We start from the raw sequence: 144,179 nt of genomic DNA on the forward strand, positions 1-144,179 counted from the left end.
TGGTTTCCCATCTCAGTGCCTGCTGAGTTTTCTGGCTGGATTCTGTCTTTCCATCAGAATACAGTTACTTCAGTCTTTTAAAATGTCTTTGGGGATAGTGCATGGCCTATTTTGGTCACCATTTTGTGTGACCATTGAGTGTCCTGCACTAGTTGGTTCTCCACCCAGCTCTTCTCTGTCCTCTGCTCCATTTTGCCTCCTTACCAGACCCCGAGACGCTTAGAGAATTGGGGACAGTGGCCTCCATTCTCAGCCCTGGTGCCCACTTGAACAAACCTGGACAAAGACTCTCCCGGGTTAAGAAAAGTATCTTCCTTCCATTTTGTGGGTTGGGAAAGAACCCAACGTTCAAACCAAAGGCAGGGAATCCACAGACATGGCTGCCCTGGCAGAGGGCTCCAGATTGTCAGGTCCTCTTCTCAGGCTACCCTTGGGCGGAGCATGAAGGCAGGGATGGAGTTCCCCAGGGTCCACATCATGAGTCCATTGATGGGAGCTCTGCATCAGGCATGGCCCCGTGGGGACGGGCCACAGGGTTCGTGTAGGGACTATTCTGGTCCTCACCTTGTGACCTTTCACCTTTGCCCTGGATGCTTGTTTCCCCAGTGGAAGGAGGCAAGAGCTTCAGGATTAAAGCTGAGAGCAGGGTGTTAGATGTTGGGAAGGGGATCTGAGATGGAGTACTATGACAGTGAACACAGTCCTGTGTCCTTGTGGCTAGCAAAGGGCGAGCCACTCAAGTTCTGAACACCTGCGTCCTTGTCCATCCAATGAACCGAGGGAGAGAGAAGGGCGGTGTGAAGCCTGACTTTCTGCCTCACAGCCTGGTTGGGTTTCTTTCAACAGTGGTCTTATCACATCAAAGTTCTGAGACATTTGAGCTGCTAGGAGGGGGTTAACGGCATGCAGCAGACAGATACAAACGAGGGTGGTGGGGGAGACATCCCACCTGATACCCAGGGCCACCAGCCCAGGTCTAGTCTGTCCCAGGACCACCATGGACACTCTTGTTTGAAACCCTGAAACATGAAGCAGAAAGAGCTCCAGTGAGAGGTGTGGTGGGAGGTGCCCAGGTGAGTGTGGCTCAGAAACAGATCTGACCGTGCGTTTCAGGCTACAGTAGTTTGACTTCAAAGTGACTTGGCTTGGAGCCAACCTCATCCATTTCTGCTGAGACCTGTGAGACTCGTTGGCAGTTGGGTCTTACACTTGAGAGAAACAAGTTTGAATTGCATGTGGTGGGGCAAACTAGTCCTTAGTGAGGCAAAGTGAGGCCCTGGCTTCACAGCCTCTGGGTCAGTGCCTGTATCTAGAATCCAGAGCCTGGGTCCCCGGTTACAGCCCTGGCATCTGCTGGAACCTACTTGGACACTGAGGTAGCTGTCCCTAGGCACATATCTCCTGGCTGCATCCAGACTCGGCTGCTTTATGTCACATCTGGCTGGGACAGGCTTGTGTGTGAGATTCAACTGACATTTCCCTCCCTTATGCCTGGGGCTCTTGAAGCCCATGACTGGCCCACACGGTGTACCTCTCAGTAACTTCTGTGGAAGCATCTGTATGGCTAGAACACCAGGTGTGGAGTTCCCCGTCATTTCCCAGGGTGCATCTGCCCTTTTCCTCCTTGGGCCCCCTGCTCTGTGCAATGGGCTGAACTTTTGGCTTCACAGGCCTGCCCCTACCTGACCACAGTTCCACTGTCTTGGGTATTAACCCCTGGTACTCTTTCTCCCAGCCAGGTGGGGACTGACATGTTGACTGGGCCTGTTAATGGAGCTGGGGACCAACTCTTGGCAACTGGGGTGGGCAAGAAACCAAGAGCAGAGGGTTGGGGAGAACGGCAAATGGGACAGATCCTCTTGGGTGTCAGTCATCGTGAGGGCTGAGGTGGCAGTTGGAGACCTTAGTAGGGGCCTCAGGCTCACAGGGTAATGTCTTGGCTGGTATTTAAGGGCTGAGGTGAGACCAGTGATGAGGAAGCTGTCAGCGACCGGGACATTATAAGGAATAAGGTGAAGTGGGTGAACAGGTGAAGGAATGGGCCTGGTGGGGCAACCGGGACATTATAAGGAATAAGGTGAAGTGGGTGAACAGGTGAAGGAATGGGCCTGGTGGGGCAGGTACAGGGCACAGGGTGGGATAGCGCCTCCTCAGATGCCTGCCTTGGTACAGTGACAAGGTGCTGACACCTGCTCTGTCACCCACACCACACCTCGAATGGCTGCTGTGTACTGCGCTCTACCTGCTCTGAGTCCTGGGAACGCAAACACGGGGCACAGTTCCAGCCCTCTCAGAAGAATCCAACCAACACGGGGTGCGTTCCGTCCCCATAGCCATCTTCTCCTGTGGGCACAGGCCCAGGGAGGGCCCTGTTCTCTCTGGTGTCGGAAGTGGGGCATGTGGAAACAGCAGTCATGAGTTCAGGGAAGCCCGCTGAGTCTGCACAGGGCGGGGTCCATCCACTTAGAAAGACAGCAGCTGGGACCACTCGTGGGCAGATGGGCCGATGATTCAGTCTGGGTACCCAGGGGTCTCTGATCACACCCTGCTATGTTCCTGTGACTGCCCCCTAGGCCAGGCTCTGTGGAGCCCAAGAGGCGGGCCAAGGGTCCCATTTGAATTCCTGGGTTAAGGAGACTGTGGGGTCTAAGGGCTTCTTTGGTGGCTGTCCCTTTACTGGCTCTTTAAAACACAAGTCCCATCAGGAAACCAACAAACATTGCACAATCATGCCTTGAAGTGTGTCCTACCAAGTAAGGGTGAGGACAAAGTTCAAGTCGGAGCGCCTAAAAACAAATGGTACTGAGCCAGCTGCTGCCTCTTCTCTGGGTCAAATGGGGCAACAGGAGCAGAGCACTGAGCTGTGTGGAGTGAGTGGGCTCCCCAGCCTCCTGCTGGGGAGTGAACATGGAGCCTGCCATCTAAATAGTGTTGGGATAGCTTACAGGGTCCAGCAAGGGCGTCAGCTCCCATCGTTATAGAGCTGGCTTCCTAGGCGAGCTGTCACACCTGCAAATCAGCTGGGGAGGCAGACAGCACCTCTGGCCGCCGTACCCCACTCTGCTGCAGGTTCTGGCCCATACTGGGCTCCCTGAGGTGGCACCAAGAACCTGGGCCTGACTGTGAGCTTTGGGGTTCACTTCACTCCTGATCCCCATCTCATTGCTGCGCATGTCACCACCTCATGGGGGTTGGGGTGGGGCTGCAGCATTTGCCAAGTCAGGGAGAAGCAGGAGTCAGAGCGGATGCTGCCTTTAATAGCTCAGTTACAAAGTGACAACACACCGCCATACAGAACCAAGAAGGAGATTCAGGTGTCTCCCCACTCCGCCCCCAACCGCTGCTACTGCTGCCTCAGCATGGCTCCCGTCACGGGTATAATGGGCACAGACAAAGCCACCACCCCATGGGGCCCCTGGGGTTGGAAGTGACTGGCACCTACTGTGAATGCCATGTGGAAAGCTGGTGACTCTGAAGGGACAAAGTTCAAGGGCGGCACAGGCTCTGAGCAGTGATGCTGGGGCAGGGGTGTGGGGCCCTGGGGGTCCAGGTGAGAGGGCACCAGGGAGAGAGATACCGAGAGCCCAGCCTCTTCTCCCACAGAGCTGGACCTTGGTGCGCCTGCTGCTTCTCAGCCACTTCACACAGCCCAGCGTCCGTCCGGGCTCAGCTCAGGCTGGCGTCCCCTCCCTGTACAGGTGTGATGAGGTTGTTCCTCAGCTCAGGCTGGGGCAGGGCGGTCGGCATGCGGCATGCGGCGGCTTCCTTCTCTTCTTCCTGGGACTCTTCCTTCAGGCTTTCTGCCACCAGCTTCATTTGCTGTTGAGGAACACAGAAAGCCAGGTGAACCCCGAGAACCTGCACTGGTACTGGCTCAGCAGAGGAACTGTTCTGCAGACACCAGGCAGAGGACGGGACCCCAGGGAGGAGATTCCCTAGGCCACTGCCCCAAGCTTCCTTCCTGGGTTCCTTACCTGCTTGGAGAGAGTGATTATTACAGGTACAGGTGCTGCTGTGAACCCAGAGCACTGGGGCCTGACGAGCCTCTGGCTTTTCCCTGGATGGAGTAGGAAGGCAGGACCCCAGCAAAGTCAGGGCACCAAGTAAGACCAAGTCTTTACGATGCCCCAGGAGACGAGTGACTGGAAAGTTTGGCCTTGTGAACCTAGGCACCCCATCTGTGCAGAGATGTGTCTGCCGCCTTCCTCAATTGCTGCCCCAGAGGCATTGTGCCACCCTCCATAGAGCCCGTATCCTCCCAGGGGAACGCCGTGGGACCTGGCTGAGAAGAGTTGGAGAAGATTCAAGTGTTCCTCCCTCCCCCAGTACTGCAGATCGCAGCCATGTCCTCCAGTGGCACCAGAGAGCATGGCTCCCTCTGAATACATAGTCTGGAATGAGACTTAGAGCAGAGGTTTGCAACAATGGCTGTTCACCTATGACAAGCAAACAGGACCAGGCTGCACGTACCAGGCTATGCCCTCAGGGCCCACGGGTCACACAGGCAGAAAGGCCCCTCCCAAGGCCGTGAACGGAGCCCATCTCTGCTTTGACAGATCTGAGGTGTAATGCATCTCAGCCTACTGTTCCTCATAGCCAGCTCCATTTCCTTCGCGTGACTCAGGGATGGCTGTGGAGTCCAGCCCTATTCTACATTCTACATGGAGCCAGGGTAGCTTTTAATGGAGGAGGAGAAGGTAGAATGGGGTGACCAGTTGGCCAGAGCAGGGCATATTTTTGTGCAAGGGCCTGGGGCACTGGGTAGATGGCCCCAGGGCCCCACAGTTATGTGTCCCCAGCAGAATGGCGCAGTTGGTTTGACTTAGTCAAGTAGACTGCAGAAACAAGCCCAACGTCTGGCGCACCGTCCCCAAGGGGAGACCCTCGTCTGTCACAGACAGCCCTTCAGGCCTGTGGCTACTGGGGTGGAACTGCCCCAGTCAAGGAAACTCAAGGAAACTGCAGCCCAGATTCACCACGACCTTGGCAGCTGATGTCCCTGAACAACTATGAAACTTTCAGGTATAAACATTCATCTCCTGACTGACAAGTAACACAGGAAATAGAAGGCTTGATTTGCAGAAGTGTTGGATCTAAGCAGACCCTGCATTTCAGGCAGGGAGAGAACCGGGTAGCTTCCGAGGGTCCTGTGAGGTGCAAGCTGCTCCTTGTGTATATGCAGCTGTCATGGTGCAGATGACAGGACAAACAGTCACAGGACACGCAGGAGTCCATGGCTCTCCTGGAAGGAGACTCTTCTGGAATGGAGCTCAAGGCAAATGGAATTTCTTCTCAGAATGACCACACCCTAAGTGACCATTGTCCCTATTTAACCTTGTAATTGCTATAGCCATGGAGGTATTCCCCAATGCCACTCTTTTAGGCCCAAGGTCAGCTCAGAATCTGCCAGGCTGGCTCTCCTGAAGCCTGCCTGGCTCAGGATAGTCCTAAGGTTCTGGTGGTGTCTGGGGTCTCAGGGCCATGTTGCTCTGCTGTGGCAGGGTAGGGGGATGGTCAAGGAACACAGGTTGTCTGACCTGAGCTTGCCCTAGAGGAGGGCTATGAGCAGTGGAGCCTAGTGGCCCAGTTAGCTGAGTCAAGGTTACCCCTTTGTGACTTTTGCCTCCCTCTGTGGCTGGTCCCTTGCTGGAGATTCCTAATTGAGTTGGGTGGTCCTAGCTGAAGGGCATCCCAAGGTTACCAGCTCTCCAGTTTCTCTTTAGCAACTCTGACCTAGAGTGTCTGGGGAAAGGAGGAGCAAAATCAGTCCTTTAAGCATCAGCTGGACTCGGGAGATGGTGCAGGTTTTAATCAGAGCTACCTGGGCTGTTCTTAAATGTGCACCCTGGTCAGCCATCCCTTACAAGGACCACAGTGCAATTCATTTGTCTCTTAAAATCATGTTGCAAAATGTGCTAGGTTCACTGTGGTTGGAGATCCAGAGCCCCTGGGACATTGTCAGTCCCATGAGAACTTGATGGCATTTGGGGTGGCCTATGAGTTTCAGATCTGTTGATATGCTGAAGGGCCTTGCCTTTGACAGACAAATGCTTTGCCATTAAGCTACAGCCCTGACCCTGCCCCAGCTGCAGCCCCAGCCCCAGCCCCAACCTAGGCTTCTAAAGTCAGATGCAAAAGTTCGGGCAAGTTCGTTAGCAGTTGCTCGGCCACCTGAATCCTCGGAAGGAAGGTGCTAGAAGCTATTGGACAGAGGGGCTCTGATGCCAGAGCAAGGACTCAGGGAAGCAGGTTCTCACAACAGATACAGCTTCCAGAGCATGTCAGAGAGCAGAGGTAGAATGAATTATCCAGATGTGAAAGACAAGGAGAGCATACTTAAGTGGCTGATGAATCCAGTCTCCACATTTTGGAAGCATCCAGGCATGGTGGGCCCAATCAAGGCTTGGGGTACACTGGGGCAGCTACCACTGGGTGGCTTTGTCTTCTAGCTTCTAAACACAACCCTGCCTTGGAGGCTCCCCTGTCTTAGAGGAGTGGGGCGCAACGAAATGGGCTTGTGTGTGAAGGCAGAGGACAGCTTCATCCTTGAGGAATGAAGCTCTTTACAGCCTCTGCACCCCAAACCAGACATGAGGGCGGGTGAAGGGTGCACTGTGCCTGGCTCCTGACTTGCAGGCTGGCCAGACAGCAGCAAGTTCCTCCCAAGAGGCCACTTGGAATCAAAACCACAGCTTCCTTGCAGTGAGTCACAGACTCGCCATGCCAGCCACCAGGTGTGTTACCTGGATGCCTACGGGCTTACAGGTGGCTGTGAGAGGTGGCAGGGCAGCTGTCTGGGCTTATCCCTCCTTCTAACATATCCTGAAGACTCCCATGATTCCTTCTGGAATGGGTAACCCCAGGGGCTAATTTAGTACTCGACATGAGATATCACAGCCCATCCACTTCGCCCACCGAAGGGAAACAGGAGTGTTTCCTATGCCACAAACACAGTGAGATTAGGTGACGCCAGGATAATAAACAAAAGTACTATGCGTAGGAACAGCAGGGATGAGCTGTCGTCACCAGGTCTCTGCAGTCACCACAGTGAGAGCTAGTCATCCTTTCTCATTTCCGTCATCTAATTAAATAATGGTTTCATTTTAGCTTTTCACACACGGTGCTCTAACCACATTCGTCCCCGTCATTTCGCCTCCTTGGACGGCTGCAACAGCAGAGCCTCTCCCCTTCCCTAGCAACCTTCAGTGAGTGTCCTTTGTGGCCAATTTCCATGCAGATGTGCTCAGAGGATCCTACCTGGACATAAGAGAGGCGAGTGTGTATGAGTGGGTGTGTGAGTGTGGGGGGGGCTGGATTGATTTGGGGTGTCTGCAGTTAGACAAACTGTCCTCTGAGTACACTTTTTGGGAAAGTGCTCCCCATTTAGCATTTTATGCCTGTGCATAAGATTGATGCTCATATGATAAAACCAGATGCATCATGGGGAAGGACATGCTTACTGAGCAAAAGCTTGCATAATACAAGCCTGTCAATCAAAAAGAGAACCACCCATATATACCAACTGCTCCTCCTCCTTCTGGACCCCATAAAAAGAAGCCCATTCTTCTAAGGACAACATTGACTTGGGGCTGGCTTACAGGTTCAGAGGGTCAGTCCATTATCATTGTTGTGGGAGGCATGGCAGTGTCCAGGCAGACTTGGTACTGGAGGAAAAGATAAGAGTTCTACATCTTGATCCATAGGCAGCGAGGAGGAGACTGTCACACTGGGCGGAGCTTGAGCATAGGAGACCTCAAAGTCCACCCCACAGTGACACACTTCCTACATCAGGGCCACACCTACTACAATGAGGCCACACCTTCCTATGGGCAAGCATTCGAGCACATGAGTCTGTGGGGGCCAAACCTATTCAACCCCCCACAGGCCCAAACACTAACCCCTGACCACATGGAACCCATGCTCTCTTGCAGCCAAACTGCACTGCTTCTGTTCCTCTGAATGTAGTAATCTGTCTTCAGTTCTTGAAGATGCTACCCAGACTCTAAACTATCCTGTTCAGACAGAAGCCCTCAAAATAGAAGTATCTGTTTTATTTTCCTGATTGTTTGAAAAACTGGATTCCACTTTCAAGAAAAATGTGCATCTCTCTTTCTACTTCTGGTTGTTCTCGCTTAATACTACTTTTAATTCTAAACTATCCTGTAAATGGTGTGTGTGTGTGTGTGTGTGTGTGTATGTGTGATATTTTCTTTATCTCTTCCTATCAGATCCCATTACCTGACTGGTATGTGTGTGGCTGTGTAGGTGTGTCCACTGTATGCTGACTGATTTCTTGAGGTTCAGGAGTGGTATCTATATTCAGTCTTTTAAGGTACCTTAATACTAATTTCGTAGTAGCTATACTACTGAACATTCCCTCAAGTATACTATGGGAGCCACACTCCCCAATTCTGGCCAGCTTTTGTTGTTTTCTTGATGACAGCCATCCTGAGTGGGGTGGGAGGGAATCTGTCTGACCATCCCCGAAACAGTCCTAATGCCAACCTCTCTGGCCTCTTCTCACTGACTATAAGAATAGAGATGCCCCTGACTGAAGTCTGATAGCAGTGGCTTCCTTCTCTGTTCCAGTGCCGTGCTTTGTAAAGCTGGGACGTTCCAGGATGGTACCCCACAGGTGAAGAGCGCTATCTCTGATCTGCTCTTTGACAAAGAGATTACTTTGGGTTAAGCCAATGTTGTCATCAAGGCCAGTGTTGTCAAGATCCACTGGACCGCAGGGGAAAGGTTTCCAAGCAGAAGCCACAGTGTCCAGGTTGCTTTTCAGATAGATGGACTGATCCATTTCATAGGTGTTGGACTAAACACACCTTCAAATAATCTGTCCTTCCTTCTCCTAACGCTATATCTATGTTCTGCTGTGGAGCCCAAACCAGCAGACAGAGGAGGAGGCAGGCTGGTTGTTACCCAGTGTGGGACTCTCCTGGGAAAAATGCAGGTGTCGCCTGCAATGACCTGAAAGCCATCTGACATGAAGACACAGATGAGATGCTTCAGGAACATATGGTCAGGATTTTGTGGAATGATTCTGTCACTGAGCAAAGCCCATGGAAGACTCAATTTACATGTCCTTAGGAAATGAAATGAAACTGTTCCTCAGAGTCCTTTGGGGTCAGACAATCACAGGGCACACAAATAACCAAATCCTGGGTGTCCTTTTTTCTTTCCCTTTGAACTAAGTGTCCCAAATTAACATGTGGCAGAGCACATGGACATGTGTACCTCCTTGCATAGTCTCAATTCAAAGGCATGACAGAGGGAAGAGAGCTACACGGTGAGGGGACTCAAATCCTCCTCTCCTAAAGGAATGGATACCAGACCTGTGTCCTTGGCACACACAACCCAGTGGCCCAGGCAGGCAGCAAGTGATGGCTGATCATACAGCAAAACATGACCCAGTCAGAAAGGGGACAAAACCCCACCAGTGTGACGCAGACCCCAAGCCTCATGAGGTACAAAAGACATATGCACAACACACGGGAGTAGGGACTTCTGCCAACATCCCTGGAGCTCCAGCTTCCAGGGATGGTCTCATCCTCAGAGAAGCAGGATCCCACAGACCCATCTTGGTATTTTAATAGGAGCTGTGAGAAAGTTACAGTCACTGAGAAGTGTTGAAGGCCCCTCAGAGTCCAACCACCAGAGACACTGCTGGAATGTACCCCAGGTCCCTCCTGCATCCTCTCCAGTACTCTGTGCCTTTCTCTGCCCTCCAGCTGGGGCAGCTCAGGGCAGGGCCATGTGCAGACCACTCTTGGCCTCCTGATCATCTCTGGGACCCTCAGCTGCATCCTAGCTCCAGGGCACCCCTGACCCCAGCTGCTCTCTGAGACCAGTGCCTGAGCCGGGCCAGGCACACAGTGCTCTCACGGGCCATGCCTATGTCCTTCTCCTGGTGTATAAGGTGACAGGGTGTCTGCCACCTAGTTGCTGGCCTTCTCAGTCTTGAACCGTAGTCCAGATTGGAAGAGACTTCTTATTCGTGTGCTGTGAGACCAGGTGCCTTCACTCTTCACATCCCTCTCTTCCACAGGCAGCTGAGTAAGCTTGCTTCTCTGAGTTGTCCACTTCCCACTTCCCACTGCAGCAGCTTCCGTGGAAGAGCGCCAGGGCGGCTGGGGACTGCATGTGCTCTCAGGGACAACCTTCTACACTAAGAAGCAAAAGTACAACGGCGGCCATCTGAGGATTCCACAGACAACAGGGGTCCCTCACAGACTGTCTGCAAATCAGGTGTCCCATTTACAATTCTCTTTTAAGTAGACCTTCCAGAGGGTTTAATAATGTGTTTTTATAACTTAACTGTTGGCATTGTATCACGTTTAAAAGCTGCCGACAAAATTCGAGGAGTCCCAAATCACATGGCTGTGCCAGCTGCCCATGCCTCACCCCGCATTCTCCTGAACCAGCTAAGTGACTCACAACCTCTCAGCCCTACACGAGTAGTGAAGAATAAACAAGCCTTTCCTTACATACCCAAAGACATCGTTAACACAGTGATTCTCAACGGTGAAATAAACCAACAGTGAAAGAATGATCGGTTTCCTGCAGCCTCCCACTTTCTAAAGTGTATCAAAGCTGACAAAATCCAGAAAGTACAAAACAACAAACAAGACAAAAGTGAAGTCAGGGGTGGTGCATACTCCCATGCACCGAGCACCAGGGAAACCAAGGCACAAGGGTAGGGAGTTCGAGGCCAGCCTGGATTATATAGTGTGACCCTGTCTCAAAAACAAAGCAAACAAAACCAAAACTCAAACAAGCAAAAACAAATCAAACTAAATTCCAAACCTTAAAGCCCCTCTGAAGGAAGACACAGGAAAACTGTGTGCCCTAAACAAAGGTCTCTCAGGGAACCAGCCAGAGCATTCTGACCTGAAAGCTGTTCTCCATAGCTGGGTTTTAGAATGTGGGTCAGGCATTTCTCATGATCCTCATGACTGTCATGCCCCTGTCCCCGCCCCTGGGATTCCAGCTTCTGTGGAGCCTCCTATCCTCCAGGATAGACCTAGCCACTTGCTTTCAGCTAACAGACAGTGAGACATGGTGTATGGTGGAGACACTGGGCTGTGTGCAAGGTGCCTCGCCAGTCTCCAGCCTATCCTTTTCTTCTGAGAAAAACGAAGAGGTGTGCCTGTCCACGGGGCTGCTTCCTTATCTCTAGTTCCCAAAGCCTCTGCAGACTAATCTCTGCCTTATTAATCAACAAAGCGGCTGTGTGAGTAACTCACCCTATCATGGCCACACTATACACACCCGGTCTCTTGACATTCACCTACGTTACAGCAGCACTGACGCTCTTACACCCTCCCGCTTTGAGACGTATTTTGCAGTCCAGGCTGGCCTCAAACTGGAGATCCTCCTGCCTCCACCTCCTGAATGCTGGCGCTATGGGTATGTGCCATCAGGCCTAGTTATCTCCTAGAGACTTTCTGCCCTGGGATCTGAGGTGTCTTGCAGGCTCGCACTCCTCCAGCAGACCCTCAGAAGATGGCCGTCTCTCAAAAGTCCCTTCTAGGTTTCTCTTGTCTCCACAGAACTCTGATGACAGAATGTGCTGGCAAACACCTACAGTGCACAGGCAACTGAGGGCTCCACTGAACGAGCTTCCATGTCAACAGCTGCAGACAGCCAGGCTCCTGAAAGGACAGCTCCAGATGCCTAGGCCACCTGTGTCCATGGCTTGCCCCCTGGTGGTAGAGCCCAGGATTTACACCACCAGTCAGACCACCAGGAGCCTTCTCAATTGCCTCATAGTTAGGGCAAGAATGAACCACTCGCTAGACCCTGGATACTGGTGCTTAAGGTTTCCTTTCCTCTCTGTCTCTGGAAATAGATAAGTGGTGCCTGGAACAGCGAGAGGCAGCTACCTTGAGACCATGATGAATGGCCACGCCAAGGATGGCTGGATGTGAAAACAGAAAAGGCCTGCGTAGGTCATTAGTGATGTTGCTCAGTTGTTCCCCAATCCTGGGAGGTCAGTGTGGACTTGTTTCCAGTCAAGCTCACTTCATGATTTTGACTCTTTATATGGAAACCAGCTATTCCAGGCTGTCAAAGCCCTAAAACCTCTCATTCTTCTGGAAATTACTAGGTACTCTCTGCACTGAGCCTGATGCACTATTCCACTGAGCGGGAAGGCCTGTCTGGGCATTGTGCTGCCCCTGCCCACATCAGGGCTTGAAAGCCGCCAGTCACACTGCTGGTTTCTAACAAGTCCATTCTGGGTTCTCCGAGATCCTGTCTACTCACTGGCTTTAAGCTTGGTTTAGGATCCTAAACTGTGCTCTTTGTTGTCCATCCCTTGTGACTGTTTTTCTTAGCCAAAGTCTTTACCTTTGATACAAGAGGTCTCCAACCCCCCACCCCATTCCTGCAGTGCTAAGTGTTTCGTTCTGGCTGCATGGGCCCCAGGGGTCTTGTATGCCTCCCCTGGTCCCTCACCAGGGTCACAGGCTGGAGCTCGGTGCCCGTCTTTATTTCTAAGGCAAGGAGGCAACTCACTTCCCACTGGGCCTTTCTTGGAATCCTTCTCTGGTCTCTGCCCCAGACAGGCAGCCTCTGGTGGCTATCCCCAGGCTTCCTTCAGTAGGGTGTGGTCCCCCCCTCCCCCGGTTGTATTCAGTCTCCCCTTACAAAGCCAGCTGTTCCCTGGTGGCCTCTCTCACAGTCACTCTAGAGCTTTCTCTCCCCTGTATAGAATTCTTCTCCCTTGGCCTTTTGATCTTTAGCCTTTTCTGTATGTTTCTGTTCCTGGCTTCCTCTGTGAACTTTTCCCATTTTACAGAGGAATACATGATCCACTCAAAACAGATGCTATGCACCCCTTGTGTCAAGATTGGCTAAAACTTATGGGAAATAATTAACCAACCACGCCCCTGTGTTTTCCATCGTGTTAGTTTCCTGCTAAAAGACAATTCCCAGCTTTCCTTGTGGACTACAGAAGTTGTTTCTACTCCTATTACAGGGCCACATCCCATCTTTCTCTATAGGTGCATGCGTGCGCGCGCGCGCACACACACACACACACACACACACACACACACACACACACACACACACAGTATACAATGTTCCCTTGCTGAGAATAAACACAAGCCCAGCTAAGGGCAGACCTAGCCTCCCTTTGTCTCAAGAGACTTCAATGTGCTTCCCATGCCACAAATGCTGGAGGGTGGGTCACAGGACATATGTGTGGGGAGAGCAATCCAGCTCCCATATTTGCAGTCTTTCCTCTGGATTTCAGGGAGCTGAGGTCTGTGGGGATAGTCTATGCGGGGCTTCCATTCCCAGCAGTGCATATAGGTCAGAGGCAGGACAGTAGGCTGAGATGAGGTCCTGGGCAGTGGGGTTGGGGGCATAAGCTCCAGGGAAGCCTCTCTTGACCCAGGCAAATTCCTGTAGATTCTTCTGTTTCCCTCCACTCTTCCCTTCCTTTGCCCTCTCTCCTTCCTTCCAATAGGATCTTCCTATGCGGCCCAGGCTGGCTCCAAACCCTTCTCCTCCTGCCCCCACACCCCTACTGTCAGTCATTGATTGTGGCCTCTCAGCACACTGATAAGATATGAAGCCCCTCATGATCAAGGGTGGTCCTTGCTGATTTCCTGCCTGCTGACATCCAGACCTTCCAGAGATGTCAGCTGCAGCCATCACGGCTCACTCACCTGCAGCCTTTCTCTGTGGTCACAGGCCGGTCCTCCGCCCATGTTGTCCTCACCGTGACTTCACCGCACACTCTGAAAACATCACCACTGTTTCCGGTTTGCTCTTCCTTTTTGAAGTTTGGCTATTTTTAGGTCCTTTATTTTCCATGTCAATTTTAGAAACAGGCTTATTAGCTTCTACAGAAACACAGATCAGAGGCTGCCAAATTCCCCGTGATAAAGCTGTTCCAAATTTCTGTTACCAGAAGAGTCTGCTGTCCTATGAAGGGGCAGCAGCATGGCCAGCAGGATGTGCAGGCCACATTCCAGACTCCTGGGCCCCCCGGTGGGTTTACTTTCCACGTACGTGGTTAGCTGTCTAGGAGCAAAGCCCTGTGCTTCCCGGTGTAGATGCCTTGCATGCCTTCCCTCGTCCTTTCCTAGCCTGACTCTGCCAGAGTCTTCAGCACTGTGGACTCTCCTGTTGGTCCTCACAGCAAAGGGCCACAGTCACCCACTGCTAATGAGAGCACCTACAGCTCCACCATCGATGTCCTGCATCCGGGTGAGAAAGTTCCAGTTGCTGGGCATCTGTGACAAGGGCACACAGGTACAAGGCTCGAAACATTGGTGCTTTGGGGTTGTGGCTTGTCAGGTGGATCAGAGGAGGGCTCAGCTGGTAGTTACTTCCTCCTAACTGGCTGGGCAGGCTTTCCCAAGTGTCCTTCCAGCTCCCCGTAAATTCTGAGTTTTCTATCTGCTACAGAAACAACACTGGCCAGCCCTGCATGCTGGGCGGGGCCCCTCTGCTCCTCACAGTTCTTCCCCGGTCAGTTTCCTCACATGCACACACCCTGGTGGGCATGAACAGGGCCTTGGTGGACCTCTGGTGCTCTCTCTGCACCCTGTCATTCCATGGTTCTGCCTATCCTGGGATCCTCAGCAGTCCTGGACTCCCTGAACCCTCTTTTGAAGGTGCCAATCTGGGTTCAGAGAGATTAAGGGGTCCCTGTCCCTGGAGCACTGGGCAGGTGGTAGGCATTATTTTAAAGTTAATGACAAGATCTTAACATTACTTTAGTACTTTTGATATTCATCCACCTGTAACTAAGTATCAGAGGCTGGGAGATGTTGATTCTCCAATGAGTAACTATTGGCCTCTTCCTTGCTGCCCTAGCTGCCTTGAATAAAAAACTGTCAGTCAAAAGCTGGGCTTGCCTTGTTTTGACACCAGACATCTTGAACATTACACAGTTCCTCGTGAAAACCACATGATGACTACAACTGAACGCAGCAGCTCCATCTCAGTCAGGGCTGTCTCAGTTTGTACCAGACATTGGGGGTCACAATCTTAAGTGAGATCTAAGAAACTGATATCATCTTTTCCTGGGGCCAATGTGGAGTACTTCCCCGGGTGGCCTAGAGAGGCACTGCTGTGAGGGGTGCTAAAGGTTTCAAAGACTGTGGCCTGTGTAGACACAAACCCTTATTTGCATCTGAGGTATGCTGTAATTGGTATAAACACCAACCCTTATTTGCATATTACATGAGCCCCTGGTGTTTACCTGCTCCTGGGGGTGCTCTGAAGAAGGCACTGCCCCTCCCAGCAGCTCAGGCCACTGCTCCTCAGCTCTGATTCTTACCAGCTCTGTGCACATCCTAGATGACTTACGTGGTTAACTGACAGTACTTTCATTTTTGACATTCTTAATGGCTTTACATTTTCATTCATTTCCCATTTTAAAACAGGGTGGCTTTTAGAAGAGGCCCCTTCCCTTGCCCAGGAGTAGCTAGAACAGAGTTTCTGGAAACAGCCAGCAGCTGCGAGATCCCCAAGTTGTTTTCACCTAAAGGTTTCTTCTGACTGGGGAACACTGGTGCTGTGGACAGGGGCAGTAGTAGGCCAGAGTCAAAGTGCAGACGATGCTTATAGAGTTGGGCCACAGTCTGCCTTGCCCAGAGGCTCTACTCTTCCTCGCCATCTTCAGGATGCCTCAGCCTGCCTGCGGTCTCTGGGAACCTGGGCATGGATTTCTAGTACCCAGCTAATTGCTAGTGGAACAGGAGTTTAAAAGCCAGGCTGAGGGACTGTTGTGCCTTTGGAAGCGTTAGGATCACCTCCATGGCTTACTCCCCACCCTCTCCCTTTCATCTTCCTTCTTGGTTTTGGTTTTCCAGGCAATTTCTTAGTATATAGCCCAGGCTGGCCTCATACTTGTGGCTCCCCTGCCTCAGCTTCCAAGTGCTGAGATTGCAGGCTTACACTTCTGTGAACCAAGGAGTAGCTCCAAAATCTTTTAGGGCATTAAATAAGTGAAGACTTAAAAATGGTTAAGACCTGTGCCATAGTCTTTAGCTGCAAAGTGACCTGAGATGTCGCTCTAACCCAAACAAACCCCAAATCCCATGGGTTTCCTGAGTCTCCTGGCAGCTGTTTCCAGGTCTGCAGAGCTGCAGTGCTCATCGCAAGGAGCACTGCCCTTGGTGAACTCTGAACTCTGAGGCACAAGCTCTCATGGGTGTGGAGGGATCCTAGGGAAACAGACTGACATCTTGGGAGAATTGGTGAGTCCACAGTAGGCAGAGAGGTAATGTGACGGTGGCCACTTCCAGCAGGAAGTCTTTGAAGGGTAAACATGGGTGTCCCCGCTCAAGTTAGAACCCCCACACCACTGTGGTACATGGAAAGGTGGGGCTTTGGGGAAATGGCTGAGCGATCACAAGTTGGACCTTCCCGAGCAAGATCAGTATTCTCATAAGACAGACTTGATGGCTGAGATGCTAAGAGCCAGTGGCACAGTGCTTCCCACGCATCCGTGGGCCTAAGACCCTTAATTCACAGCAGTGCACACACGAGAAAGAGGGGTTCTCCCCTTGTCTCTGTCTGTCTGTCTCCATGAGTGTCTCCCTTTGTCTCTCTCCCACCCACACTCTCTCTGCTCTCTCTCACAAACACACATACACACACACACACACACACAGAGAGAGAGAGAGAGAGAGAGAGAGAGAGAGAGAGACAGAGACAGAGACAGAGACAGAGACAGAGACAGAGAGAGACCTAAGCAAGACCCTCTGCCCTTACAATGTGAGCTTGCAGTGTCAGGGCTCTGTGTTTGAACGAAGCCCTCACCAGATGCAGAGTCCAATAGTGCCTTAACCTTGAGTTTCCTGGTCTGTAGAACTATAAATACCTACTGCTTATGAATCATTCAGAATAAGGCTTCTGCCGTCCACTGACTGAGCAGAGGCTGTGCCCACTGACTTTCTAGGAACTGCCTGTGTGGTGATTTTGTGGACTCACTGCTTTCCTCCAGTTTATAAGAAACAGGCAAATTGGGGTTGGGGATTTGGCTCAGTGGTAGAGTGCTTGCCTAGCAAGCACAAGGCCCTGGGTTGGTCCCCAGCTCGAAAAAAAAACAAAAAAAAAAAAAAAAAAAAAGAAACAGGCAAATTATTCCTCAGCACAGTTTAATCTCTAAGCTTTTGTTCAAAGCTAGAATTTTAGCCTAAAATATATGGCTCTCACCGCCTAATTACCAACAAATTCATAGGACCCTGGTCATTCTCAGCAGCCACTGTGACAGAGGTTATTGCCTCCTCCTTCGGTTCTGGAGAGAAGAATGTTTTCCTTTATTTCTTTCAGGCAGCATAGAGTTACGGTGAAATATCTAATTGAGGCATTCTCCAACTTGCGATGTGAAAAAAGGAGGAAAAGTCCAATCAACTCATAAACCAGCGTCTCTGCTGTCAGCCACTGAGAGCTCAGCCCAGCTCTGCCTCAGCCTCAGCGGCCTGAGCACACAGCCTTGGGGGACCATGAAACAAGAGCCTTAACTGTGGCTACAGAGTCAGGGGAGCCAAAGTGTGACAAAGGATGGTGGGACAGAGGGAAGAAGGAGGTGGGAGTAGAGGGAGGGAGGGAGGGAGGATGAGAGGGGGTGGGGTGCATGCACTGAGATGTCTACATGGTGACTGCGACTCCTAGGTCACCTTGCTCATGAAAGGTTTCAAGACGAAGAAAAATTTAAAGTTAAGTAAAAATCATAACATTCAAGTGGGCGGACTCATTTTTGTTTCATCTTAAAGACTTCCTCTGACATGCACTGTTTGAGTTCAGGGATGAAAAAGGGTTGTGACACAAACCCACGGCTGTGGCTATTCTGGGCCTGAGTGAGCAGTTGTGGTTGTCACATCATTAAGAAGAAACATCCCACAGTCAATTTTCATTTCATTGTCTGTGTTAAAGGTCCAGGGTCCCACCTGAATTCTGGACCTTTAATTCCCTGCCCCTTCCTTCCTGCTCCTCCCCCTTATCTTCTTGTACAGGTGCTCACTCCTTAGTCTACACTGGTATGGGGCGCTGCAGCCGTCTTCTGCCTCTGCCTCTGGAGTACCTACCTGCCTGTCTCTGGGTTCTGTCTCACCATCATTAGAAAAAGAGAAAACAGCCCGCTCAGCACACAGGCTTCTTTGAAGAACATGAACACATTCAGGATCACGGAATGTGGCTCTTGGGCACAGGAAGAATCCCATTTTCATGGAAACTGCTCCGTGGTCCCTTTCCATGGCTCCTGGGTGGCCCTGGGTGGCCCTTGGTGGAATGGGGCTTTGTTCTCAGGCTGTTCTGGAAAATGGTGTGGCTTGTGCTGCTCAGGGCTCAGGGCACAGCTACTGCATACACAACGTAAGTGCATGCAGGTACCTTCATTGCCCATATCCACACATCGGTAAAACACTTGAAAGTCAGAACTAACTGTGGCCATGTGTTTGGAGGCAGCGTTTAAAACGTTGGGGACCTCAACTCCACTGATGTGAGTCTGAAACAATGTCATGCTGCTATACTGCTACAGCCTGTGCACGGCCCCGGCTGGCAAGGATGAGCGATGCGTGACACTGATGCGCTTACACAACCTGAAACCTTTTCTTCATCCTTCCTTACGACAAAGTCAAGATGCTAATTCCTCAACATTTCAAATCCTTTCCCCTCCTTTGGGAACATGGTATCTGTAGAATGGTGCTGGCTGATCCTCCTGCGACCACCTCTGGGTCACCCCAACCCACAATGCATACAGCCATGAGAGTTCTGCAGGGGTTGCCTGGGCATTCCAAGGCCATGTGACTTGTTGGTTTACACGTCTCTTCCACCCCGAGTGCAGACTTGACCCAGTCCTCGGAGTCACAAGCTTAGGAATCCTACCAGAATCTCTTGACCATCTGATCTCATGCTGCCAAACCAAATGCAGATGCTCTTCCTCAGCTGCTCAGACGCTGACCCTCTGCACAGACCTGGAATCTCCCTAGAGAGCAAGACTGGATTATCTCATCTTTTTGGGGAGGCTCACTTCAGCAGGTCAAGGGGAATGAGGGCACCCCAGATATGCCCTCGTGCCTCACTTCTCATTCATAGCTGATTGTTTGAAGGAAGAAACCACAGCGTTCCTGCTGCTTCTCTCAACCCCCTAGGGTGCGTTTCCATTTGTGATCCTACAGCACAGCAGCACTTACCAGTGGATTAGGCCAGAGCGCTGTGCACACACCCAGCTGCTTTCTAGCTACTTGTGGGCTGCAGCTGAGGGATCTCTAGTAAAAGCCAGCAGAGGCAACTTAGCAAGATCCTATCTGCAGATAAAGTGATAAGGCCCTGTGAATCTCTTGTCGTAGCAGTTCCACCCCTGGTACCACAGGCCACTCATACTCATGTATGCACATGTACACATACACACATGCACACACACATGCACACACATATGGCATCATTCATAGAAGAAGAGTGCTTTCTTTTGAGAATAGTCATTCAAATCCACAGTGGGCTGAACCCACAAGGAGGATCAGGGTTGGCTGTGTCTTCATTTTGCCTATTGTTAACAGAAAAGAGGCCTACATAATACATTATTGTACACATAAATAAATCAGTGCAAAACAAGTTTTGTACAGGACATACTTGAAAAAAGTCAACACATTAGTTCTGCACCCCCATCCCCTCCAAAAGTAATCTAGTTTGACTCTGTCTCTAATCAAAACAATCTCTATCCCGTGTGAAAGCAGACAGGGTAGGAGCTGCCTCTCAGACATGTGGCAGTTTGCTTCCTCTCATCATCAGGAAACCCAGACTTGCAAATTAGCAATACGCCTGCAGTTGCTGCCAAGGCAATGCAAACAGAAAAGTGAAAATTTGCTGCAGGAGGGTGGCTCTTGGCACCTGAGGAGGGGTGGACAGCCTCTAGACAGCCACTTACTTTTCAAATAACACACACTAGGCCATGTCTTTCCCCTCCAGTGGCTTGGGGTCAGGACCTGCATTACCGAGTTAAATATCCTGCCAGAACTTCCCTGAGGGCTCTAAGTGGAGAGCCAGCAAGAAAGCAGGGCCAAACCACCTCACAGTGACCAAGAGGCAACGGTTTTTTCTCAGGCACCTTTGAAAACAGGGAAACAACATTGAGGAGAGTTTTCAAGGTGGGAGGATGGGCTGCTGCAGCCTAAGAACAGGAAATGGTCTGGGATTCTGATGTTTGTTCTCCCCATGGCTTCCCCAGGAGGTCTCATTCACAGTCTTGTTCTCTGTGAATGGTATTACCCAGGGCACTTGGTCAACTGTCCAGGAAACTTGTCAGTAAAACAGCCTGAATCTTATCTCTTGGCCATTCCAGAAACCACAGGATCAGAGTGACCCAGCTCCAAGATCCTTACCCAACCAGAGCCACTCTTGGACCAGTCTGGGGAGGTGAATATGTGGGTTCATAAAACAGATCCAAAGACAGGTTACTTCAAACATCCATTCTGTGTGTTAGCATTCTGTCTAAGCTCCACCCCCACAGTTACCTGGCAACAGCCAGGTTGGCCTGACACTATGAAAGGGGCTGCTCACCCCCTCCTCTTGCTCTCTTGCTCTCACCCTCTTCCCCCTTTGTCCCCTCTCTCCCCATTCCCTTCCTCCCTTCTCTCCACGTGCTCGTGGTTGGCCTCTACTCTTCTATTTCTCTATCCCCCACATCTCTGACCTACTACCCTCTGCACTCCCCTCCCCATGCCCTAAACAACCTCTATTCTATACTATGGCTGGTCCCTCAGGGGTTAGGGATGTCTCAGCATGAACACCGCTGAACATTACCCCCTCCCACTCCCTATCTTTTATAAACACAACACTGTATACCTTATAGGCAGAACTTTATTTGCCTATAAAGTTAGTTATTGATCCTGTAATCCCAGTGCTCAGGGGCTCAAACAGTAGGCATAAAGACAGGGCCAGCCTGGGCTACAGAGTTGAGACCCTGTCTTTAAACAAACAAATAAAATGTTGCAAATGAACTAAAGGTTGGCATGAGACTTGGTGGTCCATACATCCAGGCCCTGTGAGCACTGGCTGCCACAGCACAGCCTGTAGGAACATTGACTGGACTGTAAATTCCGAGTGCTACTGCATTTTTGCAGTGAACAAGTCTTGGTTTTACCTAGTGTACAGCACAAAGAGGTGGAGATGGCTCCAGGGTGGTTCGGCAGCAGCAGTGTCATCTAAGTTCCAAGAACTGTGCTGGACGGAAGCCAGGACTCAGGCAGCACAGAACGGTGGGAAAACATCAGTGATCCCGTCACCTCTTGACTCCATGGAGAAGGGTCCGTCTCTGGCTGTGCTTGTCCTCTGTCCCTGTGATCAGGGACTCTTGGTATTTATGCTTCTGTGGGGTCTCTGTGGTTCTGTGTACCCTGCACAGAACTGCAGCAATGATGGTGTGTCTTTACGTAATCTTAAGGAAATTATGAAGGGAACTAAGAACACAGGGCCTCAGAAGGCCTGGGGTGGGTGTTTGAATTTAGACCTGCTGTTCTGCTTTCATTAAAAAGAAAGAACCCCAGTCTGCCACTGTCCAGCTTCATCAACAGCTAACTTAGGGCAAACTTGGGCCATGGATCACCCAGCTAGCCTCTTTTTCTGGGTTGCTGGTGTTTAGGAAGTCCTCCAGAGGCTTACCAGATCACTGTCTCACACATACGGTGGGACAGGGATTTGCAAGTGGCTGGGCAGGTATGGTCAGAACAGAGCTCCTGAGAAACCTCTGAGAGTGGAGTCAGACTGCAGTCTCCAAGCTGGCCCAAGGCTTGGAGGCGACTGCTGAGTACTTCACCTGCAATCTGCGTTTGTAAGTGAAGCTTGTGGCCTAGAGTCATTCTTCTCTGTTGGCAGACTGGAGAACTCAATACTGTGACAGGGGACATGGTCCTCATATTTGGGACTGTTTACTATCTGTTCTTCACAGAGAACGATCTGCCAACTCCTGGTGCAGAGAATCTGAGCTGCTCAGGGGTGTTGGCAGCCATGTTCCTTGTCATGTGGCTGCCTGAGTGTCCTTAGGACCCAGCAGCCTTCTCTTCCCGAGAGCCAGTGATTCAGGAGCCAGAAAGCCAGAGGCCTTTGTTTTCATAACCTCGCCAGGAGTAGACCTGCCATCGTGGCTGCAGTATTGTTCTGGACACTCAGAACCACAAGGACACAGGAACTCACAAAGGTATAAATACTGGGAGGCATAGAACACTGGGTCCATCTTGTAAGCCGACAAGCACAGACAGATGTGTTCTTACACTGTAACCTTAGGGGTTGAGTCAGGATCAGTAGGGCTTTCTTCTCCTAACACTCGCCAATCGAACAATGCAGATAATGTCTGATCTACTTCATGTTTAAGCTTCAACCGTCGTATATGGTTGGGGTGACTCAGGGTCAGTGAGGGATTGGCTCCATGGACACCAGCGTCCTTGCAGAAATGACCCAGCATCTGACCCACACAGCCTCCCTTAGTCATCTGCCAGTACCTACTACTGTGTGAACAGTACAGATGCAGCTGCGTGTGCAGTACAGCTTAGGGAGCAATGCCCAGGGCACAGTGGACCCATGGACCCAGGGGGCTAACTGAAGGGAATATCTTTAGGATAAATTTTAATCGCTTGCATTTTTATTTTGCATTACAATATTGCTATTTATATTTTCAGAACCATCGTCAGTATGATTATTTCCTATTGATTGGGTGGTATTTTAAATAATTACTGGATTCAAACATTCCCTGAGTTCTGCTTTCTACTCCTCGGAAAAAGAGAGGAGCAAACGTGCAGTTCCTGGAGATTCCTCTAGAACGCCATGTTCCCCAGTCTAGCAACCACCACATTAGTGGCAGTCCCTTGTCTGTGGAAACACAGTCATAAGACACCCCAGGCAATGTAAATCAGTAGGAAAAACAGCAGAGCTGCTTCTGTTTCAAAGGATCTCTAATCTTAGCAGTGAAAAGTTGAAGAATGTGTTTCACAGGGTGCGTCTCAACAGGGCCCATCTATAACCCGGCACTTAGCAGGCTGAGGCAGCCAAATGGTGAGTTGGGGGACAGCGCACTGAGACTCTTGCCCGGAACAACAATGACCTGTGTGTCCTATGCATGTAGAGTGTTCCAATATGCAGATACAATGAGTGGAGGCTCATTCAAAAGTCAACGACTAGCATTTGGTAGCTTAAAAACATATGCAGGCATGGCTTCGACCCCACAGGTGTTCATGGAATGCCCCTCCTCTGGCCATAACACAGCCTTCCCCAGGAAGCTCCAAGCTCAATAACTACAGGAAACCATATTTGTATTATCTTTTTCCTGAATAATTTCTTTTTTTACCATAGTAGAGTACATGTAGCAAAGCTTTTCACCTCAGTCACGCATCTCATATCTGATGGAGATACTAAGATGTACGGATTAAATTTTGTTTAGAGAACAAACGAGATCAGCGGCGACTGACAGGCTGCTCCCTGGGAAAAGCAAACACAGTCACGAGGCCTTTAGGAGCTGCAGCTCCATCTGAAGGAGTCGTGTACATTGAGGACTTCTCTGGAGAATGGAGAATACAGAGGGAACTGCAGTCCAGCAGGGCACAGGGCTGTTCCATAGCCTGCGTTTGCCAGGTTCTAGCACGAGGGCTAATGTAGCACCCGGCCTACTTTGTGGTCATTCTACAGACTTTGTAAGCTTTCCTCACTACCGATGGGACAGAATCTGAGTTTTACCAGGCAAGTTTTCCTGGGGTCCGTCTGAAGGACTCACGTGGAATGGCTCAGCACATTCCTTCCCCTCAGCGATCCCAGGAAGGCACATGACTTGTCTCCATTCTTGCCTGTGTCTATTTTAAGACTCTCACTTTGTCCAAGGGCATCATTTGTCATTTATTTAATGCACTGGTGTCTGAACTATGTACGAGCCAACAAATCTGAGGTTTTTATCGGAGACTACTGGATGCCAGGCCTTGTACTGTGTGGGACACTGCCTGGACCTGGGGACTTCACGGCTCACAGAACAGACAAAAGCCTGACCAAGGACAGTGGCCCCATCACACAGTGGCAGGAGATGGAGACCCTGAGACCCCAAAGCGAGAGAAGAATGGCAGAGGAAGTGAATGAGCCACCCAGGAGCCAACATCTCCTCCTAGGAGCAGACACAGCCCCTCCCCCCACCCCCCTGCTCTTTACACACAGAGGTTAGAGGGTGTGCGGGGTGGGGACACCAAGTGTCCTGCTCCTTCACTTTTCTACCTCCCCCTCCAGGCACTGCCTCCCACTGAACCTGGAGCGAGGGTGGCATCCAGAGAGCCCCGCACAGCGCTCTGTCCACACAGCGCTGGGAGTACAAGCCTGACATGGCCACATCTGGCCTCTGGTTTCTGTGTACTTGGGTACTAACTCAGGTCACATTAGCATAGCAAGCGCTCACCCACTGAGCCGCCTCTCCAGCACCTGTGAGGATGTTTATCATGGTGGTTGTGCAGGCACAGGAAGGATATACTGAAGAAGCTAAGGCAGAAAAATCTAGAAGGTTAATTCATTAGCTGAGGCAAAGCTACTGTGGGAGAAATCACCAAGGAATGGCTAACAGACCCCACGCGGAGGCTTCTGGGAGTCACCCAGGTGTGAGGGATTTTACTCATGTGTAGCTCATTTATCAGCAGGATACACCAGCTGCCACAGCCAACACCTAGAATTTCCAACTGTGGAGGACCATGGAGACAGTTGGGGTTGCTTCCAAGGTACAATCCTACTTGCTTCTCTGCTGGCTAGTTTTATGTCAGTCTGATACAAGCTGCACTGATCTGGAAAGAGGGAACCTCAAATGAGAAAATGACCCCACCAGATTGGCCTGTGGGCAAAGCTGTGGGCGGGTCCAGCTCAAGGTGAGTGGTGCCACCTCTGGGCTATTGGTCCTGAATGCTACAGAAAGCAGGCTGGGTCAGCCAATTAGGAACAAGCCAGTAGGCAACAATCCATGGTCTCTGCCCTGACTTTTGTCAGCAATGGAGTATGACCTGAGAGTTGTAAACTGAAATAAACACTTTCTTCCCCAAGTTGTTTATGGTCAGGGTGTTTGATCACAGCAATCAGAACTCTAAGACACCACCCAGATGTGGCTGCAGGTGTCACACAAGGTGCTCAGGAATGAGGAGGTCCTTGTTCCCACTTAGCATCCCTGTCTCCCCTCAGCACACTGTCCCAGTATATCCTCATCATGAACTTATGGCCTGTGTGGTAGGCACCATCTCTCCTGAGCCCTGTGGAATAGCAAAGAAGAGCAGAGCACAGGTAGCACAGGTATAGCCACTTGCCCAGCAACTTCACAGGCCTCTGAGGGGAGCTGTGTGGCCCAGGAAGAGGGATGGGCTGACTCGGAGGGCACCAGGCTCCTCAATCTCTGCAAAGCAGAGCTCACCTACTGGACGTGGCCCTGCTTTTAGGACTTGGGCACTGGGCCTTCCCTACTCAAGGCCCAGGGACCTGGCACAGTGAGTTCCCAGTTCTCACAGCTGTCGCTTCTTTATTGGACCAAAACAAAAGTCTCTGAATTGAGAAACTTTAGGTTTACAAGTCTTAGATTTCTAGATCAATACAATAGGCAGCGTAGTCTCCACACACCCTCTAACATTTCATTCTGTGCTGGGTGCCTTTGCACCCTCATTCTCTGTGTGAAATCTTACAGGTTCTGTTAAAGATGTTGTGTTTCCCATACCTCAAGGACACAGAGGTAGAGAAAGGGAGATACCAGAGAAATGGTTAAAATGTATTAGATACATTAAATAAAGAAAACTAAGACAATAGTCATTCTTCCTGTGCTGGGGAGGGAGGGAAGCTAGGGCACCACACATGCTTAGCAGACTCTACCCTCCTGAGCGCTATCCCAGCTAGACAGGCAGTGTTGATGAGGGCTGAGCACCAACCCTCTGGGCAGCAGTCCTGTGCTGACTTGGGCCCTTGTCTTGTTCTTTGAGCTGATTTCAGTGGCTGCCATCTTCCTGGGAGGCTCTAGGCTTCCATCCTCACTGCCTGGAGTAGCTAGTTAAGTGCTACTGACTGCTCTGGGATGTGTACTGGACTCCAGTTACCAAATGGATCTTGGATAAACTTTCTGTTTTTAGTTGGATCTTTAAAAAGGACTGGATACCAAGTAAGCCAATTTATAAAGAAAAACAAGCATCGGGTGGTGGTCTCTGTCAGCCCATCTGCCCAAGTTCTCCCTGAAGGTCTCAACTGAGCTGAGCTATTTCCAATGCCCTTTGCAAAGCAAATGAGTTCACCTGTTTGCTCTTTTAATCCATGTCTAGTTCGCCTGTGTGCTTAGGAATGCTTCTAGCACTTTCCTTCCAAGTTCACTGCAAAACAGTTTGTCCCTGGGATTCAACAGAGGGTGCTGAGCGCCTCCAACTCCAGACCCGGGTCTCCTAGTCAGGATTGTTGGTATACTGGCCCAAAGGCCAACCCCATTCCGAGCGCAAACCCATCTCCTGACAGGGTTGGTGGCAGAGGCTGCCTAAGCTAACTGTGCCTGGCTCTGCAGTGGGAACCGAGGAGGCAGGGCAACAGGAGGTAACCAGAAGCCTCTCTGTGTGGCAGAGGGCAGAGCAGGGAGTTGAAACCACAGCTAGTTACAAGATAGAGGGTGGAACGTGAGGCTAAGAAGGCAGAAACCACAAGCTCTATGAAAGGCACTTGGCAACTGGTGTTGAGAGGCACAAGCAGGGTCATCTGAACATTCTGGGACGTCCCCTTCTCCAGCAGTGAGGCTAACTGGGAGGGATGAAGAAAAGCTGAGCTCTCCCCATGTTGTTCCTGCATATCTGACTGACAGGGAGTTTCCCCAAGACTAAATACCTTTTCTTTTTTTATTTACAAGTGTGTGTGGGGGTCACGTGTGTATATGTGCATGTGTGGGTTTGGCTGTGTGGTGTGTTTGTGCACATGATTGTGGGTACATGCAGAGGCACAAAGTCAATGTCGGGAGTCACCCTCTATGTAATTCATTGAGGCAGAATTTCCCAGTCATCCCACAGTTCCTTGCTACAGCTCATCTTGCTGGCCAGCTTGCTCTGCAGATGGGTCTCTATCTCTGCTTTCTGAGGCTGGAATTGCAGGCCAGTCGCCATGTGGGTTCTGGAGTCTGATCTCTGGTCTTCATGTTTTAACTACTGAGCCATCTCCCCAACCCAAGATAGCATTTTCTAATTCCAGGACACTTTAAAAATATCCTTCATACAGATTATCCATGCTATTTTAATAAGTTACCATCTAAAGACTTTATGTTCTCATTTTTCTGTAAATGGAAAATTTCCAGTAATATTTAAAACATTATTTTATATAAAACTTATATGCTGTCTCCTTACCTTTTGGGGGACAGCATTTCATTATGCTGTAGTCCTGGCTGCCTTAGAACTTGCTACGTTGTGCAGCATGGCCCAAAGCTCAGATGCCATCCAGCGTCCTGCTGCTCTCATAACACCTTACAGACTTTAACTGTGTACCCCTCCACGTCTGCAGTCTGCCACGTGACCAGTGTAGTTCTCTAGAACTCAGCTCTCCACCACAGGGCTGTTTCACTGTGGAGCACTAGGAGCCTGAACGAGGCTGAGTTTCAGGCAAGAACACACCGGACCCATTTCTCTAGCAAACCCCAAACTGAGTCTTGTCATCCACCATGGCACAGCCAGCCCAGTGTCGGGGACCAGGTTCTCTTGTCTCCTCTTCTGGGCCGAACCCCCACATCCAGCCATGGTACTCTCCTAACATGGGGGAGGCCCACATCTGTAACACTGCCCTGAGAGCCCTTCTTCTCAGAGGGTCAGCTACGGTGAACTCTTCTCATGTTTCCCCTCCAGTTAAGTATGGTGTGGTGCTCAAGGTGTTGGAGCTGAAGTGGGGTCCCAAGAAGACACTGCCCACCCCGCTGCCTCCATTGCCGTGTTGTTTAAGCTGAGACATGGCACAGGAGACAACCACTCTGAGCATCTAGAAACTCACTGTCTTCCGGTTCTTCTCCTCACAGGTAGAGAATCGCCGTGGTGAATCCCACTGTGGGTAAGCTCTCCCCTTACTCTCCCCCTGACTTCTCTCTCTCTCTCCCCGTTCCCTTCTTCCTCTTCCTCTCCCCTCCCCCTACCTTCTCTTTCATTTGGTAGGACCAGGAAACAATCTTCAAGGCACTCTTTAAGGCCCTGCCCACAGGTCTCCAGTGTCTCCGTAAGATACCATTCAGAATCCTACTCACTGGCTTCCCGTCCCCATGCTTCTATATAAGGCATGGTTAGATGGTGGGGGCAGCTGTGCAGTGATTCCTAGAAACCTGTATTTACCGTTTCCCATTGCTTGGCTATTTCTACTTGCTTAACCGCGCCCTTGCTGACATTATAGGTCTGGGCTGTGCTAGCCCATCCTCCACCAGAGTCCTCTGTGTTTACTCACTGAGTCAATGCTAAGGGAAACACAGTGACTTGGCTCCTGGCTAGAGGAATACAGTCCGACAGTGTCTCCAGGCGCACGGCTCTTACCTGCTGCTTGAGTGCCTCCAAAGACTCGAATTCCAGCCTGGCCAGTTTCATCTGGATGTGGCGTGGTTTATCAGGGATGGCAAAGGCAAGTATGAACTTCAAAGCCAAGAGTGCGTGCTGTGAAAAGAAAGACCTCATGTTGAGACTTCCACCCACCTATCGCCATCAGAGAGGTGAGATCATAAAGGACGTGAACTCTTCCTGTTAACTTTGGGGACTCTTGAGTTAGTGGCCTCTGACATATCACTGACTAATCAGGACAGGAGTTCACTGACTCTGGTATAGTCCATCCAACCATTATTGGCTTATTTTGTTTTACTCTTTGAAAGTAAGTTCTTGTCATAAACTGATACCATGTGCACTCTTGGTGCTTCGTAGAAAAGTAAAGCTTGTTCCAAAGCCGTCCAGACAGTTCTTGACCTGCACATTGGTGAGCAATAAGCCTGGTGCCCGGCACTCATCATCAGCTCCATCCTCTGTCCACACTGCTCAACTGAACCACAGCCGGGGTCATAGCCAGTGTAAGTGCTCAGATTCTCTGCACCCCCAGATGTCTGCTGTGGCTTTTTTTATGACATGACCATTATTAAACATTCATAGAATAACTGAACCTTAAACTGGTCTCTCCACACACAGCAGTTAAGGACACAGACTCCGTGTGCCCTTTCAGACCTTAGCAATTGAGGACCACTCCCTTCCTCTCTAGCATCCTCAATGCCTCATAATATGACATGCAATTTACATCAGGCAGAGAACATTGCCTCTGCTGAATCCCACAGATGCATGGCCCCACCCAAAAGACTTTCTCCAAACCCATGATTGTCTAGAATCTCATGAAGAGGTTCAACACCCTCAGATATCTGAATCACCAAAGAACAAAGCATGGGGTAAGGGAGAGTGTGAATGACTGAGAACATCAAAAGGTGGGAATCTTTAAAGGTAAAAAAAAAAAAAATTAGAAGGTGGTAAGCCAAAGAGAGACAGACAAGTTAAGTTACATTACTGTTGACAGGAATAAAGATAGGTGGAGGAAAATAAAATAAATTCTTTAGAGGAGAAATAAACAGTGACTCCTGGGGAAAGGGCAGGAGGGCACAGGAGTGGGAGGGGGCACAGGAGTGGGAGATGGCACAGGAGTGGGAGAAGGGGGTACAGGAGTGGGAGTGGGAGGAGGGCACAGGAGTGGGAGAGAGAGGAGGGCACAGGAGTGGGAGGGGGCACAGAAGTGGGGGAAGGGGTACAGGATTGGGAGAGGGTGGGAGAGCACAGGAGTGGGAGGGGGCACAGGAGTGGGAGAAGGGGCACAGGAGTGGGAGAGGGTGGGAGGGCATAGGAGTCAGCTTCATGCTAGATTTGAGCATGTCGTAACCAAAAGACCTAGAAATTAGTAGGCTCCTCAGCCTCACCAAGTAGACAGTGACCACTAACCACAGGACAGCACAGGCTGGGGTACAACAGCACCTATGGTCAGGTCCTCCTACAAGACACTGCAAATCCATGAATCCTCTTTTCCTCATGTGTCTGTCATTTCTGCATGGTGTATGGTAATACACAGATGTGGCCATCTATAAAATCACTGTGTTAACTGTCTTGTCGAATCCAACCCCCCTGGCTACTTTCAGCCTATTTTGGGCCTCAGGTCAGTTTGCCTGTCCTCTATCTTTCAGAAGAAAAATAACGTTGGGATGAATGCCTGTGTCCTTCAATCACACCTAAAAATCAGGTCATGCCTGATTACAAATAAAAAAAGATGATGGGTCAGGGACACAGTTCGTGTGCTTCTCAACATGCTCAAAATCCTGGATTTGACCCAAAGTGCCCCAAGAAAATGAGATAAAAAAACCTCCTTTTGAATTTTTGTGTGAGGAAGTACATGCGAGAGCTTGATTGTGTGTGTATATGTGTGCGCACATGTGTGTGCTCATGTGTGTGCATGTGTGTGCTTCTGTGTGTGCACATGTGACAGATAACCTCAATGTCTTCCTCAGACTCTGTCCACCTTTCTTTTTTGAAGCTGTATAGCTCACTGGCCTGGAGCTTGCCAAGTAGGTGAGGCTGGCTGACAAGGGAGCCCTGAGGCTCTACCCATCTCCACCTCCCCACTGCTGGCATTAAATGTGTACGCCTGGCTTTTCTTTTCTTTTCTTTTCTTTTTTTTTTCTTTTTTTTCGGAGCTGGGGACCGAACCCAGGGCCTTGAGCTTGCTACGCAAGTGCTGTACCACTGAGCTAAATCCCCAACTCCACGCCTGGCTTTTCTACATGTGCCTCAGGGTTTGAGCTTGGGTCCTTATGCTTACGAGGCAAGCACTTACCGATTGAGTCACCTCCTCAGCCCACCCTGTGAACGTCTCAGTCTAACAGTGGGCATCTGCCTGCACAGATGTTTATCTCTTCTTTTTTCTTTTCTCTGTTTTTAATTTTTTGGTATTCCCAAACTGATCTTAGGTCCTGTCATGAAAGTGAAAAGGACAAGGGAACTACAAAATCTGGTAGCACATGGGGACAGTGAGCTTCCTTCCCTCTGTCTTCTGGGCACTGCCGTTCTCAAAAGCTCAAAGCACAGGGGTGCTAACTCATGGCGCTGGAATAAGGGGAAGCTGAGGGCTGTGTTTAACATTTTAAAACCACTTAAATACCTGCTATATGCTGAAGTAATTAATTTCTTTAAATAGAAATGGATGTACATTACTTTGCCTGCTCTTCAGATACCTTAGCTGGCTCTCTCCCTGGCAACCTGGTACTCAGCAGGTGCAGAAAAGCCACCAACACCTGCAGAGTCATTAGTAGAAAAGGAAAAGGACACTATAAAAATAGACTCACAGACGCTGGGGTTTATAATTAATGGCAATCTCTACCACACTTCTGAATGCCATCTTTAGATAAAGCATGGATATTTTAAGGTCCCCAAAGTTTTGTAGCACACAGAGGTTTACCTTGAAGATGCTAGACGTCGGCTCACTGTACGCATCTCTGCTCACAGCCACCAGGAAGTGCGCAAGGCTGTGCCCAGATGCAGAACAGTGGAAACTGGACACACCAAGATGGACATGTACAACCCAGAGAAGCAACAACCGGATTTATAGATGCCACTGTACACGTGGTAAACCTGGTGCTGAGTGAAGAAGACTGAGCTGTTCAAACCCCAAGCCTTGACTATGTATCCAAGCTTCCCTAGAAAGAGAGGACACACATACATGCACCACTGTGGGAGCCCACACAGGAAGAGAGGATGAATGGAAACTGGGCAAAGGTGTGTGTGTCATGGACAGAGGAGCAGGGCCGGCTCGGTCAGCATACCCTGAGGTGGCAGTGGTCTACACGGGGCATTTTTGGGAATGGAGTAGAAGAGCCAAGGCTTTCTAGTATTTCTTACTTGTAAGTCTTGCTCAGAGCTGTACATAACATATTGTGATGGAGCACAAAACAGAATATCACCATTCTGTAAGCTTGACATGTGTTGGCACCACCATTAACTCAATTTGTGGATGGCATTTCATGGGAACTCGGGTAAGCTACCAAAAGAGAAACAGCTAATGTAGAATCTGATGAGGGAGGCGGCGTTGGTAGAATCTGATGAGGGAGGCGGCGTTGGTCACACTGGGATAATTCAGAGAGGAGAGGAGACAAAGGTGGCTTGAGGACTTGGAAGTCAACACAAAGATTAACTCGTGTCTGAGTTAATTCAGATGAGCGCTCTTACTGCAGCACGTGTACATGTATAACTGTGGGTCACATGTCACATGTGCGTTTCTCCGTGTTTGTCACATGTCCAGGACTATGTGTGCTTCACCATAAGACAGATGTGTATTTCCTATGAGCCACAAGATCATCACACACTTCAAGGAGCTCCCTGCCAGAAATGAAGCGAACACCCTTATGGGCTCAGTGGGGTAACATCTGAAACACTGGCAGCCACAGTGAAGACTCGTTCTCTAGTGTCTACAAGGTGTCTCTGGAGCTCAAGGCCTGATCAGCCAGCACAGGGGTCCCCAGTTCCTACTCCAGTGGAAATTTGGGGGCTTTGATCATTAATGATTCTCTGTCTTGTCACTGAGTGACATGAAGCTGGTGACAGACAATGAGAAGGAGCACATGGAAGAAGGATGGGATGGCCACTGTTCTGAGCTTGCGACCCATCAAGGGAGATGACATAACCCATGCACCTGTGCTACCCATACAAGGGAGATGACATAACCCATGCACCTGTGCTACAGATAATATAACCCATGCACCTGTACTACCATACAAGGAGATGACATAACCCCATGCACCTGTGCTACCCCTACAAGGGAGATGACATAACCCCATGCACCTGTGCTACCCATACAAGGGAGATAACATAACCCATGCACCTGTGCTACCCATACAAGGGAGATGACATAACCCATGCACCTGTGCTACCCATACAAGGGAGATGACATAACCCATGCACCTGTGCTACCCATACAAGGGAGATGACATAACCCATGCACCTGTGCTACCCATACAAGGGAGATGACATAACCCATGCACCTGTGCTACCCATACAAGGGAGATGACATAACCCATGCACCTGTGCTACCTATACAAGGGAGATAACATAACCCCATGCACCTGTGCTACTTGTTACTTAAGACTGAAATCCCCTAAATTCTGACCATGCCGACCTGCACTCCTCACCCAGAGATCCCTTACAATGAAGACTGTTACTAGTACTCTGCAGATGTGGTTCCTGAGAGCAAATGAAATACACTGTAGGCCAACTGATAAGTATTTCAGGAACACAAAGCTGGTTTTACAGGAGAAAGTTAATGTCACACAACACACTGTTCTCAGGAGACAAATGCAGAAAAGTTTTGACATGGAATACTCACTCATTATGGAAACCCTCAGCAAACTACAAACAGAAGGAAATATCTTCAACTTAAACAGCACATCTAATTCTGGGAATGTAGCCCAGTGTCAGGGGAAAGATGAGCAGATACGGGAGCTGGGGAGATGGCTCAGGAGTGAAGTAATTGCTGTGAGGACATGTTCAGAGCCCTAGTACCCCAGGGCAATGCATATCCATGACTCCAACACCTGAGGTGCAGGACAGAGCCTTGGGCTTGCTGGCTAACCCCCAAGTCTAGCTGCAACAGTGAGTTCTAGGTCCTGTGAGAGACCTTGCCTCAAAGACCAAGATGAAGAATGAAGGAGAAAGAGTTCTTATGATGATTTCTGACCTCCACATGCACACACAGGAGGATAACCCACAGACACACATGCACACACAGGAGGATGAATCCACAGACACACATGCACACACAGGAGGATGTACCTACAGACACACATGCACACACAGGAGGATGTACCTACAGACATACATGCACACACAGGAGGATAACCCACAGACACACATGCACACACACAGGAGGATGTACCTACAGACACACATACACACACACAGGAGGATGTACCCACAGACACACATGCACACACACAGGAGGAGGTACCCACAGACACACATGCACACACAGGAGGATGTACCCACAGACACACATGCACACACACAGGAGGATGTACCCACAGACACACACATGCACACACAGGAGGATGTACCCACAGACACACACACACACACACACACACAGGAGGATGTACCCACAGACACACATGCACACACAGGAGGATGTACCCACAGACACACATGCACACACAGGAGGATGTACCCACAGACACACATGCACACACACAGGAGGATGTACCCACAGACACACATGCACACACAGGAGGATGTACCCACAGACACACATGCACACACAGGAGGATGTACCCACAGACACACGTGCACACACAGGAGGATGTACCCACAGACACACGTGCACACACAGGAGGATGAACTCACAGACACACATGCACACACAAACACAGGAGGATGTACCCACAGACACACATGCACACACAGGAGGATGTACCCACAGACACACATGCACACACACAGGAGGATGTACCCATGAACACACATGCACACACAGGAAGATGAATCCACAGACACACATGCACACACAGGAGGATGTACCCAAAGACACACATGCACACACACACACAGGAGGATGTACCCACAGACACACATGCACACACACAGGAGGATAACCCACAGACACACATGCACACACACACACAGGAGGATGTACCCACAGACACACATGCACACACACAGGAGGATGCACTCACAGACACATGCACAGGAGAGTGTACCCCCAAATACATACAAAAACATATACCACTCCCAACATACACAACCACCACCAACGAAACTTCATAGTTTAGTATCATATATAAATGGCAAAACACCCACTGCTTTTCCCTGAAAACCGGGAACAAAGCACCAACCTTCCACTAGAGGCTCCAGTCAGTACAGCCAGCCAACCAGAGGAAAGCTCTAGAGATCTACAGATGGAAAATTATGTGCATAAGAGGTCTGAGCTTTGCCCCATGGAGGTCACACTACTATTGTTGACAGGCAGAGTCAGGGAATACAGAGTGAAAACAAAAATAAAATAGAAAACCAATATATACTCATCTATGAGAAGGACTGCTGAGTTTATTACAAATGCTATAGAAAAAACTATAAAGCCAGAGACTCAGCTGGGCAGGTAAAGGAGGCGGCCATGCTGCTGTGCTGGCCTGGCCACTTGTGCCAGAGCCCGGGGGTCACTGTGGAAGGAGAGCATCGGCTCCTGAAAGTTGTTCCCTACCTCACATGCATACTCACCCCTTCTTTTCCTCACACACGCACAGATACACAACCATAACAAAATAAAATCTATAAAATACTGCTGTGGAGATAAGAGAGCCCTATGGGAAAAGGCACATGATTTTCTTGGAAAGAAACAAAAACAAACAAACAAACAAACCCCTCCCCCCCAAAAAACAGAACCACACTACGGCTAAAAACTGTAACTTGCAGCCCAGAGCATTTACCACCCTCTTCTGACCTCCACAGACATGTATGCATACAATATCAGACACACTCACAGAAAAAATTTGATAAGGGATCAGGGAGTATACAGATGTTTTCAACAGTGACAGAGAGATAGCCGGATAAAACACGCCAACCCCTATCCCAGCTACAAGCGAAGTTAACAGAAAATGGCTGGAAATAGGATTACCAAAACTATGGGGCTGCGAGAGCAAGTCTTTGGGACTGTGGGGTAACCAGAAGTTTCTAAAAGAAGATATTATAAAACAACAACCATGCACAGAATGACAAGTTAAGGCTTATGACAATTAAAACTCATCTTCAAAACAGCATCAAGTCAGTGAGAAGCCCAGCCACAGCCTGGGGGGACAGACCTGCCGTGTACTTTGACACTGGTCACACTAACTGAACAGACAAGAGCTCTAACACCTCGACTATGGAAAGACTGCATGGTGGCAATAATGTTTTAAGACAGTGTTAACAACACATAAAGTGCCAGTGAGAATATAGGAAAACACATGACACCATTTGTCACCAGACAACGTAAGCTAAAGCTACATGGAGAACCAGCACACACCCGTACAGGCTGAAAGCCAAACGCAGCAAAAGGAAGTGGTGAGCAAATAGATATGGGGAAGGTTTGGAGCTCATGACGCTCTTGACTGCCAGTGGAAGTGTCAAATGCTCAAGGCACCGTGGGAAGCAGTCCAGCAAGTGCTTACAGGGCGGACAGTGTGTTTACAGGAAGTGTGGCAATGGTACTGTGACATACCTACTCAAGTGCTGATGTAAGCACATGGACCGTACAGAGGCGGGTTCTCTGCAGCCGTCTGTGGGACGAGTGAATAGGAAAATCATGGTGTGGTCATACAATGTTATAGACTATTTAGAATAGATACACAGTCACACTGATGGATTTCCAAAGCCTCATGATGAATAAAAGAAATTCAGATACAAAGGCTGTAAGATATCAGATATAAAGGCTGTTACTCCATTGGCAAGAATGTATAACAAATGATTATTCTCCACAGTGACAGTCTGTGTTGAGACTGTTAGGGCCGGGGTGTGTGTGACAGGGGATCCCTGGAGAGACAGAGTGCTCCAAATTCACCTGTGTACACAGCTATACCCATCAAACCAAGCATTTGAAGTGGATTCTTTTCATTCTGTATGAGTTATCCACCTGATAAAACTAGTGAAGATCTCGGGAAAACAGAAGGGTACAGTGAAGTTCAACTCTTCTCATGATAGCTCTCTGAGTCACACACTGACCAATAGCTGGGATTACCAGGGTCAGAGGCAGAGAAAACCTAGGGCTTTCCCATCAACGTGACGTCATAGCACTCAAAAGCAAAACAGAGACACTTCCTGTTTCATCCCAGGGATGGCATTGGTAGCTTGGTTCTTAGCTGTGCTCAAGGAAGCTCACATCTCAGCTCTGGTTACACATCCTCCCAGTCCACAAGCTGCCTTTCCTACAGGAGAGGTAAGCACTCTCCTGTTTGGCCGCAGTATGCACTGTTTGTGTGCACAGAGGAGACTGTGCTGGTGACAGGAGGTCTCAATGGTTCAAACAGTGATCTGTCTATTCCACAAGTTTGCTCCATACTCCCACCACTGCTCTGGTCACCATCACGTCCCATGTTAGCCTACGGCCCATCTTTGACCCAGACACTGGCCTGCCGTGGTGAGTACCGAGGAGGCAGAGGCTGCATGGAGTACCTACACCGATGCTTAGCTTATTTGAACACAGGCAGGCAGGAGAAAGAAGATTCTAGAACAACTAAAAGCAGCTGGCAATATGTATGCCACAGCCCGACCTCTGTGCTGATGTGACATTTCCTCTGCTAAATTGATTAGTCCACCATGTCCCAACTCATCCCCCACAATGGGCATGGGCATGGTGCAGACAAATCCGTGCCACAGCACTTGCTGCAGCCCATCTGCACTGCAGTCCCCACTTCCCCACATTCTGGTTGTCTGAACTCCCCATGGAGTCATCTAATCAGCTGCTCTCAGGACTGTAGGCTTTCTCAAAGCTCTTACAAATTCTCCCAATTCCTCCCGCAAAGCAGGCTTAGAACCACACAGTCTCAGGTCTGTTCATGGAAATGAGCACCTGAAACCAGTTTTCAGTGTTACTTTTCTGTTGCTGTGATATAGACCATTTAAGTGAGGAAGTCTTTATTTTCAACCATGCATTCAGAGGCTTGGCCATCATGGTGGGCAGCTCATGGTGGGCAGCTCATGGTGGGCCACCATGGCGGGCCATCATGGTGTGGCTGCTCAAGCCACATCACAGCAAGCTCAGAAGCAGCATGGAACAAGCATCAGCCAGAGGACACACCCCGGAGCCCCACCAGCTACTCCATCCAGCATGGTAGCACTTGTTAGTTTCTACAACCTTCTCCAAGTCATATCATTTGCTGCGGACCAAGCCTTCTAAACAGGAGCCTGTGGTATCACTTCATAGTTAATACACAGCACGGTGACGTTACTATTACTCGTCACTGACCTCGGTAGCCAAAAGTTCTTGCAGGCATTCACATGTAGGTTGATGCGCTTCTCTCTGTGCGTATACATCTTAACCATAAGCCAGGCTCTTTCCAGATCAGACTAGAAAGCTCCATGAAACCAAGCATGATGGGTAACAGGTGCTGTCTAGAAATGTTCTTCTGCACAGATGAGTCAGTGGGGAGGGGGGGTTTGCAAATGTGGATACTTCTCATTCTAAGGGACGTATCTAACGTAACCACACACTTCAACTACATTGTAGATCATAGCAGCTTTACTTATGAGTTCCAAAGCTAGAAAGCACCCACAGAAAGCCTTTCACATAGGTGAAGGCTTAAAGAAACCACACTACATCTTTACTGCCTCAGAGAGAAGGAGAAAATGAGTTAATAAAGCACAAAAGCCACAAAGTCTTAACAGCTGCTGATAGACAAGGAGCAAAGGCTAACTGACTCCAGCGTTCTAGCTACGCTCACTTAAGGGCAGTAACCAGGCGGTGATGTGAGGTGACGTGAGGTGACGTGAGGGACGGTGACATGGAGGATGGTGATGTGGAGGATGGTGACATGAAGGACTGGGACATGAAGGGTGGTGACGTGAGGGACAGTGACATGGAGGATGGTGACATGAAGGACTGGGACATGAAGGGTGGTGACATGAGGTAACGTGAAGGACAGTGACGTGAAGGCAATGGAGGCGGGAGGAAGGGCAGCGGGAATGGTGAGCCACAGAAGACTGTACAAGCTTTCTGGTGCTATTGTCATGGTAGAATGTGGCACATGCGTGTGCATGCACACGCACACACGCACACACACACACACACGCACACGCGCACACACGCACGTACACACACACACACACACACACACACACACATCTAATGTATAAACTGGACTTTAGCTGACAATGACCTGTCAGTGGGTTCATCGGTGTTGAAACAGACACCACGTATTTAAGATGCGAACAGGGCAACTGTGTGAGTGGAGAACACACGGTGACTCTACCTTTTCTGTACTTATTTTTGCAAAAATAAGTTTGCTCTTAAAAATGAAGGTTAATTAACTTAAATTATTCTGTAAGTCAAGATTGGAAATTTTAAGGTCTCATCTCTAAATAGACATACTCTGGTTATAAAATAATTGTCATTAAGTGTTTTTAGAAGGAAGTACTAATGACTTTGCTTAGACACCGCCACTGGGATGACCTGCAAGCAGTCAAAAAAAAAGCTTTTTCCCAGTTGGAAACCTATTTACAGAAACATCAACATCCAGCAAGACTGCATCCAATTAAAAAGGACATTAGGCATAAATACTTTTCTCCCTTACTTTCCCAAGATATCTTGTATTTTGAGACAAGGATAAAGTTTCAAAAAATTAAAATTCTATGAATAGGAAAGAAAATATTGTTCCAGAATCTCAATTTTTCTACACTTGACCTGAAACTGCATCATTCCCTCACTGCAAGGGACAGGTGCTTTGGGGCTGCTCTGGGGCTGTTTCCTGACTCTCCCATGCCGGTAAAAACACACAAGCCTGCAGCTGGCTACCCTGTTCTGACTGGAAAGGATGTGCGACAGCAGCTGAAGATAAAACTGTGCTGAAACTCGGGCCCTGAGGAGGCTTCTGTGACCTGCCCTGGGCCACACCTCCCTGCTAAGAAGCTGTGCACTCCGCAGGACTCCACAGTCTCCTCGCATCACGCACCTCTACTTCCCCTTTGGCAGCAGCATCCTTGATTTTTTTTTTTGTTTGTTTGTTTTTTACATAGAGGGCAAACGTTTTGGGACGAGAACACGGTGACTCCCTTCCCCCAACCTCTTCCCACCTTCCTGCAGCTGGAACAGTCTCCTCTTCCCTTGCACAACCTGGAGGTTTAATATGCCTCTTGTGCTTCATCCATGGTCCTGCTTAGCATTCTCCTGTTACCCGGTCCTTGAGAAAACCACCACCATGCACGAGTAACAGTTTGTGGGGCTTTACTCCAGTCCACTGCATTCTTCAGTCCCCAGGCCATGCACCTCTCCCCAAATCTTCGTCCCCCAGACACAGAACAGCTTTTAAGAAAACCAACCCAGACTCTTCAAACATGAACACCCAGGTCATTCCACCCAAGACCACCAACCAAATCTGACCAGTCACTGGTCAGTATGCAGATGCAGCAGATGCAATGACACAGAGTAGAAAGCGAAAGTGACTGACAGCACCAAGTACTGACGAGAACTTGGGTTAGCTGAGGGCACACATCGCCAGCATGGGAAGCTCATTTTATGTCAAATATTCCCTTCTATCTGACTTGACAATTCCACTCTCACACATTTACCCAAGTGGAGTGAAAACCTATGTTTATAGGATTGAAAATTACAAAGACTGAAAAGAATTGAGGCATACCTCTTCTACAGAACTGTATAAATACAAGAGGAACTACCTGCTATCCACCACCAAAAGACACAAGCGATTGATAAACGGTAATGTCAGAAATGCAAATGCATCTTGCTAAGCAAATTAACAGTCAAACTCTCCAGCAGGGCTTGGAGAGTTCAGAGACTGGTCTGCTGTACCACACTGTGTTTTCTTCCTCCACCCTAGAGAGGTATCTGCAGCTAACGAGCTCATGTTATCCACACATGCACAGCCAGCCTGAGGAGTCTAAGCAGGTAGGAGAACCTGCCTGCCTGATGCACAGATTATTACTGAAATAGCTGTGGCCAACAGGGGACACTGGTCCATAAACAAGTGGGCCTCAGCCTATATCAAAGGGAAGCCACAGTCCCAAGTTCAATACCAACCCCACCTCCCTTTCACACAGCAGACTTCAGCTTAGAGATTCAGAAACCTTCTGTCTAGTTCTTGTGTACTTCATCATATTGAGCTAAAAACAAAGGTGCTCAAGAGAAAACCCCACAGGAAAACTGCCAGTGGCAAAAGGGCTGTGCCACAGCATCCTCTGCCAGCCTCTGGGTGCAGTTGTGTCCTGGGGACGGCCTCACCTCTCCTAGATCACTTCGGCAGCTCTGCTCTCAGTATCCGTATGGGGCCTCCTAGTTCCAGGGACTTGGCTCTCTCTTAGTACCCACATGCGTCACACACATTCACCCGAGACACACACACACACACACACACACACACACACGTGTGCGCACATGCGCATACACACACACTTGCATGCTAAAAAATAAATACATAAAAATAAACTTAAAATCTAAAGCAAGAATCCAATACAAGAAGCCACAATGGCCTACATCTCTTCTCTGAGCTGAAAGGAAGATGGAGACGTAGCAGCCCAGCTTACACAGCTCCCCAGCGTGTGGACTCAGTATCCCTGTTACCTCAGATCTGTCTACAAGTCCATACTATGTTATCTTGCTTGTATTAAATTTTCTTATTATTTTCTTAAAGTAAGGAGAGTAAGAATTAAAAATAAGTATTTCCCTATGATATCACTTCAGCTATCCACTTAAAATTCATAATTGGCAGAGGTGATCAAACTCACAAGACTCAATGATTGGGAGAAGCCAGAGCAACCACAGCTGTTTGTCACGTGAGGCACATCTGCCTTGCAGAGCCGTTTGTCACGTGAGGCACATCTGCCTTGCAGAGCTGTTTTTCAGGAGGGAAACAAAGCCATGCTGCCCACATTTCTAATACTGAGCATTATATAGACTAAGTAGAAGAGATTTACTGTCAAGTGCTTAAAGGAATCTGGGACATTGGGATATACAGGTAAACTTTTTAAAGCCCACGGAGAGAACAGCTTTCAGTGCTAACCCCTGAAGAGGCCCTAAGGTCACCTCTGAGTTCTTTCTACCAGCTTCTCTCTGCTTCCCGGACGGTGTGCCCAGCAGGCCACAGCCAAGAGTTACATCTCTCCCAGCCAGAACTGTAGCCCACCAAGATGGACACCTCTGGGGCAACTCTAAATCCCCAAAGAAAGATTTGGGACGAAACCCAGGGTGGAGGCCTGGGTGCTGACCACCTGGCAGGGAACACAGTGGATTCAAGACACAGTTCCCACAGGAGCCATGACCATACCCACCGCCATCTGCTGAGGGAGAAAGGGGGGCTGGCTTCTGAAAAAACGTGGGTAATGGTGAGGCAATCCAATCCACAGGACGACAGGGTTGGAGACAGACTGCTTATTAAATTTGTCTCTTGAGAGATCCCATCTTTGGTCATGTGTAAGAGCAACTTAATTACATCTTCTCTGATAAACTAATAACGACATGCATGCTGCTTCCTGTGTGCTAGGCGGACAGTAGTCAGCATGGGACGTGCAGAACGGGAGTCCAGCAGGATGAGTCACTTTCTCTGTGGCCCAGTGTGATCGCCTGGGTGACTCTACCCAAAGTAAAGTCCTGTGCAACCAGCGTCGGCCTTCTCCGTGAGTTGGTGACCGCAGTCATAGTGCTCCAGTGTCTTGGGCAGCTGCTATGGCCCTGTCACTGCTCTTTGTGCAGTGAAGGGAGGGGCCCTGCTGCTAGGAACCAATTCCCTGGTGACCGTTCAGCTCCTGTGGCCCAGGGCAATGCACAACACTTGGCCCGCCACAGGCAAGACAGAATAAAAACAGGTTGGGGAGATCACTCAGTAGGTAAGAATGCTTGCTCTGCAAGCATAGAGATCTGAGTTCAAACCCCCAGCACCTATATAAAACCCAGGCATGGCCATATGCATGTGAGCTGTGACAGGCAAAGACAGGTTTTTCTGGGGCTTGACAGCTTCCCGCTGAGCTCCAGGTTCTGTGAGAAACATGTGGATAAACTACACCACATACGTATAATAAAATAAAACAATTTTTAAAAATTAAAAAAAGACCCAGAACAACTAGTCCAGCATTCCTGCTGCTCACAACATGTTGGAGCCAGAGTCCCCCCCGTAATTGTAGGGGAGCAGATTGCCAATCATCAACTGTGCAGTCCTGTTTTGTGCGTTTACACCCACCACAGCGCTGAGGTGTGCACTTCAGGGTGACCGCCGAGGAAGACAGGATGAGCCAGAGTTCTCACCCATGATGTGGAGACCAGAGTCTGGCAGGGAGGTCTTCCACAACTCTAGACACAGCACAGTTAGCCCGATGGAGGATGCACACCAGAGGAAACTGGCTTCCCTTTCTTTGAGCTAGAGGAATATTCTACTACAAAAGTGTCTTCTCTTGGTGACCAAACAAAGGGCTGGCTCACTGGGGTACGGTGTAACAGCAGCCTTCAAACCGAGATTGCTAACCCTAACTTAGAGTTGGTGCTTTCTCACTGTTAGCAGTCTGAACACAAATCAAGATGGAGAACACGGGGAGAGAAGAGAAATCTCACATAAAGCAACGACCGCCTCACTTGTGAAGGGCAGGTCCTTGGCTGACTGAGAGGAGCAGCCCCTTCACAGTGGCCCAGCTCTTCTTCCAGTGGTTGGCTGGCTGCAGGCGCCAACACTACCAAAGGTTCTTCCTCTCCTGTTTAAAAGTATTTTCCAACCACAAGGATACTGCAGCAAATGAGAAAAGGACAAACCATTCGGAAGGAAAATGGAAGAACAGCCACTCGGCCTGACAGGTGAGAGTTCATTCTCTCTGCAGGTCAGGAAAACCCTAAATGGGCATCTTGCCACGCTGGTCACTGCGGTGCTTCGTAGACCAATGGCTGCTTCCCGGCCTTGGCAGCTTGATCCTTCAGGTTAGGTCTGGCTCAAACCATCTGAGGCATGTGTCATGTGACTAAGTGTGTGGTGCCTTCAGCAGCAGGGATCTGCCTGCGGTGTGGTAAGTAACACCACATAGTGGAGGTAGCCAACAGATATCTAATTATAGCCCACTCAGTAGGTGGGAAATCAGCCTGGTGCTGGAAACCTAGCATCCTCCTGGACCTAGTGAGGTCAAGGCTCTGTGGACCAGGCTGGCCTTGAACTCAGATATCTGCCTCCTCAGTGCTTGAAAGTGTTTATCTCCACTGCCCAGCTGCTAAACCAACATAATTTCTAAGTGCACACTACGTCTTGTCCTTATAGCCACAGATAAATAAGCACAGCTACCACTTCCAATCCAAGAACAGCAAATGGAGAGAATCCCAGAAAACCACAACTGGACACAGCACAGAGATAACAGATATGGGAGCTCAGCACGACCTCTACATCACAGTTCCTGCCTCTATGGCTCAGGGAACTTCCCAGAATCAGGGGAAGAAAGACTGAAAAAACAGGAACACTGTGAACACTGCTGTGAAACAATGTCTCCTAAAAAAGGCTTCATAAACAAACCCAGAACAATGGCAATACTGACCGACATGCTAAGGTGGAAAGGGAACTTTTCACTGGGTCCCATTCTAGACAACAGATGACTCCTGGGAAAAGGAGCATTCGCCTTTCCCAGGGATAAGGCTCCTTACTGGTTATCCAATACAAAGTAGTCGGCCATGAAACCAGTTATATACAAATAAAAGTGGACTTAGCAAGTTATATATTTGTGCACACATCTGTGTGTATAAATTTTATTTACTTACATGCTATTATATTATGCTATTATATATATGCTCTGTCTCTAGCTATATATAGCTCTGTGTGTGTGTATGTGTTTGTATGTGTTTGTGTGTGTGTGTGTATGGCTGTGTTTGTGTGTGTGGCTTGCGTTTGTATGTGGTTGTGTGTATGTGTGGCTGTGTGTGTGTATATATGTGTGTGTGACTGTGTTTGTGTCTCTGTGTATGTGTGTGTGTCTGTGTATGTATGGCTATGAGTGTGTGTGTGTGTGTGTGTCTGTGTGTGTATGGCTATGAGTGTGTGTGGCTGTGTTTATGTTTGTGTCTTGTGTTTGTGTGTGGCTGTGTTTGTGTTTGTGTGTGTGTATATGTGTGTTAGTTTATAAGGTATAGTGAAATAGGGCACTGGCTAGAAGGCTTTGTGTAAAATTATCTTGCTGTAGCCATTACACTAAAGCATGTTCTTATTCTCTGGGCTGCAATGGATTGAGTTAAAGTGAACACGGGCATCTTGATGTTGACTAATTTCCAGTTTTGTTGCACAAGAGCTGGGCTTACACACAATGACTCAGAGACTGTGAGCCTGCAAAGTAGATTTCCATTGTGAATCAAGCATTAACAATCTGGTAATTACTGTACAGGGCTTAAGTAGTGCATAATCCTCCACTCCTGTATTTTCACAAGGCGTGAAGTATGGCAGCCTCATTCTGCCTGTGAGCTGGAGGCCTGGAGGACTGGCCCACCACTGACTGCATGTGTACAACAGGCTTCCTTACAAGGAAGCCACTCGCTGCAAAAGGCCAACCTACCCCTCCACACCCAACTGATGACAGGAAGGCATACAGTGAAGGGTGGCTTCCCCGAGAGGGAGTGCATCTGTGCAAGCCAGCAGGAGAGACCTCTCCTACACATCCCAGGAAGGAGGAGGGGAGGGACAGGGAAGGGAGGGAAGGGAGAGGAAGGAGGAGGGAGAGGGAGGGGGAGGGAAGGGAAAAGGAGGGAGAGGGGAGGGGAGGGGAAGGACAGCTCCTGCGGGTGCGCAGGGAGGTTAGGTGGGGAACAGACACCATGCTTGCAGGGTTCCAAGCCCATGGTGGGGCACAGAGGCAGCCAGCTATTCCCGTTTCTGCACTTTCCAGCCTGGCTGTCTGCACTATATGACATTAGTGTATTAGTGGACTATGGGACAAGTAGTGTCTGCTAATGCCATTCCTGACTTTCAATCCTTGCTCTCACCCATCTCCAGGGAGAGGGAGGGAGGTGGTCAACACACAGATCAGGCTATTTGGAAACACGGTGGTTTCCTATCTTGTACTCATTCCTATGTAGTATTTAATCCTTGCTACATGTATGTAAGACCTGTGCATGTAGCTCATACCCCTGTACATATAGAGCAACACATGTACACATAGTGGGGTGCTCATTCACCATCAAACTATGCAACAGCCTGGGTGTTGGGGAAAAACTCCCAGACATGACCTCTGTCAGGTGGTGGTGAGTGTAGAGTTAGAGGCTGACCTGGCAGCTGACCTGAGCAGGAGCCAGCTGACCTTCTCCACGGACTCAGACTTCCCCTAGACGCCCCTGGCCTGAGAAGAGCTAGCCCAGCTTGACGTTGCTCTTCATGTGCTGTGTCTTCATACTTCCAACTATGCTACGTGGTGTGAGTGACAGAAAGAGCAGAGAGAACTCCGCTAGCATCAGCAAGCACTTACCAGGGGACTACTATGCCACAGCCACAGGCATTATGGGTTCAGGATTCAGAACAACAGTGCTCCCTCTAGTGGTGTAAACCACACCAACATGTACTCCTACCCATCTTCTCTCAGGCGGACTGCCCGGTGTGTTAAAAGGGACTTGCTCTGACTTTGGGTATTGGTCTGGTTGTTTTCTCCTGGGAAATCAAGCACTGCAGATGCCGCTTCTCTGACACCCATCCCCAGGGCCGAGGAGGAGCGATGGGCAGAGACCTCAGAGTCGACACACCTGCTTCCTTTAAGAACCACGGAAATCTCACCCCGCAAGGACGAAATACAGGGTTGGGGACAGACCTAGGCCAGCTGCTGACCCAGGTGTCTGGAGGAGAGGACAACTGAAGGCAAAGAAAAAGTGAGCCTCAAACCCAAGGTAAGAAATCAACTTCCTCCCCTGTGTGAAACTGCATTCGGAGAACAACAGTAATTAGGTTCAAGCAGTTTTAGTCAAGCTCAGCCTGGGATCCTGGGATTCAGCCAGGGCTGCTCTCTCTGCCAGTGAGGAGCCATTACGATCCTATAGCATCACTCACCCATTCTGTCAAAACTGCGTCTGCTCAAAGGATCCTGTGGCTCACTTGTCCGTGCTACAAACCTGAAGGAGGCTGCTGTTCACACTGCAGCTGCAGCCTGCTACAGAAGGCTATGGTCAAGCACTGGGGATTGACGGGTGAACAAAATCAATACAAACACGAGATGGCCAGGGCAGCAAGCAGCACCAAGGAGAAGGGTGGATCAGTGCCACTAAAACTGCAAACAGTGGTGACAGACAGGCAGTGTGACAGGTCCTGAACTGACCTCAGCTGTGGCTGTGGTGAAAGAGTATTTTACCTGTCATTCACAGAGGCTTGTTTTAAACCAGCTTACTTCTCTCCGTTTATAAGGAGACAGAAAATCATTGTCAAATCGATGTCTTTAAAATGTGAACTAAGGTGCACCACTTGCTGTGCAAGCACAGGGACCAGAGTTCAAATCCCCAGAACCCACATGAAATCCATGAGCTGCCCTGAGCATCCACAACCCCAGGACTGAGAAGTGGGGCAGGCAGATCCTGGGGGCTGGTTAGCCAGTGCTCTCTCTCAAGAAGGCAGGAAATGACTGAGGGCCACAGAACCTCTATCCTCCCCACGTGTAGGATCAACCGAGTGGTCACACACACGCACGCATGCACAAACATACAAAAACACAGACTAATCTTAAAGCTCTAACATAGGAATAGTAAAAGTATTTCTTCATATATTTGTGTATGTGTATATATGCATGCTTGCATGTGTAGATACATGTTTATGTGCAGGTGCTTCTGTGTGTGTGTGTGTGTGTGTGTGTGTGTGTGTGTGTGTGTATGTGTGTATGTGTGTGTGTGTGTGCAGAGGCCTAAAGTGGGTATCAGATGTCGTTCTTACTCTGTAGCTTATGCACTGAGGCAGAGTCTCCCACTGAACTGTTCTTTGGGCTTGGTGGCATGCATGGTATCAGTTGGCATTCTCCTTCATGAGGACGATACACCACCTTTCTCCATGTGCTCTTTCCAGTGAGTCCCCCTTCAGATCACAAAGCTGACACACTCACTCTGTAACAGGTATCCCAGGGATGACAACACACGTACAAGACAGGAAACCAGGAAGCCTCGGCCACTGTGTTTTGCTTGAGTCTTGCATGCTTAAACTTGTGCTACAGTTTAAAGTTGTTGACATGCAACTAAATAAAATGGTCCCGAGAGCCGAGGTTGGACTTTAGAGATTACTTATGTTACTATTTTTATTATGTGTACATGTGTGTCTGTGTGGGTGTGCCACACAGGTGCCCTCAGAATCCAGAGCCACCAGATGTGGGTGTTACAAACCCACTTGGAGCCTCTGCAAGAACATTAAACCACTTCTCCATCCCAAGGTTGGACTGTCCTCTTCTTCCTCTAGGGCTATGACATAGTGAGTGCTCAGAACAGACCAGAGTCTTGTGGAACACATGAACATCACATTCAGTATATAGCAGACACTCCTTCCTTCTCAGAATATCGACAAGTGTTAAGAGATTTACTATGTCAGTAATTAAGGAAAAACAGGAAAAAAAAGACTTTTCAATTTTTGGTAATAAATGTATTTGAGGCCCAGTGCTCACTAAAGCTGTCAGTGAGCAGCTTAATGCATGTGATGCCCTATCACCTTCAACTTTCAGAACTGGCCCAGCATGATGCCAGCATTATCCAGACCTTGCCTGACTTAGACAATGGGTCATATCACCTCAGCAATAACCATTCTTCCTTCCTCCACAGTCTTCTGTGCTATCAGAGCAACTCCATTTACAAAATAAGCCAGATAGACACATGTGCGTGCGCGTGCGCACGCGCGCGCACACACACACACACACACACACACACACGCACACACACCACACACACACACACACACACACACACACACACACACCACACACACACACACAGGTACTCCCAGATCAAAGTCATAACCTGAAAACACACAATCTGAGCTCCTACTGTGAATGCCTCTGGAATCTTCTCCCTCACCTCTCCTCTCAAAATGCACAGCTTTCCAGCAGCACATACCAGGCCTGGCCTGCTCAGGGCTGGAGACCTGCCTCTTCCTGGGATACTCAGTGCTCATCTCGGGATGCTTAGCTCTGGGATGCTCATCTCTGGGAAGCCATCTCATCTTGCTATCCCGTGACACTTCCCATCTCAATCGCTCACTTGATTTCTTTCCCTCATGCGTGTAACTGATTTATGCATTTCTGTGCAGTTTACTGTGGTGCGTTCCTCCCAGGAGCACGTGCACCATGGGTGCACAAGTACTTCTCACCATCAGATCACCACTGCTGAGAGGGTCTGGCACCACACAGATGTTGGGACAGCAAATGCTTACCAAGTGAGCTGAGTGAGCTCTAGTCCCCACTTACGGAGGATTCCAAGGGCCACTTCAGTTTCAGGAGAGAACAGTGTGCTTCAGGATACGAGTGGACTTGGTGTGATTTCCTTCTCACCTCTGAGGTGGATGTGAGATGCATGTGTGCAGCAGGAAATCACCAGGATGGCCTTCTCCTCCACACAGAGGACAGGACATGTGGAAATGTTTCTACAATGCTCTTGAAGGAAGGCAGGCTGGGGCTTACTCCACTTGGGGGCAGAGCTCTCAGATGCCTGGTCTCCTCCCTCTCCCGTGGCCTACAGCTGTTGCCCACAACCCAGCTTCTGTTGCTGGGGCCAGGACACTTCGCTGCTAAGGCTGACCGCACTGTCACAGAGGGACAGAGCGGGGAAGGGGCACCATCTCACAGCATGGGAGCTCAGGAGCGACTGAGACAGGACATTGAGCGAAGACAGACTTGAGACACTGACAGATCAGGACAGGCCTGTTAGAACCAGAGAACAGCGTCAAGGAAATCCTGTATGGTCTCTAGGAAACATGTTGCCACTGTGACAAAATAGAATCCCACCCACATGTGGTTCTGGAGATGGAGACTCAAGTTGCTACGCAAACACTGATGGGAGAAAACATTACCAAACCACTCTGGGGTCATGTGGAGACGCGGAGCACAGGCTCTACACGTTTGTAAAAGGAAGGGAAGGCAGAGCACTTACTGAAGATCCTGGAAATTAATTGTAATTTGAATAATCATTAATATTTTTCACAACCGGGGTTGGGGATTTAGATCGGCGGTAAAGCGCTTGCCTAGTGAGCTCAAGGCCCTGGGTTCGGTCCCCAGCTCCGAAAAAAAGAAAAAAGAAAAAAAATATTTTTCACAACCAAGAAACCATCCATATTTCTGAAGAGTGAGTAAGAGGGGGAGAAAGGAAGCAAGTATACAAAACCAAACCACAACAAACTAACAAACAACTACAACTACAATGGAACGACGGCGCTTCAATTTTATTAAAGTTAATTCTCCTGGTGTTTCAAAAACAGTCAAACATGAACAACTTCTGCAGCTTGTATCTACATCTGACAGACTACCCACCCTGCAAAGAACTGCTACACAGAGAGCAGAAGCTCTTCAAACACAGGGCTAAGGGAATGCAGTTAGAAAAGGAGGAAAGATAGACATTCTAATGAACAGCTTTCTAATGGCCAACACCTGAAAAGACGCCAACCTCTCTAACCACCAGCGAGTTAGGACCACAGTGGAGGGGGCTGGCTTGGCATGTAGTCCTGACAACACCCCCATGCGCAGTCCCTGCCTAGCACTGACAATGCCCTGGAAAACTGCTCCATGACAGCTTCACATAGACCAATCACATGGTAGCACTACTCTTGGTCATGCTCACAAGAGAAATGAAAATTTAGATTTACATGCAAACCTGTACAAAAATGCTCACAGCAGCTTTACCTGGAATAGCCGGGGGCTCAAAGCAGCCCCCATCCTGCAGTGGGTGAATGTTTAAATTTAGCAGTGAATTAGTGTAGTAACCTACAAGACTCTCTAGGGGGCAGTGCTGCATGGATGACGCTCACCCTCAGGGTTTCATTTGCACAGCAGTTTTTAAAAGACAAAATATTTGGAGGTGGAGACCAGACAGGCAATCAGAAAGCCTTGATTCTGGGAACCACACCTGGGCCCCATGCTTTGGGTAGGATCTGAGATGTGCCCCTGAGGCTCCTATGTGAAAGGTTTGGTCCCTGTTACTGTCCAAATGTGGGATGTCCCCTACAGGCTCATGTGCTGTTCGGGAAGGCTGGGAAGGCTTTGGAAGGTCCCTTGAGATAGGTCTTGGGGCAGGGTTGCTTCCTGATCCACCAAGACGTGAGGGACCCACCAGCTCCATATGTGTCCACTGCCTAGTATGGTTGGCTCGGTGCTGTCCCAGCTGCCATGATTCACTGTATGCCTTAAACCATGAATCAAAATCAACCCTTCCACTACAGGTCACTTACTGGGATAGGAAATGTAACTGTTAGGCAGCAGAGCTGGGGCCCTGGAGAGGGAACAATCACAAGGGTCAGCTTCACCCTGGATGAGGCTGTGGATGAGTTTGCAACCAAATGGATGATTGGTTGGCAGGATCTCACTACAGGATGTGTATGGGGAGTATGCTCTGAAGAAAGTGTCTTATTGTACCTCAGTCCCATCTCTCTGCTCTACTGGGACCAGGTGGGACACAGTTTCTCCCACCACAGGCATGTGTCCTTGTCATGTTCTGCCTGGTCTCAGGCTGAGAGCAGCAGAGCTAGCTGAAACCTCAGATCATGAGCCAAGCAAGCCTTTCCCACTGGGGCTCTTGTGCTCTTCCCTACATCGATGAAGAAATAACACACACACACACACACACACACACACACACAAACACATACACACACACACACACACACACACACACACTACAAGATCAGTGGGTTCTATGACTATTTGACACTCCACAGTTCTATAAAATTCCCATTAGAGGAAACCGGATAAGCAGTCCATGAAATCTTGCACATATAATTACAATCATGTGAGAGTCTATAATTATTATAATAAAGGAACTCAACTTAAACTCTATGAAGCTGCTGCACTGACTTGGATGGAAGAGATACCCTTCCCCAGTACTTGATGTGCTGCTGGAAACAAGGGGGAGGGAGTAAAGTTAAAAAACCAAACCAAACCAACTGTACGTGGTTCCGTGAACGCTTAATTAAAACCCATCAGATTTATGTTTAAAAAAGTCCTGCCAACAATAGTTCTCTTACTAAGGTAGCGATTGGCCAGTTTGTTTATTCTGCATGGCAGGTAGACAGAGATATAGAACAGTTATCTTTCTCACGGCAGGAGCAATTATATTCAGGATCAGCACAATCATACCAACGTCAAGGTGAAACCAAGGTCCACTCCACGGAGCTCAGTTGGAAGACTCATGAGCAGAGTGCTACTTGATTACTGTGATGTTAGTGAATTTGTATAAGCCACATGCAAAGCTTCATGGACTCTCGACTGAGTTCATTTTTGGGAATTACTGCTTTGAGTCATGTGAGAGAGACAGTTAACACAGTTAGTCCAATACAGTAACGGAGTGCAACACACACAAAGTGGCAGGGGCCACTCTGCCCCCAGCGCAAGCCGCTCGCACATCCTGCTGTGTAGCGTCTCACTGCATCTCCCCAGTACAGAGAAAAATACACAGAGATCATACGTCAGTGTGCATTCGCTGACTCGGCGATGTGAATCTTCACCAAGGGTCTTCAATGGAGTCCTGCTTCTAGGAGACACCTCCTGCTCAGCTACTCAGTGGAGTTTTAGCAGATCGCCCTGCAGAACTAAGGATGACATCCGACACCCACATCTGCCTGAAAATCACCTTTACTTTATAAAGCCAAATACCTATCTCCTCCAGTGTATACCTTGTGCCTGCTCTTGTCTTATTCTCCCATCCAAGTATGAACCAGGTCGGACCCTGCTTAGCTTCCAAGTTCAGACAAGGCTGGGTGTGCTCTGGGTGGTGTGGCCACAGACACATCTGATTCTCTGTTCTCTTTGCAGCTGACTTGGCTGCAGCCTGTGTGTGCATCTTCCACATGACCCTGAACCACAGTGATGCCAACCATGAGCACAGTAGTGTGTGTGTGTGTGTGTGTGTGTGTGTGTGTGTGTGTGTGTGTGTAGGGGCTGCTAACACATGTGCACTTCATCATAATTTGGGGGAAGATAAGTGAAATGGGAAAGGCCATGTTTGGATTAGATCTTGAAGGGTAGGGAAGGGGGTCCTTGACGTCCTCTGATAAGCAAAATTAGGTGGGAGCAAACTTCTAGCCACAGGAAATGTAACCAAAGACGCCTAGACAGGAGATGAAAAGCGGTGGTGCCCATGCAAGGGAGGTCTTCATGCTGCAAGGTCTTCGTGCTGCAAGGTCTGCATGCTGCAAGGAAGCTGGGAAGCAAGGGGCAGACGTAAGGCAAAGGCATCTCAAAGGAAGGGCCCACAAGAAGCTCACCCGGAAGCAGTAGTGGCAGGCTGGAAAGAAACAATCGCCAAAGAGATGGGAAAACTTCAAGCATGTGTGTGGTTTCAAGGTGCATAGCAGTAAAACCTACATCCAGGCAGGCCCAGGAAAGCACTGCCCACCCCTCCTCTGAGGTGGTGGAGTCTGGGAAGGGACAGCAGGCCAGAGCCCACGGTCACACCTGTGCACAGCTACCTGCTGTGTTTATGGCCAGGCCTCCAAAGGAATCAACTACCTAGTGTCCAATCCAGTTTTAAAAACTGTTTTCTTCTAAAGAGCAAACATTTTATACAGAACGATTCTGCTCAGTGTTAAGGTCACATGAGTGTGATCCATACTCAAGTGTGATCAATACTCAAGTGTGAGACTCAGAGCAGCTTCCTGCCTCAACACCAGTTCAGGTTGACTGCAGCGACGTTGCTTAGATGATGCAGTGAAGGACACATTTACAAACGTTCAGTCCCGTGGGCCTGTAGAGCTACAGGCTGAATAGGCCGCCCACCTCTCTGGGTCTTCGTTGAATCCCCAGCTCCCAGGGTAACTGTGTATGAAGACAGGGCCATACAGTAACTAAGGTGACATATACTCACAACAGTGTGTTCCTGACTCAGGATCCACATCCTAGTGAACGGGCATCATGACGACCGGACACTGGATTGGAACTGAGACCTGCTGGGCCAGCACATTCATCCTGGACTTCCAGTCCTGGCATGGCAGGGATGACTTCCTGTCGGGTGAGACCCTGGGCAGCAGTGTACCACGCACTGCAGCAGTGGACTGGCCAATAAGAGGAGCCCACAGGCCAGTGTGTTCATAGCGCAGCAGCATCAGACTTCAAAAGTTTCAAAACGCTCATCTCAAAGCACTGAAAACAAACACTTGCTGTGCTTTTGAACCAGTCTGCAGACTGCACCTGCAGCAAAGATGGCAGGCAGTGCACGGGCGTCTTAGAAAGAAGCACTATTCAGTGTTGAATAGAACTCTAAATCAAGATATAATTTCAAACACAAGAAAGCAGATGTATGCTGTGGGGTCAGGGCAACAGTCATGGTCTACTCTTATCTCATCATTTAAGAATCCTTCGAGATGACAGAGTACAGGTTTTACAGAATTAACAGCCTTGTTTATGGTGTGTGTGGCTCTGTTTCCCTTCAGCCCCTCCACCAGGCTTAGTAATGACAGTCATAGGGCTCATGACAATTGGATTACAAATTCACAACTGGACAATTACTTCTCCATAAAACAGATTCCCTTAGGGCAGTAGGTCTCAACTTGCTAATGCAGCAACCCTTTAATACAGTTCCTCATTTCGTGGTGACCCCAACCATAAAATTATTTTGTTACTACTTTATTACTATAAGTTTGCTACTGTTATGAGTTGTAATATAAACAATATGAATGTGATAGATACACTCACACGCAGGGGTTGCGACCCACAGGTTGAGGACCACTGCCTTAGCTGCGGATGTGGTCAGACAAGCAAAGCCATTTTGGTCATCCTGGTGTGAAAGAGGATCTGTAACTCCAGAACAAACAGCAAGAAACCAGGTGGCTCCTCTGAAACTGGAGTTACAGGTGGTCCTCAGCCTCCATATGGGTGCTAGGAATTGAACTCAGGTCCTCTGGAAAAGTGGCCAAGGCCTTAAAACACTGAGCCATCTCTCCAGCTCTCGAAATGTGTTCTTTGTTTCATCATGGTGTGTTGATAGATGCCGCAGAGAACCATGGTTCCCTTTCTGAAGCCGTTCCCAGAGTCTGTAAGCTCCTGACACGTTGTCTCATTCCAGCTGCCACTTAGGATTGCTTAGGGACGTCTCGTCTACAGAAGAGCACGCAAGCCGTCTGCATTCGAGGGCCACTGCTGTGCGGTGAGTGCTCTACCCTGTGTCCTTGACTGAACACCGCAGCCAGCCTTCTAGAACCCGTTCAAGCTTGAGTTGCCATCCTTTCCCCATCCTGACCTCGGGCAGTGTCCAGCTTTACACACCAAGTGTGACTTTTGCTGTTTTTGATAGAAAAGCCCCTCTGTATAGATTCTAAGTGGCCTTGCTGTGGTGGAGGGACAGGAGCAGTGAAAGCCGAGGCCGTCTCACAGCCACTCCAGTCTGCTGTCAAGATCAACAAAGGAGACTCTCACAGAGCTTGGTCGGTTCAGGCCATAGCTTTTCTAGGAACTATTTCCTCCAGATCGAGGTCTCCTGGCTGTGCAGTGTCAGCATGATCTCCCCACCAGGAGCAATCTATCCTGTTTGTTTAAGACAGAACTGTTGCTCTGGTCTAAGAGAGACAGGCGGTGTACACACTTACACACCCACCCAGAGACTATTAAACTGTCAGGAGAGTCTGTGCAGAGGACTGACGGTAATGAGTGCCAACAGAGTTTCTGCAGTCAGATGACGGGTATCTGGACAGTAAAGTCATCTCTCCCATTTGAGATCCATGTTCACAATTAGTGGCACACTAATGTGTTCAGTCACCAAATCTTTAAGTCTCTCCATATTTTATTAGTCTCCCTCATCAACCATCACTTGACAGCTTCTTCACTAGACTTGAAGGCACAGTATGTGCGATTATTTTGGGAAACAATCCCTCTGCAGAGCACTGCCACCCGCTGCCAACGCTGAAGAACACTCAGCACAGAGCAGAGCAAGATAATGCGCTAACCAGCCAGAAGAGAATCTAGTCGGAGCATCCTGATGAGAAGTGATTCCAATAAGGGCTACCTGGAAAACCACAGGAAGGACACTGTGTCCTACAGTGCCACAAAACTTAAAAGAACCCAAAGAAAGTCAGAGCTTGGGACACAAGTTACTGTTGTGTGGTGGTGACAAAGCAAAGACACACAGAGGCTTTGGGAAAATGTCTGTCAGATAAATGTGGCCTCTTCCTAGAACTTCATCAAGCTAAATATCTACCACATATGTAAGCATGTATATATGCATGTATGTATGCATGTATGTGTGTATGCATGCATGTATGTGTATGTATGTATACATGGATACATGTCACGTATGTAGTATCTATCTACTACCTACCTATCTATACATGCTGCACTTCAGTTTAAAACAATTTGAGTGTTTGTTTAGATTACCCCATAGACATTATGAAATAAGGCAACTGCATTCTTTTCTGAGCCTCCTTTAAGTAGTGATAGAGATCTTTATGTTATTTCAGGGTCTAAAACAAATTCCAATGTTTTACTTCAACAATATGAATAATATATTTCTATGAGAAACATATACAAATGCATGCATCCCATACAGTGAACACAGTCACCAACCCAAGCACAATGCACACAAGTATGCACACATGTGTGTATGCACACACACTCAATGCTGTTCTTCAATGGCTTGGAGCACATGGATACAGGATTTAAATCGCGGACTTATGGACAAGTTTTGTGGGAAGGCTTTAATTTCAGAATCCCTTTCTCCATTCAGATTATTGCACCGTGTCTGGCATGTGCACTGCGTGTGAGATATCAAGAGTTACTATGACATTAACCAGAACAGATTTTGAGGAGACCTAATTATAAAACAGAGTAAGAGTAATTCATGTAATATATAAAATATCATAAACTAAACAGAAAATGAATCACTTTTCTTAGTTCACTAGTGAATATATTATGTTGAAATCAAAATTGTCTAAAACCACCCAAATAAATGCATTTTTCTGGACACGAACTCTGGATTGCAGTGGGATAATGGAGCCAACTACACGACTCCTTGTGCAGCCTCTAAACACAAAATCTCAGAAACCAAAAACCAGACCCACAGTGGAGAGCTGATGAGATGGCCCTGACCTCTGCCCTGCACACAATTAAGAGTCACATGGTGGCCTTGAACCTTGGCACCACGGAGAATGGCATAAATGCCCAAATCCAGCAGTAACAGCCCTGGGCCTACATTTAAATGGGAGCTGAAATCTGACATCAGCAGTTGTAGGAGTAACAGTGCCCAGTGAATCAATCCCAGTGAGGAGCCACTAGGAAGGCCTGGGACACAGCCTCCTGGAGACTAAGTGCTTGGAGCCACGTAGAACGGAGACCTGTATATGCAGTGCGGCTGACTACCAGCTCTGGGAGAAAAGACACACACACACACACACACACACACACACGTATTCTCTCAATCTCTCTGTCTCTGTCTGTCTGTCTCATACACAAACACACACACACACATACACACACACATGTGCACACTGCAATATAGGCATTATAACTTCTGATTATACCTACCATATTCCAATATTTTGAAGGAAAAACCAGATGACAGGTTCCCGAGAACCAGCATCTTCAGCAAACTAAACCCCTACATTGAACACACTGTTTTAACTCACTTTTTTTTTTCTCCTTTGAGGCAGGAACTCACTATGCAGCCCAGGATGACCTGGAGCTATCTAGACCAAACTATCCTTGATCTCACAATCCTCAGCCCCAGCCTCCTGTCTCCTGGGCTCAGCAGCAGTGTGCAAGCTGCCAGGTCTGGTCTTAACCTTCTTTAAGTGCCAAGCCTTGGTTTATTTTATTCTAAGACTATGGCAAGACCCACGTCACCTTAATGTTAGTTTATAGGTTAGCATAGCCTAAAGTGTTGTTTAATGAGAACGAAGGTGAGACCGAGCTCCCATGGTTCAGATACATTTATCTTTTGATGTGCATGCTCAAGGCTTCTTCTTACATTAATATTTTAAAATAAGAAACGAAAGTTACTGTATGATATTTCTGCTTTCTAATTTGTATAAATATATATAGCAGGTCTCAAAAATAAAAATATAACGTGTGATCTCACAATTCTGTCGTTTCCATGGTAATTAAAACATAATGAAGGAGTCGACAGCTGTCCAAGTCTGGTGATGTTCACCCAGTAAACAGAAATGTTCCCAAGAGTTGCCAAAGATGTGGCCCTGTCCGTATCCTGTCAATTCATCTGCCAGCCTGGAGACACTGGGCCTTGGCAACGAGGACAGGAATGGCATCACAATCAGGCAAGGTCAGAGTGTCAGAGCTGTGCCCAGGTTCAGCACAGATCAGCAGAAGCCAGAGGGAAAGTGTCTACATTTGCCCTCGCCCTAATGCCAGCATTGAAGCCTCAAATTCTACCAAGGAACTAGAAAACTCAGGAACCATCGCTGCCCTACCGTCCTCACTGAGTACAGCACTGATCTTCCACTCAGTATGAGAAGACAGGTGATATGCACCAGGAGACAGAGTAGGTGGAAGGAAATACCTATTCCTGAGCAATCTCTGGGCCAGTGGGAAAGCAGGGCATGGGGAGCTCCTGTGAGCTCATCTTGTCTCTTGGTGACACATGCTCCACATGCTCCACACTGGGTCCTGTGTGCCTCCACCCCACTGGATATGCACTCTACACTCTACCAGTATGGCTTGTGGCAAGGTCGGGGCCAGACCCAAGGAGACTCAACACGCCTTTGCTCATTCCCAGGCCAAGTCGTCATCCACATGCCTGAGAAGAACAGAGCAAGATGGAGGGCCATGGAGGGGCTGTCACTTTGCAGCTGGCTGATTCATCTAAGAAATGATTATCTCAGTTATCAAAGGAAATAAAGGGAGCTTGGGCAAGGAGGGAGGAAAGTCCAGCAGTGAAGGGAGTGTGGGTGGGGCTAAAAGCTGGAAAGACAAGACAGGCAGATCAAAGAATCCTCACCAGGAACTACTTCAGAGGAGTCTGTCTGAGAGTCAGAGTGCAGATCCACTGAATATTCACTTAATCTTGAAGCTTATCTTTAAAAAGTTTCAAAAGTTCCTTAATGCAACACCTTTGCTGAGTTGCATTGAGAAAAACAAAACAAAACAAGACAAAACCCAACATGATTCTCTGTCCAAAGCTGCTGGTCTTAGGACAGGTCTAAAGAGTCTGCTCTTAATTTTTAACCTAATGAACCCACAAGTAGACTGATTCCTTGCTTTGGCCTCAGCTCAATTCTGTGCAAAGTAGAATGTCTGCTGTCCATAGGAAAGCAAGGGCAGATGTCTGCTGTCCATAGGAAAGCAAGGTAGATGTTTGCTGTCCATAGGAAAGCAAGGGCAGATGTCTGCTGTCCATAGGAAAGCAAGGTAGATGTCTGCTGTCCATAGGAAAGCAAGGGCAGATGTCTGCTGTCCATAGGAAAGCAAGGTAGATGTCTGCTGTCCATAGGAAAGCAAGGGCAGATGTCTGCTGTCCATAGGAAAGCAAGGTAGATGTCTGCTGTCCATAGGAAAGCAAGGCAGATGTCTGCTGTCCACAGGAAAGCAAGGCAGATGTCTGCTGTCCATAGGAAAGCAAGGGTAGATGTCTGCTGTCCACAAGAAAGCAAGGGCAGATGTCTGCTGTCCATAGGAAAGCAAGGCAGATGTCTGCTGTCCATAGGAAAGCAAGGCAGATGTCTGCTGTCCATAGGAAAGCAAGGCAGATGTCTGCTGTCCATAGGAAAGCAAGGCAGATGTCTGCTGTCCATAGGAAAGCAAGGGCAGATGTCTGCTGTCCATAGGAAAGCAAGGGCAGATGTCTGCTGTCCATAGGAAAGCAAGGGCAGATGTCTGCTGTCCATAGGAAAGTAAGGGCAGATGTCTGCTGTCCACAGGAAAGCAAGGGCAGATGTCTGCTGTCCATAGGAAAGCAAGGTAGATGTCTGCTGTCCATAGGAAAGCAAGGCAGATGTCTGCTGTCCATAGGAAAGCAAGGTAGATGTCTGCTGTCCATAGGAAAGCAAGGTAGATGTCTGCTGTCCATAGGAAAACAAGGCAGAATGTCTGTTGTTATCCATAAGCAGTTTTCAGGTTTTGCTCTTGTCAACCTGCTGGTGCCACTGGTCCAGACTGGAGACAGCACGTATGCTAATCACCTTCCTCAGTCTGTCAATCATTCATGGTACAAGAATGTTTTAGAAAAGGTCAAACCTGCTTTGTGTAACACCATAGGCTGCACATTCTAAAGCTTAATAGTATCAGGTCAGCTGACATATGCATTCCCTTACATAAAGCATCCCTAAATTGCCAGTAAAGTTCTCGCCTGTACCAGACAACTAACTGTAAAGCAGATGCATGGCGGCCTGCTCTCCAATCATTGACTAACTGTGCTTGCTGTATGCATTCCCCACAGAAGCCCTGACAGGAGCCAGGCACACAGGCCGTGCAGCAGGGAGTCCGTGGCTGGCACACTAGAGTGGAAGACCTTGAACCTTCTAAATTCTGAATCATGTGACTATATTACTATTCAAAGATGACACACATGGATTAAAGGAAAGCACACTCCTGTCTGGAAATGCCTCTCTGGTTTCAATATGCTTTTGACTAAAATCAAAATGAAATGGTATCAAAAGACAGATATCCACAAACATGAAATGAAGCTTCCTACTGGTAACCATGAAAATACAGATGCTAGAGCTGGCCCGCAGTGTCCGCAGTGCGAGGGTGTGGATGTGTGTTTATATCCCCACAGCACTCCTCAGGACAGATGTGGGAGCACACACCTACAATCCCTGAATCCTATCAGCAGGGAAAGGTCATCTAGTGAATGAACCCATCAGCAAACCTGGGGTACACAGCAGCAAACACGAGTGTCTCAAATGAGGTGGAAAGTGAGGAGTGTCGCCTGTGACTGTCTGAAAGCCACATATGTGCTATGTCATGCATGTGTCTGCACTTTCACAGACAGATTCTCCTTGAGGAGCACAGTTTATCTAAAAACCTAGACTAAGATGTATATAATACAAGAGAGTTGAGGAAGAATGTCTGGGAACAATTCTTCCTCTCAGTGAATAAAATAATCAACTGACACCTTCTGTTAATTTCACTTGTGAGTTTATATACAGGTATGAATGATTCTGTGTGTGTCTGTGTGTGTGTGGGTGTGTGAAGTGTAGTTGCAACCTAGGCCATACTCCCAGCAATGAATGAGTTCTCTGAAGGAGGGTTGAGAATGAGAGAGGCAGAGCAGACTCTAAGTCTAGGAGCCATACTAAAAACCCAAGGATAAGACGCTCAATGACATCACTATAAGTGGCCTGAGTGGGTCAGACTGTCTATGGTGAGAGGCAGAGAGGCAGAGGGGCAGAGAGAGGCAGAGAGAGGCAGAGACAGAGGGGCAGAGACAGAGAGGGAGGCAGAGAGAGAGAGAGAGGCAAAGAGGCAAAGAGGCAGAGAGGCAGAGGGGCAGAGAGGCAGAGGGGCAGAAGGTCAGAGAGGCAGAGAGGCAGAGAGGCAGAGAGGCAGAGAGGCAGAGAGGCAGAGAGGCAGAGAGGCAGAGAGGTAGAGAGGCAGAGAGGCAGAGAGGCAGAGGGTAGAAGCACTGAAAGAAGAGAAGAGGCACCCAGTTCGGGCAGGATGAATATTAGCAACCTCAGAGCAGTTCTAACACATGGGACAACAGGAATGGGAGCACTCTGCTGAATGAGCACAGCCACACATCTTAGAGCACTCAGCATGGGACGGCACCTGGCTGCTCTTTCTTTCAGTTCTCTTTCTTTGGCTGGTTAGCACTGAGCATCCACAAAACCATTCTCCCTGCTCCCATCTCACCCTGACTGTGAACTCCTTCAGCAAGTTCCTCGCACCAGTAGTCACATCATGGACTTCATTATCAGCACAGATGGTGCCAATTAGCTTCTGCATGAGGCTTTGATATGGAAAGAGCAACAGAAGCCTGTGTGGTCACCCAGGCATGAGTGCCTCTGGCTTAGGGACAGCAGTATCTTTACCTTCCGCAGCTCATCATCCACCTGTGCTCAATCTGTCAGAAGACAGTCTCAGCCTGAGCCCAACTTACAACACGCATGCGCACACACACACACAAAGGCACACACATACACACATATGCATGCACCTTTAGTTGAAACAATTTTTCCCCTTTTACCCAATATATGTAAAACGAGAAATTCAGACCCTTTGTCCCTCTTGGCACTTAACAACATTAGAAAGCTGTAGTCCATTTTTAATAACTCTGAATGCTAGGTCCTGGGAAAGTGTTTTATTAGCCAGGGACAGATACCAGCAGCAGCATCTCATACACCACCACCACTCTACTAACTCCTGGGCTGGTCCTGTCTGCATCATGGCACCTTGGGGTCCACAAAAGAAGCCAAAGCCCCTCTGAAGCTACTAAGCAATCAATCTGCTGAAGGAGCAGAGTGACAGAGGCTCAGCAAAGCAAAGCGACCACATCCAAGTAACAGGGACATCATGAACTGCTGAAGCAGTGCCTGACCAGACCCCAAACAACACTTTTCAACATTTAAAGAGCATTAAACCAAGATGAAACCTCAGAATGAGCCTGAGATGGTCATTCTGAAGTGCCAGCCCTCCTGAAGAGGGAAGACAGTAATTATCTTCTCTCCTCTACAACAGAACCTCAGCCAGGGTTTTGATGAAATCACCTGGTTGTATAAGGGCAGAAGGCTAAACAGGAATTCACTGCTCTGCAGCTGTAGCACTGGCTACTGTGGCAGCTCTGCAGGTCACTGGCTACTGCGGCAGCTCTGCAGGTCACTGGCTACTGCGGCAGCTCTGCAGGTCACTGGTTACTGGCTACTGTGGCAGCTCTGCAGGTCACTGGCTACTAAGGCAGCTCTGCAGGTCACTGGCTACTGTGGCAGCTCTGCAGGTCACTGGCTACTGCGGCAGCTCTGCAGGTCACTGGCTACTGTGGCAGCTCTGCAGGTCACTGGCTACTGTGGCAGCTCTGCAGGTCACTGGTTACTGTGGCAGCTCTGCAGGTCACTGGCTACTGCGGCAGCTCTGCAGGTCACTGGTTACTGCGGCAGCTCTGCAGGTCACTGGCTACTGTGGCAGCTCTGCAGGTCACTGGTTACTGCGGCAGCTCTGCAGGTCACTGGTTACTGTGGCAGCTCTGCAGGTCACTGGTTACTGAGGCAGCTCTGCAGGTCACCGGTTACTGCGGCAGCTCTGCAGGTCACTGGTTACTGTGGCAGCTCTGCAGGTCACTGGTTACTGTGGCAGCTCTGCAGGTCACTGGCTACTGTGGCAGCTCTGCAGGTCACTGGCTACTAAGGCAGCTACATGGATAGCACGTGCCGAGAGCTGGGGCCATAGAAGCAAAGCTGCCAAAGAATGGAGCAAAGGGAAAAAGACAGACCTGGGGGGCATGGAAGGCGAGAGCTGTCAGCATGCACAACTGCACCTCGCATGCCTGTGCACAGGGATGGAGGGCAAGCTCCTAGTGGGAAACATAGCACTGAACTCAGATTGCCATGGGAAATGAAAAGCAAGGCTGTAAGAGACCACCACATCCATTCATCATTCCCCAAATTATGCCCTCATTGACCTCAAGAAAGCCCTTAAGCTCTGATCCACACTCACTCCTGCTCCTTTCAAAGTGTCCCTGGCTACACAGACCCCTCACTGCTCCAGCACTATTTATTATAAAAGGCAGAGATTTCTTAGGAGCCTCAAGACTTTTTAGTTTTCTGGAATAAAATATGTTTCCTAACCTCAGAGGGGGAAAAAATGAAAAAACAAACTGAAACCAAAAATGTTCCCCAGAATAAGACAGCAGCAAGTGTGGCCTAGAACCCTTATGTAAACAGGGAAGCTCAGCAGGGACTGAGCAGGGACTGAGCAGGGACTGCTGCATCTCTCCTGTAACTGAGAGCAAGAGCACAAGGTGGGGGGAGTTGGAGAGTGGGGGTAGAGACAGACAGACAGACAGACAAACAACTGACAACTGTGCCCAGAGCAAGTTGAGAAGAGGCAGTGACCAGGGAGTGTCCTAGGGATAGACAGTCTGCTCTCCTCTCTGCAGAATGTAGATTCCCTGAGGATCATCTGCTCTCCTGCTTTTGACACTCTGGGCTGTGAGTTCCCCAGGTCTTATATTCTTACCCCACCTGAGCATTTCTAAATCCATGCTACCGTGAATGAGAAATATCACTTCCGAAGTGAGGGGCTTTCCTTTGCCTATATTTTAGGGCAAGAAGTATGTTAACCACTGTAATACCTTAAAAATGCAAAATAATCTAAGAGAGAGGGAGAGAGAGGGGGAGAGAGAGAGAGAGAGAGAGAGAGAGAGAGAGAGAGAGAGAGAGAGTGAGACATCAAATCATACTTAAAAAAGAGTGTGTGCTAACCCTAAGTGTTGAGGTCTCTGGGAGGTCAACAAAGCAAACATCTGCCTTTGACTCAGGGACTAAAGGCCAACCCTCAAAACAGCAGTCCCAGGAAGCCCATTCAGATGACACAAGGAAACAAGCAATTCTTCAGAATCAACGCAGTTTACTCAGATGAATCAGAGACCTGTGTACCCCTCTGCATTGCGGGGTACATGCCTGAGGAAGTACCTTGTTGAGTTTGGAGGTGCACAGCTCATCATGGAGGGAAGTCATGGAGGTAGGAGTGACTGGCAGCTGGAGAAATGTGGCTTCTCAGTGGCTGCCTCCATTTCCTCTTTTTATTCAGTATGAGACCCCAGCCCGCAATGGCGCCATCTACACTCAGGACCCCAGCCGGCGATGGTGCTGCCCACACTTGGGGAAGGTCCTCCTTCAATGGAAGCTTTCTGGAAACCAGAGGTGATTCTAAATCTCGGCCAGCTGGCAGTCAGCATTAACCATTACAACCCCTAATATGGTAACTGGGTTTCCCAGGCTTCAGGAGTAAAACCTTGACAGACACTTGGCAGCAGTGTGAAGCCACAGTAGAGTGTGCCCAGATTTTTATGGTTTCTCTCTCGTAACTGTCTTTTCCTTATCCTGTCTGATAGCAATTTGTCTTATGGAGTCCTTCCAAAGGTTTTCAACTGCAGTGACAGCTCTACTTTACCCAAAGGTTTCCACTGCGGCGGCAATGGCTTTACTACGTTAGCACGTGCTTTTCATCAGTTTTCATTTCATTTAATTCAATTACATCAATTAAAGTAACAAGAATGCCATGCAAAAACAAATATTTTTTGGGTGGTGGTGGTGGGAAATCTCTCTTCATAAGCACTTAGCAAGCAGACGCTGTCTCCAGAGCCCACATCTCAACCATTTCTAGAAGCGGAGAGAGCCTATACCAGCACCATCCAGCAGGCATGGAGATCGGGGCCACTGGGAAGGGGGTTAGAGAAGAGGCCTCCTACCACACTGGGATTTCCCTTGGGCAAGTCTATACATGCTCCCAAAGCTAGGACCATATCTTACTAATAGCTGGTATGTTTTAAGCATAAAATAAATATGCATCCAGTGAAAGAAACCACCCTGTCTGCCTTTAATATCCTCAAGCCAACCACAGAACCCAGAGACACATTTTAATTGGATAAAAACTGAAGATGGGGGCAGCTTAGAGTAAGACTAGAAAACATCAAAAACAAAACAAAACAAAAAAAAAAAACAAAAACAAAAAACCAGCAACAAACAGAAATGGGAAGACAGGCAGGGGGTGGTGACTCACACTTCTAGGCTATCTCACCACCCTGTTCAAAATGTTGGGGGGAAATCTAGCTCGTGATTCCATCCAAAAGGACTCAGATTGAAGACCCAGACCCCCCAACACATGCAAAACAAAACAAAAACAAATAACAAAAAGCAAAACAAAAAACAACAACAACAACAACAACAAAAACCTGGAATGTGGAAACCATGAACAGTATAGATGGCAGTTGGCTCTTCCTGGTCAAGCTTGCAATTAAATTATCAGAATTTAATACAGTCCACCACAACGAGTTTGTGCTTCTGAAAAGAACAGCATCAGCTGACAAATACCAAGTAGCTAATCTCTCTGCAGGTACTGCGATTTATCACAACGAGCAGAAGACGCATTTGAACTCACTAAAAGATGAAGAACTACGGTGTTGTGGGTGTTCAGGAGCTGTCCAGTGTGGGTGCTGAGAACTGAACTTGGGTCCTCTGCAAGAGCAGTGATGCGATCTTAGCCTGTGAGCCACTTACTAGCTCCTACCTAACATGTTTTAATTTTATAGTATATCTTACAAATAATAGAATTTTAAGATTTTTGCCTAGAGGTTTTCTTAGCGTGCTTTCAAAAAGTACAGTCAGCAAGCTTATCAATTACAACTCTAAAATTCATTCTCAAATAACTCACAAAGAGCTTGGAGAGGGAAAACCTGTGACTCATTTGCCCTTGTACAAATTCTTAGTAAGAACTGTTTCATCACGAAACCATTCAGGCAGTGACTAGGCACACACCTGTCAGCCCTGGGAAGCTCCATCTTGGAGGGAAACAATGGAAATTAGACAGCTGTGTGAGTCCTGCTAACTGCGTGAAGGGTCCTTCAGTGGAACAGGAACCAGGGCAGGTGGAAGACTAAGGGGAAAGGCTTTGCTATCCACTGAGAGCCTGTCCCACCACAGAGGACAAACATGGAAGAATAGCACCGAGAGCAGACTGTGGATGTGCCATTACTTTCTCATGGCTGCTGACAGAATGCCTGAGGTAAAGGAGTTAAGAGAGGAGGAGTTTGATTTAGCTCATGGTTTAGAGGGTTCAGTTCATGGCTGTCTCACTCCATGTGCTTGGGCAGAACATCCTGGCAGCAGGAACATGAGGTAGAAGCTATTCTCCACTTCTTGGTGAACAAGAAGCAGAGAGAAGGGTCACACACAGGAAGAAACCAGAACATCCCATCACATGACCCCAGGAACCTATTTGCACTAAATTGGTCTCATCTCCAACTTTTCACCACTGCCCAATAAAGCCATTACGTTACAAACCTACTGTTTACAGTAGATCTCCTCATGTCTAGGGACACCCTCATAGACACACCCAGGAGTGTGGTCACTAAACCCAGTTAACAAGGTTTAAGAATTACTCTGGGGCAGACAAGAGACAGCAGAAGCACAACAAGCCTGGTGGGGACCGGTAAGAGTCCAGGTGAGGCTGCTAAACTGCACACTAGAGTCAGAAATCTGGAATTCTGGTTTCTTTAAAAACAACAGAAACATTGTAAGGATATGTTTTGGTTTTAATACCATGTCTGGGGATACAGGGCTGCTTCCCAGCAGCTGACATGACTTGCCTCAGAGTCTAGCCGAGGGGCGATTCTTCCAGCTGCATCCCCTAGTGTGCAATGCTTGGGATTCTGGGAATTTTTCAGAAGGTGTAAATGCCAGGGTCTGGAAAGCTGGGGTGGGTGGTTGATTGATTGTATGGAGGTGGCTGCAGTTTGTTAAGTAGCCATACACAAAGAAGAAGGAAGGAAGAAGGAAGAAGGAAGAAGGGAGAAGGAAGGAGGAAGAAGGAAGAAGGAGGAGAAAGAGGAGGAGGAGGAGGAATAATCAGATATCCTCATTCTGAGGTTCAGACTCGCCCCAAGGAACTCAATGCCCTAATCAGCAGGAAGCAGTCTAATGATGGTGCTGCCCCCTCACACCCCTGAATATCAGGGAGCTCTTCCCTTTCCTCTCTATCCTTTTCCTCTCGTCTCTGGTATTTGGGGTTGAAGGGATGGAAAGAGGGTAGAGAAGGGTGGAAGAAGGAAGAACCCATAAAGTAGCAAAGAACAGCCACAGCACACTTAGTGATGTGACATGTGACGTGTGACATGTGACATGTGACACGTGACATGTGACATGTGGCTGACGCTGAGCACAGCACAGATGAAAAGCGGGGACCCTGGCTCCACCAATGCTGAGAACTCAGAGTCAGAATCAGCAACAAGGAGGGTGGGTAGGGGCAGGGAAGGATGGACTCAGGCATGGAGGCAAACCCAGCAAGAAAGGAGAAGAAAGAGGAGGAGGAAACTACAATGAGAAGCAAACTGTGACACAATCAGCCATGAAGACATGAGGCTGGGAGATGCACCCATGGCCGGCACAGGCACGGGCACTAATGCTGAGAGGTGAGATTCACGGAGGCCAGAGAAGGGAACCTGAGGTGCTCACTCATCTGCACTCTGACTCGGACATCTCTGCCGTGAGGACTGCTGAAGAACTGATGGTGACACGGATGGCATCACCACACCAGTGAGATCACACCTGCCACAAGGACTGTCACAAGGACTCTGTGTTCACTCTCTCACACAAGCATTCCGCCTCGGATCTCACCACTACACGTGGGAGCCCTGCTCACCCCAAACACTTGTCCCCGCAGTGCAGGCTGATGTGCCTCGATCCTGCAGAGGACAGGGTGAGTGCACTAGGAGGTGGCTCAGTGACAGACTCCACAGTAACCACAGTACACAGCAGTCTGTCACCGTGGCCCACCACACTCTAGTGAGGGGGGACGCATTCAACAAAAACGCTAAAGTGAATCCTGAACAGTTGTCTTCAGTGAGCTTACAATTTTATGTCAGAAACTAGGAAAACCCCATCCACTCTCATGGCTACAGTCCTGCACACAGATGACCCGCAGTTCCGTTTCTAACCAGTAGGGGGCGAGTGCATCTTATAACTTACTTCCTCCCACACCCACAAGAAACCATTTTTAAAGGATATTGTAATTAAACATGAACAGAGACAATGAACTTACTAGTCACTAGAAGCTAAAATGCAGGCAAGCTCCCAGCATGAATCGTTGGCTCACTTGTGCCTCAGGGGAACCTCCAGTGTAGAGGGGACATGGCTAGCATTCGGCATGTCGGACTGACACAACCTGACAGAAGCACACGAGATAACGGGACATCATTCCACACATGAACTTGGACTGTGTGACCACTGCTGTCTTCAGGAGCTGCACTTTTACTGTGATCCTGCACTTACAGAGGTGGCCCTCTGCTGGGACCGACATCAGAGACGACAGGATGTCTCAGAAATGAGGTGGCTTCTCAGGGAACTGTGAACATCAATTTCATCTGTGGGCTGACATTCATGGTGTTTCCAATATCGAACTTTAACCCATAAAACTGTCACACCCAGTGTGCTCTCCCCTCATGTCCATTCCCAACAAATCTATTGTACAAAGCCGTGTCGAGCCATGACTCTAAGGGCAGCACTAGATGGCAGTAAACACACAGCTGCCAGCAGCATTCACTTTGGGCCCTTACTTCATTGGAGGGTGCAGCAAATGCAACTCTTAGAAGAAGCCCAAGCATCAGACAGAAGTAAAAGCACCAAGTTATCTGGGGTTGGAGGTGTGAGGCCAGGGGACAAGCACAGTGGAGGACTTTCTAAAAGGTCTTTGTTCTGTGACAAATCTTAATCATATACATACACTTAGATGCTAATGACTTTGAGGAGAAATGTAACATTTTAAATTGCTTTTTTCCATCAATATGTTAAATTTTTATTTAAAACATAATTTATGTATTTTTATAATTTACTGTGGCTTTTTGAATTAGCAAAATTTTACTTAGAGACCATGAATAAATACATTAAAAAAACCCATGCTATTATCTGTGAAAAGGACATTTTCAAAAGCTAATAATAGCCAATGGTGAAGCTCTCTTGTAATCCCAGCTCCTGTACATAGAGGAAAGAGGATCAGGGTTCAAGGCATCCTCAGCTACATGGATACTTTGAGGATAGCCTGGGCTACATGGGACCTTCTCTCAAAGAACCAAACACTCATTCTGTCCCCGCTCAATGGCCACTGTAAGCCCAGGCAGCGTTCAGGTCTTTCCCTTGCCCTCTTTTCTATAGGTAATAAACCTCACAAATGGCTCTTCAAAATCCTGTTTTACACCCCAAATTCAACATTGATATACTGGCTCTCACCAGGGCCATCTTTCTCCCTTCCTACTCAGTGGTGTCAAAAAATTATTCTCCTGAATGCACACTGTATACATGGCATCCACGGTGATCACATGTGCACACAGTGAGCACACACTGAGCTCACACAGCGAGCACACACAGTGAGCACACACACAGTGAGCTCTCTCTCACACACATTGAGCTCACACAGCAAGCACACACAGTGAACACACACACAATGAACGCATACACATTCTCTCTCTCTCTCTCACACACACACACACACACACACACTGAGCTCACACAGCAAGCACACACAGTGAACACACACACAGTGAATGCATACACATTCTCTCTCTCTCTCTCTCTCTCTCACACACACACACACACACACACACACACACACACACTGAGCTCACACAATGAGCACACAACATAGGACAGAAGAGAGGGGACCATCAGGATGGATCTTTAGCCTCCGAGTGGGACAACTGACCCAGAAACCTTGGGTGTGCTGCTCTATAGTCTTTACCAAGTTCTGTTTCTGAACACTTCCACAAGTCTAACTAGTCATGAAATGGCACAATGCTCTTTAGTGTCAAATATCAGCAGCAGCGAGGGTAGCTCTGAGGATTTCTTGCTCATGTTTGGTCCCTGCTTAATTTTCCAGACACAATGGGACCCCATAGTTCAAAAATGATAAACAGACACACACAGACAGAGTACCTGTGTCTTGTGTGTGAGACTAAGTGCCCTTCTACAAGTTACCAGAGTCTGAGGATGTTACAGTGAATGCCGCTGTAGCAGACCAGGTATAAAGCAAGAAGGGACATTTCCCAAGAACAAGCAGGAAACACATGTCAAGTCTGCAGATGTCTATTCCAAACGGAGATTCCAACAGTGTCTGGAAGCCCTCTTCCTGTGAGCTGGGTAGGGAGCAGCAGCACACAGCCTTCATTCTCCAGTCTATTGTCCCAACACGCTTTCTTACTGCTCCAACATGCTTTCTTACCGCTCGGCACGTGTGTTACTACAGACCACAGCAGCAGCTCTGCTGGAGGACAGCAGAGGCCTGTGGTGGGGATGAACACTTTCACTTACCTCCACAGCCACCACGATCAGAACAAGGTCTGTTTTGGATTCTGGAAAGACTGCATTCACTTGTGGTGACATTCCGATCAGAGCACAGTTAGTGACCACAGATATAACACTCATTGTTTCAAAAGCCAACTGAAAGGGAAAAAGGTGAGGCATTAAGAGTAGCAAAAGTCACATCCCATCTCCATGTTATCTGAACCCCGAGGACAAGCCCTTCCCTAGGTTCTACACAATCTACATTTTAAACCTCAGTCCATCTTGGTAGTGTTTTCTTTGCTTAAGAAAGCTGTATGCTAGCGGGCACTTTAGATCCTTTTGGCTTGACGACCCCTAAGCAGTGTGGCCAAGCCTTCGAGTGTGGACGCCTGTAGCAGGCACTATCCGTGACTCGTCTCTGCTTGTTTCTCAAGGGCGTGTAAAGACCATCACAGGAAAGCACTTTGCTCCCAAAGCAGGCAGTGATGTTTGGAAAGAAGTTAATTTACAAAACTGTACCACTTTGATAAGCCCCACGCTCCAGAAGGCTCATTATCAGTGTGGTCCCTTCCTGGGGACAAGAACCAAAGTCCTCGTAGGGCACTGGCAAATCCAGAAGCCAGGCTTCAGTGGGACTTACAGAACACTGACTGGGTCCCACGAGGAGGTCAACGTGTCCCATGGTGGTCACTGGGTAACCGTGGAGAACCCCTGTGCTAGTTTGTTTCTGTTTTCACTTAGAGCTCTTGATGGCTGCTGCCTGATAACTGAAGCCAGTCATTCTAAGGAGCGCAAGGACTGCTCTCCGTCACTTCTTCCAACAGGCACGGACAGAGAAAGAGCTGCCCAGGCCTTGCACTGATTTGCTGCGTTGCTGTACTTTTTGTTACTTTAGCAATTTTCTGGCTGATTCTCTGGGTTCTCCCAAGAACACCAACCTGAAACCAGAGTTCCTCCAAACAGCTGTACCAGACCCTTCTGTTCCGTGTGTACATTCCTTTGCCTTCTCTGATTGGTTAGACGGTAAGCCTGACCCGACTGAAACACACCCCTCTCCATTGGTTTGTTTCAGCTGCTTGGCCTTATGTCACTTGACGGTTGAAGTAAAACTGATCTATAGCCTATACTGTGACTGTATATCTTCATGGTATCTAAGTTCGCACAGGGTCTGTTCATCTTTACATAAGTCCTCACATCTCCATGTCATTCTCACACGAGAAACGTGCCTGGGAAACACAGTACAACGCCGCCGTGTAAGAACACTGGCACGCACACCCATCTCAGCTTTGCTTGTGCCCATCTGTGTACATATACTGTTCCACAGTTTTAGAACACAAATGGCTTCATGTTCCCTGCTATACACAAGGGATACTATTTGTTTCTTAATTCTCTCTGTGTCTGGTCTTACCATTATATTAATTCTGGTTCTTTAAGTACTGAGGGCTAGACTGACCCCAGATTTTCCCTGAGGTCCCAGTGTATGGGGAGGGAATGTAGCTCCTTCTCTCAGCCAGGAATAGTTAGGCTGAGCCAGTAATGGCCTGGGGCAGGGGCCTTAGGAGAGCTGCAGCTTTGGGTCCTGAGAGCCCGACTCCTCCCACCCTCAAAGACTGGACTTATCGGTACCAGGGCTGCCATGGTCTGTGATGCTACTGGGACCCTTGATCCCTAGGGCAGCTTGATTAGCCTGTTGCTGACTTGACCCCACTCTGTGGCAGTATCTGATAGATGCATATTTCCCTGGAAACTGGATGTAAGATGCTGAACTTCCGGATAAGCTTGCTTGGCATAAGGCATTATTGCATATCCCTATGTACATGCATATGCAAGCCCCCCAGGCCCACCTGCTTCATCTCCTTCAGCTCTGATGCCCTGGTCCTTCCTCCTCAGAACCTCTCACTAAAGATTGAGCCCCTGGGTTCCAGTCTCATAAGATGATCTGGGAAATACTCCTCTTCCTCCACGGTCTCGAATTGTATAAAATTGGTATGACTTCTTTTTGAGTAGTGAAATCTGTGGTATAGTTATCTGAGCCAGATTTTTTCTTCTGGATGTGGACTCTAGACTCAACTTCCTTCACAGTCACAGAGATGTCCCCTCCTCCTCTCCCCCATTCATTGGCTGAGCTGCAGCAGGAGGCTCTGCCTTTGAAGGGAAGGTCCCCTCTACTAGTTGTCAAGCTCCTGTGGCCACACCCAGCCAGCACCCAGCATCAGGTCCCCAGCACCCAGCATCAGGTCCCCAGCACCCAGCGGCAGCAGGTCCCCAGCACCCAGCGGCAGCAGGTCCCAGCACCCAGCGCAGCAGGTCCCCAGCACCCAGCATCAGGCCCCCAGCACCCAGCGGCAGCAGGCCCCAGCACCCAGCGGCAGCAGGCCCCCAGCACCCAGCGGCAGCAGGCCCCCAGCACCCAGCGGCAGCAGGCCCCCAGCACCCAGCGGCACCAGGCCCCCACCACCCAGCGGCAGCAGGTCCCAGCACCCAGCGGCAGCAGGCCCCCAGCACCCAGCGGCAGCAGGTCCCAGCACCCCGCGGCAGCAGGCCCCCAGCACCCAGCGGCAGCAGGCCCCCAGCACCCAGCGGCAGCAGGCCCCCAGCACCCAGCGGCAGCAGGCCCCCAGCACCCAGCGGCAGCAGGCCCCAGCACCCAGCGGCAGCAGGCCCCCAGCACCCAGCAGCAGCAGGTTTGCAGACTCTGACCTCACTCCACTCCTGCTGGGCCCTGCCACTGTGTCTGTCTCTTCTCACTGACCATGTGTCTGCCTCACTTTCACTGAACTTGCTCTTTCTTCTTTCCTTTCTTCTACTGGCCTTGGGTTTATCTGTATTTTCTAGGGAGCGAACACTGAGATCCTCCCAGCATAAACGCCCAGTGCTGTGCGTTCCTGACGGCCCCTCCCTCATCAGTTGTGCCTCACACGCTTTTCCTCTGGTTTAGTATTTCTCATCTGAGAGCTTCTTTTCATGGGTGTTTGGTGCCGTCTGGTTTTCCCGTGGAGATCCTCTGTTATCTTCCGTCACTAATTACAGTTGCAACGCTTGGACGTGCCGTGTGTCCTGAGATAGCTGGTGTCCTGTCCAACGCTGCCTGCTGACGGCACCGCCGAGCGCTCTCCTCTTGTGACTTTCCTCTTCCTGCCTGCTGACGGCGCCACCGAGCGCTCCCCACTTGTGACTTTCCTCTTCTGTCTTGGGGAGGGGAGTATTTTCATCTCTAAGTGCAATGAGGGTTCATCCATTTCTTCTTTCTGTTCAAGTTTTTGTCCTTTCCTCCGCTTCAAGACTGTTTCTGATGCATATGCCTTTCAGTTTAATGTTTTCTGAGAATGTGTCCCCCTTCTCATGGCAGAGTGCTCCTCTCTGGTACCTTTTCCCTCACAGTATCATAGCCCGCTCTGTTTCCCTCTTCTCTTCTCAGCAATGCTTCCTTTTACTTCCTTTACTCTCCCTGTTTCTACCAACCCATGTGGATTATTCTGTAAACAGTGCATACCCGGGCCACAGTCTCGGCCACTCTGCCAATCTCAGTCTTTAATATGTATCTTTAGGCCATTTGTAGTTAGTGTAACCATTGGTATGTGGGATTTAAGTCAGGCACTTGTTTTCTAGCTGATCCCTGGTTTTACTGTTTGCATTTCTTTCCTGAGTTATCAATATTACTCTTGAGTCTATTTTCTGGTATTTAGGGGTGTTCTGGGTATTACACATTTTCTGTTTTTAGAGTTTTCCTTTCCCCAACAATGGCCAGCTTTTCACACTGGTCTTCACAGTTACCTGCCACACGCCAATACTGGCCGAAGGCTCTGAGAACGGTCGTTTGATGACCCTGCACATTTTTAAGGCATCTGAGTTGACTTCCGTGAAATTGTTTAACACAGCAAAGGCAGCTGCTAATGGGTAAACGCAAGAGAAAAGGCTCACGTAGCCAAATTGCAGGAACAACTCCAAGTAATCATCAAAGGTCCCCTGAAATGTAGAGAGACAGCAGGCGTTGCTCAGTGTCCCGGGAATAACCACTGCAATGCACACAAAGGGGGTCTTAGCTACTAAGGACTCAGGGTCTACACCAACACTTTCTTCTCAACCACAAATTCATACAAATTTAAATGTGATTTTGCACTAAGTTGCTGAAATAGGGAATAAATTATTTAGTTGCCCATTTCCACACATAAAAGTCATTGAACTGATGATGTCCATTTGTACCAACATAAGACAAACAATGCCAAATCTAAACATGCTGTTCTTAATGATCCAAGAGCTGTATCCTTGCTAGCCATCTTTAATCCCAGCACTCAGGAGGCAGAGGCAGGCAGATCTTTGAGTTCAAGGACAGCCAAAGTTACACAGATACACACTCTAGAGGGAGGAGAGGGTCCATAGCCACAGGCACTCAAGATGCCCAGACCTTAACTAGAAAGTGACAACGAGCTGGGAAGATGCTACCCTGGGTAAAGGAGTCTGATACTAAGCCTGAAATCCTGAATTTGCTTCCAAAATCCATATGGTGGAAAGAGAGGACCGACTCTTGTAAGTTGTCCTCTGGTCCATAAGAGCAGCACGCACACACGCTCTACAGTCCTACATCTGACTTTTGCCCACAGGAAGGCTGAGGGCGAGCTATCAGCTTGCTGATTGAGCACGGAGAGCCCCAACCAAAACAAAGATAGCACACCTCAGAGGATGGGTAACTCAACCACTGCCAGTGTAAGACATGCCCCCTCTCTGTATGTATGAGTGTGTGTGGTGTGAGTGTGAGTGTGTGTGTGTGTGTGTGTGTGTGTGTGTGTGTGCGCGCGCGCGTGCACGCGTGTGCGCATGTTAGGGTCCCCTGCTCAGAAAACCCCTTCCTTATTTCACAGTGTGCTGGGTGGCCCCTGGCATGTGACAGTTCATTTCAAGGAGTCCGTCCTCATACCCCACAAGGCTAGGTAGGGAGCCCCTTGAATGCAGTTCTAGGTGACTCTAGGTACCCACTGCTCACTGATAGCCCATTGCTCATTGTTCAGGTTCCAGGGGCCCATCCCACCTTGCTCCTCTCTCACCTGGACGGGTTCCCTACGGAGTGTCTGTACCCAGTGCCAAACCGAATGTCAAGGACAGCAGGCACAGAATGAAGGCAATAGGGCGGGAACTGCGGGATCACTCGTTATGAGATATTATATGTAGTGCCTGCTGGATGCCAAACTCATGCTCATGATGAATAAAATGGGGTCTCAGTCTCATGACTGAGAAGGGAAGAGGGGTAGAATGGTCTCAACACAAAATAAAGTCTTAGATACTCCTGATGAATATACAGTGCAGTAGCATGCTAAGACAATCAAGAAGATAATAACCACAGCAGAAAGAGAGCTCGATAGAGCTCAGTACTGTTCATGACTCAAAACTCCTACCAAACAAGCATAGCAGCCAACAGTGACAAGGTGGACTCAGGAAGAAGGAAGAAAATGGACATGGCTGTCCATGCAGAAAGTCCAGCAAGACCCACGGGAAAGTGCTGGGAATACTAGGGAAGTTCAGCAGACCTGCCGGTAAAGACAATGTCTGACACTGTCTGCTTGCAGCAAAGGCAGAGCCAGACCAGTGGCAGGGCACAGCTTTGGAGCACAGCTTTGGAGCACGTGCCCACAGAAACCCAGTCACTTGAAACAGAGAAACTCCTTTAAAATCTGCCACCACGTGGGCAAGTGGAGGACCCCACCTGCCACAGGACAACCCAGCTCACTGTGGCCAACACAAGCACATCAGCAAAATCACACTCTGAGGAAAGTCACAGAGGCTGATGCTGTGAGAAGTGAGGTGAGGGAAGATTCTACACCTGCCTTCATCATCAAGCATTCTGGCCCCAACTCTTAAGTGTTATTGCAGATTCTAAGGCCATCCTTACGTGAGTTCTGTTAGAAATTAAGAATGAAAGACGTTTTGTTGTTCACTGAAATGACAACATATTAATATAAATAAAGTACCTTTAAAAACAATTGCATTTCTCAAATGAGAAAATGTTTTCAGTGCAAGAGCGACGTCCAGGCACAGCCCCGGCACGTATGCCTCCTCAGTCTGCTTGATGGGGTGGCTCTCTGGCTAGATGGCAGTGGCTGCTGGCTGGGGCACTGAGGGATTTCCATCCCTCTTCCCACAGCTACAAGGCTGCAAAGCACTGGGTACAAGGGAGGGGCAGCAATGGACAGGGGCTCTCTGACCTGTCAGGTCAGGACACCCAGGGCTGCCAGAGGCTTCATTTTCCTTGCCTTCTCTGTCTGCAATTCCTCCAGTTTTCTGTAGTGATAAACTCCTTCCAGACTCACAGCAATACTTCAGACTCCTATGGCAGCCAGGGAACAGCTGACCTCAGTGAGGAGCACATGGGTAGATGTTGACAGCACAGACTCCGGGCCAAGCAAGCAGAGTCTAGAATCTACTTTCTGGTTTGGTTACTGACCAATAACAGAACTGCACTGTCTATTTATGCTCAGAATAATTCTAGAGCTTGTGTTGTCACACACAGGAGTGGACTATGGTCACACTGCTGCCTGTCATGCTTCATAAAGGAAGAAGTGTGAAAGCACAGGAGAGATCAGAGTGAAGATTCTGGGTGTCTCCATGGCCATTCATTCTCAGATGAGGAAGGACTGATTCAGTGAGTGAATGTGAGTGTGAATGAGTGTGTGTATGTGTGTGAGTGTGTGAGTGTGAGCAAGAGTGTGTGAGTATGAGTGTGTAAGTGAGTATGAGTGTACTGAGTGAGAGTATGAGTGTGTAAGTGTGAGCAAATGAGTGGGTTGTGAGTGTGTGAATGAGTGTGAATGTGTATGAGTGTGTTGAGAGTGAGTACGAGTATGTATGTGTGAGTCTGAGTCAACTAGTGTGAGTGAGTGTGAATGAGAGTATAAGTGTGCGAGTGTGTGTGAGTATAAGTGTATGAGTATGTGTGTGTGGTCTGCACAACACACAATGAGCCTAGAAAAAGCAACAGAGAGGCCTGGGAAGGTGGTAAATTTGGCAGAGTGAGAGAAGAGTTAGGTTTTCATGAACTAGATATTTTTATTACAAGCAACTAAACCTCTAATGATCCATGTTCATTTCCTTGAAATAACAGGTAAGTCCTCTAGAACTGTCCTGGGGCAGAGCAATGACTCAGCAGCAAGGAAAATATTAGGTCCATGATCCACTCAAGCCCCAAATTCACCCCACCAGGAAGCAGGATCCATGACGCACATCTGTGACTCCAGCACCCCAACTGTGAGACAAGAGGCAGGCACAGGAGGCTCGGAAGCTCTCAGGCAGCTAAGCTGGCCTGGGGTTTGCAGGGCAACAGAAACAAGAAACTCTGCCTTGATTGAGTGGGAGGTGGGAGCTGACTTCCAGAAGTTGTTCTCTGACTCCATGTGCACAGGCTCTCTCACACACAATACATAAATTAGTAACCTATGATGGCATTAATCTGATGTCCTCACAGTCATGGGTGAGCAGTTCTGCTGCTTCAGGGGCCATCTCTCCTGTGCACTGCCCGCACCCTCTCTGTGAAGTGGTCAGGTGATCTCCACCCTCTGGTGTCACAGAGTCAGGTCAGAGGCATCATAATGTGTAGTTCTGTCCTTCTAGTGTCAAAGGGGTTCCTGCTGAGGGACCCACTGCCGAGGTCTTAGAGTGAAGCACACGGCACCTTGGAGACAATGAGCACACCGTGCACGCGTGCGCGAGTGCCCACACGCGCGTACACACACACACACACACACACACACACACACACACACTCACTCACTAAAGTGTAACTTAGCAACACTGCACCTTACCAGGTAAGTGCCCATTTCCTTCTCCAGGAGGACTTGCTCATACAAGGTTGTGTCAACATCCGACTTTAATGCCCGCACTTTTCTCTTCACCCGCGCACAGTACTTCCGCTGGAGCCAGTAGGGAAGAAGAGACTCTACAACTTGGTTCAGGATCTGGGAGGTGATCAGGAGTGTGGCCAAGCTCTGAGGAGAAGAATGAGCGTCAACGCAGCAAGAACAGAACAGAACCACAACATGCACCGTCTTCCAACACTCTAAACACCGCATGCTATCACAGACACGAGCATTACAGAGCTGGGTGTGGATGGAATGTTTCTAATTCATGAATAATATCAGAAGAAACCTGCTGGGCTAGGTGTGATGGGACACGACTTTAATTCTGGAAGCAGAGGGAGGCTTGGTCCACACATGGAGTTCTAGGCCACCCAGGATCCTACATAGTGAGACACTATCTGAGATAGATGGATGGATGGATGGATGGATGGATGGATGGATGGAAGGATGGACGGGCAGATGGACTGATGGCCAGCCAATCCAGAATTCTCGGGAAGAGTAAGTTAACTTGACATTGTGACTGTGATCTTTGTCATCTTACCCAACTATAGCATGTTACTACAAAGTGCCAGGTTTCACAGGGTGGGGATCATGGCTGACTAAAATACTTTACAAGTGTGAGCTGTGGAAATGACTCATCAGTAAAATGCCTGCTGTGTAAGCATGAGGACCTGAGTTCAGATTCCCTGAGTAAAGAGATGGGCATGGTGATTAGTGCCTGCATCCAGTTCTGGGGAGGGAGGCAGAGACAGGAAGATCCTTGGAGCTCAGTGGGCAGCTAGTCCTGCTTAACTGACAAGCCCCAGGTTTAGTGAGAGACTGTATCTCAAAAAAATAAAGTGGAAAGTAATCAAGAAAGACACCCAGCTTTAGACGTGCCTTTGCATACACACGCATATACACATACAGGAGAAATCAATACTCTGAAGGACTGTAGAGATGGCTACTGGTAAAAAGCATTAGCTGTTCTTCCAGAGGATGAGGTTTCGATTCCCAGCACCCACATGGCAGACACAGCAGCTCTCAGTCATCTGTAATTCCAGCTCCAGGGGATTTGATGCCCTTTTCTGTCCCCCCGCCCTCGGCCTTGGTATCTGGTACTTGGCATATAGGTATATATGTGGCCCAGAAACTCATACAAACAAAATACAAATTTTTTAAGAAAGAAATTAATACTTTGAATTCAATTTATTAGTCACTAGTTTTATATGATCCAGAAACTATGATACCATTAATGCAGGCAGGACTTTCTTAACATTTCTTACATGAAACAGAGCCACATAAGACCTGCTACTCTCTCAGGTGTAACATGTTATTAATGTAAAAATGAAGTTTGCACGACCTGATAAAGACCTACATCAGTGACCACAGATCACAGGCTCTGGACACCTGTGCATGAGAACGCCCTTGGGAGGGGTCGGTTCCGCTGCCCCCAACAGCTCAGTTGCAAGATCATTAGACTTAACTAACTTCTCTGCTGAGCACAAGACATCGAGCTAATGCTTATTAACAGGGAACAAAAATAGACAAAATAAAAGCACGAAGCACCTCCCCCCTCCCCAGCATCCCATTACCACACTCACCTGGCGCAGAAGCTTCATGTCCTTCAGGACAAAAGCAATGTAGAAGAGCGAGGCGAAGCAATTCAGAAAGTTGAACTGTCAAGGAAGACGACAGTGTAAAGAGCTCTGCAGCACAGCGCAGCAACCGCCCTCCCTCCTAAAACTGCTGCACACAAGGACTTTGGGTGCTTCCCTGTCCCCTCAGGCCCAAACCCAACTATCAGCTCTGGAGGTAAGAGGAGTTCAAAACACAGAGCGGAGGGCAAGAGCAGAGATGGGAGGAACTGCATGGGACCTCACATCCCACAGACCCCAGGGAGGAGATAGAGCAGAGATGGGAGGAACTGCATGGGACCTCACACCCCACAGACCCCAGGGAGGAGATAGAGCAGAGATGGGAGGAACTGCATGGGACCTCACACCCCACAGACCCCAGAGGAGGAGATCAGGGCCCTGCATGTAGACTCCCTGCTCTTGTGTACAAAGCCTGCTCTGACCAAGCACCCTCCACGCCAGCAGCACATGCAGGGGCCGCAGCTCTCCTTCTCCTTCCATGGAGCTTAAGGCTGCCTGCCCCACAGAGATGCTGGCACCCAGGCAGCCAGAACAGAAAGACCCTACTACACTGAGTAGCTCAGATCTGGAAGTCACTTTGTGCCCACGGACACCAGGAGGTAGCAGGATGGCACTGCCTAAGAGACCACGGCTTAGAAGACGCCACTTACCACCAACACTTTCAGAACAAGATGATTCTGGTAGGCAGATTCCAATCTGTGATTCTCTATAATGTGAAGAGGGAGAGAAGACTATCTCAGACAAGAAGCAATGTAGGTGTGTTGTCATGGAGCGAATTAGTGGGCCTGTGCTCAGAGGCACCAGGCATCTCCAACTGTCAGTCACAGCCATCCAAGAACATCGATAGGGCACATTCTCATCCACTGAAATATCATTGTGATTGGGGGTGATTTTTACTAAATATGAGAAAAAGAAATCTGGGAAGAGTTGGCAAATGAGCCTACACCCAGCCACCCAAAAGAGGAGACTGTACTGTAATAGTACAGTGGTTGCAGAGGAAGCCTCACAGCTCTGTATGGGGCCTTGGGCAGGACTAGCCTGAACTGAGATTCTAGCCTTGAAATAGAGACATTACATAGTGGCCCCAAGACAACAGAAGCAAGAACAGAAAACATCTTGGGAGACCCCTGCAGTGAGGCCTGGCCTTCACTAGCACACACTACCTGATCTCAGCCCGTCCATGCTGCCTCTGGCTTCTCAGCCTCCTGCCATACTGTAGGGCTGGCTGCTACCTGAGTGGCTGTGGACATTGGAACATATGACCTAGTGTGGAGAAAGCCCCGAGAGAACTGGCTGCTGTTACTAGAGGACAGACAGAAACAACATTGGGTCCTTTAAGTTAAGGCCCAGACCTCTTCCCACAGGATAATACAACACACTGGCTTGAATGGACTAATACTGAATGACCTACGAACTCCACTTTTAAACTCTATCCGGGTTCTCTTTCCCATGCATGCATGCACACCCACCCTTGAGCCTCCATCAATGACGGAGGGATGCAAATCTCAGTTGCTCTGGAGACATTTTATTTTTCCCTCAGCATGAAACAGGATGTTATGGTATTGGACAGGTTTTACACAGATATGTCTGAGCTACCCTGAGTATACCGTATAGTGTTGGTGCCTGAGTAAACATCAATACCTCCTTACCCATGAAAGCACAGAAGCATAGAGGGGCACCCAGAACCTGGCATGTCACTATGGGGCCACAGTCTGGAGATGAGAGGAGGCCACAGGCGAGCTGTGTCTTAGGTCTTCATAGCAAGCCCAGAGGACTGCTATCTATTCTGCAGTCATGTGAGCCCAAACATCTAAGCAACAACTTACTCATATGTGTGCATGTGTGTACAGGTGTGTGTGTGTGTGTGTGTGTGTGTGTGTGTGTGTGTGTGTGTGTGTGAGGCATGGTTCTCTCCTTCTGCTATGTAGGTCTCAGGGATAAAACTCAGTCCTCAGAATGGAGGACAGTGCCTTTACCAGCTGAGCCATTGCTCCCTGACCCTCTGACCTCGAGAAGCACATCTTAAAGGCAAAGGGACATGGGACGAAGTGTGGAGGCTTACCCCAAGACGTTAGGAACTCGGCAGCATATCGATAGAGACGGTTCATGATCTCAATCACAATGGCATAAACAATACTGGGCACGTACAGCAGGAGGCTGGTCCACTCAGACCCACTGTCCTCATGGAGACTCAAGGCCCAGTCCTCCATGTCAAAGTAGATCATCATGACATAGAGGGAGAAGTAGAGGCAGAGGCACACAAATGGCAGAGAGACCAGGTAGGTGCGCAGTTGTCTCTTGTAGCTGGAGTAGACGGGCTCCTCCCTGCCAGTGACTGAATTGATGCCAAGGACTCCATGAAACCCTGGCCGGGGTTCCTCAAACTGCCTCTTCATGACCAGTGTCCCCCAGCGATAGGTCATGTTGGCACAGCCACGCTTCCACACCTCCAGGATCACTGTGGACCAGATGAGGTTGAACGAGGCAAAGATGACATACTTGTCATAGTCTTCCCACACGAACAGGTAGTAGGGCAGCCCAATGATGGCCATGGGAATTAAGGCAAAGGTAAAGTACTCCAGGAACCCAAAGTACAGGGCGATTGTCTCCCCAAAGTAGCCACGAATGCTATCTGCAGGGAAAGAAGGGGGAAATGAGGCACAGGCCACCAAAGACAGCCACACTACTACAGCATAAGCAGGTGTGCACCTCCACTCCCATTCCGTGTGGGGCACCAACTGTCCTGCACGCAGCACAAACACCCCACCTGTCAGCACGGCAGCCTTGCATTTCCCATTTCACAGCTCAGGCATCAGCTGCCGGAGTGACTCTGTCAGGGGCTTTACCTCAGCTTCTCCCTCACTTCCCCTTCACCTAACAGATACTTTCTTCCCAAATCGAGACAAGGCTGTTTATGCACACTTTCATATGAACATTGGTCAGGAGGCAGCCTGGGCAGCCTGCTGACAAACCAAAGAGGCCATTCATACAGCACCTCTGCTAACCTTGGTCACACGGGGAATCAATCCCTGGGCCTCAGAGCAACTGAGCAGGTACACGAATGGGATAAGGGGGGAGGGATGGGGACAAGTGAGAGGAAACAGTTCTTAATTATACAGTGGGTTTTGTTAGTTTTTAGTTTTTAGTTTAGTTTAGTTTAGTTTATGTATACATGTATGTCTGAGTGTATGCATGTGCACTACATGCATACGGTGTCCACAGAAGTCAGAATGAGGTATCACAGATCCCCTGGGGCTGGAGTTACAGTACAGGTACCCTCAGAGGCAGGAAGAGGACGCCAGATCTCCCTGGGGCTGGAGTTGTAGGTGGTTGTGAGCCTTCCAATATGACTAACTGGAACTAGTCAAGTTCCCTGTAAGAGCAGCAAGGCGTAACCTCTGACCATCTCACTAGCATTCCATCTCGCTTCTTGTTCAACATTGTAAACAGTTGTTTGTGGAAATGAAGATTAGAAGTAAAACAATAAATAAAGAAGGATTCTCTTAAAATAAAAAAGAAATGTCCTTTAAAGAAAAAGAGATGACAGCAACACTTAGTGAAGCTCCAACTTGAATACTGTCTCCATTAAAATCTTAGCAAAGGCCAGATGTGCTCACCGGTAGAGCATTTGTCTAGCATGCTCAAGGTGTAATCTCCAGCACTGACAAAAGGTTTACTCAAACACATAACTAATCCAAAATGTTTGAACATTAATATTGACGAAGCTTTCCATAAAGTAATATTAATATATTCCGCAAAAAATTCATCTTATTCAGAGAAAATAGAGAATTTCTCATTGAGTCTGGCTCAACTCAAGCACAGCTTGGCCACCATTCTGGAGATAGAAAATTTCAAGTACTAAATATTCCCAGTAGGCTGTCCTCACATGAAGATGTGGTTCGCCTTTGCTGGAGAGATCGCTAGGCAGTTCAGAGTGCTTGCTGCTCTTTAGAGTGCCCAGGACCTGTGTTCACTCTGCATCCAGTAACTCCGATTCACCTTAACCTGACCTGATGCCCTCTTCTGGCCTTTGCAGGCACACATGCACATGCACATGCACAGCCTCAACCACACCGCAGTACACACACACACACACACACACACACACACACACACACACACAACTAAACAAACGAGATCTTATTTTAGAGGATATATAGTCACAAAGGCTACTCTGAGCTTCCTATGTTGTAGATCAGATTTAGCCAAAGCCTACATGAAATTTTAAAAGCAACAAAGCCGTCTTTTTGCCCACGCAGCTGCTAAGCACTGGCAGGAAAGTACTGAGCGGACAGTGGCTTCATCCATGGGACACAGGCAGTGCCACATACCTATGGGCTGATACTTCAGAGCAAACCGAGTGTACCAGGTGTCCTCAAGTTTCTTCAGGGCCTCAGTGTCATGCAGCGGAAACACCTGGGTCACGATGCCAGATGTGAGCAATCTCCTCACTGAAAAGGAAAGCGTGAGAACGGTCTAAGACACTAGTGTAGCTTAGGATGCCCTCAGCAACAGTGCAACTTAATGTACAACCAGATGTCAAAACATAGGCTGAAAACTGTGCACAAATATACTGACGCTTAAGTACAGAACACCAATCACCTTATACCCCTCACAGTGCTTTGATCATTTGAGCTGTGGGATATACAACCCTTTTTAAGATTCATTTATTTATACACATGAGTGCTCTATTTGCATGTATGTCTGCAGGACAGATGAGGGCATCCGATCCCTTTACAGATGGAACCTCTGGAAGAGTACACAGTACTCTCAACCACTGAGCCAGCTCTCCCACCCCCTCTAAAGCCTTTCGGGATAACTATGAATGTAAAGGAATTCTCCTTGTACAGTTGTAGCATCTCCCTGCTGTGATTAAGTCTGTGTTGAAGAATTGTTTCAGGGTTTTTTGCCCTTATGAATAATACTGAAATTCTTCTTTTTCAGATTTATCTATTTCATGTGTATGAATGTTCTGCCTGTGCATTGGTATGCACAGAGGTCAAAACAGGGTATTGGAGTCCCTGGGACTGGAGTTACAGATGGTTGTGAGCCACTATGTGGGTGCTTGAAACCCAACACAGGCCTCTGTAACTGCTGAGCCATCTCTCCAGCCCCCCAAAGATCCTGAAATTATTACACATACATTAACCCACTTCTTCGTTTCTGTCTCACTGTATACACTAGGATTTCCAGGACCAATGGAAATTTTTAAGTTAATTTTAAACCTGAATAAATCTTACAAATTTGCTCTCCTGCCCCAGTACTCTGATCTCTGCTGGCTACTTGACCTCTCCTGAGGCACATGAGAAGCTTCTGTGGCAGCGGCGTTCTCACTCATGTCTATCTTTCCAACCTGATGACAATATGTATCCATAAACAGGAACTCCAAACTCACAGCACTCCCTCCTGCTCTGTGCAGTTGGGTGACCAGCATGGCTGGAACATTCACACACAATATGGAAAGGAAACACAGTGGACCAAGTGCCTCCTCACCACACCCGATGGACCCAGAATCTCTTATCTGCTATAGGTGCTGACAGTCACCCGCTAGTGTAGCCGGATCTTCAGTCCTCAGGGCCACACTGGGGCCTGGGGTACTTCTCCCATGAGTCTTTGGGGTAGTCTCTTACTAAAGAGAATGGCTGCTCATACAATGGAGTCTGCATCCAAAAGGCAGGTCTACTACCTTCACACCCTGATGGGATCTCAGCTCTACTAAGTGGAGGGAAAGAGAACTCCTCACCATGGGTCTCCTTGCAATCCATCACTCAGGCTCTATACAGAGGAGGAGGACTTAAAAGGCAAGGTGCTGAGAAGGGCCCCCTATCTTAGTGACTGGAAAAGAAACCAACTGAAAGAAAGTACCAGCTCTGAGGTAGAAACATGTATGGTTTGAGGTCCACAGCGTCAGGTGCTGTCAGCACCTTCTGCCAGTTCTGTATGCTAGGATTTCTAAGGACTTTTCCTTGGCTAACATGACTAACCACCCACAACCCGAGTCCTGGCCCTTGGTGTAGCGGTGCACAGCTGCAGCAGGGTCTTCTCCCTCACAGGGTTGTCCACTGCTGCCCCAGTGGTCTGAGCTGGCTTGTAGCACCGAAGTTTCAGGTTCTCCTACACAAGCTGACTTCACTATGGAAGGCGCTCCAGCAGGCTCAAAGACCTGCTTATATATCTTCAAAAATAGGACAGTGAGTGGAACCTTTACAAAGACTTCAAGTCTAAATTACCAGCTTCTCATCACCACCAATGCCAGAGCGTGGTTCTGGTTTCAGCTCTAAAAATAGTGGCTGGTTTCTTTACAAACCTCCAGCCTCCTTGTGTCAGCTCCAACTGTAATTACAAGGAAGGACTCTTACCTTGAAAGGAAAATAGGATTGTGCTTGGGCCTAACAAAAGAAGGCAGCAACTCCAGGCAGACCCCTCCTTTCAGACAATTCATCAATAGCCACTCCATGCTGGAGTGGCTTATGAGAGCCACTGGATGGTTGGCAAACCAATTAATATCTCACCCAAGGGAATGAAGGGTGGCCTGGTCTGAGGAGCACAGAGCAGCAAGGCAGTGACACTAACGCACAGCTGCCTCTGGCTGCCTGATGCACTCACCTCAAAAGGGAAGCCATCTCAGGACTCGGGGCAGACTCTGTGCAATGGGGAGCAGCTGGCCACTCCTCCTGGATCTGACCAGACAGTAGAAAGCTGAGGAAGGGAGGGTTCCACAGCAAGTGATGATCAGCACAGCCCCGCATTCCCTGTGGCTGCTGATATATGGTAAGCAAGCTACTTCCATCCAAACAGCAAGAGGGCTACACCCAGAATCTATGTCTCCTGTGTTTCTCATTTGTTTTCAGACCTGTTTAACATGAAGGCCATGTGACCAAACACAGTGTTCATGAGCTTGTGTGCTTGTGTGTGCCATGTGTAATCTAATACACACATATTTCAGTGGTTGAATATCCTTGCATGCATTCCTGGTTGTGGTACTTGGGTTCTAGGACAGACTCCCCTCTCCACCTTGTGTATCCGCACACAGAGGACGTCCTAAAGAAGATGCTGCTGCCTTCTAAAGTGCAGCCTTGGCAGCCTTATAATGTTAATGACATCAGATGTGTTAGAGCACGTTACCTGCTCTTTTGTTACTGTAACAGAGGACCTGAGCTGGGTTAACTTTATAAGAAACAAGGTTTCTTCACATCACAATCCTGGAGAATCCCAGGCATAGTACCATCTCTCGGCTCTAGTGAGAACTCATGCTGCGTAAAAGGGAAACACACAAGGGGCTGTGATGACACTGACAAACAGGAAGCTAGGCTGGGCTTGGGGAACAGCATTCTCCCAGTGAGCCCTACCAGAGAAAGCGTGGAAACTCCAGGTAAACCTGGTCAAGTCTACCTGGTTGGCTGATTGGTACAGAGGAACAGAGAGAAGGGGCTTCCAGCAGCTCCAGGACCTTGCTTTTGTGCTACACAGGGGTGTCTGTACTGTACTATACTCTACTGGAACACCACCTAGAAGTATCTGGAACATGCCTCAGCCAAGTGAATGAGGAAGACTATATGTACCCTTTTGGAAATGCATCAATCAACATTCTGTTGATACAGAATGTGGGAAGCTTAGTTACCTAAAATACCAGAGACAACAACACTTACTTGTTCATGAGACCAAATTAGAAACAAAATCAAAACCAATCCAGAAACATTAAAAAAAAAAGGTTTATAAAACAAATATTTACAAATGTAAGACACAAAGCATGAAACAAAGCCTTTAAGGTCAACAGAGGGTAAAACGTCTATGAACTCAGACAGAGCAGGCAGACGGTGGCCTTGCTCCAGAGTTCCTGGGACGCAGTGGGGACATGGATGAGCCTCCAGGATTTGGTGCACATCTGTAGTGCCTTGCTAGCTACTACCAGGAGCAAGGCCATCAGCTTTGGTGCTGAGTCAGTGCCAAGCCCTGCTAGAACAGCACTCCCTAGAAACTCCCTACAGAGCGCCGCTGCCCCCAGGGGATTCACTGCAGGACAAAGCCTAACCCTCTCACTACCACTGCCTCTTCCTCCCATGCCCTATTCCTCCAAAACTGCCAACCTGGGGAAAACAGAGCTTCATCTTAAATTAACTCATACTTGTCATCTCAGCATTGGGGAGGCTGAAGTCAGAGGATTGCTGCAAATCTGAGTCCAGCCTGGGCTATAGACTGAGCTCCTGACTCAAAAACACAACACAAAAAACAATAATAAGTACTGATCACAAAAAAAGATAAAGGTATGTGATGAGGAAACTGAGAGGACTGAGAAATCACAGCAAAAAACTAGCAGAGAATAGCAGGAAGTCAGTGTCAGGAAGTCTCAGTGTCAGGAAGTCTCAGAGTCAGGAAGTCACAGTGTCAGGAAGTCACAGTGTCAGGAAGTCACAGTGTCAGGAAGTCACAGTGTCAGGAAGTCTCAGTGTCAGGAAGTCTCAGTGTCAGGAAGTCTCAGTGTCAGGAAGTCTCAGTGTCAGGAAGTCACAGTGTCAGGAAGTCACAGTGTCAGGAAGTCAGTGTCAGGAAGTCTCAGTGTCAGGAAGTCAGTGTGTCAGGAAGTCAGTGTCAGGAAGTCTCAGTGTCAGGAGTCACTGTCTCAGTGTCAGGAAGTCACAGTGTCAGGAACTCACAGTGTCAGGAACTCACAGTGTCAGGAAGTCACAGTGTCAGGAAGTCACTGTCTCAGTCTCAGGAAGTCACAGTGTCAGGAAGTCTCAGAGTCAGGAAGTCACAGTGTCAGGAAGTCTCCATGTCAGGAAGTCTCCATGTCAGGAAGTCTCAGTGTCAGGAAGTCTCAATGCTATGAGCATTATGCAAGGAAAAGCTGACATAGTGAAGAGATCCCAGCAAACACATCTCCAAAATGAAAATGCTAACAGGAGCTGAGAGAACAGAAAGAACAGCAATGTGAGAAAGCATGAAATAACTACAAATTCCAAATCAACAAAGTTACAAAGAGGGAAAGACAGAAACGCAGGTGGAAAATTTGTATATAAGCCTAGGACTGTTGATGTTGCAGGGGGTACATAAAAGCCCACAAATACACAATCCACTAGGACAGTCAATGATCCAGATGGTGCAGAAGAGACCCCACGACACACACACACACACACACACACACACACACACACACACACACACACACACACACTACACCTATGGAACACAGTCAATACCACCAAGTCTTCAAAGGCAGTTGTGAAAATGCTTCCTCAAATAACAGCAAATCATTCTTATATGGCGACCGGATGATGCCCAAGAAAAGAACTGACAAAAACCAGTCTAGTCTTTCCTGTGGTTGGCAGCGCTTAGGTCGCATGATGTAAAACAGTAGGGTTTGTCAGAGTTGGGCAGCCATCATCCAAAAGTCCAGGGAACTGGAGGTCCCCAAATGGGTGGGCACAGCTAAGTTGGCCAAGCACTAAGAGCTTGCTCCCTACAAGGAGAGCTATTTCCACACAGGACTTGTTCCCACAGCACTGCGCCTGTGCCTCCAAGGTAGTACTGAGGTCGGCTGCATAATCCAGTCTACAGAGGACTGCAGAGAAATGTATCATGTGTAGTAGCCACTTTGGTAGAGCCTCCAAGAGTATGGCCCTCAGACCCTCTAAGCATTGGGTAGGGAGAGGCAAAGTCATGGGAGGGGGCAGGGGACAATGACAAAATATCTCATATTTTTCTCATATGCAAATCTAAATTTAATGTGAAAGCAGAAGGTGGAGCTTTTCAGTTGAGGAGTGGCCAGGAGGAGGGGGTAATGGAAGGTCACGGAGGAGGGAACATGAAGTCAGAAATATACACATATGAAAATATCACAACATCCATTTTCTGTACAACTAAAAATTAATAAAAAAAGAAAAAAATACGAACAGGAAGTAAAAGAAATTAAGAAAATGTTATATTAAACTTATGGATGTATTTTAATGTCATGTCAAACTTGGTTGAATGAATTTTTAAAGTAGGCACTGCCTAGCCTTTTTCACTGAAAAGAGGAAAGGAATAAGACATATCATGAGGTAAAAATTCTGTCTGAAGCACAGAAAAAGGCAATTTCAACATGAAGTTTAACACCAACCCACACTGCCCAATTCACCGTAGGTCAGACTAAACAGTGCACATCCAAATTACAGTGCGGTGGGACAGGGGTGCCTCGTGTGTGTGGAGCCCAGGCCTTGGCCACCAGAGTCACAGAACTGAACGGCATCAACAGGGGAAAAAGTCTGCAGATTGGGCTGCATGTAAAACAAATTCTAACACCGGATGCAGCTAAAATGACCCTCAGCAGTGCCAAAAGCAAAGGGTAAACAGAAGCAGGCGCCCGGAGTGAGTTCAACCTTATCCAACACTAAACAGCGAACAAACAGTGATCGCAACTGTGAAAGAGGTGCTGCACTGGAGTCCTGCCAAAATCTTCCTGCAGCTAAAAATAAAACTACAGGGCAGAGAGCGAGCGCACACAGCCCACCTTACAGACAGCACAGTGCCGGACACATGACGGAATTCCCATAGTCGACAATCTCTAGGATTATGACTGATCAAGAAAACAAAATACAAACGATTTTTAAAAGTAAATTGCAAAATTAAGTTGTAAGATGAACATAAACAAACATCAGAAACACAATAAAAATAAATAAAATATTCCTATCATTTAAAAAAGCAGTAAGTGGTATTTATCAGGAGTTGGAAGACAGGTAGAGTTCACCAGCAGGGGGCGAGAACAGGCTCACACTAGAACACCATTGTCACACACTGATGACACAGAGCCTGAACCTCACAACCTGCCAGGCACTGCGGAGTCTGACAAGCTCTTAAACATCCAGTCTAAGCCAACAGCAGAGTGGGTGCTTTTCTAACCCTAATAAGGATGGCCTCGGGCATAGACAGTGTGTGACGCGGAGACAAGCATAGGAAGCAGCTTGGCATGTCCGTCCCCAAAGACTCACACACCTGTGACCTGACAGCCGCCCCAGGCCATTCCTACTTTCTCTGTGACTGAAGCAATTGAGGAAATGTATTAGATATCCATCAATACAAAGACAGACTCACGGTGGGACAAGTGGCCTAGGAAAGGAACACACTGGAGTTAACTCAGAAGCCAGATGAGCAGAGCATCCTGCAACAACAGTTAGGCATCTATGTGCAGTCCCCACCGTTTGACAAAGTGCTCTCCGGACCGATGCCTCTCAGGAGAGAAATGCTGGGGAGACTGCAGCCTGGGACAGAAAGGAGATCCAACAAGACCTCAACCAGTCCTCAAACTCAGACACTGGAAGTTATGTCTCCCTTCTGCTGCAATCCTCCTCCAGGGAGAACAAAGATGGGATGTGCAAACTGCCCGGGAGTGTCTTCTTGCCTTATAGTGCGCACAAAAACTGCTTGTCTTTCAACACAGGGCTTCTCTGTGTGTAGCTTTGGCTGTCCTTGAACTCATTCTGTAGACCAGGCAGGACTCGAACTCACAGAGATCCTCCTGCCTCTGCCTCTGCCTCTGCCTCTGCCTCTGGCTCCTGTGCTGGGATTAAAGGTGTGCGCCACCACCACCTGAGCATGGTGTGTTAATACCATAATAAAAGTAAAAGCCCCCATTGATCTAGACACCTAGAATACAGTTTGCAAGACACAAGGACAACTGTTGCAGCTCACTTTGAGGGTGTGTATGGGGAGAAGGTTCCTAAAAAAAAAAAGTCAAGATAATTTATCCTAAGAAAGTACTCCAATTTTTAAAATGAAAGGTCAAAAAAGATTAAATTTTGGAAAAATGCCATCAAACCAAGGCAAATCTGCATCCCACAGACAGATTGGGAGACAGAGTCACATGGGTTCAGAAACAGAGACCAAGGAGGGGGTAGGCAGAGACCCAGCACCTGACACAGTTTTATCACACGCAGACGAAAGGTGAAAGGCCTGGTGTCCAAATGCCAGTGAGAAACTGCCCTATCCAAAGATCCCAAAGGCACACAAAGGGCACACGCACGGGGCAGCCTCCGCCTGGCCCCGAGAGCCTGCAGGCGCTCAGCAGCACACGGTGGGCAGCCTCCGTCTGAACCTTGCTTTGAGCACACAGGTTTCGAAGCCCATAGGGTGGCAACTAGGAAACATCAGTGGTTCTTGAAGCACTGCCCTCCTGCCTGGAGACTGAAACCAGGCCGGGTGTGGTGACACACACTGTAGTCCCAGCTCTTGTGAGCAGAAGCCAACTTGGTTTACTTGGGAAGAGAGAGTGTGTGAAAAGAACAGAAACCCAGATGCAGGGACCCAGGCCTGGGAGGTGGAGACCAGAGCTTAGGCCTTGCTGCTGTTCACACTGGTGCACTTCCACTCTGGAGCCACCGCCCCCCTCACAGGGCCACCGTTACACAGGGCCCATCCACGTTACCCTTGCTGCTAAGACGCCCTCAGTCACTCTGTGATGTCACTCGTGAGTCCAAGGGAACAAGAGCAGGACTGGGACAAAGCCTTACCTACCCTTTCATGCCCTACCCACACTGAGTTTCACCAGGGTGTATGTCCAGTCATAAAGTGAACGTTGCTGTCAGCCTAGGGTTACACCCAACTTCAAGCTGACTGGAGCGGCAAGGACCCAGTGACTCAAAAACGGACAGAGCACGCGACGTAAAGGCACGGCACACCAGGGTGTAAACTTGCTGAGCAATCCAGATCCCTGGGCAATAAGGAGTGTTGAGAGTGGGCTCAGAGACGCAAGCTGACAGTGACTTACACAGTGACTTCCCAGGGTACAATTTGGCCTGCGGGTAGCCGGGGATCATCTTCTCGTCTCTGGCTCTAAGATTCTCAAGTTCGTGTTTGATAATGAACTGACACTCAGCCATGGTGAGGAAGTCATCATTGTTACCTGAAACACAAGACCTTCTGGCTATTTTCTTCATAGCAATACGAAGTTGGTGATGCTTAGTTCTTATGCCTATGGTTATAGAAATGCCATAAACAGAAACAACCTACGGAGTGGTCCAAGTACAAACCTGGAAAGTCAACAGGTGGCAAGGATGAGGTGCCTCACTGAATTCTAACCCAGCCTTCAGTCGCTTCTGTTCTTCTCTGGCCCCAGTCGTCCTCAGCACGCACTGTCCCAGCTTTGCACAGAGCCAGAGACCAGAGCTGTGCTCCTTCACTGTAGGATGTTTTCAATGGGGAGGTAAGATGGTAGGGTGATGTTGTGTGAGCTCGCACACCCTTGAGCTGCGCCAATGTTTCTAACCTTTTGGGAAGGCTGACTTAGAAGGGAAAGCCCTCCAAACTGTCCCATGGCCTCACTACCCATGGGAACCAAGTATCCTGAAGAATAGTCTGCAAGAAAACAGCAGCTCTGACAGACATCTTTTTATTGAGGAAAATGTCACCTAGATCACAATGTCACTGAAGGGGACATCCTACAGTAAGTTAGTACCAAGAGGCCTACTTCCATAACCTAACTCCAAAATTCTACCAGGAGCCAGTGTGCTTGAGACGCCTTCCTTCAGAGAGTCCAAGGCCGATTCTCTCCAGAACTCTCTCTCGAGATGCCGGTGAATTCCAGGACACATCCACCATCACACCACATCAGAAGGAGCCAGAAAATTCAGGAAGTGAGGTTTCAAGATACTCAACTCCTATGTTTGCTATTGAGAACATTCATTACTGAAATTAGAACAACGTAAATAAGGCTCACTCTGTGTTCGTCTACTCCAGGGAGGGTCATGTCATGGCCCCAGGACCCTGTACACTGTGTTCATCTGCTCCAGGGAGGGTCATGTTACAGACCCAGGACCCTCTACTCTGTGTTCATCTACTCCAGGGAGGGCCATGTTACGGCCCCAGGACCCTCTACACTGTGTTCATCTACTCCAGGGAGGGCCATGTTACGGCCCCAGGACCCTCTACACTGTGTTCATCTAGTCCAGGGAGGGCCATGTTGTGGCCCCAGGACCCTGCACTGCCTGGCCATTCATTTACTTGTGGTCAAGGGCTACTGCTGTGCCTCAAATGGCAGAACTGAGTAATTAAGTAGGGTGAAGGCCCAGAAAGCCTAGATATTAATTATTTGGTGCTATGCAGCACCTGACCTAGGAATCAAACACTGCTCTCCAGCAAACACATTTGGGTAGGAAAAAATTCTGCTGCTTACCGTGGAAACCTTTAAAGTTGTGGCGGGTTCTGTAGGTGAAGGCCCGCATGGCGCCATCTGTACATTCCTTCACCAGGCCTACTGCTTCTGCCCCCAGCAACAGTCGGATGTTTGAGGCACCAACAAGGTATAAATTCTGGTTTTCTAGTGTTTCTTTCTCATACTTATTTAGCAGTGGTCTAAACAACAGCTGGGCACCTGTCAAATACAAGATTGTGCAGTATAGAACAAAACAGACACAAACTCTCAGAAAAACAAAATCTATAAAAATACAATGTTTATATTAGTATAAACAATTTAAGTTTATGATCCAAGTAAAAAGAAATATAAGGAAGTTGGGAATAGAATTCTTGTGTGTGTGGATGTGTGGATATGTGCATGTGTGGATACACATACATGTGTACATGTTGATGCCCACTGTCTTCCTCAGTTGTTCTCATTTTCTGAGACATGGCCTCTCATTGAACCTGTAACTCACCAATTTAGCTAGGCTGGCTGGCCAGCAGCTTCCAGCATCATCCAGTATTTATATTCCCTGTTATGGGATTACAGACGAATACCAATGTGCTTAGCTTTTTAATGAGGGTACTAGAGATATAATTCCTCCTTACATGACAATCACTTCCCTCTCCCACTGACCCTTCCCCCCCACTGATCCTTCCCCCCCACTGACCTATCTCCCTGCCCCCCAATAATGACCATCTCCCCACCCCCACTGACCCATCTCCCCACCCCCACTGACCATCTCCCCACCCCACCCCATCTTCCCCACCCCACCACTGACCCATCTCCCTACCACCCACTGACCCATCTCCCCACCCCTCACTGACCCATCTCCCCACCCCCACTGACCCATCTCCCCACCCCTCACTGACCCATCTCCCCACCCCCCACTGACCCATCTCCACAGCCCTCACTGACCCATCTCCCACCCCCCACTGACCCATCTCCACAGCCCTCACTGACCCATCTCCCCACCCCCACTGACCCATCTCCCACCCCACTGATCATCTCCCCACCCCTCACTGACCCATCTTCCCACCCCCACTGACCCATCTCCCACCCCCCACTGACCCATCTCCACAGCCTCACTGACCATCTCCCCCCCCCCACTGACCATCTCCACAGTCCTCACTGACCCATCTCCCCACCCCCACTGATCATCTCCCCACCCCTCACTGACCCATCTCCCCCCCCCACTGACCATCTCCCCACCCCCCACTGATCCATTTCCCCACCCCCACTGACCCATCTCCCCACCCCCCACTGACCCATCTCCACAGCCCTCACTGACCATCTCCACAGCCCTCACTGACCCATCTCCCACCCCCCCCACTGACCCATCTCCCCACCCCCCACTGACCCATCTCCCCACCCCCACTGACCCATCTCCCCACCCACCACTGACCCATCTCCACAGCCCTCACTGACCCATCTCCCACCCCTCACTGACCATCTCCCCACCTCTCCCACTGACCCATCTCCCCACCCCCACTGACCATCTCCCTACCCCCCACTGACCCATCTCCCCACCCCCACTGACCCATCTTCCCACCCCCCACTGACCCATCTCCCTACCACCCACTGACCCATCTTCCCACCTCCCACTGACCCTTCTCCCCACCTCCCACTGACCCATCTCCCCACCCCTCACTGACCCATCTCCACAGCCCTCACTGACCCATCTCCACAGCCCTCACTGACCATCTCCACAGCCCCACAGCAGCCACTCTCCACAGAGTTGGAGGTGGAGCGTCAGGCAGGTTCCTCTGCCTGATGCTTCTGTAGAGTTGGGCTGTGTTCAAGGCTGCTCCTTGCACAAGCTTGTACATCTTCACCTGGCTGCAGCTTCCCACATATTCTGCTAGGCTCTGTGTGTCCTTTCCCAGTACACCTCTTATGCATTCAAGTCCCAGCTCTATCTTTTGCATAGAAAACCAAAGCTGACCCTCTGAGTGTGAGGATGAGACTTGGTGTAACTTCCAGAAGGACATGATGCCAACACCGTGTTTTAAAAAGTACCGCCTGGCAGCTGATTCTTGTCACATGCTTTCATTCACTGAAGTTTCTCTTACCATTGCCTAGTCTACACTAACAGTTCTATTCTCTGTGCACTGGCTAAGTCTCCCTCTGACACACTGATGTCCATGGTTTTACTAGTGAGCCTTTCTGTAGTCTGCCCTTCCCACTGCTGGCTAGGCATGTCCAGAATTCCAGAGACAGCCTTTCCTTCAGAAACAGAGGATCCCAGTGCTTCACTGGATGCTTCTGTGATATCTGATCCTTGTACTGGACCTAGCTTTGTCTTCTTTTTCCTGGAAGGTCTGTTGCGCTCAATCCCTAGGGTTCTGGAACTTTCTTTCACTGGTGCAGCTGGTCACAGGGTACGTCCTTTCCCTGCAAGCTGGAATGGGTCCGAGAGTCTGTCTGCTGATTCTCCCTTTTCCTGCCCTCTCACTGGTGTGCGCCTCTGGGCTGTTCTCTCCTCACCCTCCAGCTTTGCTCTCTGTTCTCGGAGGCCTTGCCACCAAGACTGCTTTCCCACAGGACTGCCTTCCAACACATTCTTCACCTGTGGTGGCTTCTCTGCCTCCTCTTCACTGGTCACTGTCTCCCTTGTGCTAGACACATGGCAGTCTTCCTTCTGTTGGCTCTTGTTTAAGAAAGGCCCCCAAGGGGCTGACGTCCTGAGAGCTGAGGTGGGCTCATCCACATGTCCTTTAATGGACAGAGGCCTCAAAAGGTCGCTTCCTGGACAATCGCCTGGTTTCTCTGACTCGCTCTTTCGTCCTGAATGGATGCTCCTGAGAAAGTCAATGTCTCCTGGATTGTGGGAAGCCTTGCTCTTGCACTTTGGAGAGTGAATCAGATGTGAGGCTGGGGCTGGGAGAGGAGAAGGGTGTCCTCCTCCCCACGGGCTCTCTATAAAGCGAGAGTGAGCTCCTGGGTGTGGCACCCTGTGGCTGCTGTGCGGGACCTGCAGGTCCTCCGAGCCCCACCGTCCTCCCAAGCCCCACCGTCCTCTCCTTCTGGGGTCTCTAGTGTGCCAGCCTGCTTCTCAGCCATCTCAGATCCTACAAGATTTTGTATTTTTAAAAACGGTCCTTCTGGTTTGGCTTTTTTTGTCTTGGTTGGTTGGTTGGTTGGTGTTTTTCTATTTGTTTTGTTTTGTTCACCATGGTTTTAACAGGAGGTGAGAGACAATAAAATCAGAAGTGGTCTAATAAGTACATATCCTTTCCCTGGGGTCCAAAGTGCTCTCTGCTACAACTGCCCAAATGGGCAGTGCAATTGTGCCTTTCCCCTCCCTAGTGTCCCTAAAGACACAGGATCAGAGTAAAAGAAGCTGAGGGCTCATGGCAGTTACTCTTAAATCACAGACGTGTGAGGAGGCTCCAGTCCAACTGAAAATATCTCAGATTCCTGCCAGCAAACCCTCTTTCCCTTTGGTTCAGTTACTTTTAAAAACATTTTATTTCTACTTTTATCCAAAAATGTATTCTTTTTTTACTTTTTTTTTTTTTTTTTTTTTTTTTTGCTCTGGAGCTGAGGACTGAACCCAGGGCCTTGGGCTTGCTAGGCAAGCGCTCTACCACTGAGCTAAATCCCCAACCCCCCAAAAATGTACTCTTAAGGCATCATTCTACAGTGACCGTCACTGACTTTGGACCTCGGCTGGCACACTCAGTGGCCCTGTGTATTCTAGGGGCCGTCTGCTCACCAAAGCCCTCAGCTTGGTTATGGCTCAAGCTCCCACTGCTCTTCAACTGAGGACAGAGCCACAGTGTTTGCCGTTATCTCCAGCATTCCACTAAATGCTGTCAAAGTGTCCCTAACCCCTTCCTTTATTATAGCAGGCATAATTATGGTTCACATGTGTGTACTGCACACCTCACATGTGTACTGCATACTTCACATGTGTGCACTGTACATCTCACATGTGTACTTCACACTTCATATGCGTCTACAGCACATCCCACATGTGTGTACTGCACACTTTACATGTGTGTACTGCATACTTCACATGTGTGTACTGTAAACTTCACACATGTATACTACGCACTGCTCTGACAGTTCATCGGCTAACTGGATTGTCACTCAGTGTGTAGAAATTACTGTTTGTTTTCCCCACCTGGACAGTGTTCACATGCAGAGATCAGATATATCCCTTCCATAGCATCATAACGGCCCAGCAGGTCCTGTTGACTCACATGAGATGTATTTATGATGCTCCTATCATGTGCCAAGCTCCCTCTGGACACTGTGTTAGGCATGGCCTTTAGAAACATGTGGAAAGCCTCTTACAGGGCTCATGATCTAGTGTTGATTGGAAAGTCTCTTTTCAATCTCCGACAGGTCATACAGAGCCCAGAGATAGCATGCAAAACATGTTTGTAGACACAGATCAGCCAGCCACTATCATGACCAGGCTGGTAGAGTACATTTTCACTAACCTCCATCTTTCTTTGGGGAAATGATTCTGCTTTTGAGCCATTCTTTGGTTTCTTCTTTGACATCCTGGGCAAGCTCTATGACCACTAGAGGTGTGAAGGAGCTCTCACAAGTATCCACAGTTGATAAAATCCCTCTCATCTTTGACAAACTCACTGAAAATTAAGACAAAAACAAAGTCCAGTTATTCGCGTGGAGGGGCGGTAAATATGCTACCACTGCACTATGCTGGCTAAGCAGAGCCACTACAGAAACATCTCAAACTACACAAGCCACAGTGACACACTGAGTAAGAGTAAGCCTGCTTCTGGCACAGCGGATGAGAGATTCAGACAAACTCTTCTACTGAAGATGTCAACACACACATGCACACACACGTACATGCATACACACACACTTTTTCATTATTAGTTTTTGAGACAATGTCTCATAGCGTAGCTGATATCTCTGACTGGCTTGGAACTTGCTATGAAGTTAGACCAGGATAGCCTCACACTCACATTGCTCTACCTGCAGTGTGCTTCCTGAGTGCTGGGACTATAGGTGTGGGCTATATATCTTCACATACACAGTTAGAATGCCACTGAAATGGTGAAATGAAAATGAGAGGCCGACACAGACTCTAGGCCCAGGCCTGACTCCAAAAGGAAAGTCATCCCTTCCAGGTACGGACTATAATCCCCCAAGTCACCAGCTCTAGGAATTGACCATAAACCCTATGCCCTCAAGATGCCCCCACTCCAAGTCATCAGTCCCAAGAACTGGGCCACAAGAACAGAACATAAATTCCAGGAACAAAGCCATGAAATCATTCATCCAAAGAACAGGCTGGAGATACCCACAAGGATGGGGAAATGTCTCATCTCAGGATTGGCCTTCCGTGTTGGACAGCCTTATATGGTTTGAGCATCTCATCGTGTGGTTAAAACGTTCATGACACAGGAATGCAGTCCACTGACTACTTGGACACAAGCCAATCAGAAACCGACCCATGTAGCATCCCCAGAACCACCAATGAAGTTTTAGATTACTGAACCATAGCTAAAATTTCTCTCATTCTCTATAAAAAGGCCTCCATACCTTTGTCTGTCACTGTCACCATTTTTGTAAGTGGCTGACCCCTGCATGCAAGCTTTTTCCTTTTGTAAAATAAAAACTCCCTTGTCAATTACGTATGTGAGTGGTGGGCTCTGTGAGGCGTTTTCAGACTTAATCTTTTTTTGCATTGGCTGGGAAGTGCCTGAGACCCTCGTCACACTGAGTGTTTGGGCCTAGTCTGTGAACGCCCTGTCTCTGTGTAGCCTGTGCCCCTGTACGCCTAGACAAGCTGAGCCTGTGAATGACTTAAGCCAATTTCTGGAGGCCCGGGTGATTCAGGCGGATGCACCAATGGAACCCATGCCAAGTAAGTCGAGAGACGATTCTGACCTACCTGAGGGGATTGGAGGTCCTGACTGAAAGGAACTCTATCCTCAATCCCACTGGCAGTTCTGACAGAACATAGCAGTTCACTCCTGACATACAGAACCCACTTGCAGGACAGGCCTTCAGTCCAAATTTTGGTTCTTTTTCTCACACTGTACTGATACACTTCTGTTTGTACTGTCCTCTCTTTCGTGTCTCTGGTGGCAACTGTCTTGATTCTAGAAATGGGCCAAACCAGTTCCACCCCCTTGAGTCTTGTGCTATATCATTTCAAAGAGGTCTGTAAATTAGCACCAGACAAGGACTTTATGTGGAAAGGAAAAAGATGTCTGTCTTTTACTGAAACAACTGGCCCACCTTCAATGTGAGATGCCCAGAAGAAGGAACCTACAACCACCCCGCCATCTACAGGGTTAAGGATGTTGTCTATGGTAAGCCAGGCCACTGGGATCGGGTTGCCTACATAACCACCTGGCAGAGCCTGGTGGAAGAGCCTCCTGCCTGGTTTAAACCCTCCCTTCCTCCCCATGGGGGCTATCACTGCAGAGAAAGGGAGAAAAGGAGGGAGGGCTAGGCCATCAGCTCCCCTCTCTCCCATCCTGACCCCCTCAGGAGACTGAAAAGGAAGTTCTCTCTCCACCCTTTACTCCTTTTTCACCATCAGGAAGCTGCTGTGTGTGGAAATCTAGGCCAGGAGGGAAGAGGCAGGGGGTTGTGGTGGAAAGCAAGAGAAGCTGTGGGGAGATGGTAAGTCCACCACACACTGAGGAACAGCCTGGAGGTGACTACTACATTTCTCTGTGCACCCCCCCCCCATGCACAGGAAAGGCAGCAGTTTGTTCACTGGCCTTTCCCCACGTGTGACCTCTACAATTGGAAGTTACAAAATCCCAAATCCTCTGAAAAGCCTGCAAAACTTATTGATCGTTAGACTCTGTTCTTTTCACCCATCAGCCTACTTGGGATGATTGTTACCAATGCTCCAGATCCTTTTCACCACTGAAGAGGAGAGAGGATCCTGACTGAGCCTGGAAATTGGTTCTGGGCCCAGACAGGACAACTGCAAACCCCACCACATCAAGAGGAGTTCCCCTTGGCCCAGTCTGATTGAGACTTCAACAAAGCTGCAGATAGGGAGAGATTAAAGGTCTTCCTCCAGACTTTAATGGGAAAGGGGAGGAGGCTCTGGGCAGCTGCGAGGTGGCCCACAAATTTGTTCAAAGTGAGCCAGGTATGGCAGGAACAAGATGAATCACCAGGGGCCTTCCTGAAAAGGCTGCTAGAAAGTTACCGAACTGGCACACCCTTAAACCCAGAGGCCAAGGAAAACCATTTGGCAGTAAATATGGCCTTTGTCAATCAGGCAGTGCCAAACCTTCACCAAGGTCAGGATTACAGAAAGATCAGCATGCTTATTGAAAGAAAGTAGGGCTTCCTACGAGAAAAGTGAACGCCCTGAGCAGAAAACCCCCAAAGAAGCAAAGACGCTGGAGCTAAAGGAAATGAACAATAAGGGGAGAAAGGGCTTGGCACCTCTCCTCAAGCCTTGAGTAACCTTAAAAGTGGAAGGGAAGTCCATCAAGTTTCTAGTAGACACAGGGGCATAACATTCCATCCTAAAACAACCTCTGAGAACATTATCTCAAAGACAGGCCTGGTTCATAGGGTCAGTGGGGATGGACCAATGCCCACAAACTATCTGAAGACTGGTCGATTTCAGAAAGGGATGGGCATTCCACTCTTTCATGGTCATCCCTGAGTGCCTGTACCCCTTGCTGGGAAGAGACTTACTGACTAAAGTGGGAGCCCATATCCACTTCAGTCCAACCAGGGTCTCTGTGACTCATTGGGAAGGAAAAGCCATACATGTATTCAAATGGCCTTGGTAGATGAATATAAACTATTCACAGACACACATACACACACCCCCAACTCTGGGGAAGGAAGGGAAGCAGGGGAGCCTGCTGCAATGTTGGATCCAAGAGATCCCAGAAGCCTGGGCAGAAACAGGGGAATCTGGACTGGCCAAGAACCGATCCCCTAAGTTAGTTCAGCTGAAAGTCAATGCAATGTCAGCCCCCATCAAACAATGCCCAGTGTCCAAGGAAGCCAAGCTGAGGATTGTCCCCCACACCAGGTGCTTAACGGACTTAGGCATCCTCATTCCTTCCCAGTTGGCCTTGAACACAACCCTGCTACTGGCTAAAAAGCCCAGCTCTACTGACTATAGGCCAGCGCAGGGCCTCCAAGAGGTAAAAAAACAGGTTGGGGATATCCATCCTACTGTTCTCAACCTGCACACCCTCCTCAGCACCCTGCCCCTGGACAGGTATGCTCTACCACCCTGGATCTTAAGGACACGCTTTTCAGCTTACCACTGGCAGCTAACAGCCAACCCTGTTTTCCTCTGAGTGGCTAGGCCCAGATGAAGGCTACAATGTTCAGCTGACCTGGACACAACTTCCCCAAGGGTTCAAAAACTCCCCTACCATCTTCAACAAGGCTCCATGAGGATTTGGGTGAGTACAGCAAACCCACCCAAATGTCAGTCTGAAGCAGTACGTAGACGACTTCCTAATTGCTGCCAACACCATGGTGGCCTGTAAAGCTGTCAGAAAGGAGCGCTCCAAAACATTGGGAAGACTCGGGTAACGAGCATCAACCAAGAAAGCTCAGTTCTGCCAATTCTCAGTAACAGAGTTTCCTAAGATACATACTCAAGAGGGATGGGGAGGTGGCTGTCAAAAGCAAGAAAAGAGGCAATTCAAAGGATCTCCTGACCCACCAATCACCAGTAAGTAAGGGAATTCCTGAGGTCGGTCAGATTTTGTAGGCTCTGGATCCCTGGGGTTGTCGAACTTGCCCACACTCTGTATGAGGTGACCCATGGAGTAAAAGCTCCACTGGAATGGACTGAGCAAATGGAGGAGGCATTTGGAAGGTCAAAGCTGTCTTATTAGAGGCTCCTGCACTGGCCTTGCCAGATGTCACCAAGCCATTCCACTCATACATCGACGAAAAGTAAGGAGTAGCAAAAGGGGACTTTGCCCAGTCTCTCAGGTGCTGGGAAAGACAGGGGCCCATTTGTCAAAATGACTGGACCCAGTGTGGACTGGATGGTCCCCATGCCTCTGGATAATAGTGGCCACTACCTTGCTGGTCAAAGACTCAGACAAGCTAAGTCTAAGCCAGACCCTTGAGATGATTGCCCTCTGTGCTGTTGAAGGGTTCTCAAGCATCCACCTGACAGCTGGCTGACCTATTCCCAGCTCTGCTCCTGAACCCTCCCTAAATTAAGTTTATCACCACCCAGTACCCTTAACCCAGCAATCCTACTCCCTGACTTGGACCAGGATGGTCCTTTACATGACTGCTAAGAGATTCTGAGTCACCTACAGAGACAAGACTGGACTGTAAGGACAGTTGATTCCTTAAGGAAGCGGAATTAACATGGTACACACAAGGCAGCAGCTTTGTCAAAGATGGGGTCTGTGACATGGAGGGGTTACAGTAACCACCGAGGACAGAGCCAAATGGGCAAAAGCTCTACCTTCAGGTATGTCCGCCCAGAAAGCTGAATTAATAGCTCTCACTAAGGCCCTACTGCTAGGTCAAGAAAAGAGACTCTGGAATATCTACCTGGACAGCCAGTAAAGCCTTTGCACCAGGCATGTTCATGAAGACATCTACAAGGAAAGAGGCCTGCTCACCTCAGCAGAAAAAAACTGTCTAAAATAAGAAGCAAGCAGTGTGGCTTCCTAAGAAAGTAGCAGTCATACACTGCCCTAGACACCAAAAGGAAGATGGTGCCATCCCTAGAGGAAACAACTGGGCCCATCTGACAACCCAGGAGGCAGCACTCCAGGTCACCACTACCCTAATGGCCCAGCTGCCCCAGATGGTGGCACACACATCGTCTGAGGTCTCTACTTACACCAACAAGGAATTACAGAGGATCCAAGCCTTCTTGGCAACCTATAAAGAAAAGGACCCTGATGGGAGGATTAGCCTCCCTTCAGATTTCGCTGACAGTTAACCCAGTAGGAGCACCCACCGAGGGAAAGAAAGCTTGAGGAACTACTCCACAGAGTGCACCTTAAAGTCTTTGACTTAAGGCCAGAAACAGAGGAAACCATGGCCCTGTACCCTACCTGCTTTGTAGTCAACAACAAACATGAAGGGACCTCCGGATCAAGGTCCAGGGAGAGAGGAGCTCGACCTGGAGTAAACTGGGAGATTGACTTCCCAGACACCAAGCCTGGGTTGTATGGGTACAGATACTCGCTGGTGTTGGTTTATTCTTTTGGTATGGACAAATGCCTATCCCAACAAATAAGAGACCTCCTTGGTGGTGGCCAAGAAGCTGTTAGAAGACGTCATCCCTAAGTATGGGCTGCCTGGAGTCAGACAGTGGATCTGCTTTTGTCTCTCAGGTAACCCAGTCAGTTGGGGCTGTGGGGACAAATTGGAAACTCCATTGTGCTTACTGACCCCAAAGTTCAGGTCAGGTAGAGAAAATGAATCGTACCTTAAAGGAGACTTTAACTAAATTAACCCTCATGACTGGCAGGGACTGGGTGTACCTCCTTCCCTTTGCTCTGTTTTGGGAGTTGGAATTCTCCCTATACTCAAGGATTAACTTCTTTGAAATTATGTACACTAGGGCCCCACCTCTGCTACCCAATGGAAAAAGCAGAAGTCCTAGCTGAATTTGATAATCAAAAGTTCTTTCCTGCCTACAAGCATAATTTCAGGTACAGGAGCACCTCTGGCCCCAACTGAGCCATTTATGATTAACCCCCCCCCCCCCTTCCCACATAGTTTCTGGCCAGAAGACTTGGTAATCATCAAAAGACACTGAAAGGAGACATTAGGGCCCAGATGGAAGGGACCATACCCTGTAATCCTGATCATACCAACAGCAGCCAAGGCCGTTGGGGTCCTGGCTTGGATACGCCATTCCCATGTAAAACCTGTCAACCACAGTAAACCCAGACAACTATGCACCCAAGGCCAGCACCGGACTGTGGTGAGTTGTACCTACCCACAACACCCACTCAAGCTAAGAATTCAAAATTTCTTGCCTCACATACACCCAACGGAGCCCTAAACAATGGTGGGTCCTGAAAAGTCTCCAGAGGGTTCCATCTACCTGCTCCTTATACTTGCTGTGCTTGGAGATCAGACTTCAGGGGACACAAACCCTCCTGAAGCTGTTACCACCAAACGGATACCTCAAGGCCCCGAGAGAACCCCATGAACTTATGGGGAAAGGTATAGACTTTAACACTGACGGGTCCGGTGAGTACCACCTTTCCTGTTTTTAATCCAGATCTTTGCATCCTGGCTAGACACACGTGGAAGGATCTAGGTTCAAGAGGTAAACCCTGCTCATCATATCAAGTACTCAAGAGTCTAGGGCAGCTTGTTGGAAGGACTGCCAAGAACAACCATCCAACTCCATCCAGGCCCAGGGACAAGTGACTACGGGACTTGAGGTGGTACAGAAAGCTTCTTTTGCCATGAATGTAGATGTGAGGCCAAGGCCCTATAGGTACATAATAATCAGGATCTTATCCAGATAGGCAGGACAACAAACTGGTCACTTGGGGGACTGGTGGGCACAACACCGGGGAGGACCTCCACCCATCTCCATCTCAACAACAGAAAAGGGACAAAGGGCAGAGGATAGGACGTTGGAAAGGTTTGGGCTTAGTGGTATATCATGGACACAATAGGAGGCTCCTCTTTCAGTTACAAAACCAAACAGTCCCATCTGGACATCCCCTGCCCCATAGCTATAGGACCAGCAGCACTGGCAATGCCAATGCCTGTCCTAAAAACTGCAACATCAGCCTCAGCTTTAGATTCCCCCTCCATTATAAACTCAGTCTTGCCCCAGGTCATCACACCCTCCCTAGGGCCTTCCACACGTCTGTCCCGTTTAGACTGCTCAACTTTACCTTTAATTAACTAACCCCACCCAGGCCCCCATACTATACTGGCTGGGCTACTACAATTACTTTGCACACATCCCTGCAAAGTCCAACAAGTTCTGGGGAAGGACCCCTTTCCTCAACCTCAGCAGTGTCTGGAAAGGGACCATGTGTAATAAGAAAAGGGGGACAACTAATCAGAAACCGACCCATGTAACATCCCTACCGCCACCCACCCATGAAGTTTTAGATTACCCAACCGTAGCTAAAATTCCCCTCGTTCCCTATAAAAAATGTGGGTGCACCTTTGTCATTGTTGCCATTTTTTGTAAGTGGCCGACTCTTGTATGCAGGCTTCTTGCTTTTGCAAAATAAAATTACACTTGTCGATTGCATATATGAGTGGTGGTCTCTGTGTGGCACTTTTGGACTTAACAAAAACAATGGAAGAGGAAACAGCATTTCCTGAGAGCAGCTGTCAAGCTATGGTAAGGACAGAGAAAGGTGAGCAGAGCTTTGGTCGGCTGGGAGAGGCTCCCTTACTGATTTCCCATTGCACCAGAGAGACTGGCCGAAATATCTACTTTCCTAATTCCACTAAATCCTCCTAATAGACACATAATTTATTTATTACTTCCCCCTTCTTGTTTTTTATAAGGGAATCAATTTTTATGTATCTATGTGTGTGTGTGTGTGTGTGTACATGGATGCCGGCAGGTTCAAGAATGTAGCCTTTTGGATCCCCCAGTTTGTTACATTGTAGATGCTAGAGTCTGAATACTTCAGCAAAATTAAATGTTTCAAAGATAAGATAACAAAAGCTACAAAACAAAACAAAACCCATAAACAAAAATCTTCAGAAGCCACAAAACAACCAACCTGACCAGGGGCTCCACCCTCCAGTGACAGATGCTGGGGAACTGAATCAAATGAGAGATTCAACAGAACCAGGGAACTCTGGTGAAGGGCCTTGAAGTTTTTATTAGATAGGGACAGAGCAGCAAGGATAAACAGGGGCCCTCACCACTTTCTCCAGAATGGCTGAGAGGCAGAAAGCCTGTCTCACAGCATGGGACTGAATGGGGCTGTTTGCCTAATGTCTTTGAGCTAAAAACTGGGGACTAGAAGCTTCTTGCCTGAGGCATTCCCTGGGCTGGAGGAGGCGTTCACTTTTTGTGGAGTAAACAAAAGTGTATGTGACAGAGTTCACGCAGCAGGGCACTGAAGGAAGTCTGTATTGTATGCAGACTATACTCAGCTGTGACAAGAGACCAAGGACTGAGAGTCCAGCAAAGACTGGACAGTTCAGTTGTCTGCAGTTAAGCCACTTGACAGGCACTGAACCAACACTCCCTTTCTTCACCCTTGCACATGTCAGGACTGCATGTCCTAGTCTGCTTGTGTTACGTGGACATAGACTAAACTCTAGCCACTGGTATGTGAGAGATCAAGGACTACAGGCCAGACCACCCTGGGGAGGGGCCAGCCCTCCATGCTTTTCTCTCCTGTCCAGGGATCCTGGTAGAGACACAGAGCAGTCTATTTCCTAAATCAGAGGAGGGGAGCTGCTCGCCCACCAGAACACCTCCCTTGAGCTGCTACTGGGCATGACCTTACGCACGCAGGGAGCTAAGACATATGGCCTCTCACTACTGCACCCCTTTGTTTTGTTTCTGTGGTTGAGTTTTGGTGAAATGCAGTCTTTTCTTACATGCTGTAGTCGTCATTTTCCTCATCGCTGTGACTGACAATCTAGGGGAAACAAGGAAGAAAATATTCTGGTTCACAGTGGAGGAGATACAGTCTATTACGGTGGAGAAGACATGGGGACAGTCCCCTCCACAGAGCAGGAATCTGAATGAGTAAACAGGAGTGAGCTGAGCACGTACATTAGTCAGTCTCTGCTTCTGTGACTTGAGATGATGTGTGACCCACTGTCTCATGCTCTCACTGCCAACCTCAGCCACGATGCCCTGTCTCCCTTCTTATATGGAGCTAGACCCAACTGTTGCTTTCTCCTGGCACCTCTAAGCCGGGATTCTCCAGAGCAAACCTGGCACTTTACTAACTCTTAAGGCTATGTGTGCCTCTGTCTTGTGTGCCTCCCTCCATCTTGTGTGTCTCCACACAGCACTGCCCCACTGGGGCACAGCCTCTTCAACTCAACACACACAGATTGCCTAGTTTGGACTGATCAACCTTTTCTCCCTGTCCTGAAAATAGTGTAGACTTTGTTTGGGTCTAGCCTATAACAGGCTTTTAAAACCAATATCGGGTTTAAATTATACACTCCCCACTAGAGTAGGCTTCTCCATCACATGTCCAAATTCTAACTTCCATAACCCATGTGATGGTTGATTTTAAATGTCAATTTGACACAACGTAGGAGCTCTTTACAGAAAAACCTCAGCTGAGGAAGTGTCTGGATACTGTTGGCTTGTGGTTATGATGTTGGGAGGCAGCCTTAATGGTTAATTGGTGTAGAAGATGCAGACCATTGAGGGGGCACCTAGGTTGGGCCATGAAATGTACAAAAGTGAAGAAAGATAGCTGAGCTTAAACAGTAAGCAGGCAAGCCGCTTGGGCACATTTGTTTCTCTCTGCTTTTGGCTATGGATGTCATGTGATCAGCTGCCTTGAGCTCCTGCCTCTGGCTTCCCCTCCATGATGTACTGTAACCTAGAATTATAAACCTAAACAAGCCCTTCCTCCCCTAAATTCCTTTTGGTCAGGGTGTTTTAGCCCGGCAGCAGAAAGAGAGTTAGAACACCGTATCTTAAGATGCTTCAGATGCCGTGTGAAGATGTGCTGGGTTCTTCATCCAAGCCTGGACCTGTTAAGCTTCTAAGACCAGACAAGATCTGGGTTAGGAGTGGTTTAGCTGTAAACCAACAGGTTAAGTTCTATGAAGACATCAACTAGTCTTCCGAACAACAAATGGTTTCTTCAGAACAGTTACTCACAAGGCTTGGCCCTCAAAAGGGCTATGGCTTAGCTTCATAGCCTTCGAAATATAAAGAATAACCTCAATCCAAGCACAGCACGTGCTTGGTAGAAAGAGATTTTCTAGATGGGAGCAGCACCTGTGGAGTCCAAGGAGCCTCAGGACTATGCTTACGAGCTGCTCCAAGTCAACAGTGATACAAAGCACCAGCTCAGCAGCAGCAGGTCTCTGAGGAGTCTGTCAGACACGGACTGCAACCAGAATACTGGCTTCCTGATGCACTTCAGCTGACTGCAGCAGGTGTCCTAGCAGGGAGCAGGGAGGCAGGGAGGCAGGGAGGCAGGGAGGCAGGGAGGCACAGCCCTGTCCTGTGAACTGAGGGACCATATCTTTCACAGTAGGAGGCCCGGAGCACAGAGCACTGTGGTGCATCTCTGTGGTATCTGCAGTATTGAGGCTGAAGAAAAAGAACCATGTGCTTGAGGCCAGCCTGAGCTGCCTGGTGAGCCGCATGGTGAGTTTAAAGCAGTTGTCTACTAAGGGAATGCAGAGGCTTGGCTTATGGCCTCCACAACATAAATAATATCAATAGACACCTGTTATGTGTTTGCTACAACCATGACGTGGTAGAGCCTAAAAGCAAAGGTGACAAGATAACAGCAAGAGGGACAGATGGCATTCTCTTGCTCAGAGAAGCACCCAGTCTAGCAGCAGGCATCCTCGTATCAAGTCATCACACAGCGGGCTCAGGGAAGAGGAACCAGGAGGCAGGAAAGGCTGAAAAGGGGACCTGTTTACTCTGTTAATGGTGGCTAGGGAGTGACAACCTTCTGTTTGTCACACACAAGACATGACTTCCAGCTGGGGTAAATGAGAACTCTGAAGGAGAGAGCAAAGTGTTCAGAGGACAGACACCAAAGGTCAGCTCACTGAACATTCTCCATTGTCTGATGTGGCGAATAGTCAACCTTATTCATAATCACCAGCTCATAAAATAATCTTGCTGGGAAAAACCAGAACAGGCTTCCCTTCAAAGCAGGTACATGAGCACTCCTAGAAACCCATGATGAACACTGCTTACTATCCATTCTCACTTCAGACTCTGTGCCATTCATTATCCAAGGCAGGCCTCAACAGTGTTGGCAATATATGGCAACCAAGTGTTACTAACCCTCACCTGCGGAGCTCCTAGAAATTCACAGGAAGACAACAATAACAACAACAGACAAACCCCACACACTAAACACAAAAACACAGCTGTCAAAAGAATCATACCAACCAGATCTGAAAAGACACTTAAGGTCACTGATAAAACAAATGGTAACAAGATACATCCGTATTTCCAATTTGCCAAAGCAAACCAGCAATAATACATAGTATTTCTACATAATTGTCTAGACAGTAACAACAGTGTTATTTCCATGAATTTATCCCAAGAAGAAAATTAAACAAAATATATCTAGACATTTATTACTGCTTTTAATGAAATTTGTCTCTAAAGGATATTTAAAGCAAATGTGAATATAAAAATTCATTATTTTATTGTATTTATTTGTGTACATATACAAAGAAACCTAATATGGTGTGGTATTACAGGACCACTCACAAAAGGAAACAGATAACTATATTTATTAAAAATTATATTAGGGGGCTGGAGAGATGGCTCGGTGGTTAAGAGCACTGACTGCTCTTCCAAAGGTCCTAAGTTCAATTCCCAGCATCTACATGGTGGCTCACAGCCATCTGTAATGGGATCTGATTCCCTCTTCTGGTGTGTCTGAAGACAGAGCATTCATATACATAAAATAAATAAACAAACAAATATTTTAAGACATTATACTTAGTTATTAATAGACGCCAACTCCTCTCATGTTCTTAAAAAACTGTACTTATGACTCCCTGTAAAATGTACACTAAATACATAGTAACACCAGAAGATGATCTGAGTTTAAATTCCCAGGACCCACATAAAATCCAGATGTGGACATGCACATCTGTGACCCCAGAGCTATGGAGGACAGAAACAGGGGCTTCTCTGGGGTTTGCTGGCCACCATCTTAATTCCAGAGAGAGACTGTCTCAATGGAATAGGCAGAGAAGGATAAGGTCAGAATCCCAGTTCCTCCTCTGGCCTCAGAAAGGGAGTGCACAGGAACGCACACCTGTCATACATGTGCACATGTCCACAAACACACAATTTTAGTTCTCCTATCACATCACCAGGATTGCTTGGGTACCACTGTGTACAATACAAACCATGTGAGGAGGGAAGGGAAGTAGGCAGGCCCTGGTGATCAGAGCCTGTGCAGACCAGAACAGGTTACCTAGAGAGCAGACCCACTCGTCTACCACAGACCCTCTCCTTCCTCCTCCCATCTACAAGTGCCCTCTACTCAGAGTATTTGTGTCCCCTCTGCAACAGCACTAAAATGTTCTCTCCTGACCCTCGTACTTCTTGGGTGGCCCTGTCTGGGGGGTTCCCATACCTCTCTGTGCTCTGCATGCAGCAGGTATGGGTGTGGCAGACTTACACATTACGGTAACTGGCAACAGGATGCTGATCTGCCCCTGTCTTACCCGGCTCACCAGCAGCCCTGACAGCTTGAGTAAGAGGTGTGTGGTGAAAGCACTCTTGGCCTAAACTGAGTTCTGTAACTCACTTTTGCCAGGGGTTGCAATGGGCATTTGCTCTGCCATTGCCACACAGAGGAAACAGAATGGAAAAGCCAAGATACCAGACAGTGTGGGCATTAGTGTGCAGCAGGCCTGGCTGAGGCAGGGGCGATAGACCAACCTCCAGGGCACCAAAGGGTAGGATGGTTTTCTCCTCTGTGTTCAGGACAACAGTTAGAGTGGCCAGAAAGCTGAGCAGCCAAGGTTTCTCGGGGGCCCTGCACAGGCTCCAGAAAGCTGCAGTGGCTGTGTTCTCTTTCACCATGTGTTGAATTACCAACAGAGCACAGAAGCCTATTTGTAGATACACAGGTTTTTCACATTAGCCACTGGATCCTTGGCTCACAAGAGGTAGGTTTGAATGGTGCTTAAGATACAGAGAACAATGTTTACTGGAGGAAGTGGGGTGGGGCAGTTGGGCATGGAAGGGATTTTCTAAGACCAAGGAAAGGATGAGGGTGTTGTGTTCTGGGGAGCGTGCTCTCTGTGAACCTAAGCTAGTCAATGGAATAGTCACAAATGCCCAACTACAAAGGAAACCGCACACAAGAGTTGCTATGAACCATCTGATTAAGTTGGAAGTGGTGCCACATATCTGGTCCTGACACTCCGATGGCAAGGTTGAGGCCAGCCTGGCCCACAGAGAGTTCCAGAACAGCCTGAGTAAGGAGCTGACACTTAGCACTCTGCTTTAAGAGAGATTCCTGGAGGAATTCCTATGTAAACCAAGATGTTAAGACACTTAGATTACCTATCAGTTCTATTCTGTGACTTGGTGGTGACATGCTCGATACTAAGTGTAATGAAGCTATTCTGGTGGAGAGACAGCTCAGTCCATAGACTGCTTGCCACTCAAGCATGATGACCAAGTTCAATCCCCAGGACTCACATTATTATGCTGGGTATCAAAGCATGAGTTGGTGCTGTGCAGGCAGAGAGAAGTAGGACCTTGGGGGCCCCAGCCTAGCCTAACTGATGAGTTCTGGACCATGAGAGACTCTGACTTATAAAAACACAAGGTGGAGAGTATCTGAGACACATCCTGAGGTTAACTTCTGTCCTGCATACATACACACAAGAAAGGGTACCCTTTTGAGTGTATAATTTACTCAAATAACAGCTTGCGTGCTCTGGAAAGAAGAATAAGCATCCTTCCTAAAACACGCCATTCAAGCGACGAATTTAAGGCAGATGTTGCTACCTAGCAAGCTTGTTCTACTGCACAGCTCTGTACGTGGTCATTCTGCCTGGGAGGATGCCTTTGTTAAATGCTAAGGACATACCACAGCTAAGTACAACATTGCATCCTGATGTGAATGTGAGACTGGTGCTCTACTAAGATCTCTATTAAGGTCCCTTAACGGAACTGTGTCAGGCTAGTTTCCTGTGTTCAGCAATTGTACTGAGAACATACGAGGATCAGGGAAGCTGGCACTCGAGAACTCTAATGTCTTTGCAGATACTTTAAAAATCTAAGTCATGCGGTTGGGGATTTAGCTCAGTGGTAGAGCGCTTGCCTAGCAAGCCCAAGGCCCTGGGTTCGGTCTCCAGCTCCGAAAAAAAAAAGGAAAAAAAATCTAAGTCATTTAAAAATAACGCCCCCTAAATCCTTTATTTTCCCCTTTCCAATAAGTATGCATAAAAATTCCCATGCATTCAGAACAATAGCTTCTGACCACATGTGACACTGTTGTGGAGTCTCTGTTGCTCTGATAAGCACCACAAACAAAAGCAACTTGGGGAGGAAAAGGTTTCTTTGGCTTCCATCACTGGGGAAGCCAAGACAGGAACTTAAAGCAGGAACTGAAGCAGAGGCTATGGAGGGTGCTGCTTACCAGCTTGGTCAGCCTGCTTTCTTATACAACTCAGGGCCACCTGTCGAGGGCTGGCACCACTGGCAGTGGGCTGCACCCCCCCATTAATCATTAATCAAGAAAATGCCCCCATAGATTTGAGCACATGTCAATTTGAAGGCATTTGTTCAGATGAGGATACTTTGTGTCAAGTTGAAAACAAAAAACAACAACCAGGACAAACGCTGGCATCTTGTAAAAGCAGGTGGTACTGTGTGTAAACACAGAGAACTACAGATAATCCATGTATATACCGTGAGGGACTGGCTCGCAGTAGCTTAGATGGCATTTAAACACTCCAATATAATTGCCTTGATAGGCCCTAATTCTTCACCTCCAAGCATGTATTAAACACATTACTGAAATACTATTATTAGTTTAGAAATGAGCGGCTGGTTGTTCGGTGTGAATTTTCAGGGATCGAGAAAATGATAAATGAGAAAAATGTTAAGTTGGGAAAAGTCACAAATTAATACTGAAATACAACTCCATTGATTATATAATGTGTTTTTATATACACAAAAGGAGAGAACTGGCTCCCAATACTTGACCTCTAACCCCTACACACATTCCATGGTATGTGTACACCTAACATTCACACACATAATAATAAGTAAAAGACACTTTTAAATATACAAATTAGGAAGAAAGACAAAGTATTACTAGAGGCATAGAGTTCAGAGCATTCCTACAGAGCATTTCTACAGGGCATTTATATTTTCAACTTTATCCTCTTTTCTGTGTTCCAACTTTTCTCTTTACATACTCATACTCACACGCACATGTGCCTACACTACAGTCTATCCAAATGTGCACGGACTCACACACACGGTACACTTTGTCTACGCCTGCCTGTCCATCCTTCATCTCTCATTTCTCATCAAGAGGACCTAAATTTGGACTCCAGAATGCACCTTAAGTCACGGAGCAGAGTGCTTCTGTAATCCCAACTCCAGGTGACACGGGAGACAGAGCCGGTAGAACCCTAAGAAGCTGTAGGGCTGAATGGCCTAGAGTAGGCAGCACAGCAGCAACAATGAAAAGACAAAGACACTCCATCTCAAACAGGGTGGAAGGCAAGGGCCCACACCAGTGTCCTCTGTCCTGTGCAAGCCTGTGTGTGTCCATATGCCTGCACTCACACGTGAACAAGAACACACAGACAAAATTAAACAAAACAAAACAAAACTATATGCCTGGTAAAGTCCCAGCCTCTTTGTCTATGTGCCCTTGGACGTTCATACCAAGTAAAGAGCAAACATCTCCCTCCCAGTTTATCCTGGTTAAGGGATGCATGGTTGCGTTTAACATTGTTTGAAGACAGAGAGAGTCCTTAGAAATATCTAGTCCTCTAAGGTTACTGTGACTTTAAATGGAAACTAGGCAACTCATGGTGCACCTTAAACTTTTAAGACTCCAGGGGGATTCGTTTACACCACCAGGGTTTAAGGGAATGTGATTCAACTGTGGAGTGAGAACGAACTTGAAGAGTACTTCAGTCAGGCCATCTATGCGCTGTCTCAGCTATGGGAATAAACAGAGTTTCGAGTGGGGACAGGACTCTGCACCCTTCGCCCGAGTCCAGTCGTGCAACACCTATCATGGAAAGTGCACAATGGGCCTGGTCAGGAACCTCAAACCGGATCTGTCCACAACCCTAGAGAGACCGCGAGGGGTGACACAATCAAGGCCACCAGGAGCCCTCCCCGAAGAATCAGAGCAGCCCGGCACCCGGTACCCAAGGCGTCCATCAGAGCCGGCCCTGCCCCAGGCCTGACACAAGTCCAGAGCCGGCCCACATCCCCCTGCCTCCGCCGGCTCTCACACCCTTGTGGATCTCTAGCCCCGCCCAGCGCTGCCGCGTCTCTTTTCCGGGTCCGAGGAATCCCCGGCGGGCCCACCGCACGGGCTGTGCCCCTCCCCACTCACCGGCCGCCCACGCGGCGTCCTCGGGGGCGGCCCGAGTCGGGAGAACCAGGCCGGTAGCGCTAAGGCGGAGAGGACTGGGTGAGCGACCGGGGCGTGGCGCCTTAGGGGCCGACAGGAGGCGTCAACAACCGGGCAGGGCGGGGCCTTCCGGCTGTCATTCGGCCTGGGGGCGGGATCACAGTGAAAGGGGCGGTGCCTTAGCTGTTGTAAATCCGGAGGAAGGGGAGCGGAGGTGTCAAAGCGAAACTTGACTGGCTGTCGCTCAGGAGAGGGGCGGGGCCGCGGCGGGAGGGGCGGGACCCTGAGGGCTGTCCTTTTGGTGGGATGTGGCGGCGCTGGGTGGGCGGGGCCTCGCCAGCGGTCATCGCGGTGAGGCGTGTTGAAGGCGGGGCTGTGGCGAGTGGGGTGGGGCTCTTGGCCTGAGGTCACTCTGGACAGAAAAGGAGCCCCGTCGGGAGGGTGTGGCCTCCTTGGGGGGGTCTTCGTGGGATGGTGTGGGATAGTTCTCTTGCCTCGCAGGGCAGGGAAAGGAAGGGACTAGGCTCCTTACGCCTCCCTTTTCTTAACCTCTTAGAACAGAATCTAGTTTGAGCACAAGCTTAGTTTTAGTTGTACCAGACTTCCAGGTGATGAGAAGCTCAGATCAGATTTATTACTGAAACCTCACCTCGCGGTGGTCCATAGTGTTCCCCATCCCCTTAGGCTTCCTAGAACTCACCAGACACCCGCCCACCTCTACCCTCTGGGTTCCTCGCCTGGACCTCAACCCCTGGAGGTGTTCCAGGTTGGAGGTTGTCCTAGCCCCCTCACTGCCTTAAGGAGCAATTCTTGGCTGTTTTTCAGCAGGGTCCTGAAGCTCTCTTCTCTCTGAAAACCAAGGCAAATCTTTCAGGAACTTTAACAACTAGGAGCCAACTGACGATTCAGTAGACTTGTGGATTTTAGTTGCAGAGTTCCTATTTTCCCAGCCCCTGAACTTACAGTCATTCTTGCATATAGCTTCATCTTTTGCTATTTGATTGGGAAGGTTTGAGTTTTTTTTTTTTAAAAAGTTTGAATGGAATATTTTTTAAATCCTTTTTGCTCAGATTATCTTTATACTGGAGATTGAACCCAGGGCCTTGAGCATCCTAGGGAAGAGATTATCCCAGCCCTCTTGGGAATAATCTTATCATAGCTGAATTAACAAAACTTGGTTAAGCTGTGTTGGTGGCACAAACTTTTGTAGTCCCAGCCACTCAGCAGACTGAGGATGGAAGATCACTTGAACCAAGCAGCTACAGACCGGCCCCAGCAATGTAGCGAAACCCCATCTCGAAACAAAAAGTACAAGTTCTGGCCCCCGCTGAAGTGAGCCTGAGATACGGTGCCATGCTACTTAGTTTTTGTGAACTGGACACTTCCCAGGTGGGAAGAAATAACATTAAGGAATGGCTTCCATCAGACTGGCCTGTGAGCTTGTGTGCAGAGGCCATTCTCTTGATGTGGGAGTGCCCAGCCCACTATGGGTGGTACCATCCTAAGAGATTGGAACCTGGCTGTGTAACAGAGCAGGCGGCAAAGACCGAACCCCCAGTGAACAGGATTGTTGTGGGGAGGGCAGTAATGGGGGGAGGATGGGGAGGGGAACACCCATGTAGAAGGGGAGGGGGAGGGGTTAGGGGGATGTTGGCCTGGAAACCGGGAAAGAGAATAACAATCGAAATGTAAATAAGAAATACTCAAGATAATAAAGATGGAGGGAAAAAGAGCAACGAGAGAGAGAGAGAGAGAGAGAGAGAGAGAGAGAGAGAGAGAGAGAGAGAGAGCAGGCAAGCAGTGTTGCTTCAGGTCCTGTCTCCAGGATCCTCTCTTGAGCTCTTGCCCTGGCTTCCCTTGATGATTGATAAGCCAAATAAAACCTTGCCTCCCCAAGTTAGTTCTGGCCTGTGTTTTATTGGAGCATCAAAAGAAGCAGGCTCGGACAGGCATGTTTTAGTTATCCTTTGTTGTGTGACACCCCTCTCAAATCTTCATGCTTTCCTGCTCCCCAGAGTCCCTCATTCCAGTTGCTCCCTCTTTCCAGTGGTCCTCAACCTGTGGGTTGTGACCCCTTTGGGAGGGTGTCAAATGACCTTTCAGAGGGTCACCTAAGACCACTGGAAAACATATTTACACGATGATTCATAACAGTAGCAAAGTTACTTATGAAGTAGCAGTGAAACACTTCCATGGCTTCACCACAGAGGAGGAGCTGTATTAAAGGACGCTAAGCAGGTCAAGAATCACTGCTCTAAAAGGACAGTTTTTCTCTTCCTGCTGACTTGGACCTGAAGCCTGACTGAAGTGGGAACTAACAATCAGAAATGATCAGGAAACAAGTCTGAGAAGCCTTAGCCTCTAACCACAATGAGCAAGATAAAGCGACCGCTTTCTTTTCTGAGATTAGTGTATTCAGGAAGCTGACACCTAAGACAGGGAGAGGAAAAGCACAAAACAACAAGAACAAGAGGGATCTCACCACCATGCACTGGCCTCTCTGTCCCTGTCCAATCCACTGCTGCCGTTGACTTCTTTACTGTTACATTTCGCCAGATGTTTTAGCAATAAAAGGTGAGACATAGACCTTAGTGGGCTTCTTCTAGTTTGGTCAGAAACGGAACCTATCAATCCTGTAGGTTTTAGAGGCTGAGGAGACCTCAGCTGGTGAGGTGTTTGACATGCAAGCTTCAAGACTGGAGTTAGTCCCCTTCACCACAGGAAAAGCTGGGAGTGTAGCACCCGCTTGTAATCTCAGCGCAGAAGAGTCAGCACATGCATGTAATCTCAGCACAGGGGAAGCAGGACATGTATGCAATCTATGTAACCTCAGCACAGGGGAGGAAGAGGCAGGAGGACCCTGGGGCTTGCCAGCCAGTCGAGAAATTCCAGGTTCAACGAGAAACTGTCTCAAAAAATAAGACAAAAGGTGAGTTGTGTTGACTTCTGGCCTCCACAAGCACACATACACACACGAGTACACAGACAGGAATTCACACACACGTATGGGCTCATAAAAGCATAGAAATAAAAAAAAAAAAAGCAAACAATGTTTTAAGTCACCTCTCTCTTATTCCAGGCTAATAGCATCTCCTCATGTGAAGACACGTGTGTTCCATTTTCTATGGACTTTCTACACAGTGTGCCCAGTTTTCTTCTTAATATGGAAGTTCTTATATAAGAAAATATAAGGGTATATTCTATATAAGAGTGAAAAGCCCTTTCTCCTAAATATAAATGTCAGTCATTACTCGGCTCCTGCCTTGAGTTTCCTTGTGCTTTTTGTTTGAGCATTTGTTGTTTGTGTCTTCTGCATGCAGATCCATTTCTCTGTAGCCCGTCTTAGCCTTTTACTGACACTTCCTCCTACTGGTCCACTTAGAAAGGCATGTGTGCCTCTGTGTGTGTGTGTGTGTGTGTGTGTATGTGTGTGCACAAGTGAGTTCAAGAGTGTGGTGTGTGTGTGTGTGTGGTGTGTGTGTGTGTGTGTGTGTGAGTGTGTGTGTGTGTGTGTGTATGTGTTTATTCTGGTTGGGACCTGAAGTATCCCTCAGAAGGCTCATGTGTTGAAGGCCTGGTTCCCAATGCAGCAGTGTTCAGGGGAAGAGCTTTAGGGAAGCCACTGTGTCATGGCATTCTGGCCCACTGCATGGGTTCATCTGGTGGTGGATTCATAATTTGGTGGCATTATTGGGAGAGAAACAATTAGGAGGTGTAAAGTAGTTGGAAGAAGCAATGCCCTTAAAAATTGCACATGTCCCTGTCCCATTCCTGTCCTTCCCCTGTCTTCCTTTCTCTCCCCCCTCTTACAGATCTGCGTTTACGTGGTGAACAGCCTTAGCTTGTCTCATCTACAGCTAAATCCTAGGCTGTAAAATGTTACAAGTTCCCTTGTGGGCAGACTGAGACCAACCTACAAATGTGTGGTCTACGGACTTTTCTCAGCCCTGCCCTCGTCTCTTCCACCTCCAGTGTCTGCACGTCGCCCTCTGCCTTGGACATGGATTGTCACCCTCCCTTCCAAGCTCTTTCACATGGACCATCGTCCATCAGCTGTATCTCGGACCAGCAATTGTGAGCAAGCCTCTCCCTGCCAGCCGACCCACTGGGAACCAAACCACTCCCTCCGCAGTTCCTGAGGTTTGAGTTTCACCTCGTGATGTCAAAGGCGGAGTTTGCTTTTCTGTTTCCCAGTGAGCTTATTCTTTCTGGATGTTTTCTAAAAAAAAAAAAAAAAAAAAAAAAAAACTTGAGAAAATAATGTTTAATTTCCATCCTTCACAAGCTGCCATTTCCAGTTCTACAAATTGAGGTTTTACTAACAAAAGTCGAGACAGGAATTCTGGCTTTCTAAGAGTTTTGATACTTGGCCCATTCTCATTGTGTAAGAATGACTCACTAAATGACCCCTGCCCATCTCCAGCGAGGCAGCTCTGACTCTGTGTGACTTCCAGCTTACCTCAGTCCGCATAGGAAGCCCTGGGTTTCTTTCAGCCAAAGAAGATACTTAAGGAAATCTGTAAAACAGAGACTGTCCCCCCTCCTCTGTGCAGTGTTCATAGCTGCAAATTAAACAGGTTCTCTGTCTGTCTGCTCCTTGTCTTTTCCCCCCCTTTCTTTATTCCAGGAAGCTGGCCCAGCCTATGGACCACAGCAGCAAGCTCCCCTGTTGTCTGCCTCTGGATGCCTTTGGTTGCTGGGGTGTGGGCAGGAGCCTGGATGGAGAGAAGAGGAGGTCATAGGTTTTATTGCTTGCCTCTCTGTGCTGAGTCACTGCAGGCCTGGCAAGTTGGCTGTGCCATCCACAGAAAGCTGCAGTCGTGGCCAGGAAGGCTTCGTACAGTTGAGTAACTCTCTTCCTCCTGGCTCTAGACCTACCATGGTGGTGACTCCCAGCTGTCACTAGTAGATACTAGATAGTTACTAGTAGATACTGGATAGCTACTAGTAGATAACTAGTGTTCCATTGCTGCGAGGAGACACCATGATCACCACAGCTCTTATAAAAGAAAGCATTCAACTGGAGCTTGCTTACAGTTACAGAACTTTAGTCCAATGTCATCATGGGGTGGGGGAGCTTGGTGGTAGGCAGACAGTCATGGGGCTAGAAAGGTAGCTGAGAGTTCTACATCCAGAACATTGAACATTTGAAACCTCAAAGTCCAATCCCTGTGACACTTTCTCCAACAAGGACACACCTACTCAGACAAGGCCACAACCCCTTATCCTTTTAATCCCTCCCCTAACCCCAGATGACTAAGCATTCAAATGTATGAGCCTAAAGGGACCATTCTTATTTAGACCACTACAACTAGGTTCAGGATGCCAACCGTTCTATATGGTTTCCCGTGTTCTACTCACGCCTTTTGGAACGGAGTAGTCTCCTCTTCTTCCTCTTCCTCCTCTTCCTCCTCCTTCTCTTCTTCCTCTTCCTCCTCTTCCTCCTCCTCCTCCTCCTCCTCCTCTCCTCCTCTCCTCTTCCTTTTTCTCTTCCTCCTCTTCCTCCTCCTCCTCCTCCTCTTCTTCTTCTGTAGACAGAGTTTCTCTGTGTAGCCTTGGTTGTCCTAGAACTCACTTTGTAGACTGGTCTGGCCTCAAACTCAGAGATCTGCCTGCCTCTGCCTCCCGAGTGCTACTATTAAAGGCATGCACCACCTTTGCCCAGCTTGGAAGAGTGTCTTGAAAACTCTTCTCAAAGGGAAAGTGTTCTGGGTACTGGTTCTTTCCAGGACTGGCCATGTTTGCTACCCTGAACGTCCTCTACCATCCATCCCCAACTAGTTCTGCTGAGCCGAACTCTTCTCAACATAACTTAGATGTGACGTAAAATTAGATATCCGAAAATCTCAGGATGACATTAATACAATTTTTTTTTCTTTTTTCTTTTTTTCGGAGCTGGGGACCGAACCCAGGGCCTTGCGTTTGCTAGGCAGATGCTCTACCACTGAGCTAAATCCCCAACCCCATAAAATATTTTAAAAAGTAAAAAACCAGGGCTGGAGGGATGGCTCAGTGACTAAGAGCATCTGACGCCCTTGCAGAGGGACAGAGTTTGATTCTCTGAGCCCATGTCAGGCAGCGCACAGCCTGTAACTCAGGCTCCAGGGACTCCTGCTTCCTCATCTAGCATACACACACACAAACACACATACATTTAAAAATAATTAAAAAAAACAAACTATTTTTGATTTACAAAAGTAAATTTTATGTTCATTGGTGCTTTGCTTGCCTATGTGTCTGTGTGGGATCCCCCCCTTGGAACTAGAGCTACAGACGGTTGTGAGCCGCCATGTGGGTTCTTGGAATTGAACCCAGGTCCTCTGGAAGAGCAGCCATCACAGTGCTTTTAACCACTGAGCCATCACTCCATCCCCTAAAAAATAAATGCTTTTTAAAGTGAAAGCTTAGGGCTAGGATATCATCCAGTCAGCAAAGTACTTGCCTTTCAAGTATGAGTGCCTGGTTAATTCCCATAACTCACAGTGCAAAAACAGAGAGAAGAGAAAAGAGCTGGCACGGTGTGTTCGTGATGCTGGCCCTTGGCCTGCCAGGGTAGCATGACAGAGTTCCAGGCAAGTGAGAGACTCCATCTTTAAAAAAACAACCCCACAGTAAATAACATTTGTGGAACAACAGGTTGTTCTCTGGCCTCCACATGCACGCATGTGCATCTGCACACATGGGAACACACACATAACATGCAATGTAAAAAAAAAAATAAGGTTCTAGAGAGAGATGGATAAAAAGTCTATATAAATAGCAAATGTTAGTGGAGAAGTACTATTCCGATTATACAAATTTGCATTTGAAATGTAACGTCTGACAGTAACCTTTAGACCAAATCAATGGTAGTCAAATATTTTACACAGTGTTTAAAATGTCTTAACAGATCAAACAGAAATAAACGGGAAAGAGAATGACCTTCAAATTTTCATTAAGATTTTTTTGATGTTTTGCATGTCGATACTGAGGAATGAAAAACAGAAGCCCATTTTCATAATTTAAAGATCTGTCCCATCTGTGTGGAAAGGAATAATGTAAATTCTTTGCATTCTCCCTGTAGTGTGGACTGCAAACCCCTCTTTGTTAGGGTGGGGGTGTATCATGTTAGGTTTTTTTAATACCGGGTAAATGTGCTACTTTAGTTCCACTGTGTTCTGACTGCAAGCTTGTCATGAGAATAAGGGCTCTTTCACATCTGACCAGAGACACAATTTGGTTCCAGTTACCTTTTCAGTTTCTCATCTTAGCAGGGAACAGACTCAACGGCTATCAGGTCTCTTTTGTACTTCTGTGTGTCTAATACATTTTTGGGCCAGAGCCATTGGCGCGCTCACCTGAGGAGAAACCTGCCTGGTCAATGCTGGGTTTCAATCCCAATGGATAACTTAACTAGCAGAGTCTGTTATCAGTAGGGCCAAGAGCTTTATTTACAGGGTTTTGAATTTTATCCATTTGTGAGCTAACAAACCAGTCTGTCTCAGCCTCACGGATGACGCCAAAAGACCTGAGTCAGAGACAAAGGACACTCGCCAACGTTTCTGGTGGCCATCACCACTGGCTTTGTGATTGTGTTGGTTCCTGGGGTTGCCCGTGGGGTTGGTCACGAGGAGATTTGGTGACACCCACTCTGTTGGCTGTGTGTGACACAAACAAATGCACAACCCCTTGTTATCATCTTCAGCGGCCTGGAGACACCCCGGATTCTGTTAGGAACTGTATGCAAACCGAGATCTGCAGCTTTGAAACAGTAAAGAATTTCAGGGCTAGTCAGTGGGACGCAAAGCTAAGGTTTTATTAAAAATGGAAAGGGCTCAAGAAATGGCAGACAGGATCTAGAATCACATACAAGATAGAGCCTCGGTGTGCCTTGGAGGGGTTGTCTAGATTAGATTAATTGAAGAAGAAAGACCCAGTCTAACTGGGAGAGCATGTTAACAAAGAAAAAAAGGAGGGATTGGGCCAAGCACCAATGTTCATCTTCTGCTGTTCCCGAGTGTGGGTTTCGTGTGACCAGCGCCTCACATTCCTGCTCCCATCACATCCCACCCTCAGTTGTGAGCCAGAGATTCTTAAGTTGCTTTAAAGTTATATATATATATATATATCCATATATATCATTATATATATACACATAAAACCATATTGTTTTAAAATTATACACACACACATATATAAGCTTACACACACACACACACACACACACACACACACACACACTCACACACACATATAATTTAACCATAGAACAATGTTCAGTAGCAAGGCAGTGCGACTGGGTGACAGACCGATGCTGGTGTTGGACAGATAGCAGTTTAAGTTGCTTTTGTGGGAGGAATTTTATCAGCGACAGAAGAAGCAACGATAAACTGCCCCAGATATATATATACACAGATAGATAGATGATATAGATAGATATAGATATAGATATAGATATAGATATTTTAATTTAAAGGTATAAAAAGAAAATCTGTCACCTTTTCCCCCTTGCAGCCTATCTGTTTCAGTCAGAGCCTTTCAGATTTCCTTCATTTCCTGCTGATGGCCACTCAATGAGAATCGAGTCACATCACCGGCTGGGTCTAGGGTCTGGGGCACACACACACTTTCCAGAAAGAGGAAGGACACCGTGTACAGGGCCGCAGGAAGGAGCCTGTGGATGACGGTGAGGAAAGGAAAACCTCAAAATGGGTGCTAAGCCGGTGGCGCCCCTCGGGCTGTGTACAGCAACCGGATCTGTGCTCCTACTGCAAGAGAGCAGGGAGCTACACGGCATTGGGCAACCTCGCTGGGCCCCGTTCCTTGTCCCACTGAGCCTCACTGAGATCTAAACCAAAACCCAAAGCACTCAAAGCCGTTGGGTGTTCCTGTCCTGAGTACTCTGCCCACTTTCCCTCCCCAGCTACTGGGAGTCTTCAAACCAGAAAACAACTGGTTTCTCTCTGTGTTGGGAGGGGCCCCGCCCAGAGAGCAACCGGAGAGCCAGGAGAACCAGGATTGCCCGGTAGGTGAGAGGTCCAGCACTTTTTTCTCACTGGGCACTGGGCGGAGTGGTTTCCTTCAGCGTGAAGAACCAGCTCAACTCCCCCCTGCGCCTACTGATGTCTATCCTTTGTGTCAACAAAAATTAAAGAGTGAAAAATAAAATCAGCACCATTGGATGGTAAACCTGGGAGTTACCATTTATTCTGACTACATTGTACATTTAAAGTTATTGATGGGGTTACCTTTTGGAACTCAAGCTCCAAATTACTCTTGGTGAGAACGGTTTCTTTTTCAAAACGGAATATTTAAGTAATCCTTGGCTAACAGAACTACAAGGTATTTATAACCTTCCAGTTCTCACCTCAACAGAGGGGATGAACTCAGAGTTACTCCTTTTTCATCGGCAGGAAGCTGCTATGTGTGGAAACCTCATTTTTTTCTTAAAAAATGTAAACCTTTGTTGATCACAATTGAGAAAGTTAAGGGGAAGGCTCGCTTGTGATATTTTTATAGGAGGCTAATAAAAAAGAATGTAAATTGGAAATTTTTGAATCGCAAGTACTCCTTTGAGAGCATATGCCACTGTGTGATTTTTAGCTGTCAAAAATCGAAGCAATTAACATGTCATGTGAGCTACTCAATCTGCTCGATGGGATATGAATGGGATATTGTGACAAATCTCACTATTCATGAAAATTGAATTGTATATTTAAGAAGGTAGAAAGTATTTAACTCAAGTGTCCAGTGACAGCTTGATGATGTGTGGGTTTGAGTTCGAGAGAGAGACCCTCCCCCCCATGGAAATGTTTCTCCTCTGACAGGTGAAGAGGAATTCATAGGCTGTGCTGCTGTATGACAGCGCCCCCAAGTGGAAGGGTGAGCACAGTGTCACTCCACAACAGTTCCTGGGGCTTGACAAAGTCCTCCTAGATAACAATGTAACAAAAAAGCGCATATATGATTACCTTACATAGTTTCTGAGAATCAGGACTGAGGATGGCTCTGCCTGGTGCTTCAGGATGAGGCTTTCCCACTCCGATGGTCAGAGGAGCCCGTAGTGGCAGAACGCGGGAGAGTTCCATTCCATAAGGCTGGCTGGAGGTTTCTGTTTCCCTCAGACAGCCCTGCGAAGTGGCCACGGGATACCCATGACATAGCCCCTGGCTGCCTTCAGAGGGAGAGGAGAGAGAAGAGGTAGCAAATTTGAATCAGCTAATCCTCAAGTCATACACCATCTTCTCTGCCCTTTTCACTTTGTTAGAAACAAAACAAAACAAAACAAAACAAAACTAAGTCCAGCCCACATTCCAAAGCTCCATTTTTTGAAGGGAGAGTCAGAGACTGGCATTTTAAACCAAGGCCGCAAGGCAATGCAGCTAGACACAGCTGATTCAGCAGGCTCCATTTACACCCTTCCAGGGTTCACAAGGGTCGTGGTTCTGATGTCAGATTCCCAAGGCCTTTCCATAACATACAAGGTGATGTGTCTGGGCTTTCTTGAACAGGAGGCATTCACAATGGCAGCCCCGGTCCCACAGGGGACGTTTATGTTGCTATTGGTGGCAGAGTTGGTTGAACTGGTGGCATGGCAGCCTTGTGCTGAGAACTGAGTTTGCAGAAGTGAATACTGGGGCAGAGGCAGAGTGACCAGGAGAGAGAATTTACAGGGACCTATAAACATTCCTGGACTGCACCTCAAGGTGAGCCACTGGAGAAAGCTTTGGCAACACGAAGAAATGCCAACCCTGAAGGCTGTCCTTTGACCTCCAGCGTTTACTGTGGCATTTGGGTAGGATAGCTAATCTTGGGTGTAACCTGGCAGACCTGAGAAGGAACCACTGAAGATTTGCCTCTATTGGATTGGTCCGCAGGTATATCCATGGAGAATTTTCTTGACGTGATTGGTATAGGAGGCCTAAGACTGCTGTGGATGGTACCATCTCTGGGCAGGTGGGCTTGGGTTACGTAAGAAAGCCACTAAATAAACCAGAAGAACCAAACCCTTGAGCAGACATCCTCCATACTCTCTACTTTCAGTTCCTGCCTTGGTTTCCCTTGATAATATACGTCGAAATAAACAATCCTGAAAGTGCATTTTGCTCATGCTACTTTTACAGTAACAGAAAGCAAACCAGAACATAACCACACCCCCACACTCCACCCCCAACTTAGTTAGGGTTTTATTGCTATGAACAGACACTACAACCAAGGCAAGTCCCATAAAAGACAACATTTAATTGGGGCTGGCTTAGAGGTTCAGAGGTTCAGTCCAGTATCATCAAGGTGGGAGCATGGCAGCACCCAGGGTGCAGGAGGAGCTCAGAGTTCTACATCTTCATCTGAAGGCTGCTAGCCGAATACTGGCTTCCAAGCAGCTAGAATGAGGGTCTTAAAGCCCAGACCCACAGTGGCACACCTACTCCAACAAGGCCACACCCACTCCAACGTGGACACATCTCCAAATAGTGCCACACCCTGGGCTGAGCATATACAAACCAACACACCACCTACAAATATGCAAGCACACACACACACACACACACACACACACACACACACACACACAGAGAGAGAGAGAGAGAGAGAGAGAGAGAGAGAGAGAGAGAGAGAGAGAGGAGAAAGTGTAGCCTAGTTCATACAGTGGGGAGAACTTGCTAGAAGGTGCCCCATCTGCTCTAGTAACTCTCCTGTACGGTTTCTAAACCAGCATGAACCAGACACAAATAGAATAGAGGTAATCCGTCACTGTTAGCACCTGGCGAGGGGCAGAAGACTTTCTGCAAAAGCTCCAGCTTGTTCCACATCCTGCACCAGCACCCCAGGCAGCACGAACTTCTCCCTCCAGCTCTAGGCACAGGAATTTTTGTAGACTGGCACAGATCCCAAGTTCCAAAAAGGCTCTGGAAGGTTCATTTCCCACTTTTTTTTTTCTTTCTCACCACATAGTAAAACATAAATTCACACGCACCCGATACAGGGGTGAAGTCTTTCAACAACAGCAGTCTACCCAACAAAACCTTTCCAAATGTTTTTCTATTGCCACATTACAATGGTAATTAATGCCCAAGTGATGACCTTGAAGGTCTGTCAGAAACTTTGGGATTCTATGGTTTTTGATAGATGGTCATGGACAGTTGTCTAATTCCCCAGTCGTGCAAGCAGACAGATTCCCCGTGTCTCAGAGACACAGCCATGATGTTTTCTGAGATGTAATAGAAGTCCTACCAGAACCAGTCACAGTGACAGGAAGGTGGGAATGGCTGGAACCATTCAGAACCTATGTTGGGCCTTGTAGATTGGAGAACAAATGTTTACTTAAAAAAGCATAATCAAAAGTATACTATTTTAATAGTAGTTGGTATATGTTAGTGATTAAAATGTGCCACACAAGTGCAGGTGGCTTACGTACATACATAATACAGAGGAGTGCATTGGGTCCCCTGGCATACGATGTGAGGGCTGCAAACTGAACTCAGGTCTTCTGCAAGAGCAGCAAGCCATCTCTGAGCCCCATCTCCTTCCAAATACTGTTCTTTTCCTCAAGGAGTGACCAGTTGAGCTCACCTGGACTTCAGGGCTCCTGTACTACTGTAGGCACCCCTCATCGCCTCTCTTGCTGCTCCTGTTACTTGGCAGACATGTTACCCAACTTGGAGAAAATTTCAAATCGCTGTTTACAGAGGCAGAAAATCAAGTCTCGCATGCCTAATTTGGCAGTTGAAAAACTACGATCCAAACAGCGACAGGACTTGCCCTAAATTTATATAGCAAGCCAGTCACATGACAGCTGTGCCTCCTGGTTCCAGAGGGGACGCCTTTGCATAAAGTCCTGTGCCGCTCCAAAACCAAAGCAGAGCTTTCTACCATCAGAGCCAGGGAAACGAAAGAAGGGAAATGGTGGGAAGCGATACTTTTCATAAAGCATTCAACTGAAAAGGCTAAAGTACTTCTCGTTTTATTAAAAGCAACTCAGAAGGATTCCAACAGCCTTTAGCAATCGGCACGTGCCTGCCTTTGCTCACCGAGAAGATCTCTGCGTCTCGGGGCTAAAAAGGTAGCTCAGTGGTTAAGAATGTAATCGTCCATGATTCGCAGAAGACTTAAATAGTACGTAAACACAAAGGGTGTTTTATTCTATAGAAGTCCAGCATGCTGGGGTTTCCCTATTACCAGATAGAGAGATACCAAAGGGAGCTCTCAGGCCCAATTTATAGCACGTTGGGGAATTCCAGGGTAGGTGGTGGGCTTTGTCTTATTATCTCTAAGGACATTCCATTACCCGGGTGTGGGGACTGGCTGGTCAGGCCAGGAGGTGGGTCAGTTTCTGATTAGCTGCCTGAAACCTGTGTTTTTAGGCCTAATGTCCTGAACTGCCCATTTGAAGTCTGTCATAGAATCAGCCTAGCCTTCTCAAGAACATTGGCTGCTCTTCCAGAGGACTTGTCCCATCTGACAGCTCACAACCCCTATAACTCCAGCTCCAGGGAATTTGATGATCTCTTGTGATCTCTACGGACACTAGGCATACATCTGGCTTGCAGACGTACATGCAGGCAAAACGCCTATGCCTATAAGATAGAAGCAACGCTTAATTTAAAAGGTCTGTCTCAAGGACTAGCAGCACTGTCCTTCGGATCTTCCCACAGTGTTCTCTTGGCTTTGCCCTCACAAGGAAGCCTGTGCACCAAAGAGGGTGTGTAACTTGGTCTGTGTCCCGGCTCAGGCCACACTAGGCACAGCCCATGGGCTGATCGGCTTGTGGCCCACCCACATCTGCAGGGCAGCTAAACCACTAGAAAATCAATCCTCAGTGGCTCATGGAAAGGCAGAGACGCCTTTCTAGTTGGTGAGGAGTGAGGCACTGATACTGAGATCTGGAGTGAGGTGAGCTCACTGTCAATGCGGTGTTGTTCTTGTAGGCCCTTCCAGCAGACGGATCGGAGAAAAGTAAATGGTTTTTTAAAGAGATCGTTCTGGGTAAAATGGCTCCATTCAAATTTCATCTTATACTAGTGTATTTTAACTTTGACTTTAAAAGAAAAAAAACTTTTTCATATATTGATTTAGGTCAGGAGACAACTCGAGGAGTTGGTTCCATGCGGGTCCCCTTGACTGAACTCAGGTTCTAGTCTTGGCATCGAGTGCCTTCTGTCGAGCCATCCCACCGGCCTCCTAAACTTTGTTTTTGGCATTTATTTCTGGGTTTGTAATTACATAACATTTCTTCAAATTTGGAATCACATGCTTGTCTACTAGTTTAGAACTTTATTGCTGTATTAACAACAAAAAATGCCCTGGTTTTCCTTTATGCTTACACCATCCCCTCCCGGGGTATACAAGGAGAGTTCTGAAGTAACTCCTTTGTTAACTGCTGCTGCCACATTTGAAACGAAGTTAGGCTCATTGGTCCCAATTTGTTTTCCATTTTAGGATTTTATTTTTAATCTCCTTTAAGTTTTGAATATGTGAAATGTTTACCCAGTGCTAATTTTAAGAACTGTAAGAAAAGGTAACCGTATTCAGAGAAGCCTCTCCTGGTGATCCTCTTCCCTCACATCCCCCATCTCCACAGGGAGCTGTTTTTAGTGGAAATACCTAGATGCACTCTTATCTTACTTTTCTCCCTCTGTGACCTGCCGTATGCTCACACCTTAAATCTAAAAATGAGTTCTGGAAACGATACGGTTCCCTGTGTGTTTTGTAGGGCTACCCATACATTCTACAGAAGTCTGGTGCCTCACTACAACAAACAGAATAGCTTTACACAACCTTGTGCAAATAACTGTGTTATCTGTGTTGTGTTTTCAGGATGGATTCCTAGAAGTGAAGCTGCTTGGGGGTCAGAGGCTCCTGCGTACGTTGTGAGATTTTTTTTTTCCGGGTCTCTTTGTTTTCAGCAGGGATTCTGAGAAGGAAAAGTCCGTTTATCTTATTAAAAGAATCATTTCCTTCCTCACGAAGCTCCCCGTTTTAAAGAACTCTTTGTGTTCCTGTCCCACCTGGGAGATAATTTGCAAAGCTTCTTCCTCGTCTTTTTTCTGTGTGTTTCAGGGAAGGATTACATTGTGGGCTTTAAAAGGTTCACCTCATTCTTTGGACCTATGTCTTTTGTTCTGGCCAGACTTGCTAGGAAGCGAGTCCATTGCTGTGCCAAGTAGAGACTCACTTCATGCATTTCCAGATGGCCTTCCCCGTGTCCCTGTGCCATCGTTATGGGGCACAGAGGCTAGGGCCAAACTGGAATATCTACCTTTAACATAGAAAAGGCTTTCGGGACTAGCCTATGTATGAAGCAACATAGGGACTAATAAAGATATCCGAACATAGGCTTAGAAACGGGGTTAAGAGAAAGAGAGGCACTCAGAAGCAAAAGAGACTCACTCAGAAGTCAGGGCGTGGGCTGCTCTGGGAGTCACAGAAAGTAAAACAAACGGGAGTGTGGGGATAGACTCTTCACGGGACCATGACTCATTTGGTTTTTGCTCTGTTTTCTTTCATAACGGGGATATATGGGACTTTTTTGTTGTTGTTGTTGGCTTTGAAGTTACTGGTTTGCCTGTGCTCAGCCCAGGGAGTGCACTATTAGAAGGTGTGGCCTTGTTGGAGGAAGTGTGTCACGGTGGGGGTGGGCTTGGAGACCCTCCTCCTAGCTTCCTGAGGATGCCCAGCCTCATCCTGGCTTCCTTCAGATGAAGATGTAGAACTCTCAGCTCTTCCTGCACCATGCCTGCCTGGATGCTGCCATGCTACCGCCATGATGATAATGGACTGAACCTCTGAACCTGTAAGCCAGCCCCGATTAAATGTTGTCATTTATAAGAGTTGCCTTGGTCATGGTGTCTGTTCACAGTAGTAAAACCCTATCTAGGACACTATTCTTAAGGCTAAGAAACCTAGCAGCCATCATAGGAAGGTTCTGCTAAGTTTCAAACTTTGAACTAAGGCTGAGGTGTTATTTAACACAGCAAGGAGATCTGACTGCCTGGTTCTCCCAGCATCCTGCCTGTTCCTCCATAGGCTCTTCCCTATATAATCCAAACATTTTGGTTACACCCCCACTCCTCTCTTTTGTAGCTGAGGCCTCTTGTGTGCAGCACCTGATTCCTCTCTCCCTCTCCCTTTCCTCTCCCTCCTCACCATATGATCCAGCTCAGCCTGCTCATGTCCACTCAGGGCTCTCACAAATGCTCCTGTCTCTGCCCCTGGCTATGCTCTCCCCTTTATCCATAATAAAGTCTCCCTTCACCATACCTAGGAGCAGCCATGTTCTTTCCTTTGCTGTTTATTTCTTGTTCTCACTCAGGTTCCTCAGGAACAGTTGACAGTGTTATAACCGGAAGAGCCCAGGATTCAGAAGGTCAGACATATTTACTGAAAATGAAGTGAACAGACTCTTTGGGAACCAACAAGGCCCCACCTGAGGTCACAAACACCCAGCCTTTAAGCCTGGCTTTTCATATAAAACACCCATCTGTGCGAGGAGTAGAATTCTGAGTCAGCAGCCTTCATAGCAAACAACCATTGTGCTGGGATTCTCCTGCCCCTGCTGGCTGGCGAGAGGCTTCAGTCAGACTCCAAGGTGGAGGACTCTCCCTTCTCATGGGCTTTTTCTTTCTACCCTACTTCACCTGCATCGTCTATTACAATGCTCATCTTTGCTGGGCATGTGGGGCACACGCCTTTAATCCCAGCACTCACTGGGGAGGCAGAGTCAGGCCACAGTGTGAGGCCAGTCTGGTGTAAGAGTGAGTTTCAGGACAGCCAGAGATACCCTGTCTCAAAACAAACAAACAAACAAACAAACAAACACCCAAAACCAAACACATGCATGCACACACGCACGGCACGCACACCACCACCACCACCACCACCACCACCACCACCACCACCACCAACAACAACAACAACAACAACAACAACAACAAAATGAAAGGAAATACAAAAACAGAAACAACATAAAACATCCTCACCTTGCCTCAGACAGGGAGAAGTTGATTTATTCTAAGTCATTAACTTGATATCATGGACCCAGAGACTCAGGAATAAATAACCAGGGGAGAAAGACTAACAAGAACAGGCTCTCCTCCCTCCCCTCTCTCCTTTCTTGGGTCAGGCACAGCTCTGTCCAATGCTCTCTTCCAATGGCTTCTGGACCCAAGCTCCCCCCTCCAGACTGCTCGTTGCAGGAGGAGGCTGATACCACAAGGAACAAGGCTCCTGGTCAGGCTAGCTTGGGGTTGCACAGTTCCATGGTTCTCTCTTCAGTGTCGCTCCCCAAGCCAGATGCAGCTCTCCCAGGTTTTGACAAGCTCCTCTTCCTCTTCTTTGCCCTTATGGGCCTGAATGGAGCAACTTTTCGCTTAGAATGCCTCTCAGACCCACATAGCTTCATCTCGCTCACACCTTGGTAAAGAGATCTCTTAAGGGGATGGGCTGGGAAATGAGGACGTGACAGCTCCATGTGACTGTGACACGTGACCATGCCAGGTGACCAAGCCTAGGTATGGGTTGAGGGACATTACTGTAGATATGAGAGAGGACATAGGCAAAGGCATCTGGAAGATTCCAGACTGAATGTGGCCTGCAGAATAAACCCAGCCATGGGGGTGAGGGAGAGGCAAGTAGACCAAGAGAGATCCCAGGGCGGAGCCAGCCAGGAGATCAACCACTTCAAGAAAGCCAAAATGGCTCCGTTGTATGGGAAGAGAGGTTGGGGGAAGAGAAAGGTAAACCTAACCCCTGGGAGGGAGAGGTTTAGGGTAGGGGGAGAGAGTTCAAAAGTTCTGGAAGGAGCCACAGGTACTGAGGGACACCCGCCAGCATCCACTTTGATATGCTGATAAGCTCCCCAGTTTCTTTGAGAATTAACCTTTTACAGTCTGACCCCTCCCCACTCTAGCTGTAGCCATTTTTGTTCCAGGCCTGCCAGCTATTTCATATAGTTGCTGTGACATGCCTGCCAGTCATTGACGCAGCGAAGTGACTTGGCTCAGAACAAGGACATGCTGACCACATAACCCTGTTTTGTTCTGCATGTTCCGAATGTTCTGTATGAGGTTGGCTAATCTTAAGAAATTCTTCTGAGGTCTATGTAGGACCCATCAAATCAGAAGTCAATATCAACTGTTATGCCTAAAATGGCTTGAGTCAGTGTTGACCACTGGGCAGCACTTCCTGTACCTGGGAATGAGGGACTTCTCCCTCTGTAAACTGACAGAAAGATATTTGGTGACAGAAAGATATTTGGTGTCACAGTCCAGATGATTCTGAGCAATGTCCCCAGTCTGACCAGTATTAAGGTGTGCGTTCAATAAACTGTTCTTGCTTAGCTGAGATCAGTGTCTGCATGGCTTGTGTGGCAATTCCCAAAGCCCAACCAACCCTATTTCAGCTTGCAATCCCTGGTGGGGACAGGCTTGCCTGAAGCTTGCTGACCAACAAGCCTGGCCTAAGAGGGTGGGTTTCTAGGGAGTGACACCTGAGGTAGGTTATTCCTCTGGCTTCCCCACTCAGGTACCCACCCACACCCACCGCATGCATACCCACATATATATGTGTACACACACACACACACACACACAGCACTCTCAAGTCTCTCTTGAGTGTGCCTTATTCTTTAATCATACACTCTTTGCCTGCCAGAGTTTGACTCCAACAGTTGCAAGCACACTCTAGTCTTTTAGCATAGTCTGTGGCTCTCCCCACACCGTCTTCAAAACAAGACATTTACAGAAGAAAAGGGGGTGGGGGAGGTTCTCTCCCTAAGGAGAGAGACTATTGATTATTTATCGGTGATGTCAGCCTTAGCTATGAGTTCATTTTTTTTTATCTGATCAGCCTACAGGTCACACACTGTGCTCGGCTCCCCAAGGCCCTTCCTTAGAGGTGCCAGGCTGAACTGGGATATCAGAGATGCTGTTTTCTGCCTTGAGAACAGCCCCATCACAAGCATCTGAGGTTTTCGCCTGATGTTCTCTGCAGTGTGGTCTCATGTGTTTGCCAAACAGAAATAACCCACCAGCCCTACCCTTCATTCCCACCCTCCCAGAGCCACCCAGAGCCTCTCTGGGCTCTCTGCTGCACGGATGCCTTTTCCTACCTCTCTGAATAGTGGAATCTCTGGCAGGCAGCACATGCTAACCACAATGCTGAAACCTGAGCAGCCTCTCACCTAATGTGTGGTTTCCAGCCCAGGCCACGAGAACTTCAGTTCTACATAGAAGATCTGCCCTTCGCATTATCGGAGATTGTCTCTGTAACTAATAGAGTATGAATGAATCCTCGATGTCAATTAAAAATAAATTAAAATTAAACTCTCCTTCATTAAGACTCTCTTAGGTGAGCAAAAACTCAGAGACTTGCTCAATAGCGCACCTGCTCTATAATAAACGGGAAAGAATGAATCCTCGGCCTGACTGTAAGCAGCACTGTCCGTGAGCCTGGGTCCAGATGAAGTACAGAGCAAGGCAAAGGTGAATTAAGACACAGTACGCACCCACCTTCAGCTTTTAACTACTCTTCTCCAAGTTGCGGTGACTTCTATAGAAATGGCCCCATAAGCTCATATGCGTGAATGCTTAGTCATCTGCTTAGTCATCGGGAAGTGGATCAGGAAGTATGGGCTTGTTGGAGGAAGTGCCTGCTTGTTGGAGGAAGTGTGTCAGTGAGGGTGGAGTTTGATGTTTCCAAGCCCATGCGAGGCCCAGGTCTGTCTCTCTGACTGCGGATCAGATGTAGATCTGTGTGCTCTGTGATAATGGAATAAACCTCTGAAACTGTAAGCAGGCCCCCAGTCAAATATCCTTTAACAGGAGTAGCCTCCATCACGCCTCTCTTCACAGCAATGGGACAGTGAGTAAGGCACTGGTCTAAAAAGGTTTAAATGTGTTTTTAAGAGAAGAGGCTAGAGGGACAGCTCAGGGCTAAGAACGCTGCTGCTTCTGCAGAGGACTTGGGTTCAGTTCCCAGCCCTTGAGAGGTGCTTAGAGCTGCTTCAGAGCTGTCTGTAACTCCAATCCCGGCGGCTCTGACACCCTCTTTTGGCCTCAGGGGCACCAGGTGCACAGAGGTTTATGTGGCACAGTCCGCTGAGCAGCTGACCTGCTCACCCTGTTGCACAACCTTCCAACACTAGGAGCCAAAACAAACCTACCCCTCGGTAGGGATCTGGGGTGATATTAAAAACAGCACCACAAGGTTTTCCTCCACAGAGATAAACATCATCCTGGGATTCACACCTCCCAGTCCAGAGCTGAGAATGTCACAAGAGTGTGGTGTGAGGGTGGGATGGCCCAGGGCTCCCCAGCTACAATGGAACCTGGGCGGGTGGGAGTGGGGAGGATGGTGGGTGGGAGTGGTGGGGGATGGTGGGTGGGGGTGGGGAGGATGGTGGGTGGGGGTGGGGAGGAGAGTGGGTGGTAAGGGGAAGGTGGGTGGGGGTGGGGAGGGCACAGCACTCCCCAGGTATGATGGAACCTGGGTGGGTGGGAGTGGAGGGAGGAGTGGGTGGTAAGGGGAAGGTGGGTGGGGGTGGGGAGGGCACAGCACTCCCCAGGTATAATGGAACCTGGGTGGGCAGGAGTGGGGAGGATGGTGGGGGGGGGGGGGAGGAGGTGGGTGGGAGTGGTGAGGAGGGTGGAGGGGTGGTGTGGGGGGATGGTGGGTGGGGGTGGGGAGAAGGGTGGGTGGAAGTGGAGAGGAGAGTGGGTGGTAAGGAGAAGGTGGGTGGGTGGAGGTGTGGAAGGCACAGCACTCCCCAGGTATGATGGAACCTGGGTGGGTGGGAGTAGGGAGGAAAGTGGGTGGGGTGGGGAGGCACTGAAACATTTTATGTCTGTGATGTGGGGGGAAAATACTTGGCTGAAAAGAAGCAGTTGAAAAACCCAGGAAATCCACAAGGTACTAGAAGAGAATAATCAAAGATACCATGCCTGATGTCCTTTCGCGGTGGTCAGAAAAGAGAATAAGAAATTAAACTTTAAAAAGGACACACAGTAACTTGACAGGGGTGGGATAAAACTGTGAAGAATCCCCTTTGTAGATGTTTAGAGTAACTGATTTGACAGCAAGACTACCCTCGGCAGGTTTCAGGTAGGGATTAGAATGGGGCTTCAGGAAGAGTTCACACCCAGAACTACATCACTGGACTGGTCTTCTCCAGGTTTGAAGCTGTGCCGAGCATCCCCCAGCAGCACTCGTTTATACTAAGGCAGCTGCTGGCTTCCCCCTAGTTCAGCTTCTTTCCTTAGCTGTGTGTGGCAGGTTGTATGTTGTCTTACCATCAATACAATGCGTGAGCAATTTAGTATCTTGGAAAGAAGTCACCAACCTGACATACTGCTCGTCCAGGAGCACAGTGGCCTTCTTTTTAGCAGCCTTATTCTTCCTTAGATAAAAGGGGTATCAAAGTGCTTCTCACATGCTTCCCCGCCTCTTGGATGTGCCAACAAGCACACATTCTCTCCCTTACCTGCTGTTTCCCAATGACTATATCAGAGGAGAGGAAGTGATGGATGAGAAATCAGATTAAATTTGGGGTGAAATCACAATTCACGACATCTTTCAAGAGTTCACTTATTCTGCCCAACCTGAGTGGACAAATAGTGTTCACCAAATTACAGGTCTTTAATACTGCCCAGAGGAAGCCCAAAATGAAGTGACTAATTAGGCATGTAAGCTCACACAAAGTCAAGGCATCAGGACATGCCACCAGATCCCCTAAGAAGAGCACATGTAGCATGCACACAGCCCACACCACACTGAAAAGGACATGGTACGTGTGACACGTGCAGTAGATTCAGTCTTCTAAATGATGGGGACAAAATATCTAGGACAAGAGGATTTTTTTTGACTGTACATAGGCAGTAGAAATGCAAGGGGTGAGTGGTATCACTGGGGTGTAGGTGGATGCTGAAATCTATAGGAAAACATCCTTCCTCTTAGCCAACAGGCTTCCTGAAGGCTCAGCCCGCTGGGTTGCGCAAATGAAAAACATTACAAAGTTCCCAGTCTCTCCTCCACTCCGGAGGTTCTATATGAATGTAACTTAGTAACACCCAGGGCAGACTTCATCCTGCACCTGGCTTTTGTCAAATCCCAAACCCACTGTCCTGCTGGACTTAGGTCACTTTCTCCTGGGCACAGCCTCAGGCAGAGCTGCATAGAGCCCATCTTTATCATGGGCTCCTTGGAGGTTGAGAGGGAGCCGGAGCAGCAGGGTGGGTGACCTGCCTTCAATGCTCCTTTTAAAGGTCTAAATTAAGGGAAAGATGCCCTACTTCATTGAGTCAGGAGGCTTGACTGAGAGGCCAAACCTACTCTATCTTAGAACCGGCCTCCATCTTAAAAAAGAAACAGAAAAAAAAAAAAAAAAAAAAAAAAAAAAAGGACCTGGGAACTTAGCCCAGCTGAACCCAGGCTATACCCAAGTACCAGGAAAGATCCCATGGCTTGACCTTGGTCAGAGATACTCCCTAGCTACTTCTTAGCAACAGTTAACCAAAAATTAGCGGATTGTTCCAGATGTACTTTTAGACCCTTTGTGGTTGTATAAGGGTCTTGCTTTAGAGAATCCACCTGTTGGCTTACACCAGACATTCAATCAGATGCATGCCAGACTAGACAACCCACGCCTCCCCATCCCACCCCACATTTCCATTTGGGGCTGCTTCACCAAACCACCCTGTGGGCTGATGGTAGGCCACACTCAAGTTTGTAATAAAGAGACCCTAATGTGGTTACATCAAAAACAGCTCCTTGGTGGTCTTTTGGGGTTCACGAATGCTTCCTGGCACAACGGACAATACAAGATGGGTATAACCTCAAACTTATCTGCAGATTTGGTGGAATGTAACGTTCATATGTGGCAGGGACAGGGATCCTGGAGAGCCAACTTCTTTACTTACTGAGTCTTTTTTTACATCCTATAAGATAAGGTCTGGTGGTTTGATACTTGCACACGATGTATAATTAATAACCCAGGGGACCCAGCCCTTCCACCCACTTACACATCAATCATTCTATGTTGGAAATCTTGGACATCTCCTTGTCTCTTTGAAATAAATCGTAGATTGTTTGAACCAAGTTTACTCTGCTGTGCTACAGGATAAACAGAAGCACTTCTTCCTCTGGGGTCTTAGAGCCCCTTATTGAATCCCCTCTGCCCCTCGGCGCCCTTCTAGGAGCTGGTCACCACCATTCCTTCAGTTCTGAGAGTAACACTTTCCACAAGTGAGTGAGAAAATATATTTACCATTCTGAGCCTGGTTTGTTCAACTTAACCTTTAGCTCCATCCATGATGTGGCCCATGACAGGATTTCATTCTCTCTCTCTCTCTCTCTCTCTCTCTCTCTCTGTCTGTCTCTTACAGATGAGTAATATTTCATTGTGTGTATGAACCATACTTTTTTTTAACTGTTCATCTACTGATAGGCACATCAGCCAACTCTATGTGTTGTGCTACAATAAACATGTGTCACACAGGTATGCTTAGTGTGATGATATATTCCCACCGGTATAACGGCTGGATCCCATGGTAATTCTGAAAGGAATCTCCAAGCTGTTTTCCATCATGGCTGGATTAGTTTTCAGTCCCATCAGCAGGAAGAAAGGCTGCTTATCTCTGCATGGTAACCAGCACGAAACAGCCGACTCTATTTAAAAAGAAAACCAAAGGCAGATGGAAGTGGAAACTTAAGGGTTCTTTGGAAAGTTGGTTGGATGGTGTTTTGCTGGGGCAAACACATGAAGCAGAAGCCGACACAGGTGAAAAAGGATGTTCTTCTAAAGCTAGCAACGTGCACGTATTGGTCCACCTTACATTGCATGGTTGAGCTGCATTTGTCAGAACTCCATAGAGAGAAACGCACCAGAAAAACTTCTGGTGATGTGCTGCGGTTTCTCGCCACTTCCTTGACTGATTGGCAGAATGATGCCAGCTGAGACAGACACACTTGTTGAGATAGATGCACACGGCGAGGCAAGATACGTGGAGGACATGTGATGTTTGGAGGGTACAACTAGGACTCTCTGGGCAGTGACAGGAGCTGAGCTTGGCTTGCTTATAGAGCTAGCTGTGCAATGCTTGTGGGGTTTGAGTCTTCATTAATCTTTGCTTCCTTGAGAGAGGCACAGCTGAGAACTTCTCCAGATGTCCTTTAGGGTCCCTCCTGCTCACTTGAGCCAAGGCTGAGGCCTGGCTGTCTCTGATGCTTCTGATTTCTGTTTTCTATACTGACTCTACCGAACTGGACTGCTGATATATCCATGAAGTGTTTGCCAGTGGATCGATCTGCCACTGCTAACCTATGAACTGGACTGCCAACTTTCACACAACACAGATGGGAGGCGCTCCAAGGAACCTCTCTAAACAGATCCACTTTCCCGTATCCTCTTTCCCACTGCCTCAGGTGGGGGGTGGGCTAAGGGAGGTTAAAATGTTTAAGAATCGTTATTTAAAAAAAAATTAAAGTTACAGCAGATGGTTCACAGTTCCTGATTTCTGACTTTATGTAGCAGACAGTGGTGAGGCAGACACACCACGCTGAAGAATAGAAGTGAGGCTCCAGAAAAACCCTGTAAACTTGGGAGCATCTGACTTTCAACAAGAACGCCCACATGATTTAATAAAGGAAAGCAGGTTTTTCAGCAAGTGATATTCAAACTAGATATTCATAAACAAAAGGATAAAATTGGATCACTTCCAAACATCATACATATACATATATATATATATCCATCCCACGTGAGTCATAGACTTAAATGTGTCATTTGGCATGATGAAATTGTTCTAATTCACTGCCAACTTGGCACAGCTTAGAATCACCTGAAAACCTCAATCAGGTTAATATATAGGCATGTCTATGAGCGGTTGTTGTGACAGTTGACCAAAGAGGGTCCAGTCCTCTGTGGGCGGCACCATTCCCTAAGCAGGTGGTCCTGGGTTACATAAGGAAGCTCAGGCACAGCATGAGCCTGGTCCGGTCCATGAGCAAGGAACCAAGCAGCATTCCTCTGTGGTTTCCTTTTTTTGTGCCTTGGCTGTGAGTTCCCTGATCAAAGATAATGCTGTGTGAAATAGCAAGCAGACCTGACTTAAGGCTCCTGCCTTGACATGCTTTAGTATTGGACTGTGACCTGGAAGTATAATCTAAACAAATGTATCCCTTAAGTTGTTGATGGGTTGTTTTTGCTCTTTGTTTGTTTATTTGTTTTATCATAGCAACAGAGCAAAAATAATATTCTCTACCTCCCTAATGTTGTGACCTTTTAATATAGTTTCTCATGTTGTGGTGAGAATAAAATGGTCTTCATGGCTACTCCGTAACTGTAATTTTGCTAGTTGTGAATCATAATGCAAACATCTGTATTTTCCAATGGTCTTAGGCAATTCCTGTGTAGTGGCTGGTGTTCGCTTGCTAATTGGGTTACCCAAAAAAACCTGTTTGCAGTGTCCTGCACACAGGGTAAAGGAAGCCTAGCACCAGCTGGAATTAATTGCAATAAAGAAATGCCGCACGGTCAATGGCTGGGCAAAGGGAGACAGGCCAGGAACCTTAGGTTGTGCGGGTTAAGACGCAGGAGGAGGAAGGGAGAGAACCACCATGGCAGAGACAGACAGAACAGATTTAGAACTGCAGAGGGGAGGTCATTCCGAATTGTAGTTGTAAAGGGAAGCATCTTGGGCAGCAAAGACCAACAGACTTCACAGAAGGTAACGTGGCAGCAAAGTTAAAGGTAGATTTATGTGTTTAGCTAGGAGTACCAGAGGGAAAAGCAAACTGGCCGTGGGACGCTTAGAAGTGCTCAGCCACTGAGCTAGTTAGGCGTGTTAAAAATAAGTTAATGTGTGTGTGTGTGTGTGTGTGTGTGTGTGTGTGTGTGTGTGTGTGTGTGTGTTTTCATTTGAGGATCCAAAGATAGTTTGGGGTGGGGCGTGGGGTAAGTGCCTGTGACCCAGCAGGAGCCAAAGCGATGTAGCAAAAACTCACTGCTACACTCCTGTGAAAGGGTTGTTTGAACCCTCGGCCCCAGATGGGTCATGATCCACAGGTTGAGGAAGACTGCTCTTGGGCCTAGAAATAAAAATATATCACAACACATACAGATCTAAAACTGAGGTGAAGTTGACATTTATGTAACACCATAGATTAAAAAAAAAAACCACCCTGTGCATAGTACATTATGGGAAGATTTTATGGTTTGTAAATTATAACTCAATAAAGCTTAGAAGGGATTTAGGGATTTACATTAGCTCCTAGAAGAAAGAACAGTTGAATATTTATGTTATCTAGTGTCAAAGGCTTTTTCTAACCAAGTCACTACAGAAAACAAAGAAAGCGTTACCAAAAGTATCAGGAAACTTGGTTATAAAGTATGCCTACAATTTCCATATTAAAAATATTTAAAAAGACTTGCAATACATGTGAAAGACCTTTCACAATATTGCCTTAGCTCATCTTCCATTGCTTTGACAAAATCTATGACTGGATAAGTTAGGAAAGAAAGAGGTTCATTTTGACCTATGGTTCTATTAGTTTAAAAGCTTTGGATCAGCCTTTACTCAACCTCAAGAGAAAGCACCTTCATTTAAAGAGGACAGACAGGGATATTTCTGGGATGTCTTAACCACATACCAGCTTTTCATATTCCTCCCACCTCCTGCAAAAGCAAACAGATTTTAAAAATCCCAACAGTGTTCTATTAAGTCTTAAAGAAACTGGACACAAGTCTCCCCCAGTACCTGTTGCTCCCCCACTGAATGTCTCACTTCGACCCCTACCATAAACCTCTCCCTGTCAGAGGCTAGGCTTCTGCACCCCTTACCCCAGTTCAGTCCCTATATAACTCAGCCATTTTGGCTACAAAAATCTCTAGGTCTCTTGGCCTAGGCTGCCTCTCTTACCCTCCTTCCCCCTTATTCCTCTCATGGTCTGGTTTAGACTACCAGACAAGCTCAGCCTGGACTCTTCCCTCTGCTTGCTTTCTCCCTTTTATCTACAATAAAAACTCCATACTCTAGGAGTGGTTATGTCCTTCTTTTCTTTTCCAATCTGGGTACAAATAGAAAATGGCTTTAGTTTTCTTCCTCTATTTTAAAACATTCTGCTGACATCTTTCCTCAACTCTCAGTGGGCATCTCAGTAGGCACCACAGATGATGGGGCACCTGGGAGCTTATGTAGAAAAATGTACCATATTTTAATTCTGCTGGCCTCTATCCAAATAATAACACTTCATCAGGAGATGTAATGGAGGGACGGTGCTCATGCTGTAACCAATGTGGAGACCTGCTTGCTGTCAGTGAATGAATAAACAGAAATAATAAAGGAAAGGATATGGCTGGTTTTGGGTTTTGACACCAGATGAATGGAAAAGGAGGAGGAGGAGAAGGAAGAGGAGGAAGGAGGGGAAGAGGAGGAGGAGGAAGAGGAAGGAGAGGAAGAGGAGGTGAAGGAGGAAGAGGAAGAAGGAAAGGAGGAGGAGGAAGAAGGGGAGGAAGAGAGGAGGAAGAGGAGGAGGAAGAGGAAGAGGAAGAGGAAGAAACAGCCACTGCTGCAGGCTCAGCAGACCGCTGCTGCTGCTGCTAGTAGTGGTAAGGAAGAAAAAGGAAAGAACGTGACTGCTCCTAGTTATGGTGGAGGAGAGATTTTATTGTAAATAAAAGGGAGAGCACAGTCAGAGGCAGGAACATCTAGAGAGTCCAAAGCGGACATGACCAGCTGAACTGGACCATGTGAGGAGGGGGACAAGGGGAGATCCAGGCCAAGAGGCCAGGAAGGTAAAGAGTAGACAAAAGGGCCAGGTAGCCATCATGGTTGGATTATATAGGGAAGGACAGTTCAGTACCTGGGCTGGGGGACTTTAGGGTAGGGGGCAAGGTGTGCCAGCCAGGAGGACTCTGTAACAGGTAGGGATTGGGGAATGCTGGGAGAACCTGGCAGCCAGGTGCACTTTGGTATTTAAGTATGCCCCTCACTCAGCCTTTTGTCCCAGGTTTGACAATAGTCAGGTGTTAGGTTTATGTTACCCAACTTTGGGGATTTTTCAGCCCACAACTCCATGTGATTTTAGTATTGGCTATTTCTCATTGAGACAAGGTCTCCCATGATCCCAGCTGGCCTGAAACTCATTATGTAGTAGAGGACAGACAGCCATGAGCGCCTTATCCCCCCTCTCTCCACTCCTTGAGTGTTGGGATGATGGGTGTACCCCCACTGTGCCAAGCTGGTAGTGCTGGGTAGGAATTTGTTTAGGAATGAGTATCACACATGACAGTAAGGAGGTGAATGTGGGTTTAAGTAGTTTACATGTTAAGGAAGGCTCGTAATGTAAAATACCACCATATTTCTGTCGCACAGTTAGGCACTCTAATTCAAACCCTGATTTGTATGCCACCCAAAATGCAGACTTTGGCTTTGGGATTCAAGCCATATTTCAAACATCGTTCAAAGGGGAACATTCAATGTCTCTCCATTTCTCTCCCCTTGAGTAAAAGCCAAATCGCAGAGATGACTTCAGAAAGTGGAGAAGGGAACTGTATCATGACGGGCACCTGGCAGCTCCGTCTGTGTCTAAGAGCTGAACTGGCTAACC

At 48.2% G+C, this 144,179-nt stretch overlaps 1 protein-coding gene across 2 annotated transcripts; it reads right to left on the reverse strand.

The window, feature by feature from the left end:
• Positions 1 to 3,269: 3,269 nt before the first annotated feature.
• On the reverse strand, positions 3,270 to 120,244 carry Ano10 (anoctamin 10). Of its 2 annotated transcripts, none has more exons than XM_032911247.1 (13): positions 120,061 to 120,244; positions 98,826 to 98,978; positions 94,372 to 94,569; positions 92,968 to 93,102; positions 84,557 to 84,676; positions 82,288 to 82,857; positions 80,876 to 80,931; positions 80,172 to 80,246; positions 78,535 to 78,717; positions 74,519 to 74,710; positions 70,772 to 70,900; positions 28,491 to 28,607; positions 3,270 to 3,819 (listed from the first exon to the last, which is right to left on the reverse strand). In XM_032911247.1, exons 2-13 carry the CDS (start codon positions 98,962 to 98,964, stop codon positions 3,667 to 3,669), a joined length of 2,067 nt encoding a protein of 688 aa, XP_032767138.1. In that variant the 5' UTR covers positions 98,965 to 98,978; positions 120,061 to 120,244; the 3' UTR covers positions 3,270 to 3,666. The 2 variants fall into 2 exon arrangements, with proteins under 2 accessions (XP_032767138.1, XP_032767137.1); XM_032911246.1 differs by lacking the exon at positions 120,061 to 120,244 and adding an exon at positions 115,584 to 115,707.
• Positions 120,245 to 144,179: the final 23,935 nt, after the last annotated feature.

This window comes from Rattus rattus, chromosome 8, assembly GCF_011064425.1.
Source record: "Rattus rattus isolate New Zealand chromosome 8, Rrattus_CSIRO_v1, whole genome shotgun sequence".
NCBI classification, from domain to species: Eukaryota; Metazoa; Chordata; class Mammalia; order Rodentia; family Muridae; genus Rattus; species Rattus rattus.

Bases quoted from the DNA above. Each gene is read 5' to 3' on its own strand.
- Ano10 (XM_032911247.1), bottom strand. From the start codon at position 98,964: ATGAGAGGGATTTTATCAACTGTGGATACTTGTGAGAGCTCCTTCACA. The intron at 94,570-98,825 runs GTTAGTGAAAAT...TGTATTTGACAG, and splicing joins TTCCCCAAAGAAAGATGGAG to GTGCCCAGCTGTTGTTTAGA. The intron at 28,608-70,771 runs GTAAGTGAAAGT...TTCTTTTCACAG, and splicing joins TGATCGTGGTGGCTGTGGAG to CACGCACTCTTGGCTTTGAA.